Source organism: Oncorhynchus clarkii, chromosome 17, assembly GCF_045791955.1.
Source record: "Oncorhynchus clarkii lewisi isolate Uvic-CL-2024 chromosome 17, UVic_Ocla_1.0, whole genome shotgun sequence".
NCBI lineage: Eukaryota > Metazoa > Chordata > Actinopteri > Salmoniformes > Salmonidae > Oncorhynchus > Oncorhynchus clarkii.
The window spans coordinates 39,495,959-39,640,137 of NC_092163.1; the positions used below are offsets into that span (position 1 = coordinate 39,495,959).

At 42.4% G+C, this 144,179-nt stretch overlaps 4 protein-coding genes across 5 annotated transcripts; 1 reads left to right on the top strand and 3 right to left on the bottom strand.

The window, feature by feature from the left end:
* Nucleotides 1–2,795: 2,795 nt before the first annotated feature.
* LOC139370812 (ninjurin 1) lies at nt 2,796–12,794 on the top strand. Its single transcript, XM_071110594.1, has 3 exons — nt 2,796–3,015; nt 9,236–9,479; nt 10,874–12,794. The coding sequence occupies exons 1-3, from the start codon at nt 2,971–2,973 to the stop codon at nt 11,014–11,016; spliced, it is 432 nt and encodes a 143-aa protein (XP_070966695.1). The 5' UTR covers nt 2,796–2,970; the 3' UTR covers nt 11,017–12,794.
* LOC139370811 (caspase recruitment domain-containing protein 19-like) lies at nt 11,702–25,544 on the bottom strand. Its single transcript, XM_071110593.1, has 6 exons — nt 25,478–25,544; nt 17,911–18,050; nt 15,736–15,892; nt 15,522–15,587; nt 15,345–15,410; nt 11,702–14,534 (listed from the first exon to the last, which is right to left on the bottom strand). The coding sequence occupies exons 1-6, from the start codon at nt 25,533–25,535 to the stop codon at nt 14,425–14,427; spliced, it is 597 nt and encodes a 198-aa protein (XP_070966694.1). The 5' UTR covers nt 25,536–25,544; the 3' UTR covers nt 11,702–14,424.
* A 344-nt stretch (nt 25,545–25,888) lies between these two features.
* LOC139370796 (protein bicaudal D homolog 2-like) lies at nt 25,889–74,284 on the bottom strand. 2 transcript variants are annotated; one of them, XM_071110568.1, is made up of 8 exons: nt 73,859–74,284; nt 38,202–38,414; nt 35,934–36,086; nt 34,941–35,399; nt 33,265–34,281; nt 32,893–33,044; nt 29,729–29,972; nt 25,889–28,418 (listed from the first exon to the last, which is right to left on the bottom strand). In XM_071110568.1, exons 1-8 carry the CDS (start codon nt 74,096–74,098, stop codon nt 28,416–28,418), a joined length of 2,481 nt encoding a protein of 826 aa, XP_070966669.1. In that variant the 5' UTR covers nt 74,099–74,284; the 3' UTR covers nt 25,889–28,415. The 2 variants fall into 2 exon arrangements, with proteins under 2 accessions (XP_070966669.1, XP_070966668.1); XM_071110567.1 differs by lacking the exon at nt 25,889–28,418 and having other exon boundaries at nt 29,507–29,972.
* Nucleotides 74,285–90,682: 16,398 nt separating this feature from the next.
* Nucleotides 90,683–116,944, bottom strand: LOC139370797 (transketolase a). The gene is made up of 14 exons (XM_071110569.1): nt 116,729–116,944; nt 114,356–114,473; nt 113,924–114,037; nt 113,530–113,627; nt 112,114–112,305; nt 111,674–111,792; nt 110,655–110,851; nt 110,222–110,386; nt 95,870–96,026; nt 94,101–94,231; nt 93,849–93,932; nt 93,406–93,499; nt 92,738–92,860; nt 90,683–91,510 (listed from the first exon to the last, which is right to left on the bottom strand). Exons 1-14 carry the CDS (start codon nt 116,833–116,835, stop codon nt 91,323–91,325), a joined length of 1,887 nt encoding a protein of 628 aa, XP_070966670.1. The 5' UTR covers nt 116,836–116,944; the 3' UTR covers nt 90,683–91,322.
* Between the last annotated feature and the right edge of the window lie 27,235 nt (nt 116,945–144,179).

Here is a 144,179-nt window from a genome sequence, read left to right on the forward strand (position 1 = left end):
AATAACCCAATAGAATATATTGGAATAGAACAGCCAGCAAATTATGCCTAAAAGTGAACAGCGATAAGTAGGCAACATGCTTGTTCTTGATAATATAAAGTATATTCTATTCAATAGAATACAATAGAACAATGTTATATTCTATTAAATCAGTTGAGTTCTACAGTTATTCAGTTCTTATTTCTCAATGGCGCTGCGCCAATCTCTGTTGAAATGAAACTTGCATGACAGTGCTATTTTTGCCCGTGCAGACTGTTCCACCTACAGGAGAGTTCTATTACTACTGATCACGTATTCTGCCTCAGAAAATACACTGAGTATACTTAAGACATTCGGGAACACCTGCTCTTTCCATGACTAACCAGGTGAATCCAGGTGAAAGCTATGATCCCTTGCACCCTTAGAGAGAAAGGGTCCCAAAGGGGTTATTTAGCTGCCCCCATAGGAGAACCCTTTGTTGTTCCAGGTAGAACCCTTTTGGGTTCCATGTAGAACCCTCTGTGGAACCCAAAAGGGTTCTACCTGGAACCAAAAAGTGTTCTTCAAATGGTTGTCCTGTGGGGACAGCCAAAGAACCCTTTTAGGTTCTAGATAGCACCTTTTTTCTAAGAGTGTATTTGATGTCACTTGTTGAATCCACTTCAGTCAGTGTAGATAAAGGGGAGATTACAGATTAAATAAGGAGTTTTAAACATTAAAACAATTGATTGTGTATGTGTACCATTCAGAGGGTGAATGGGAAATACAAAATATTTAATTCCCTTTGAACAGGGTATGGTAGTAGGTGCCAAGCGTACCGGTTTGAGTGCGTCAAGAACTGCAACGCTGCTGGGTTTTACACGCTCAACAGTTTCCTGTGTGTATCAACAATGGTCCACCACCCAAAGGACATCCAGCCAACTTGGTAAAACTGTGGGAAGCATTGAAGTCAGCATGGGCCAGTATCTCTGTGGAATGCTTTCTACACCTTGTAGAGTTCATGCCCTGACGGATTGAGGCTGTTCTGAGTGCAAAAGGGGGTACAACTCAATATTAGGTAGGTGTTCCTAATATTTTGGACATTCAGTGTATATGCTCAAATCAAATTGTGTTGGTCACAATAGGTGTTCCTACCTCCAGGTAGGTGTTCCTACCTCCAACAGTACAGTAATATCTAACAAATCATAACAATACACACAAATCTAAAAGTAAAATAATGAAATTAAGAAATATATAAATATTAGAATAAGCAATGTCGGAGTGGCATTGACTAAAATACAGTAGACTACAGTATGCAAACATTACTAAAGGAACTAGGTGCTCTATTTTTAAAGTGACCAGTGATTCCATGTCTACGTACTTAGAGCAGCAGCCTCTAAGGTGCAGGGTTGAGTAACTGGGTGGTAGCCGGCTACTGATGGCTATTTAACAGTCTGATGGCCTTGAGATAGAAGCAATTTTTCAGTCTCTCGGTCCCAGCTTTGATGCATCTGTACTGACATCGCCTTCTGGATGGTAGTGGGGTGAACAGGCCATGGCTTGCATGGTTGATGTCCTTTTTGGCCTTCCTGTGACATCGGGTGCTGTAGGTGTCCTGAAGGGCAGGCAGTGTGCCCCCGGTGATGCGTTGGGCAGACTACACCACCCTCTGGAGAGCCCTGTGGTTGCGGGCGGTGCAGTTGCAACCAGGCAGTGATACAACCCGACAGACAGCATGCTCTCAATTGTGCATCTGTAAAAGTCTGTGAGGGTCTTAGGGGCCAAGCCAAATTTCTTCAGCCTCCTGAGGTGTGGGTGGACTATTTCAGATTGTCAATGATGTGTACGCCGAGGAACTTGAAACTTTTCACCTTCTCCACTGCAGTCCTGCCTATGTGGATAGGGACGTGCTCCCTCTGCTGTCTCCTGAAGTCCACAATAAGCTTCTTTGTTTTGTTGAAGTTGAGGGAGAGGTCATTTTCCTGGCACCACTCTGCCAGGGACCTCACCTCCTCCCTGTAGGCCATCTCGTCATTGTTGGTAATCAGGCCTATAATTGTTGTGTCATCTGCAAACTTGATGATTGAGTTGGAGGCTTGCTTGGCCACGCAGTCATGGGTGAACAGGGAGTAAGGAGGGGGCTGAGCATGCACCCTTGTGGGGCCCCTGTGTTGAGAATCAACGTAGTGGAGGTGTTGTTTCTGAAGAAATGTGGCACCTTCATTCAGCACTGAAAATTGTATCATTATTCTGACTCATTCTACAACAGTTATGGTGCATTTCTATACAGGATTTACCCCAGTGTTTTACCTAAAAATACCTTTCTGTTTCCATTTGGGGGCCGGCACCCCGTCTCACTTGAGGCCAAAGCCAGGCAGGCCACTTATACTTTTCAGCTGTCATTTACATAAAAATGGTTCACAGTGAACTTTAACACCTTTTCACAAAGCAACTGTTCAGTATGAGATTATGCAGAAGTTGTTGTTGATTCTGCTCTTCACAAGTTCTCTCTGTCAGTGCTATGAAAACACAATTTCCCTTGTATCCTATACAATAGTGTAACACTGGTGTTACAGTCGAAAATAAGCCTTGGGCTATTCAATTGATGTTGACATGGTGTTTAGGAAGATGTTTTGTTAAAAGCTATACATATCAGACGTAACCCAAAGTTTGAAAGGCTTGAAAATGATCAGATCAATGACAATTTACATATTTTCATAAAAACCCTTTATTGCATATTTTATGTTGTGAAACTCTTGTTTCTCATTCCAAATGAAAAGGGGCTCTCCTTATAGATCAGAACATGACGATTCTGGATCTACTTTCAGTTCCTGAGCCCCGGTGTGGAAACACCCCTCGTTGACGGGTGGTAGGCACTCTTCCACATCTTAGTCTTTATTTCACACAGCGACAGACCTGGCGGACACTGGCAGCGAAACAACGACACGAACTCCCACAATACTTTTGGAATTTAACCCGCTTTATTTCAAATTCAATAGTTAAGAGGCAAATATGGCGACTGAAATCATGGAAATGAACGGACATGCCGACGAAGAGGTACGTTTTTTTTGTGTGAGATCACCATTGCACATACCCTCAGTGACAGACAGTCTGTTCGATTACAGCCAAAAGCTGTTTTGTGTTTTTTTTTTAGTGAGTCTCTTATAGAACGTCTGATCATTTCGTTGCCTGAGTACTTCAGTCTTAAAGACAGTGTAATCGTGTACATTAACAGCACCTACCTTCTCCACTAGGTGGATGACAATAGAGGTGTCATTCTGGAGATTTAAGGGCATGTTTGTCCGAGTGGGTAAAGATGTTTCTGGCATAAGGGACAGAGGCTTCTAGCTTAGATATATGTCTTCACAAAGCAGCCTTTGGTACCCATCCAGCACTGGATCAATAGGCCCAGGAGGAATGAACGTAGATGGAGCCCTAAACACACTGTGCGTGGGGACAGGGTTGCAATCTCTAAAGAACAGTTTCAGATGTAATGTACATATAAGCAGTTGAAACACATTGCAGTTGCGCGTCCTGATATTCAGGCTGATTTGTTCCTATATGTATATTTTCTGTAAATAGATCACAAACAAAAGTTTATTGCACCTTACTGGTCGCCTACTTGTGTTCTTTCTCCAATAAAAAAAAAGAACATTATTTGCACAATAGACACTAAGAAATATCAAAATGTTTGAAAAATAGCATTCGCACATGGAGGCTGCTTCAATTTATTTAAATAAATGGATTTTCAAATATATTCCATTCTCCTTTCTCTTGTGGGGGCAGTGAATATTACAATATTGGATAAAGTTTTTACACTATTCATGGATATCTCTTACCCACATAGCCTGTCCTAAACAAAGCTTGACCACTTTTTAGGCCTATTTCAAAAACCATTGTCACGTGAACCTTGGGACAATAGGTCAGGGTTTCTACTACAAGGCCTACAGCTAATCAAATAAACTCATTCATTCTAGTCCAAAGCACACCTGTTGAGGATTAGGCGTGAGACCATATTTTTTTTTTAACCAGGCAAGTCAGTTAAGAACAAATTCTTATTTACAATGACGGCCTACTCCGGCCAAACTTGGATGACGCTGGGCCAATTGTGCGCCACCAGATGGGACTCCTAATCACGGCCGGATGTGATACAGCCTGGATTACAACCATGGACTGTAGTGACGTCTCTTGCAGTGAGATGCAGTGTCTTAGACCGCTGCGAGAGCCACAACATGCACCCTGCCCTGACTTAGACTACCGACAGCAGGGGGAATTCCTTATTGCATGCAACTTGGACAACACATGATTTTATGTTGCCTAGTGACCAACCTTCAAATAATGTGTGTTTGAAAACCCAAATGAGGAAAAGTATCACTTTCACTGTTCAACCAAGGATTTGATCCAACAATGTTGGGTAGCTAGAAGATGGCAATAACGAGATGTATCAATTGTTTATAAAATCAACAAAACTGTGATGCATTATAACTCAGTTATAACCGAAACATGGTTAGAGGAAGTCTAACAGTCTAACAGCTGAAGAGTGTTCAATGTAAAAAATAAATAACAAAATAAAAGTGTTGAATCTACATGATACAATGAAGACAGCAAATTTACACTCTATATTATTGAGTTGATGTAAGGTGCTGTTTTGGATTTTTTTTTTTACTTGAATAAATTGTTTGAATTAACACATATAAAGAAAGTCCAGGGAATCAATAATGGCCATAAAAAATGTGTTGGATTTACTGATAATATGATTAAATATGAGTTGATGTAACACAAATAATTAGAAAAAACAAAAATACTAGTGTTTCATACATTTAATGTTTAACATTGTTTCATGTATTTGATGATTTTCAAATGTAACCCACTTTGTTGAGCACAGTGATGAAAACCACCAGCAGTAACTGATTTTCCACTGGTGTGCCTTAAAGTTTAATCAGAGGGTATCCAGGGAACATGTGTTTGTGAACAGATACTAAGGGGGAAACCACCTAAGTTTTCAGTCACAGCGTAAACTCCTGTTACACAACACCAAGAGGTCATAACCATGAGGATTAAAGCAGCAGAATTCCCCAAGTCCCCACTGGTTTAGTGGCAGCTGCTGTCCGGTAAACGGATGTCACCATAGTCAAGAACTGGCAGGAAAGTTGACCGCACAACCCGTTTCGTTCTGTTCATGGAAGCAAGATTTTTTTAAAGACAACTTTAAATCAGAGTTTTTTCACTAGCTCAAGTTTTTGAAATGTTAGATCTTTATCAATCCAAAACACCGAGATATTTATAGGCGGGAACCCGCTCGATAAGAGAGGCATCCAACGAGTGAATATGTAGCCCCCCTGAGAAACGTTCCCATGAATTAGAGAACAGCATATTAAGTATGTTTTAAATCAACCAGGGATTTCCATAATGCAACCAATTCAGATTGCAGCTCCAACATTGCACCGACTGTTGACCAGGCTATGGCATACATAACCGTTTTGTCTGCATACAGATGAATATTGCACGATTTAATACATAAGTCTAATATTATTTACATAAATAGTAAAGAGAACAGTTCCCAATACCAACCTCAGCGGTACCCCTTTTATAATATTGAGGAAACCAGACTTGGCACCATCAGAAAGCACACAGTGTCCTGATAGCTTTTAAAACCCATTTGCAAGACCTATTTCAGACTGTGCACCCTTATTTCTGGACTATATTGTTTATGACCTAGGTAATTTCACACCTCATCTATAACATAGTGGCTGAAACAGTGCTATGCGCAACACAAAGGAGGTGTCCAGTCTGAGACCGCTCTGCTCTGTGAGCAAAGTGACATCATGGCCTGGTATTCTGGATATCATTGACATTTGGGCCATGATGACTCGGTTACTCAGAAAAGTCCTGACTGAACTCCCTTGAAAACCTTGTGATCGTCACACTTTGTTGTTGTTTTTTTACCCATCAGTGTTGATCAAAAACCTGTGGCTTAGGCTCATTGTCGAGTCTAATTGTTCAGTTAAAAGCAACACGAAAAGAGCCCACATGTGAAGCTCACAGTCAAACAACAACAGTTGTTCAGTGGATGTACTACCGGTGTATAAACAAGGGCAGAGAAGAAAAAATAAATAGAAGAGCTAAAAGGAACACCCATCTCTACATGAGTAACAACACTGACTAGTCAGCAGTGTCTGTTCAGACCTACAATGATCTATCTGATACTCAACAATCCCGCAGAAGAAGGGTTTCTGCCGTCACAGGGAATTACGTGACATGTATTGTATCTCAGCGTGTTATAACACTCTGGACATCAGAGGTAGAGGTGAGTCCCTCCTCAGCCCGAGAGAGAGGGAGTGGGACAGATAACCAGACCAAACGGACAACAAAGAAGGAAGACGAGGGGAGGTAATGGACTATGAGAAACGGAATTTGAGGAAGTTCACCCTTTTCAGTAGGCCTATTTCTAGAACATCGCCATGAACACAGCAGTATGTGAAACTAGCCCCCGGAAGGGCATGCAGAGAAATGGGCAACAAGATCGAGTGAGAAAAATGGCACACGCAAAACAGGGCCGTAGAAGGGAACGATAGAGAGAATGGAATAAACAAAAGAAAGAAAGATGAGTGCAGGAATTTGAGGGTGATAAGGCAGTGAGGGAAAGCAGGCTGCTTCTCAGAGATAACTAACTGTCCAGTCATCGCTAGCCTTGGTCACAAGGAGACTTTTCCCCTCTGTGGGCTTTGTGTGTTTTCAGAGGTGGCGAGAGGCATGTGGATGTGGGCTTCTCTGTTTTACTCTGCCCTTTAACCCACACAAAAACCTGGGTAATGTTTGGGTTAGGGGCCCACTTTTCCAATGGCGTAACAATGTAATTACATCACCGTACAGTCATGCCCTCCCTATGCCTTTCTGAATTAGTGGAGAAAGTAAAGCAACATAAAGCCGAGGAAAACTGGCTCACAGCTGGAGCGGGCATTCTGAACGACTTGAAATAAATGCAAACTTTCGGGAAGCTGAGACAGGGCAAGATATATAGACACGGTCATTTGTTTGACCACTGAGGCAGACAGCATGACGTCAGTTCTGCTGTAATGGATTCCTGGGGTTTACTCTGTTGGTAAACATGTGTCATGAGTGGCACTCATTAGACCGGCCTTGCTTCTCTCCTCTCCACTCCTCACTGCTGTACTACACAATGTTATTACCATAGTATAGTAGCACATACTTTAGGAGAAGAGTTCCTCAGTCCTCCTCATTTGATAACGTTGCAATATTCTGACATTTAATAGTCATTGTCATGCTATTGATTATACGACAATTACAGTTCCTTCATACAATTAACAATTACAACTGTTACTGAACAGTATTCACTACTGCTCTACAATACACTCAAGTAGTACATGTTCAGTAAACACACACACACACACAAAACATGCTTCCGCATCACTTAAGACACAATGACACACCTCTCTGCTTTCTACATTCATATTATCCAACTTCCTCTTGGTTGACAGCTACAGTAGTTACACCCTGGTTGGAAGGAAATTGCAGAGGAGTCATGGCACTAGACCTCTTGTCCTTTCTAGCAGTTATCTGTGCACAGAGAGCCGTGACAATGGCCATTTCCCACAAATGAACAGCAGTCCCTGTAGAAATCGCCAGAATTCCCCTCCCGCTAAACATTTTTTCACTTGGTCATTATGGGGTGGGTGAGAAACATGTGCATGGTCACACTTCCTGTTAAAAGTCCCACAACACTTTCCTTTCCCACAAACCACAGCAGAGCAACTGCAGAAATCACTAGAATTCTCCCATATTTCCCCATCGAAACAAATGTCATTTGTCACATGCTTCGTAAACAACAGGTGTAGACTAACAGTGAAATGTTTACTTACTAGTCCTTTTCCAACAATGTAGAGTTAAGGATAACATTTTTTTTTGTAAAAAATAGAAAGTGACACAAGGATTAAATACACAGTGAATAAAGAATACCAATAAGAGTAAAAAAGAACATGGCTATATACAGGGAGTACCAGGCAATAACATGGCTATATACAGGGAGTACCAGGCAATAACATGGCTATATACAGGGAGTACCAGGCAATAACATGGCTATATACAGGGAGTACCAGGCAATAACATGGCTATATACAGGGAGTACTAGGCAATAACATGGCTATATACAGGGAGTACCAGGCAATAACATGGCTATATACAGGGAGTTCCCGGGCAATAACATGGCTATATACAGGGAGTACTAGGCAATAACATGGCTATATACAGGGAGTACCAGGCAATAACATGGCTATATACAGGGAGTACCAGGCAATAACATGGCTATATACAGGGAGTACCAGGCAATAACATGGCTATATACAGGGAGTACCAGGCAATAACATGGCTATATACAGGGAGTACCAGGTAACAACATGGCTATATACAGGGAGTACCAGGCAATAACATGGCTATATACAGGGAGTACCAGGCAATAACATGGCTATATACAGGGAGTACCAGGCAATAACATGGCTATATACAGGGAGTACCGGGCAATAACATGGCTATATACAGGGAGTACTAGGCAATAACATGGCTATATACAGGGAGTACCAGGCAATAACATGGCTATATACAGGGAGTACCAGGCAATAACATGGCTATATACAGGGAGTACCAGGCAATAACATGGCTATATCCAGGGAGTACCAGGCAATAACATGGCTATATACAGGGAGTACCAGGTAACAACATGGCTATATACAGGGAGTACCAGGCAATAACATGGCTATATACAGGGAGTACCAGGCAATAACATGGCTATAAACAGGGAGTACCGGGCAATAACATGGCTATATCCAGGGAGTACCGGGCAATAACATGGCTATATACAGGTAGTACCGGGTAATAACATGGCTATATCCAGGGAGTACCGGGCAATAACATGGCTATATCCAGGGAGTACCGGGCAATAACATGGCTATATACAGGGAGTACCAGGTTATAACATGGCTATTTACAAGGAGTACCAGGTAATAACATGGCTATATACATGTTAAATCAGTTAAATTTAGTATGTGTTCATATAATCTAGCTTTCTACTAAGTCCTAACAGTGATGTGCCAGTGTTAAATCTCTGTATATCTATGTTGTACTGACGTCAGTCTCCTGTGTTCAGGTTCCCGGGGCTTGGTCTGCTGTCGCTATCGATAGTGCACTGATGTTAGCCTCTGTGTTCAGGTGTGTTATCGGTCTCTGTCTATGTTGTACTGACGTTAAGTCTCTCTATGTCCAGGAGCCGCGTCAAGGCCCCCGGAATCGGAGGCAGGCAGACCAGCCTATAAACATGAACCGGTATGCTAATAAGAAGAGCGCAGCAGAGAGCATGCTGGACGTGGCGTTACTCATGGCCAACGCCTCCCAGCTGAAGGCCGTCCTGGAGCAGGGTCCAGACTTCACCTTCTACACCCCCCTCATCACCTTCATCTCCATATCCCTCATCCTGCAGATCACCGTGGGCGTCCTGCTCATCTTCATTGGTGGGTCTCAGTTCTGTTCAACTTTATTTATCCCCTCAGAGGCCATTAAGAAAGTCGTAGTCACTCCCGTCTGGCTCAAACCAGCAAAGTCCTCTTCCTCATACTGACCGCAGTAACCCAATAAGATCTCCTTTCTCCTGAAGAGTGAAGTCATTTAATACCTTCCACAAATCTAAAAGCGTTGGATCGGCGGAGGCATGGGCTAAAAGGAGTTTCCACCATATTTCTTGTTCCAGTCATTTCATTTCAAATCAGTTAAGGGAAATGCACTTTGGGAGGAAGGAGGGATAATTGGGATGTAGCCACAGATTGATGAGGCATGGGGCCAAGAGTCTTTCCTGACCATGTGACCTGACAAACTCCTGACCCTATTGACGAGACATAAACACTTGGTTTACGGTGCCATTGTTTCTCCTCAGCTCCAAGAACAGATAAACTCCCTACATGTTTCTGACCCTACTTTATGTTTGAATGGCTCTCTCTGTTATTGTCTGTGTACCTGGCTATAATGTCCGTATCTTCCCTTGCCAGGGGCTCCCGTTGTGTGGGTGGGAGAGTTAAAGAACGGGACCATTGGAGACAGTGTTTGTATATCCATTGTATTTCTCCTCTCAGTTGGTTCAAATTAGGAATACTCAGTTTAATGTCCTCAGGCAGAATTGCTAACGTTACAGGAGGTGTGCCTCTATTGAGTCAGCATGTGAAAAATGCTTAACTGGGCTTCAACTCTCACAACAACCCCCACAACAACATATTGGCATTCCTTTCTAGTAAGGCATATAATTAATGTCCTAAATAACCATTCACCTGAGTGTAGGAAATGTAAAATGCCGTATCTTCATATCACATGGTTCAAGAATGATTAGCTAAACATGACGGCACTGGATATTTGATGGTTCAAAAGCCAGGCGTCAGTCTGATTATTTAAAAGTGCATCAAGCCTAGTGGTTATAGCACAGTAACCCGAAAGGTTGTTGGATCGAATCCCGAGCTGACAAGGTAAACATCTGTCGTTCTGCCCCTGAGCAAGGCAGTTAACCCACCGCTCCCCGAAGACGTGGATGTCGATTAAGGCAGCCCCCTGCACCTCTCTGATTCAGAGTGTCCCCCCCTTTCCCTTTCCTTCCTACAGGAAGGCAGGATCAGAAATGACTGGACAGGTGAATACCACCATGTGGTGGAGCCCTTGAGTTCACTTGTCCAATATTGTCTACTCAGTGATTACGTCAAGGGGAAGAGGAAGAATGCACTTTTAGGGAATTCAAACAGGGCCCCAGTCTTAGAAACAACTTTTGACATAGCTCCCTCTGTTGGTTGCTTTCTATGAGCTGAGGATATGCTTGGAGCCACTAAGCTAATCCGTAACATGTTTGTGTTCTTCTCTTGTTCTGCAGTGAAGTGGAACCTGAACGATGAGAGCACCCACTTCAAGCTGAACATTATGGAGAACATCGCCACAGCACTCATCTTCATCATCGTTGTAGTCAACGTCTTTATTACGGCCTTTGGTGTCCAAAAGCCCAATCAAAACTCTTAACTGCCCTCACTCCTTACCCCTGGTCATTAGTTACTACAGTTATACAGGCATTATCCTGGTGTCATATGCACAATACACACATAATATGCCAACGTGTACCCTTGGTTGAAATCCTCAAATAAGTGTTTGGTAATCAGTGTCAAATTGTGAGGTTACTTGAGTTGAATAAATATATGTATTGTACACGGACTTACAGTTAGAATGCACAAAGGTGAATCTTAAAGTAAATGTTTTATACCGGAATGCCATAGCTGCACGAACCAAATCACTGCTACTTTACAAGCAAGAGAGGTTGACGGATCCAGTATTCCATCAGATTCTCCGTGACACCAAAGACAATGGATCGATTCGTTATACAGGATTCCCCCTGGCCTTTCATACACGCGGCCAGTCACAATCTGGTTGACCCTACTTCATGACGATCCTGTCACACTTCATATTTCGCTATTACTTGTGTGAACAATGCATTGTTCAAATGACCAACAGTGTTCATGTGTTGCCTTTATAAATATGTACATATCAGGGTTATTTTAGATCCATTTGATATACACACACGCACACAGCTCAGTGGTGAGTTTTAGCATGTGAATCTTCAGACAGATGTTAATTCAGCAAGATGTTGAGGCCTTACCTTTACTCTTCTTTCAGTCACCACACAGAGACAGAAAGACAGACAGAGAGCCGATCATTTGAAGTATTTTATTAGGCCTATGTGGTCTAAAAGGGAAAAACGATACAATCACGAGGATCCACTTTTATAGACAACATACCGACGCATAGACAGCGCAACGAGCAAACAAAACATCCCTCGCAATATCAAATGGAATCACATGGGTCTTTTACTGAACTTTTTGTTGAAAACAAATATTTGAATGGGAAGAGAGAGACTGTCACTGGCAAACAAATAGCAAAATCTACTCATTTGAAGGGGTGTCCACATACACTAAAGTATCTCATATCTAAGAGCTGCTGTCATGGTAACATTGTTCTAGAAATACTCAAGCTGTACAGACCCAGCTGCTGTGTTTTTTAGCCCATTGATTTTGTTGTAATGTTTGAGTCACTCAGCTATCAAATGAACACACACAAGATACGGCAAAATGTGTAGAATGTAGGAAATTAGCTTTTAAATGCCTCTCAAAAATATCGCCCTCCATGGCCGCCATTTTAAAGCTCATTTCCTACATATTCTGTGTGTTCATGTTGAGTCTAGTTTATTTTTACAGGGACAGTGCACATTAATTAATGTTCTCAGTAAAAGTGCCGGTTTTAGCCAGCCGGCTAATTTTCAACCACAGTCCCTGGGCAGGCTTGCCGAGTGTATAGAATTGCAGGAAATGTGCTTTAAACCTGCTAAATGTTCTCTCCGCCAACAAGAGGGGTGTGAAGAGTTTGTGAACCACTGATCTAGCGTTGCAAAATGTTGGTAATTTGTGGATTTTTACCCAAAATTCTCATGTTAAGTTACTTGAATTTTACAACCGGACATTCAGACTTTGCCTGCTGCCTTATATGTGATCTCAGATCTATGCAACGTACAGAATGTACCATCACAATTTATGTGTAAAAAAAATATATATATAATATTTCATGCCATGTTTAGACCTTAAGCTTTGCCAATATATATATTTTTTAATGATTGAAGGCATTTTCTATTTTTTTTAAATGAAGGACCAAATCATATTTTAGCCCCACTTTTAATGCACTTTGTTGTTTGATGCACTGTATGCAGTAGAAAACTGTACTATTCTGAAATGAAGTTTGTAAATGAAAACTAACAATTTGTCCAGATATTGTTTTGTATTGTCCACGCGTAGAAAGGCTTGAAAACAGTAAATAGTGAAAAGTCATAGAATTATATAAATCATAATGATGGCATTTGTGAGAATGAGGCAGTTAAGAGAATGTGGGGTGAAGCCTAACTTCCACTAATACCACTTAGCTGTGCATTGATGTCCATTTGACTTAAATGGGAGTCAGGATTTTCTCCTCACAGAGTAGATGGAGCTGTGACAACAGTCTCATATGTCTACACACTGAATATATATCAGGTAGGCTACATGCGTATCTAATAGTATACTTTCCCCTACTATAAAACATTATAGCCGTTATAATCCACTTCCCCCATGAACAATATTTCCCGTACCAAACAAAGCACAGATTAAAGCAAGTTAGCGAACAATGGCTTCACACTGTGTTAGAGAGAACTTTGAAAACACTTAATAACATTAGAGAAAAGTGAGAGAGAAACAGACCGAGGTGAAACACGGCTGAGACCTGAAGTGTAGTACTTTGCATTGGCTTTTCAGTGGGCATAAAAACAAAATGAACACTTTCAAAAACAGTAACTAAGTACTATTGTCACTCAAAAAGAGTGTAAACAACCGCTATAATGTGATAGTTCTAGTGAACATGTTACAATTGCTCTGATATGGTTGGGTCACACATTAATCTAGCTACAAGCATAGTGGACCTGGATTGATCAAATGGAAAGGCATCATGTGGTAGACATTTAATCCAAGACAAAACACCGGACGAACAACATGTTGTAGCTCAGTTGGTAGAGCGTGTGGCTCAGTTGGTAGAGCATGGCACTTGCAAGGCCAGGGTTGTGGGTTTGATTCCCACAGGGGACCAGTATGAAATGTATACACTCACTACTGTAAGGGTGTCTGCTAAAAAAATATATATATCATTCATGTTTTCCAGTTATTGATCCTCCCTGATAACAGAGATTATATTACAATTCAAATTGCAATAAAACGTAGTGCTTGGTTGGTTTCCTTCAGTAAGCTAAGTAAACAAATAAACATCCTATTTGATAAAAACCCTCATTTGCCGTTTGATGTTTCCTAACGTCAATCTCCTGAGCATACTGCAAGTAGTACAACACATTCAGTAGGAAAGGTTCATTTAAAGTGAGTCTGGTTTATTGGTTTCTGTACACGGTGCCCAAACCACACCAAAAGAACAACGGAAGGAGGCTGGCTCTTGACAAGATGCTGTTCAGTAACAGAGCATTAGTGTGATAATAGTCCCTTTCACCAGAGAAGACACATGTCTAATATCTAACCATTATGAAGACAATGAAAGTTTATAAGAAAACCAGTTGCTATATGACAAATTGTCCAAAAAAACACTCAAGATTCCTAAAGCCAAAAGACTGCTATATACAGTATGTACAAAGTTATAATCCCCTGGCTTTTCACACCACTGAGACAAACTGAACTGAGCCAAACCAAGCTGTAATCAACTGGCCCAGTTACTCATCGACCACAGTTGCTGTAACCAGCACAGTTTGGTTCAGGTTGGCATGGTAATGTGAAAAGGGTATTTGTGTAGTGTGTTATGCATGTCCGGAAACACCTTTGGAGTGCTTGTTTTGCTGTGGTAGTGGAGACACACAGACTACTTCCTGATGGGGTCTTCAGCGTACCATATGAGAACCTCTCTGGCTCGTCGGCCCAGTCCAAGAGCAGCCATGCCAAGAGCCCCGCTTCCCCCTGTTACTTTGGCCTCTGTAGGACAACACATGGACGGTTTACACTTTGTTTTATTCCCTAACAACTAAGCATGATAAGACTGACAACTTCAACCTAAAGGAAACAGAATAGGTGTACACGATTTGGTCTGTGCGCTACGGAATAGCCTGCCCCGTCAAGTAAGAGGGCAGACACCATGGAGGTTTTTGAGGGGCAGACACCATGGAGGTTTTTGAGGGGCAGACACCATGGAGGTTTTTGAGGGGCAGACACCATGGAGGTTTTTGAGGGGCAGACACCATGGAGGTTTTTGTGGGGCAGACACCATGGAGGTTTTTGAGGGGCAGACACCATGGAGGTTTTTGAGGGGCAGACACCATGGAGGTTTTTGAGGGGCAGACACCATGGAGGTTTTTGTGGGGCAGACACCATGGAGGTTTTTGTGGGGCAGACACCATGGAGGTTTTTGAGGGGCAGACACCATGGAGGTTTTTGAGGGGCAGACACCATGGAGGTTTTTGAGGGGCAGACACCATGGAGGTTTTTGAGGGGCAGACACCATGGAGGTTTTTGAGGGGCAGACACCATGGAGGTTTTTGTGTGTCTTTTATTCATCCCGTTCACCGCCTCTTGTTTGTTACACTTCAAAGTGGGTTGCGATTTTTAAATACCCTTTAAAATCAAGTTCGATATGGAGCTTGATTTGTGGCACAACATGAAGATGCAATGTTAAGCTTAGCTTGGTTTCAAAAGAATCCGTTTAGGAGTACAGAAAAGCCATACAACATAATGACTTCTGTTTTTTCTGTGGGGAAAGAAAGAAAAAATGGGACTTATTGTACTCACCGCCATAGTAATACAGTAGAGCCATCCCCACCGCAACACCAAAACAACTCAGGAAGAACAGAGGACCTAGAGAGAGAGAACAGGAGACTGTGAGAAATAAAGGTATGTACAGCACGTGTCTACAGTACGCGTGTTTGTATGTGTGACAGAGTTTCAGCTTTCTGTGTGTATGCTTACCTCGGTCGTTCAGCACATATCTCGGCTGGGTGGGTGAGGCTGTAATCGTGAACGGGTCTACAGAATCTGGGAAAGGGATTACATTTATGCAGGTTTTTAGATGCAAATATACCATCCGTAGTGTACAGAAAAAGACTAAAACATTTTCATGTGAATAATAAGGAGAGCAAATCTAAGCTCTCCATTGACTGACTGTCGGGGCGGAGGGACTAACCTCTGAGGCGGAGGCGTGTTGGTAGGCTGAAGTACACCTCTTCCATATGCAGGTGAAGCGCCCGGTAGAACTCCCGGCAGGCCTCTTCACCTTTCCCCTGCAGGTGAGCCAGGAGCTCGGCCAGTCGGACGCAGGTGGGCACATCAAGGTCCCTAAACTGGATCGTCATATCATATTCAAAATTCCAGATACAGTGGGGCAAAAAAGTATTTAGTCAGCCACCAATTGTGCTTGTTCTCCCACTTAAAAAGATGAGAGAGGCCTGTAATTTTCATCATAGGTACACTTCAACTATGACAGACAAAATGAGAAAAAAAATCCAGAAAATCACATTGTAGGATTTTTAATGAATTTATTTGCAAATTATGGTGGAAAATAAGTATTTGGTCATTTACAAACAAGCAAGATTTCTGGCTCTCACAGACCTGCAACTTCTTATTCAAGAGGCTCCTCTGTCCTCCACTCGTTACCTGTATTAATGGCACTTGTTTGAACTTGTTATCAATATAAAAGACACCTGTCCACAACCTCAAACAGTCACACTCCAAACTCCACTATGGCCAAGACCAAAGTGCTGTCAAAGGACACCAGAAACAAAATTGTAGACCTGCACCAGGCTGGGAAGACTGAATCTGCAATAGGTAAGCAGCTTGGTTTGAAGAAATCAACTGTGGGAGCAATTATTAGGAAATGGAAAACATACAAGACCACTGATAATCTCCCTCGATCTGGGGCTCCACGCAAGATCTCACCCCGTGGGGTCAAAATGATCACAAGAACGGTGAGCAAAAATCCCAGAACCACACGGGGGGACCTAGTGAATGACCTGCAGAGAGCTGGGACCAAAGTAACAAAGCCTACCATCAGTAACACACTACGCCGCCAGGGACTCAAATCCTGCAGTGCCAGACGTGTCCCCCTGCTTAAGCTAGTACATGTCCAGGCCCATCTGAAGTTTGCTAGAGAGCATTTGGATGATCCAGAAAAGGATTGGGAGAATGTCATATGGTCAGATGAAACCAAAATATAACTTTTTGGTAAAACCTCAACTCGTCGTGTTTGGAGGACAAAGAATGCTGAGTTGCATCCAAAGAACTCCATACCTACTGTGAAGCATGGTGGTGGAAACATCATGCTTTGGGGCTGTTTTTCTGAAAAGGGACCAGGACGACTGATCCATGTAAAGGAAAGAATGAATGGGGCCATGTATCGTGAGATTTTGAGTAAAAACCTCCTTCCATCAGCAAGGGCATTGAAGATGAAACGTGGCTTGGTCTTTCAGCATGACAATGATCCCAAACACACCGCCCGGGCAACGAAGGAGTGGCTTCGTAAGAGCCATTTCAAGGTCAGGGAGTGGCCTAGCCAGTCTCCAGATCTCAACCCCATAGAAAATCTTTGGAGGGAGTTGAAAGTCTGTGTTACCCAGCAACAGCCCCAAAACATCACTGCTCTAGAGGAGATCTGCATGGAGGAATGGGCCAAAATACCAGCAACAGTGTGTGAACCTTGTGAAGACTTACAGAAAACGTTTGACCTCTGTCATTGCCAACAAAGGGTATATAACAAAGTATTGAGATAAACTTTTGTTATTGACCAAATACTTATTTTCCACCATAATTTGCAAATAAATTCATTAAAAATCCTACAATGTGATTTTCTGGATTTTTTTTCTCATTTTGTCTGTCATAGTTGAAGTGTACCTATGATAAAAATTACAGGCCTCATCTTTTTAAGTGGGAGAACTTGCACAATTGGTGTCTGACTAAATACTTTTTTGCCCCACTGTATGTGTGTAGAATACCTCTCTCTCTGAATGTAAGTGATTACCTTTGGAATCCAGAAACGAATGTCCTGTGCACGCTAGCCTGTTACTCAATTTGACATTTTTTTGTTACAGTTGGCCACGAGGTGCAACCATTTGACTAACTGCACGTTCTAGAACTAAATTCATGTTCAAGTGGTCTGTTCAACAGAGTCTGGAAATGGAACGGATGCTTAGATTGAGTTAAAATCCTGTAGATGTAACAAAGTGCTGCTTGAAACCACAGCTGCCTGAACAAGCAGTCATTCGCTACATTTCAGTAGGACACATCTCTTAGAGCAAAGAGCTCTGCGTGTGGAAGTTACAAATGACCTTGGGTCAAACAAATTTGTCCAGAGGAAGTTACTCACTTTGGTGGCCTCCTTGTCTGTGAGGATCTGTGGGTAGATCCTGTTGAGCTGCAGGATGAGCTTATCCACTAGTTCTGTGTCCAGTCGACGGTCTGTCCTGAGAAACCGACTGTCCTCCAATAGCTGGTCATGGAAACTGTCTGACAGTCACGTGGGAACGAATCACAACATGATTAAAATGGCAAATGATTAGCACCGAACACAGTTCATATTAGGTCCAGGATAAGGAAGGATTCACTTGCTGATAATGAGGATATGTCAACAAACAAACGAGGGAAGCGAAATCTCAAAACAGGCTAAAAATATGCATGAATTTGAAAGTTTTTAAAGAATAGGAAAGCTATGCCAGGAGGTCGACCTCAACATTGCTCGTCCTAAAATAGCCAAGTGCATGTAGTAACTCTAGGGTGAAATACATACGCATGATGCCTCACTGGCACCACCTACAGATTGCTAGAAATTAATTCAACAAATTGTCTGAAGAGGCAAGTATAGGCTACCGAAGACGATCAGGTGCCAGCGTAGTTACAGTTACGCGAGATGTGTGATAACTATGTTGCAGGTGGTTTCTACAAAAACCACAGAAAAGTCAGAAAGACATTAATTAAATCCATGTTTTGTACATCCTGAGGAGGTTCCTTGCCATCCTAACTGCCGCACATCTAGCATTTCCCAGAGTCTTTTCAGGAACTGGTCGGTTCTATGCGACACAGCCGTGGCCACTGGTAGAAGTACACGACAGTGCGTAACACTTTGCGACGAAAACAAAGATCTACATACATGCAAGAGACATTTCTCACTTGATACAAAACATGGATTTTATTAAGATCTTTCCGAATTTTCTCTTGTTTTTGTAGAACCACAGGCAACTTGACATATATATGGCAGCGTTTTGCATAAGCTAAGCTGTAGGGTAAATCCATTTGAATTCAATCACTTTTTCACAGCACCCCTTTTGATTTGAACACTTGCTGACAGGTGTATAAAATCGAGCACACAGCCATGCCATCTCCATAGACAAACATTGGCAGTAGAATGGCCCGTTCCGAAGAGCTCAGTGACTTTAACTGTGGCACCGTCATAGGATGCCACCTTTCCAACAAGTCAGTTTGTCAAACTTCTGACCTGCTAGAGCTGCCCCAGTTAACTGTAAGTGCTGTTATTGTAATGTGGAAACGTCTAGGAGCAACAACGGTTCAGCCGCGAAGTGGTAGGCCACACAAGCTCACAGAATGGGCCCGCCAAGTACTGAAGCATGTAGCGCGTAAAAATTGTCTGTCTTCGGTTGCAACACTCACTACCGAGTTCCAAACTGCCCCTGGAAGCAACGTCAGCACAGTAACTGTTGGTCGTGAGCTTCATGAAATGGGTTTCCATGGCAGAGCAGCCACACACAAGCCTAAGATCACCATGTGCAATGCCAAGCATTGGCTGAAGTGGTATAAAGCTCGCAGCCATTGCACTCTGGAGCAGTGGAAGCAGTTCGATGGACGAATTGGGGTTTGGTGGATGCCAGAAGAACACTACCTGCATGAATACATGGTGCCAACTATAAAGTTTGGTGGAGGAGGAATAATGGTCTGGGGCTGTTTTCATGGTTCATTCTAGGCCCCTTAGTTCCAGTGAAGGGAAATCTTAATGCTACAGCATACATTCTAGACAATTTCTGTGCCTCCAACTTTGAGGCAACAGTTTCAGGAAGGCCCTTTCCTGTTTCAGCATGACAATGCCCCCTGTGCACAAAGCGAGGTCACTACAGAAATGGCTTGTTGAGATCGGTGTGGAACAACTTGACTGGCTTGCACAGAGCCCTGACCTCAACCCCGTCAGACACCTTTGGGATGAATTGGAATGCCAACTGCAAGCCAGGCCCAACATCTGTGTCTGACCTCACTAATGCGCGTGGGTGAAAAGAAGCAACTCTCCGCACCAATGTTCCAATGTTTAGTGGAAAGCCTTCCTGGTAGAGTGGAGGCTGTTATAGCATCAAAGGGGGACCAACTCCATATTATTGCCCATGATTTTGGAATGAGATGTTCGACGAGAATGTGTCTACATACTTTTGGCCATGTAGTGTATTTGCCCATTGTAGAAATACTCGGAAAGTGACTTTTTGGAAATGAATGCCAAATCTTTCAAGAGATATATGTGTTCAAAGTTTACACATTTTGGATACCCCACCATACTATGAGACACTGGAAAATATGAATGGTTGAGATTGATATGATTTAAAAGCTTAGATGTCAAACTATTTAATCATTTATGGAGATGTTTAAGTATATAATGACGTTTGTTTTTTTCCTTTGTCAATTACCTAAAAATGCGTGAAGTCCTATTGTTTCATGTATGCATGTTGTAGCTTAGTCCCTAGTTTACGTGAGACAGAACATGCTCTTGAATATAGCGTGGGTGTCATGTTTTGGCTGATAAAATGTACTAATATAAGAATAAAATAAAAAATGTTTACAAAAAGATAGGAGGTCCACACATGAGAGAATATTGACTTAAATGGGAATATCTGTTGTTTTAAATTATACTGTCAATCCTCCATAGGAAACCTTTTGAAATCATACAAATATATATAATAGAATGGACATAACCATTTAAGTTGAGATGCGATGGTGGGTGGGCCTGCAGTCATCTTTGTAGTATTATTAATTAGATACAATTTCAATTCAATTTAAATGTCAATGGTGTGTGTACCAGCTAAATTGCAGTGGTCTGAAGTAGAAGTCCACCGATTATGATTTTTCAACGCCGATACCGATTATTGGATGACCAAAAAAGCCGATACCGATTAATCGGCCGATTTTTAAGAACTATTTGTAATAATGACAATTACAACAATACTGAAATGAACACTTATTACAACTTAATATAATACATCAATAAAATCAATTTAGCCTCAAGTAAATAATGAAACATGTTCAATTTGGTTTAAATAATGCAAAAACAAAGTGTTGGAGAAGAAAGTAAAAGTGCAACATGTGCTATGTAAGAAAGCTAACGTTTCAGTTCCTTGCTCAGAACATGAGAACATATGAAAGCTGGTGGTTCCTTTTAACATGAGTCTTCAATATTCCCAGGTAAGAAGTTTTAGGTTGTAGTTATTATAGGAATTATAGGACTATTTCCCTCTATACCATTTGTATCATTAACCTTTGACTATTGGATGTTCTTATAGGCACTTTAGTATTGCCAGTGTAACAGTATAGCTTCCGTCCCGCTAGTTAGCACACGGTAACTAGCTAGCCATTTTACTTCGGTTACACCAGCCTCATCCTGGGAGTTGATAGGCTTGAAGTCATAAACAGCGCAATGCTTGACGCACAACAAAGAGCTGCTGGCAAAACTGTTTGAATGAATGTTTACGTGCCTGCTTCTGCCTACCACCGCTCAGTCGGATGGTTGTATGCTCTGTCAGATTATATGCAACGCAGGACACGCTAGATAATATCTAGTAATATCAGCCATGCATAGTTAACTAGTGATTATGATTGATTGTTTTGTATAAGATAAGTTTAATGCTAGCTAGCAACTTACCTTGGCTTACTGCATTCGCGTAACAGGCAGTCTCCTTGTGGAGTGGAACGAGAGAGAGGCAGGTCATTATTGTGCTGGACTAGTTAACTGTAACGTTGCAAGATTGGATCCCCCTAGCTGACAATGTGAAAATCTGTCATTCTGCCCCTGAACAAACCGTTCCTAGGCCATCATTGAAAATAAGAATGTGTTCTTAACTGACTTGCCTAGTTAAATAAAATGTATAAAAAATAAATCATAATTAAAAAATAAAAATAAGCAAATCGGTGCCCAAAAATACCGATTTCCAATTGTTATGAAAACTTGAAATCGGCCCTAATCGGTCTACCTCTAGTCTGAAGGGACATGGTCAGAATCAATTTCTATGATTGAAATGACACCCACGCTGTATTCAAGAGCACGTTGTCTCTCAACCGATGGCGGGCACAACACAGAAACCGCAGATGATGTGAAATAGTGTCTAAGCTACAACATATGCGCATATTTAAATCGGAGTTTACACGTTTTTAGGTAATTGACGTTCAAGATTTAAGACCATTTTTATATAAACATTTTTGACAGCATTGTTTGTAACATTTGATATTATATCAAACTCAAACGTTTATATTTTCCAGTGATGAAGACATGGTTGTCTCATGTATGGTGGGATAGGCATATGCAAAATGTGTCAACTTTGAGCACATTTATCTTTTGTCATTGATGTCCAAAAAGTCACTTTCTGACCACTTCTTCAATGGGCAAACACATGTATGGAAAGTTGTTTAAAACAAAGGGGATGCTATCAAAAAGTGATTGAATTACAATGGATTTCGGAACAGATCCAATTTTACTTGGCTTTGGGGATGGTTGTTTTTTTGGGCTCTTTTACATTCACTCTTTTGCAGGTGTTACTATATAATTAATTCCACCCTAGACACATTTCTTCGTCCGCTTGCATGCACCTCTCCTATAATATCAAGGTGTTTTTGTCCTTCCCTTGCGCACTACGATTTTCCGTGTGCTAACTTTTACTATACCACAAGTTACTATTGCCTACCAGTCTAACGGCCTACCCTGCCCTTAATCCCCCGTTCATAGTGACAACAGTGGTAGGTGGATCATTTGTCCAGATCAGTAATAGGCTAACTAGCAAGTATACCACACATAAACACATCCAAAGCTGCATACATTTTAAATATGAATCGACAAGAACAAATAGGAATAGCTGATAGGCAGGGGAGCGGCAAGGTGCATCATGGCTCATGAAAGAAAAGTGAAGACATTACACAGCTCAAAAATCTCCACTATTGATCTTGTTTCGGGACAATAGAATTATGCTACCTATACTAGCCTACAACAGCACAATTTCAAGGAATAATTGCGTCATTGTTTTCAAGTGAGTGCAACATTCTAGCCTACAGTGAAAATGTCATTTGACCAAGGGCGCAAAAGCCCTATGATTTGAATGTTTCCTTCGATTTGGATCAGTTGTGGGTCTACTCTCAACAGTTTATAAAGCTCTGCATCTTCTCCAATCTAAACGTATATTCCTCCCGCACCTAGAACCTTCAATATAGCCAAAATAGTTATAATTTAACTTATTTTCTTTAAAAATGTATTATATTTTATATGTGGCATAAACACAACCAGTCAAAATGTTGTAACATTATTAGGCTACTTCAAAAGTCTCCTGTAGGCATTCCCACGTCCGTCCAAATAGAATTCCAGCAGCCTCAAAATGGCTTGACATTCAACAGGTTTCCAACCTTTGTATGCGAGTAAATTGTCTAATAAAAAATGGCACCACATTATGGGAAAGCATGCAGTTTATTAGGAAACGAAATAAATGGTGATGCACTCCACAGGATAGTGAAAGTCCACCGTGATGAGTTTGATGCTCCTTTCAATATCAAGAGTCTTATTCTGGTGACATGATTATCGATGCTTGGCTGCCATTTGACAAATAAAAATAATCTCGCACTTTTGTCCATAATAATATATCCTAAGCGCACGTGCCAATACCAGTGGCCACATGCTCTATAACCAAGCAACATTTTGTGACAAAACCATCAGTACATATCAATGCAATCTCGGTCACATTTAAAATTATTTGTGTATATATGTTTTTTTTTACTGACAATTAAATCAACCAATCCAAACCGTGCAAAAGCAATACGATTAATGGAAAGAGACATATGTTAGAATACACCAAAAAGTTGAATAACATTCAGAGATTGTCAAGCCAAGCCTTCGATACTGGGTATGCCTACAAGGTAGGGAGGGACGTGTTTGTTTGTCGAGACTGACAGTCTATTTATTGTGGTGTTGAAAACGCAAACCATGTCAGTATATTTTGCTAATTGGTTGTGTGGTGCATTGGCACAGAAACACTTTGGTGGAAAATTCGTTGCATATATTTTATATAATGAATTATAAGGCATCAAAATGTTGAAAATCTGATTTTCCCCTTCGCTGATCATTGCAAGCGGCTCTGATCGTGAAGTAATGAAAAAGGCAGGGAGAGAGAGCTCTCCAAAAAAAATCATGTTGGATTCCAATACAAATATCCCATTAGAATCCAATAGAAAATTGTATTCGATTTTGGAAACTATCCTATATGATAGAGTGCATTCGGAAAGAATTCAGACCCATCGACCTTTTCAACATTTAGTTACGTTACAGCCTTATTTAAAAATGTATACTTTCTTCAATCTAAACACAATACCCCACAATGCCATAGTTATCACATATCTCGCACAAACTGTATAGCTACACTAGGCAGGTTTCCATTGACCCAGGTTTTTTCGACAAAACCAGTGTTGCAAGAAACACGTCATGGAAACGGCAGATAGGAGTCATTTGCTAAAGATCGACATTTTTAATCGTTTGTCAGGGGCCGATTTTTCTTTTGTCGAACTTTCGTTATTGCGAAAAATTGAGATAAGGTGTTTTTCGAATTAATGATTATTGCCTAATCATTTAAGATAGTCTGCTGCTTGCAACATAGTATTTTTCAACCATAAAATGTATGTTTCTTTGCAGGACAAGGATTGTCCTGACTTCCAAGAATGCCGGAATTGCTTCCCCTTGCTTTTCTGGCAGGTTTCACCGTGTCCAATTATTTCAGATCTACAGGAGTGCACGTTTCACCATGGCATGAACCGCGGTTATACGTTGGCACATGAGAATTATTAGTATATGGAAAATATTTGTAAATTATTGTATTCTATCCATGGGAGTTTTCGCTGTCTCCGAGACATGAAAACAGATAGATGGGAGGGCATATAGACTATCGCCAATTTATTAATTCGCAATTTCCCTAAATGGGCAAAGTAAACACTTCAACCACTACATTTTTATTCGACACCACGTCTCAGCGAAATATTATAAAACGGTAGGTGTGACGTCATGACGTCCAGATGTTTTATCGACACGAGATAGTTAGATGGCAACGCACTCTAGCAGGCAATTGTCGCATCTATTTTCTATACGAACTTTCTAACAAATCAAATCACTGGACAAGTTAACGGAAACAGACTGCCGAAAAATATCAAATGTGTCAGTAGCTATACAATTGTCTCTTCAGACAATTTGTTGAATTCAGCTCGGTCTGCCTGCGTAATTGCTAGTAAAGTATCTGTCCAAAACTTCTCGCGCTGTAAGTGGCATTGGCTTACAGTATATGGGATGTGTTACAATGTGGCAACGGGTAGTAGAATACAGCAACTGGTGATGTCGTGTTACAGTAGGTCAAAGGCGGGCACGAGGTGTAGCCTAACATCGGAAACTATGCTGCTTGAAATAGACGTAGCTGTCGGGAGCACTACACTTTGCAAAAGGTTAGGCTATCAAGCTCTGTTAGCCCGACAGAAAACAGAAGTTGAAAGTGCCATAGCCACCATAAACTATCGAAAAGACAGACGGGGTTCTTAATTGTTCAAGCGCAGCGACAATATGTGTGTGTGTAAATGACAAAACACACATATCCATGGCAAAACAAACAAGAAACACAGCAGTACTATAGTTTAAGAAGTCGCCTACAAACCTCCCATTGTGTGGAGTCCCTTCTTTCCTTTGAGTGGCCCCTCCCTCTTCGAGACCATTATCACCACAGCACTGCAGGGAGTGGTTATAACTTTCCCGGAAATGCCTGATACATTGCATCTTATTTTAGACCGACAGCAGTACATTGAATAGTAACTATGAAGTAGCCTACAGTATCAATGTCATTTATTTTATTGAATGTTGAATTAACATACATATTATCTAAGTTTTACTGAAAGGAATTTGTTAGAATTTGATGTCGTTTGATTTACAGTAGGCCTCAATTTCCATAATTGACTAATTCTAGGAATATGCTATTATGGCACCAACAAAAAAAGACAAATGCATGTTGGTAAACTTCCTAAATTGATACAGACTATTTTACAGGGAGACAGAATGACCGAAGCAGAAATAGGATCAATATACATGTTTTAATAACCTCAACAACACAACATTAAGTCTGAAGTTAAGTTTATACTATTAAGCATGCACCTTGCCAGTGCAACATCATCACCACCACCACCACCACATAGGTAAGTAGGCTACTGGCTTCTATTGAGCATTCCACTGCTTAGACGTTGCCAGATCTTACCTATCAGCTAACCACATCATTATGTTATAGCAATCTGTCAGTCGATGACATGGCATGCAACCATTGGTTGATGCATGCAACGAACCAAGCAGTGGAATGCGACCACCATCTCCACCCAAAGTCCCTTGAAGAAAACATGGAAAATGACATCAACATGGTATCAATATGCCACTAATCATAATCCACATTATTGACAATACGAACATACATGACATTGTTTAAAATAAATACAAACAACTTATTTAGTACAAAGATAAACTCAAATTGGATCAAGATTGTGAGTAAGTAGTAAAACATAACAATAGCATCAGCAAACAGACAGCATTTCTATACCATATATCCATATTGATACTGTGTTTAAATTGCACTTGTAAAAAAAAAAAAAAAAGAGAAAAAAGTCATAAACATAACTTTTATTGCATCAACAAAGCTGTGAATTAAATGGCACTGCAGAAGTGTTGATGACTTTACCTCTTCTGTTTGCTGAAGTCACAACAACTCTATTAGAGGACATAAAAAGGGCGAATAAAATTGCATTAAAACAGACAAAGAAATTATCCTCCATACGTGTCAATTCTATATTGACATTGCCTGACCTTTGCCACACACACTAGAGTATAAGTAAGTATGTGCATTAGTAATCTCTCAATCAGCCACTGTTGTAAATGCCTCGAGCCACTAACTCGGCAGCCAAAGTTAACAGTTATGGTATCAAAACGTTTAAAATACGTTTTTTCTTTATAATAATAAATCATAATAACAGCCCCTAAATTTGCAATTCTGCACATTTGGAGGATCACAGAATCACTTCAAAGAATTCACCACAGTTCCTCAATCTGTAATGACTGGGGTCAAAACCTCTCACCCAAATTCCTTCTCAAAGACATTGAAAACATTAAAAACTAAATCTAGCTTCTCTTTTGTGGACAGAAAGGCACTACTAGTCAAAACTAAGACCAGAAGATAGAAGAATAAGGTGCCAAAAAGCCTTCTTGAACATTATAAAAATTGGCCAGGCGGTCATTGTAAAGAATAATTTGTTTTTAATTGACTCGCCTGGATAAATAAAGGTTAAATAAAACATCTAAATACATGTGACAAGATTTAAAACAAAAGAGAGAAAGGACTCATTCCAATCAAGATTTCTTACATTAGCCTAGAAGTCCCACTGAATATTGACCCTCGGGAAAACTGTAGCAAGTCACTTTAGTTCCTATGACTTTCCTGCCTCTGATCTTTCTCTACAAATAAATATAAATCAACACAGGTTTGCTCTCCATGGAAATTCTATTATGAATGCTCCAATTATCAACAATTATTAAATGCAACAAAAAGCTTATGAACACCTCACACGTTCACTGAGTTACAACAAGCAAACAAAGATAAATAAATACATTAAAATGGCGCAGTCATCCGGGTAGCCGATTAAACTCAACTCCATGATTTACGATGGAGTTGAGCGGCGACTATCACATCAAATGATTTCAGCACCCAAAACATAGCCCGCAATTACACGCGACAGTGGGTTTTTATGTGACTTCGGCGCTCCAGTTCGCCAACACTAGACACCACTCGACTCCATCGTAAATCGTGGAGTTGAGTTGGAGTCGGCTGTAGTCGGGGGAAAGACACAAGAGTTATAATAGTATAGAGGTGGACAATGTGGAGTGAGTGACTGGATCACAAATGAGGATCAAACTGTCGGTCATATCCATAGAAATAGACCTCTATTGGTCATCATACCGAGGAGACTTTCTTGTTTCCTGTAGCCGCACAGAGGGACCAAACCCCTGGGGGTTTCACGTGTGTCTGTAGGGGCCTGGAGCATATGTGTGTGTGTGTGTCAGAGGACGTGAGCAGAGTGGAGCTGAAGTGGAGCGTGCTTCATTTGGCTGGAGCGTGGAGCGAATTTCTAAAACGTTGGAGCGTCGACCTTCTATCCTGCTTCAATTGGGCATGCTCTGGCCAGCATTTCCCTCACTATGTTCTTTTAATTATGCTTATTCTGTTGTATTTATTTAGCCTACCCCATCACTAAAGCAAAGAGATGTTGATATGAGTACAGTGTCACAAAAGTAGATGGGGTGTTTGTTCAATGATCCTTTTTAAACACAAAATGAATGGAGTGAATTTGGAGTGGCAGAAGACTACTCCGTGAGCAATGAGTGGGATCTCTGACCGCTCAACTCCGCTCACATACTCTGGTGTGTGTTTGCACTCAGAAATCAAAAGTCCTCGCATTACAGCAGTGTGTGTCTCTGACATGGGTCTCAGGCCACAGGGGGGGGGTACTGAAGTAATCATCGGCAACTGTCAACCTTTGAAGGGGACACTGGGTTTGATTGAATTACTGTAAAATGGAGAGAAAATTAAATAACATTAAAATCTGAGAGTTTGATTATCATTTGGTCAGTCTTCATTTGATACAATCTAAATTGATGAAATCATTACCTGCGTTAGTTGCATGGTAAGGTGGGGGAGTCAGTGGGGTTAGGATGGTAAGGGTTAGTCGTGCACAGTGGAGTCTTGGCTGACCATGATGCAACTGGCTGCAGGAAGCAGAAGACTCACAAGTATGGTCCTCAACGTGCAGGTTAGGGATGATCATGAGTTATGAGGTAAATATAAGTTACACCAGCATACAGATTTCTGCAGACAGGTAGGAGAAGATGAGGAGGATGGGGCAGACATGGATGACTGGATGAGGGTTATAAGAGAGTTGGAGTGTACGGAACAGATTCACTCAGTCTTCACCTTACTCAAAGTCCTCACTAAACATTTCAAAACCACCAGGCTAATTCACACAAAACTAGACCCATATATCATTTTTAAAATACTTATTCCTTAATTAGGGTTGGTAACTAACCCTCATTTAGAAGTGCTCTATTTGCCTTTGTAATGAAAATGGCTCTACAATCTCTATTACATCAAGTGCCAGGGAACTTAATCTGTAAACCTGAATGTGCCACATCACAGTTATCACTTTGTGATATCACAGCAAAAGTGATATCACAAGTGCTTAGCCACAGTGCCCTTTTATTTAGCAGCTACAGTACATTTCATTGCACTGTTTTAATGGTCCCCGAATGGTGTGGACCAGACGGACGCAGCAGAGCTCTTTCTGCAGCCTGCACTGCTGCCTGTCTGAAAGTCATAAGCTTACTCAGTTACACTTTACTTGAAGCCTTCGTCATAAGAGCTACACTGTCATAAACATGAAATAACATAGATATAACAGACTATTTTATGTACACACGCCTGCTCTGAACTCTGACTGTTTGAGGAGAGCTGATAGCAGTAAATTCTACAACCTTGCCAATATTCTGCCACTCCGTGAGCATTACTAGCAGAAAAGGTATGCCTGAGCCAAGCTAGCATCATGCCATGCTGGATATGAATACATAGCTATCACATAGTAGTAAATACAAGCACACCGTTAGCCACCACTGTCCTAGTCACAGCAACAGCCTTGACAGAACCATGCCGGTGAAGCTCAGCAGTGCATAGCGTGATGAGAGGTTAGCGGTTATGATGGAGGTTAGAGGTTATGATGGAGGTTAGAGTTCAAAGGTCAAAGTAAATCTCGCTGCAGAGGACCACGGGGCCTCCCAGGATGCCGCTGGGCTCGGGGAGAACCCTGCAGGAACGTCTCTGACTTACATAATGATTGGCCGATGCCCCTTTGCCCCGCGCCAATGAGGAGGTTTTTCCCCGCCCGCCTGCCGCCACTCCCCCGCCGCGGCGCGCCTGTTCGTGGTCGAACTCCAGGTCCTCCAGTCGTTGGGTCAGGGCCAGCTTCTGCTGGATGGCCATGCGGAGCAGGGAGTTCAGGGTCTTCTTCTCATCCTCCGCTGCAGCCAGCTGCCTCTGCATGTCATCCAGCTGGGTCACATACTCGTCACACCTGAGATGGTGAGAGAAGAGGGGGGAGGGAGACAGAGAAAGAGAGAGATAAAGAGGGGTTAAAGATAGAGGGCGAGAGCAAAAGGGACACAGGAATAGTGAGAGAAGGGAAAATATTAGTCAAATGAAAACCAAATAAGGAACTTATCATTTTCTCCACCAGATGGCGCACATCTTTTCCTGCTGCCAGTCGGTGCATGTTTTCTCCGTTCAGACTCACAGAGGCACATTTTCCAGATGCTGTCAGGAGGAGCCTGCCAGCAGCCTCTGAATCTCTTCAGTATTACATCAGACAGCTCCCACAATGCCCCGTCTCTCCCACACACACATACAGCAGACACGGAAGAGGAAGTGAGACACCCCACTCGCTTAAATGTTTTTTTTTTTTTTTTCGTTCGATGAAAGTCAATGAAGTAAGTAGACCAGACCCACCTGCTATTGCATTGGTGTCTATGGGAGACACCCCCAGTTAAGTAGACTGAAACTGACCATTTTTATCATTGGTAAACGGCCTAAGTGAACCATCTTCATTTATCCACCATCTTTGCATGCAGCCTCTGGCAGAAAAACCAGCTCCTCAACAACCTAGAAGCTCATTCAGGGCCGGCGTTATGGGCGGGTCTTAGGGAGCCCGACCCGCCCTAATGTACCTCCTTGCCCGTCCAAATCAAATAATTGATCATTTATTTGACCGAGACGCGCGCCGACAGAAAGACGCACCAATCTCAGGTAAAGCATCCGAGCGAGCGAAACAGTGACCCTCAGTCTCAGAATATGTAGAACATCTATCTGATGCTTTTCCGGAAATGTATTAAATGTATAAAAAAAAAAAAAACGGAAATATTTTTTTAAGTATTCAGACTTTCTTGAAGCACCTTTGACAGCTATTATAGCCTCAAGTCTTCTTGGGTATGATGCTACAAGCTTGGCACACTTGTATTTGGGGAGTTTCTCCAATTCGTCACTGCAGATGCTCTCAAGCTCTGTCAGGTTGGATGGGGAGTGTCGCTGCACAGCTATTTTTAGGTCTCTCTAGAGATGTTCAATCGGGTTCATGTCCGGGCTCTGGCTGGGCCACTCAAGGACATTCACAGACTTCCATTCCTGCATTGTCTTGACTGTGTGCTTAGGGTCGTTGTCCTGTTGGAAGGTGAACCTTTGCCCCAGTCTGAGGTCCTGAGCGCTCTGGAGAAAGTTTTCATCAAGGATCTCACTGTACTTTGCTCCGTTCATCTTTCCCTCAAACCTGACTCGTCTTCCAGTCCCTGCCATGCTTCACTGTAGGGATGCTGCCAGGTTTCCTCCAGATGTGACGCTTACATTCAAGATTGAACCAAGAGTTCAATCTTGGTTTTATCAGACCAGAGAATCTTGTTTCTCATTAGTCTTTAGGTGCCTTTTGGCAAACTCCAAGCGGGCTGTCATGTGCTTTTTATTGAGGAGTTGCTTCCGTTTGGCCACCCTACCATAAAGGCTGCAGAGATGGTTATCCTTCTGGAAGGTTCTCCCATCTCCACATAGGAAGTCTGGAGCTCTGTCAGAGTGTCTATCGGGTACTTGGTCACCTCCCTGACCGAGGCCCTTCTCCTCCGATTGGTCAGTTTGGCCGGGCGGACAGCTGTAGGAAGAGTTTTGGTGGTTCCAAAATGTATTCAATTTAAGAATGATGGAGGCCACTGTTCTTGAGGACCTTCAATGCCGCAGAAATGTTTTGGTACTCTTTCCAGATCTGTGCCTCGACACAATCCTGTCGCCTCGGAGCTCTACGGACAATTCCTTCGACCTCATGGCTTGGTTTTTGCTCTGACATGCACTGTCAACTGTGGGACCTTATATAGACAAATCATATCTAAAATCAATTGAATTTACCACAGGTGGACTCCAATCAATTTTAGAAACCTCTTTAAGGATGATCAATGGAAACAGGATGCACCTGAGCTCAATTTTGAGTCTCATAGCAAAGGGTCTCAATACTTATGTAATTTCTGTTTATTTACATTTTTTATAAATGTGCAAACATAAAAAAATAAAAATAAACTTAGGATTTTGTCATTTTGGTATGGTGTGTAAATTGATGAGGAAAAAAAGGCTGAATAAGGCTGTAACGTAACAAAATGTGGAAAAAGGGAAGGGGTCTGAATAGTTTCTGAATGCACTGTATCTATCTATATATTATGCATGGTAATACATTTTCTGGTCTTCTTACAGTCATTTATGTAAAAAAAAAAGGTGTTCATTTTCTTTTGGCAGGGGGGGGGGATAAATAATAAATAAAATTGGGAACCCTGCATGCAATACGGCATATGAAACGAGAAAACCTAGCGATTGCAGGGAAAGAGTCATATCACTGTGATGTTCTCAGGTGGATTTAGAGCTCTCAGCATGGAAAAATACAAAATAATTTTGTAGAATTGAAACAAGACCACTTCCTCTTGGTCATAGAGGGACGAAATGACTTTGTGCATAAAGCTGAAGTTGTAACGAGTCAGCAGGCATTTGTCTCTGAGTCTCTCAGAGGAAGCTGGGCAGAAAATGCTTTGTTGTCAGTTATATGAAATTGTGCCAATTTTGTACTGTCACTAAGTATATTTATTATAATATTACTAAGTATATCATATTTTACAGTTATGAGCAAGGTGAAATATTATTGCAAGTCGTTTATAATTTGATTGTTACTACATGGAAAGTATTTCAATAATTTCAAGCCCTATTTCCCCCACATTTGTTGAATAGAAGAAAAAAAAAGAAAATCACATGATTTTTCATATTTTCATTTTTGTATCATATTTGTACTAGGGATAAATTACCTTTGGGTATGTGTATTTAGACGGGAAACTACATTTTCACATTACATTTAAAAGCAGACTTCTGATAACTTAAGTGTCCCAATAAGCTCTTAGCGTGTATCTACTAAGCCTTACCTTGTGGCAAACATGGCCCGTAATGAGGTGAAGGTGGCAGCGTCCTCTTTCAGGCCCTTGAGCTCATTGCGGAGCTTCAACATGGTCTCGGTCACCATGGTCTTCTCGTTGTCGTATTTACTCTTCAGGTTGGCCAGCGCCACCTCAGCCGTCTGCAGAGTAGAGTAGAATAGTTTATTGTCCATTTTATTCGAATGGAGGGCAGAGGTCACAGTCACAGGATTAGTAAGACCTTATGCTAATATTATCTCTGAACTTCTACACAGAAAGTAAATACTCTCAACTACTGGTCATTTCATACCGTATCAACTCTACTTTTAAACAGTACCAACCGCTCGTGTTTTGGCAGAAAATTCACACTATCACACACACCTGTTTGTTGGCCTTGAGCACGGTCCTCAGGGTGGCAATCTGCTCTCTCTTGGTGCTGAGCAGAGACTTGAGTTTGAGGATTTCCCCCATGCAGGCCTCCTTGTCCTTATCGGTCACAGTACCCAGCTCCATGGAGGCCATCCTCTGGCGGCTCAGCTCTGTGGTGCGGTCCACCGCCTGCTGCAGGTGACGGATCTGGTCCCTGATGATGGCAACTAGGTTATAGATGTTCATGGGCTCTGAACGGGACTCTGGGATTGGGGCTGGGGTGGCTGGATCACTGGCTTCATATTTAATGGGTTCAGTTTCAGGAACCAGCCCATTGGAGAGCAGAACATGGGACAGATGTTGTGTCTTCCCCTCTCGGCTGCCCCTGCCCCCTACACTGGCCTTTCCTTCCTTATAGTAGTCGAGCATGACCCGGCTGGGCGTCTCGTTGTTGCACATGCACACGTGGTTATAAAGGTTGGCCAGCTCCTCGCTGAACGTCACCAGTTCGTCCTGCGCCACGTTCAGGCTTCCCTGCGACTCGCCAACCGCTTCACTCACTCGCCGCAGCTCTTTCACCAGCCTCGCCACCTCCTCGTGCTCCTCCCGGCTGCTCTTCTCCAGGGAGGCCAGCTTTTCGCTCAGCCCTGCCACGTCGCTCTCCAGGCGGACTCGCTCTTCTTCGTACTGGCTCCGGCAAGACTGGTACTCGGCTTTAAGAGTCTTCAGCTCCTGTCTGAGCTCCCCGGCTTCTGATACGGCGATGGTATACTTACACTGCAGGATCTCAGGCCCGTTGATGTCCAACTCGTAGTAGTCCCCGTCACCGTCATCGCGACTGTCTCGCTCTTTCTCGCTGTCCGGGGCCGAGTGGCGCTCCTTGCTGGCCTGGAGTTTCCTCATGGCACTGAGGTTCTCGGTGAGGCGTCCCACCGTCTCCTGCTGCTCTGACAGAGTCCCGTGGGCCACCTCCAGCTGCTTCTGGGACTCCTGCAGAGAGGAGAGGAGCGCCGCCTTCTCTCGCTCCACCTGGAGAACACAGACACGGGACACAGTCACATAACAGCACTGAGAAATCTCTGCAACACTATGTTTACAATCCTATTTCAGCTTGGTTTTTATTACTTTTGATTGAGAAATGAAGTAACAATTCTATATTTACATTAGTCTTTTTTTCTTCTTCTTCTAATTTATATGTAAATACCAGGTAAATATCTGGCTCTAAAATGAAGTGTAATCCAAAATGCCATATGGAGGTGTGAGACACTGTAGTGTGAGATACTCACTCAATAATTTCACACAGTATTTATTCAGCAAGTCAACAGTGCATGTATAAGAGAAGTAGCTTTGTCAGTCCATGTAGCCCATGAAGTTCCACATAGGGCTCAATTGATTAGCCTTTGACTAGGCCACTAAGGCCAGTATAGGTAATCAATGTCCCTAAATGGATGAACACTGTGTTCCCCAATGCTTAATGAACTTTCCAGCCATAAGTCAGAACTGTTCACAGCTGCATGTACGCCTAACTATTTTCCAGGCAACACTTACAAACCCAGCTCAATAATGCTAATTATTACTTTATTGCTTTACCAGGGACGCCGACACCTTGACAGTGGACTGTGAATAAAGCAAACAGGCTAAGCATTTTTACAGTCCTGCCTGCTAAAGCTACTATGTGGTCATCTTACCTGCATGAGCTGCTGCTTGAGTTTCTGGATTTCTGAGATGTTGAGTTCACTCAGCAGGTCATCCACTAGGCTGGGGGCGGGCCGAAGTTTGGCTTTGTTATCTTCGTTGGCGTCGGCGGCCATCTCGGCCAGGCCGTTCTCGTAGCCGCGGAACGAGTCATCGTTGTTCGGCACGTTGGTGGCAGCAGTGGGATCCTCGCTGAACTTGAGTCCGTCATGGGAGACGTTGAGGGAACTGTGGTGGTATGGTAACAGGTTGTCCCCAATGGTCATGTAGTGGGACAGTTCTTTACGCAGGGCGGCCTTCTGCTCGCGCTCAGTCTTAATGGTCTCCAGAGCCTCGGTCAGCTGGCGCTCGGCGATCTCCCTCAGGCGCATGGCCTCCTCCTGTTGGCTGTGGAGGCACTGGGAGTCTTCCTCCAGGCGACGGATCTCATGCTTCAGACCCTCAAACTCCACCTAGAGATCACAGAGAAGCCACAGCACATCAGAGGAATCACTAACTAAATAGGGAGAATCCCCCTTACACTCACCACAAAAGCATATTTTTGTCTCATCCTCTCCAGTTGGTCCTTGTATCAATAGCCTCATTCATTGGCCTTGGCTTTCGACTTTCGAGCCGTGTCACTTTTTCACCCAAACATCTGAAGTGTATTGGCCAGTCTCTCTAACTCTACAACCTTAACCGCTACCCATCACCCACAATAAGCCCTCATCCTCCCGTAATCTCCATACACAACAGCGCCCACTACCCTAGGGCAGGGGAGGCGGCAGGTAGTCTAGTGGTTAAGAGCGTTGGTCCAGTAACCAAAAGGTTGCTTGATCGAATCCTCGAGCCGACTAGTTGAAAAATCTGCAGATGTTCCCTTGAGCAAGGCACTTAACTCTAAATCACTCCTGTAAGTCGCTCTGGATAAGAGCGTCTGCTAAATGACTAAAATGTTAAATGAATGCTCTCCCTCCCTCCCCTTAGTCCCTTCCTCCTCCTCTCACCTGGCTCTGTCGTAGCAGGGACACCTGTTTCTGCAGGGAGATGTTCTCATCCTCCAGCTCACTGTAGTCCTGCAGCAGACGTGCCTCCCGCACTTTATACTCTCGGATGTCATCACGCAGTTGGGTGCGCTGCAACTCCACCTGCTCAGAGCTCTACAGACAACGAGGAAAGAAATGGGTGAGAGAAGAAGCGAAAGAGGAAAAAGTCTTATCAGAGAGTACAACACAAGGACATGTGGATTTGATAAAAATGCATTCCGTGGTTGTACTGTAATGTCAACGCAGCGGGTGTTTCTCAATACGCATACTCTGAAGTATTAAAGTGTGCGAAACAGAGCACGGAGGGCACTTTTTGGATGCATACTCTGTTCGTACATATTTTGAAGCATGCATCAATGCGAGGTTCAACGGAAAGTATGCACAGAAATATGATGCGACCATGAGAAAAATGACAAAAGGTATTGAAATCAATGCTGGACTGTATTTTAGCTGAAGGGAGATAAAATTAACTCTGACTGTGGAATCAAATGTTCACCAATAACATCTCATACGTTCTGTGACAAAAATATTTTGTATATTAGTTAGCAAATACATACTGTGTTAGTAGATCGCAAGCTCATGGTAAGTCAATAGGGCTAGCTGGCTAGCTATCCATCAAGAATTGGTAGCTAGCTACCCATGAAGAATTGACAGCTAGTCATCTACCTTGCATAAGATTAGTTGTAGGTAGTTTTGCCTGTTAAACTAGCTGGCTAGCTAGATTATTAAGTGTGCTGGTTAAGTGTGCCTTGAATTCTAAATAAATCACCAACAGTGTCACCAGCAAAGCACCCCCACACCACCTCCTCCATGCGTCACGGTGGGAACTACACATGCGGAGATAGTCCGTTCACCTAATCGCATCTCAAAGACACAGCTTTTGGAAACAAAAATCTGAAATCTGGACAGATTCCCACTGGTCTAATGCCCATTACTCGTGTTTCTTGGCACAAGCAAGTCTCTTATTATTATTGGTGTCCTTTAGTAGTGGTTTCTTTGCAGCAATTTGACCATGAAGGCCTGATTCACAAAGTCTTCTCTGAACAGTTGATGTTGAGATGTGTCTGTTACTTGAACTCTGTGAAGCATTTATTTAGGCTACAATTTCTGAGGCTGGTAACTCTAATGAACTTATCCTCTGCAGCAGAGGTAACTCTGGGTCTTCCTTTCCTGTGGCGGTCCTCGAGAGAGCCAGTTTCATCATAGCGCTTGATGGTTTATGTGACTGCACTTGGAGAAACTTTCAAAGTTCTTAAAATGTTCCATATTGACTGACCTTCCTTTCTTAAAGTAATGGACTTTCGTTTCTCTTTGCTTATTTGAGCTGTTCTTGCCATAATATGGACTTGGTCTTTTATCAAATAGGGCTAATCTTCTATATACCACCCCTACCCTGTCACAACACAACTGATTGGCTCAAACGCATTAAGAAGGAAAAACATTCCACAAATGAACTTAACAAGGCACATCTGTTCATTGAAATGATTTCCAGGTGACTACGTCATGAAGCTGTTTGAGAAAATACCAAGAGTGTGCAAAGCTGCCATCAAGGCAAAGGGTGGCTACTTTGAAGAATCTCAAATATAAAACACATTTTGATTTGTTTAACACTTTTTTGGTTACTACATCATTCCATATGTGTTATTTCATCGTTTTGATGTCTTCACTATTATTCTACAATGTATAAAATAGTCAAAGAAAGAAAAATCCTGGAATGGTTAGGTGTGTCCAAACTTTTGACTGGTACTGTATATCTAGCCGATAATTCTGAAGTAAAAAGTTTGCTTTGTGCACATCTTGTTTTGTCACTGTCCTGGCTGGAAGAAGGTTCAGTGAATGGGGAGGTGCAGCGTGAGATAAAAAAAAGTGGTGCTTCTCAAACGTTTTATTCGTTCTCCACACAAGAATATACTCCAGAGAACATCCTTTGAGAATGTACTTGGAGCATGAGTGTGCAGCTTGGTAGTATGCATATTGAGGAACACCCAACATATGTGGCTATATGTCAGTGGAATAGTGTTGAGATGAGATCTTGGCAGCTTGTCCACTGTAATTAGGGAGGACCAAGATCCAGTTACCAGACTAGACCATTGAGTGAGAGTGCCTACTAAAAAGATATGGTCCTCTTCGTCAGATTGGTGAGACACAAGAGTATTTCCACATTGAGGTTTGACCTCTCCACATTGACCATGTTTGTGTTTTGGGCAGGTCCTCCACCTTCCAGCTCACCTCTCTCATTTCCAGGGCGACGGCAGCCAGGCGCTCGTTCTCTGATTGGGTGCTAGTGAGGGCGGTTCTGGCCAACCGCAGCTCATTCTGCAGCTCCAGGACCATCTGCTGATATTGGGCCTCCTTACTGGCTGACTCCAGCATCAGTGACTCCTCCCTGCTCTCCCCATCTGCAGCCACCTTCCTATGGGTGGAGTAGGCCTGACCAAACGCCTGGGGACAGAAGGAGAGAAAAATACATTGATTAATACTACGACTGAAGTGGAACACCTTCCTAAGGGTGGAGTATGCCTGCCGAACGCCTGGGGACAGGAGGAGAGAAAAATACATTGATTAATACTACGACTGAAGTGGAACACCTTCCTAAGGGTGGAGTATGCCTGCCGAACGCCTGGGGACAGAGGGGAGAAACATACATACGCATAGATTAGTACCAGGACAGAAGTCATAGGAGTACAAAACTGGGAGAAGGATGGACATTGACCAGAACTCGTGCAGGACTCCAGTGAGCATGACTAGTTGTGAGCATCATGACTGGTTGAGAGTCATATTAGACTGGTTGAGAGTCATATTAGATATTCCTCGTCATATTACTTTATTATGCTGTCCAATCAGCACAGAGCTTCACTAAAGGCTATCAGATGAGTGAAGGTGTGAAGGTTCCTTTAATACTTTGTCATTTTCGCAATTTTTTGGTCAATTCTGTTTGACTTACATACATCCTTGATGAGAAGTAATCCCTTTGATTATATGCAGTCTATTTCAATGCATTATTATATTTAGGATTTATCTGACAGTTTGAATTCGCGCCGTGGTCAGTTAAAACCTCTACGGGATCGGTGTCCCTATACCGGGACGGTTGTCACTAACGTGAGCTAATGTGACTAGAATGACGTTGTAAGTAACAGCAAACTTTCCAGGACATATGCATGTCTTATATTTGCAGAAAGCTTACATTCTTATTAATCTAAATGCACTGTCCAATTATCAGTAGCTATTACAGTGAATTAAAGACCATGCTATTGTTTGAGGAGAGTGCACAACAAAAAACTTTAATGACGGCAACTGGTTTGATACATTCACCTCCGAAGGTAAATCATGTACTTACATTCAGTAATCTTGCTCTGATTTGTCATCCTGAGGGTTCCAGAGATAAAATGTAGCATAGTTTTCTTTGATAAAATCAATTTTGGTTTTTGAAATGTAGGAGCTGGGTTCTACAGTTTGAACCACTGCTGTTTCTGAGAGTCCGATCCTTATATTAATGCACCGGTTATTTGAATTTTGATGCCGGCATTTGAAGTCGGCCTTGTTGTGACTTGATAGCTGGTATTTAATGGCTTTAAAGGACCCCCCCTAGTTTTCGTCACTATTACGACCTAATTCCTGTCTTAATGCGGAAATTATTGTATAGTTCCACCCTCCGAACACAGAGGTATGGCGCCTTATAAATATTGATTAAATCGGGAGTGCATGTCTCCACAGCCCATACGCCACAATTTTTGTAAACAAACTAAAAATCCAGGGTCAGAGTAACTTCGCTGATCGCTACGAAGCACAGTACAGCTAACGGTAGCTACGACATGGCAAAGGACCATCCATTCTCCTCTTCTGCAACAGAATTGAATGATCAAGGATGAACACAGTTTAGCGCCAATACTGGAGTTTTACCAGTGACGCTAGAGGCTAGCTAACCTACTCCCTGGACCAATACAAGGCTCTACAGTGCCACCATTTTACTTACATATGAACCTAAATATTTTGTTGTGGAACCTGGAATTGTTATTTAAGAGCACCAGTCACCTAGGAAAAATTATAGTTCTAGCTTTAATATCTTAAATATTTGTAATTATGTCACTATCTAGTTAGCTACCATTCAGGTGTTTTTCTGATAACCTAATTATCTGAAGAGTAAATGTTAGGTAGTTATTAGCTAGTGTACTCAAAATGTAGCTAGCGCTAGCTACAGTGTCTTTAGAAAGAATTCATACACCTTGACATATTCCACATTTTGTTGTGTTACAGCCTGAATTCAAAATGTATGACATGTTTTTTCCTCATCTACACACAATAGCCCATAATGACAAAGTGAAAACATATTTTTAGAAATTTTTGAAAATGTATTAAATTAAATAAAGAAATCTCATTTACATAAGTATTCACACCCCTGAGTTAATACATGTTAGGGTCACCAGTTATTACAGCTGTGAGTTGTTCTGGGTAAGTCTCTAAGGGCTTTGAACACCTGGATTTAAAAGTTCTTCAATCTCCCGAGTGGCGCAACAGTCTAAGGCACTGCATCTCTCAGGCAGTAGGAAGCTCTCTCAGCTATTTATATGCAGATACAGTCTTATACTCAGCAGGCCCCTCCCCAGATTGTGTTAAATGCTCTACAACAAAGCTTTCTTAGTGTCCAACAAGCTTTCTCTACCCTTGACCTCCAAAACAAAGGTCAAGTGGTATGGTAAGAAGAATGCCCCTCTCCGCACAGGTGTGATTACTACCTCTGAGGGTTTAGAGCCTGAGGTAGTCACCTCATACAAGTACTTGGGAGTATGGCTAAACGGTACACTGTCCTTCTCTCAGCACATATCAAAGCTGCAGGCTAAAGTTAAATCTAGACTTGGTTTCCTCTATCGTAATCACTCCTCTTTCACCCAAGCGGCAAACTAACCCTGATTCAGATGACCATCCCACCCATACTAGGTTTGGGAGACAACATTTATAGATCGGCGGGTAAGGGTGCTCTAGAGCAGCTACATGTTCCTTACCATTCGGCCATCAGATTTGCCACCAATGCTCCTTATATGACACATCACTGCATTCTATACTCCTCTGTAAACTGGTCATCTCTGTATACCTGCCGCAAGACCCACTGGCTGATGCTTATTTATAAAAACCCTCTTAGGCCTCACGCCCCCCTATCTATCTACTGCAGCCCTCATCCTCCACATACAACACCCGTTCTGCCAGTCACATTCTATTAAAGGTCCCCAAAGCACATAGATCCCTGGGATGCGCTTCGGTTCGCTAAAGCTAGCGACTGGAACGAGCTGCAACAAACACTCAAACTGGACAGTTTTATCTCAATCTCTTCATTCAAAGACTCAACCATGGACACTCTTATTGACAGTTGTGGCTGCTTTGTGTAATGTATTGTCATCTCTACCTTGACCTTTGTGCTGTTGACTGTGCCCAATAATGTTTGTACCATGTTTTGTTGCTACCCTGTTGTTGTCATGTTGCGTTGCTACCATGCTGTGTTGCTGCCTTGCTATGTTGCCGTCTTAGGTCTCTCTTTAAGTAGTGTTGTCTCTTGTCGTGATGTGTGTTTTGTCCTATATTTATATATAGTTTTTTTTACATCCCAATAAGAATTTGTTTCTAACTCACTTGCCTGGTTAAATAAAAAAAATACAGATAGGCCTCCCGGGTGGCGCAGTGGTCTAAGGCACTGCATCCCAGTGCTAGCTGTGCCACCAGAGATGCTGGGTTCGAGCCCAGGCTCTGTCGCAGCCGGCCGCGCTGTCGCAGCAGCCGACCACAATTGGCGGGAGTTGTAACGACTAACAATTGGATACCACGAAATTGGGGGGGAAAATACAAATAATGAGATGAGGTAGTAGTCATTCAAAAACAGAGTGAGTCCATGCAACGTGTTAAGCGCATCTTTACTCCTGAACACATTTAGGCTTGCCATAACACACATTTAGGCTTGCCAGCTTGCCATAACACGTATTTAGGCTTGCCAGCTTGCCATAACACACATTTAGGCTTGCCAGCTTGCCATAACACACATTTAGGCTTGCCAGCTTGCCATAACACACATTTAGGCTTGCCAGCTTGCCATAACACACATTTAGGCTTGCCAGCTTGCCATAACACGTATTTAGGCTTGCCAGCTTGCCATAACACACATTTAGGCTTGCCAGCTTGCCATAACACACATTTAGGCTTGCCAGCTTGCCATAACACACAGTTAGGCTTGCCAGCTTGCCATAACACACATTTAGGCTTGCCAGAACACACATTTAGGCTTGCCAGCTTGCCATAACACACATTTAGGCTTGCCAGCTTGCCATAACACACATTTAGGCTTGCCAGCTTGCCATAACACACATTTAGGCTTGCCAGCTTGCCATAACACGTATTTAGGCTTGCCAGCTTGCCATAACACACATTTAGGCTTGCCAGCTTGCCATAACGCACATTTAGGCTTGCCAGCTTGCCATAACACACATTTAGGCTTGCCAGCTTGCCATAACACGTATTTAGGCTTGCCAGCTTGCCATAACACACATTTAGGCTTGCCAGCTTGCCATAACACACATTTAGGCTTGCCAGCTTGCCATAACACGTATTTAGGCTTGCCAGCTTGCCATAACACACATTTAGGCTTGCCAGCTTGCCATAACACACATTTAGGCTTGCCAGCTTGCCATAACACACATTTAGGCTTGCCAGCTTGCCATAGCACACATTTAGGCTTGCCAGCTTGCCATAACACACATTTAGGTTTGCCAGCTTGCCATAACACACATTTAGGCTTGCCATAGCACACATTTAGGCTTGCCAGCTTGCCATAACACACATTTAGGTTTGCCAGCTTGCCATAACACACATTTAGGCTTGCCAGCTTGCCATAACACACATTTAGGCTTGCCAGCTTGCCATAACACACATTTAGGCTTGCCAGCTTGCCATAACACACATTTAGGCTTGCCAGCTTGCCATAACACACATTTAGGCTTGCCAGCTTGCCATAACACACATTTAGGCTTGCCAGCTTGCCATAACACACATTTAGGCTTGCCAGCTTGCCATAACACGTATTTAGGCTTGCCAGCTTGCCATAACACGCATTTAGGCTTGCCAGCTTGCCATAACACGCATTTAGGCTTGCCAGCTTGCCATAACACACATTTAGGCTTGCCAGCTTGCCATAACACGTATTTAGGCTTGCCAGCTTGCCATAACACGTATTTAGGCTTGCCATAACACACATTTAGGCTTGCCATAACACACATTTAGGCTTGCCATAACACACATTTAGGCTTGCCAGCTTGCCATAACACGTATTTAGGCTTGCCAGCTTGCCATAACACACATTTAGGCTTGCCAGCTTGCCATAACACACATTTAGGCTTGCCATAACACACATTTAGGCTTGCCAGCTTGCCATAACACGTATTTAGGCTTGCCAGCTTGCCATAACACACATTTAGGCTTGCCAGCTTGCCATAACACACATTTAGGCTTGCCAGCTTGCCATAACACACATTTAGGCTTGCCAGCTTGCCATAACACACATTTAGGCTTGCCAGCTTGCCATAACACACATTTAGGCTTGCCAGCTTGCCATAACACCCATTTAGGCTTGCCAGCTTGCCATAACACCCATTTAGGCTTGCCAGCTTGCCATAACACCCATTTAGGCTTGCCAGCTTGCCATAACACACATTTAGGCTTGCCAGCTTGCCATAACACCCATTTAGGCTTGCCAGCTTGCCATAACACCCATTTAGGCTTGCCAGCTTGCCATAACACACATTTAGGCTTGCCATCTTGCCATAACACACATTTAGGCTTGCCAGCTTGCCATAACACACATTTAGGCTTGCCAGCTTGCCATAACACACATTTAGGCTTGCCAGCTTGCCATAACACGTATTTAGGCTTGCCAGCTTGCCATAACACGCATTTAGGCTTGCCAGCTTGCCATAACACGCATTTAGGCTTGCCAGCTTGCCATAACACACATTTAGGCTTGCCAGCTTGCCATAACACGTATTTAGGCTTGCCAGCTTGCCATAACACGTATTTAGGCTTGCCATAACACACATTTAGGCTTGCCAGCTTGCCATAACACACATTTAGGCTTGCCATAACACACATTTAGGCTTGCCAGCTTGCCATAACACGTATTTAGGCTTGCCAGCTTGCCATAACACACATTTAGGCTTGCCAGCTTGCCATAACACACATTTAGGCTTGCCATAACACACATTTAGGCTTGCCAGCTTGCCATAACACGTATTTAGGCTTGCCAGCTTGCCATAACACACATTTAGGCTTGCCAGCTTGCCATAACACACATTTAGGCTTGCCAGCTTGCCATAACACACATTTAGGCTTGCCAGCTTGCCATAACACACATTTAGGCTTGCCAGCTTGCCATAACACACATTTAGGCTTGCCAGCTTGCCATAACACACATTTAGGCTTGCCAGCTTGCCATAACACACATTTAGGCTTGCCAGCTTGCCATAACACCCATTTAGGCTTGCCAGCTTGCCATAACACCCATTTAGGCTTGCCAGCTTGCCATAACACCCATTTAGGCTTGCCAGCTTGCCATAACACACATTTAGGCTTGCCAGCTTGCCATAACACCCATTTAGGCTTGCCAGCTTGCCATAACACCCATTTAGGCTTGCCAGCTTGCCATAACACACATTTAGGCTTGCCATCTTGCCATAACACACATTTAGGCTTGCCAGCTTGCCATAACACACATTTAGGCTTGCCAGCTTGCCATAACACACATTTAGGCTTGCCAAAAATACTTGTTCACATTTCAGCTTTTCATTTTTTCTTAATTTGTAAAAATGTCTAAAAACATAATTCCACTTTGACATTATGGGTTACTGTTTATAGGCCAGCGAGACAAAATCTAAATTTAATTCAAGGCACTGTAGCTACCTGGCTAGCTAACTAAACGACCTAGCTGCAGTGTCCAACACTGAATCAGTGTTGGACACTAGCTAGAACATGGACCAATACTTTAATAGCAATAGAGTTAGCTACTAATACAATAACCCAACTTCTTGAATATTGTTTTGATGAGGCGAATAGAATAAGGATGTCACTTGGTCAAATCGGGGCGGCAGGTAGCCTAGTGGTTAGACCGTTGGGCCAATAACCGAAAGGTTGCTGGATCGAATTCCCAAGCTGACAAGGTAAAAATCTGTCGTCCTGCCCCTGAACAAGGCAGTTAAACCCACTGTTCCCCGGTAGATCGCCACTGTAAATACGAATTTGTTCTTAACAAATTACAATGTAAACATATCATGTAATTCTACTTACTGTATGTTCCTAATTATTTACTTAGTATTATCAAACTTCATCCGGATATTACACTGTTGGTGTGTAGGAGTACAATATTACTAGTTAGCTTGTATTCTACGAACAATAACACCAGTGTTCCTGTAAAATAATGTGTATAATGTAATATAGATAGGTTATAGCCGAGAGAGAGAAGGAATTGGTGGCTTGTTAGAGCACATCACATTTCAGTGGTGCTCATCAGGACCCACATAAACAATTGAAATGTCAATGTGGCCCCCCTCAAACATATTGTAACACTGGGAATCCTTAGCAGTCCATGTATGATAGTACCCTGAGTGGAGGAGTAGGCTATAATGAACATGTGGTCTTCCTGTACATTGTAATAATTTATTTTCCATTCCATTGTTTGCTCAGCTTGTAATTGTAGTTGGTTATGTAAACATTATCAGAACAGGCATTGCATGATAAACAGAACAAAACATGGACCCATCATATGATATATACGTTTTAACAATTTCAACGACAGCTTCACTTTTCTGTCAATATTACAATATTGCTGCTTGCTCAGCCTCTGTCCTTGGTCTGCATCACACAGACCGACAGTCCTCAGTCCTGAATTGTCATTAAGTCCATAGACCGGATCCATAAACTGTTCTCAGTTTAGCCAAGAGAACTGAGAATCAGGCAGGGATTCTCTCTGTAAACAGTCAAGAGAGTGCTGTCAGGTTCCTACCCACTGTGTACATCAGCACCCTGGTCAAGCCTCCCATGATTGTCCAGCCTTGTTGTAGTCCCGACTCTACTTCACATACGTGGCGTTGGATTTTAACCAGGGTTTGACAATCATGGACAGTGACCTTATTTGCAATTTTTGGGGGAGAGATCATCCAGGGCGTGTGTGAGTTTCAATGTTATTTACAGTGACATAGGCCTACCTTCACAATAAGCTACATAAATGAATGTGTACACTGCATTTTTTCTGGACAAGATTCAGGATGGCTAAATTGTTGTTGTCTGTTGACTCCTGAAACACAGACACAAAGGTAGAGTGAGTGAATAGTCACATTGTCTGCCTGTCATGGATCAATGTAGCCTAAATTCTATGAACTTGACAATAGCATATTCAAACATTCTCCATGGAGAGGAAGGTGTCTGTCTGGCCATTGTTTCACTTATGTGGCCATGCAGAGCAGAGGGGGGGCAGGGATGGGTAGCCTAAGAGAAAATGGCATGTAGGCAGTTCTCACATTTGGTTTCTGTTGGATACGACAGAATGTTACTCTGCTAAACACAGAAGTACAGCCAATCTCTCAACTTCAAACTAGCTAATTATAACATAGTGCATTTGGAAAGTATTCAGACCCCTTCACTTTTTCCACATTTTGTTACGTCACAGCCTTATTCTAATATGATTTTTTATTTAAGTTGCCTGAATGTTTATGGACAATATTCCTTTGATGCATTAGATTTATCAAGATCCATTTTGTGTGATACACTTTTCTTGACATTTTGAATTTCATTTATTGGACATTTTGGTTGTTTATATGGAAATTGGAAATATTATTTATCATAATGAGTATAAATTACACATTTATGTAGAATAATTCCATATAGACTAAGGATATACCAGCATTTCTCCATTCAGCGTTTCAGAACATGAATGGAGAATGGTGCTCGTTTACCTCTCTGCCAATAACAGCTAGTTTTAAGTTTACCCCTCCCCACTCAGACAACCCCCAGACAAGTTCCCCCTAAATGTAGGGTTAAGAAAGACATGACAACAGGCATGATAACCCAGATGTCCAAGCCCAGTGAGGGTAAACAACAACATTTTAAATGGCCTGAAAATATCAATGTGAGATTCCTACAGACAGTTGACCCCTGGGCTTATAGAACATTCAGTCCGCATCACAGGTCCAGCGTCCCAAACGGCACCCTAATTCCCTATATAATGCACTTCATTTGACCGGGGCCCATAGGGCTCTGACCAAAAGTAGTGAACTTTATGGAGAATAAGGTGCCATCTGGAACACAGCCAGGGACACTGTGCCAACTGATGATGTAACAGGACGCTGGAGCAGAACGGTCAAAGAAAATCCCAGCTACAACAGAGCCAGGGTTCTTCTCCTGCCTCACTTGTGTCCATCTAACCTCTCTTTCTCCGCACTGTGTATACAAATCCCCCGGCATGTCAGTCAGTGTGGCTGAAGCAATGCCAAGTGGTTGCTAGTTTGAGCACTGAGGCATTGCGGAGGCCACTGACCATTGACATGTTCTCACAAGACAAATGTTCCATTACTAATAGAGGCCTGGGTGGGCAGGCAGGCACTGCTTGGTCTGGCTGAGTCAATAGCAAGAGCACACCAAAATATTTCCCTGTAAGGGGGAGGGGGGTAGAGAGAGAGGGGGATGAAGAGAACTACACAATGCCACGTCACATTTCCTATTAAATTCGCAACACAGTGTTTCCCCTAAATCGTTGCTGGGATTGTAAAACGTTTTCAGTGTAAACTTAAACAACTCAACACCGGATACAGTTCAAGTCGGAAGTATACATATACCTTAGCCAAATACATTTAAAACTCAAATTTTTCAAAATTCCTGACATTTAATCATTGTAAAAATACCCTGTCGTAGGTCAGTTAGGATCACCACTATTTTAAGAATGTGAAATGTCATAATAATAGTAGAGAGAATGATTTATTTCAGATTTCATTTCTTTCATCACATTCCCAGTGGGTCAGAAGTTTACATACACTCAATTCGTATTTAATAGCATCCCCTTTAAATTGTTTTACTTGGGTCAAACGTTTTGGGTAGCCTTCCACATGCTTCCCACAATAAGTTGGGTGAATTTTGGCCCATTCCTCCTGACAGAGCTGATGTAACTGAGTCAGGTTTGTAGGCCTCCTTGCTCGCACACGCATTTTAAGTTTTGCCAACAACTTTTCAATAGGATTGAGGCCAGGGCTTGGCCACTTCAATACCTTGACTTCGTTGTCCTTAAGCGGCAGAGTAGCCTAGGGGTTAGAGCGTTGGACTAGCAAGTTCAAATCCCCGAGCTGACAAGGTATAAATCTGTCGTTCTGCCCCTGAACAGGCAGTTAACCCACTGTTCCTAGGCTGTCATTGAAAATAAGAATTAGTTCTTAACTGACTTGCATAGTTAAATAAAAGGTCAAATAAAAAAATAAAAATGAAGCCATTTTGCCACAAATTTGGAAGTATGCTTGGGGTCACTGTCCATTTGGAAGACCCATTTGCAACCAAGCTTTAACTTCCTGACTGATGTCTTGAGATGTTGCTTCAATATATCCACACAATTTTCCTTCCTCGTGATTTTTTTGTGAAGTGCACCAGTCCCTCCTGCAGCAAAGTACCCCCACAACATGATGCTGCCACCCCCGTGCTTCACGGTTGGGATGGTGTTCTTTGGCTTGCAAGCCTCTCCCTTTTTCCAAACATAACAATGGTCCTTATGGCCAAACAAACAGTTCTATTGTTGTTTCATCAGACCAGGACATTTCTCCAAAAAGTACAATCTTTGTCCCCATGTGCAGTTGCAAACCGTAGTCTGGCTTTTTTATGGCAGTTTTTAAGCAGTGGCTTCTTCCTTGCTGAGGGGACTTTCAGGTTATGTCAATATAGGACTCGTTTTACTGTGGTTATAGATACTTTTGTACCCGTTTCCTCATTTTCACAAGGTTCTTTGCTGCTGTTCTGGGATTGATTTGCACTTTTCGCACCAAAGTACGTTAATCTCTAGGAGACAGAACGCATCTCCTTCCTGAGCGGTATGACAGCTGCGTGGTCCCATGGTGTTTATACTTGCGTACTATTGTTTGTACAGATGAACGTGGTACCTTCAGGCATTTGGAAATTGCTCCCAAGGATGAACCATACATTTTATTTTCTGAGGTTTTGGCTGATATCTTTTCATTTTCCCATGACGTCAAGCAAAGAAGCACTGATATTGAAGGTAGGCCTTGAAATACACCCACAGGTACACCTCCAATTGACTCAAATTATGTCAATTAGCCAATCAGAAGCTTCTAAAGCCATGACACCATTTTCTAGAATTTTCCAAGCTGTTTAAAGGCACAGTCAACTTAGTGTATGTAAACTTCTGATCCACTGGAATTGTGATACAGTGAATTATAAGTGAAATAATCTGTCAATAAACAATTGTTGGAAAAATTACTTGTTTCGTGCACAAAGTAGATGTCCTAACTGACTTGCCAAAACTATAGTTTGCTAACAAATTTGTGGAGTGGTTGAAAAACAAGTTAATGACTACAACCTAAGTGTATGTAAACATCCAATTTTAACTATATAAAGTATGTAGAAAAGATAATGGAGCTATATCTATTTTTAAAAAGATAATTGAGAACTAACAATCACCAACAACAAAAAATACTAGACAGTCTGGGAGATCTGAAAAAATTCACTTATAACTACATACAGAAAAAAAGGACAGAAAGACAGCACTAAAGCACTAAAGCTATTGAGTTACAGTAGGTATCATCATAAGGATCTTGTGCAGACACAGAATGAAAGCTGAACTCATTCATTGCTACAACAAACTGACCCTGGGTCATTCAATAGACATACAGTTCCAGTGAAAAGTTTGGACACACCTACTCTAGGGTTTTTCTTTATTTTGACTATTTTCTACATTGTAGAATAATAGTGAAGACATCAAAACTATGAAATAACACATGGAATCATGTAGTAACCAAAAAAAGTGATAAACAAATCAAAATATATTTGAGATTCTTCAAAGTAGCCACCCTTTACATTGATGACAACTTGCACACTCTTGGCATTATCTCAACCAGCTTCATGGGTATGCATTTATATTAACAGGTGTGCCTTGTTAAAAGTTAATAGTGTAGAATTTCTTCCCTTCTTAATGCGTTTGAGCCAATCAGTTGTGTTGTGACAAGGTAGAGGTGATATATAGAACATAGCCCTATTTGGTAAAAGACCAAGTCCATATTATGGCAAGAACAGCTCAAATAAGGAAAGATAAACGACAGACCATCATTACTTTAAGACAGGGCTGCCCAACCCTATTCCTGGAGATCTACTATCCTGTAGGTTTAGTCCAACCCTAATTTATCTGATTCAGCTAGTTAAGGTCTTGTTGAGCAGATAATTAGTAGAATAAGGTGTGTTAAATTAGGGTTGGACTGAAAACCCACAGGGCGGTAGATCTCCAGGAAGAGGGTTGGGCAGCCCTGCTTTAAGACATGAAGGTCAGTCAATTTGGAAAATTTCAAGAACTTTGAAAAGTTTCTTCAAGTGCAGTGGCAAAACCTTCAAGCACTATGATGAAACTAGCTCTCATGAGGACCACCACAGGAAAGGAAGACCCAGAGTTACCTCTGCTGCAGAAGATAAGTTCATTAGCATTACCAGCCTCAGAAATTGCAGCCCATATAAATGCTACAGATTTCAAGTAAAAAACACATCTCAACATCAACTGTTCAGAGGCGACTGCGTGAATCAGGCCTTCATGGTCGAATTGCTGCAAAGAAACACGATCAATGGACAATAGACTGGTGGAAATCGGTCCTTTCGTCTGATGAGTCCAAATTACAGATTTTTGGTTCCAGAGTAGGTGAACGAATGATCTCTGCATGTGCGGTTCCCACTGTGAAGCATGGAGGAAGTGGTGTGATGGTGTGGGGGTGCTTTGCTGGTGACACTGTCAGTGATTTGTTTAGAATTCAAGGCACACTTAACCAGCATGGCTACCACAGCATTCTGCAGCGATATGCCATCCTATTTGGTTTGCGCTTAATGGGACTATCATTTGTTTTTCAACAGGACAATGACCCAACAAACCTCCAGGCTGTGTGAGGGCTATTTGACCAAGAAGGAGAGTGATGGAGTGCTGCATCAGATGGCCTGGCCCCCACAATCACTGAACATCAATCCAATTGAGATGGTTTGGGATGAGTTGGACCGCAGAGTGAAGGAAAAGCAGCCAACAAGTGCTCAGCATATGTGGGAACTCCTTCAAGAATGTTGGAAAAGCATTCCAGGTGAAGCTGGTTGATAGAATGCCAAGAGTGTGCAAAGCTGTCATCAAGGCAAAGGATGGCTACTTTGGTTACTACATGATTCCATAGTTTTGATGTCGTCACTATTATTCTACAATAATAAAGAAAAATCCTGGAATGAGTAATTTTAACTGGTACTGTATATAGTAAGAAGGAGATCTGAACAGCTGCTCAACACACTGAGCAGGATCTGGAGTGGACAGCTTATCTATTGTACACAGCAGTAGGGCTGACTGACTGGAGGTGATCCAAGACACTGGAATCCAGCTTCTGCTTTGCTTCCTGGCAGTTGCCCATCTGGGCCATCTTATTGGCCACTGCATACGTATTGACCCTGTGTCTGATATACCACATATCAGTTTTTCTCTGGACAGTGGCCACACTGCACAGCAAAGCACAGCACATCAGCATTACCTCCCCTCTCTGTCTGGCCAGCTGAGGATAATGTCTGGGAGGCTGGACTGGAAGACATGACCAATCAGTTGTACCAGAAGCATGTGGATTCAGTGCTAGCAATCCACCACAGAGCTATCTTGGGACTGCTTTATAGACAGCATGCCTCAACAATCTGGAGGCGACACAGCTAGCTAGCTAAAATAGTACTTACAGCGCATTTTTTTCGCAACAAATTCAGTTAGCAAATGATAGCTAGTCCTAAGCTAGTTGTACATCTTATTTTTCATCCTTAAAATGCCTAGCTATATCCACTTAGTTTCATGTAGAGGGATCCCAAAATATTGACATCCTTGATAAAGATGAGCAATAACTGTAAAAAAATAAAATCTAATACTAAGCACTATTGTATGCTAAAAAAATATATATATTTTACACAAATACAATTGCTCTGAGAAAGAGATTTTGTTTAGCACGTTTTTTTTTCTCCTCTCAAAAAATGTTGGGGTCAAAATTATTGATACCCCTAAAGATACTTACAAATAAAGTACTCAAAAGTTTAGTATTTGGTCCCATACTCCTAGCATGCATTGACTATATCAAGCTTGTGACACTACAAACTTGTTGGATGCATTTCCAGTTGGTTTTGGTTGCGTTTCAGATTATTTTGTGCTCAATAGAAATGAATGGTACACAATGTAGTGTCATTTTGAAGTCACTTTCATTATACACAGGAATATAATATGTTTTTCTAAACACTTCTACATTAATGTGGTTACTACCATGATTACGGATAATCCGGAATGAATCATGAATCATGAGTGAGAAAGTTAGTTTCAAAAGATCATACCCCCAAGACACAACTAACAATAACAGGAAGATTAGCATGTCACGGGAACCCACGGGAACATAGTCAAAACGGAAGCAAATTTGAATCTCTAAAACTATGTAACAATCTTTGATTAAAGCAGAGATATTTATAAAAAGGAAGAATTATCTGATGAAACTAAATATACAAAAAACATTAGGAACACCTGCACCTACTCTTTCCATGAAAGATGAAGGGGAGGAGACAGGTTAAAGATTCATTTTTAAGCCTTGAGACAATTGCGACATGGATTGTGTATGTGTGCCATTCAGAGGGTGAATGGGCAAGACAAAAGATTTAAGTGCCTTTGAACGGGGTATGATAGTAGGTGCCAGGCGCACCGGTTTGAAGGTGTCAAGAACTGTGACGCTGCTGGGTTTTTAACTCTCAACAGTTTCCAGTGTGCATCAAAAATGGTCCAGCCAACGTGACAACTGTGGGAAGCATTGGAGTCAACATGGGCCAGCATCTCTGTGGAATGCTTTCAACACCTTATAGTCCATGCTCCGATGAATTGAGGCTATTCTGAGGGAAAAAGGTGGTGCAACTCAATATTAGGAAGGTGTTCCTAACATTTTGTACACTCTTCCCAGCCTGGTGCAGGTCTACAATTTTGTTTCTGGTGTCCTTTGACAGCTCTTTGGTCTTGGCCATAGTGGAGTTTGGAGTGTGACTGTTTGAGGTTGTGGACAGGTGTCTTTTATACTGATAACAAGTTCAAACAGTTGAAGTGTACCTATGATGAAAATTACAGGCCCCTCTCATCTTTTTAAGTGGGAGAACTTGCACAATTGGTGGCTGATTAAATACTTTCCCCCCCCACTGTACGAATTAGATGAAAATCACCTTTTGACCGGTCATTTGCTAACTGAATCTGTTGCAAATTCGTAGCAGTAGTCTTTTTTCCCAATTGGGATAGAATTAGCTAACTGGTGCAAATGTAATCCATCAATGCTGCAGATGTTTTTATGGATAATCGGAATAAATGCCGTGGGACACGGACACAGTTCGAGCTAAAAACACTCCCAAGGTATGAAAAAGTTTGTTCGAAGGGTGAAATATCCAGCCACATGGTCCGTAGAAAACGCACAGCACACTAACGGACACAGGTCAGGACTCTCAGTAATTACTAGACAGACACGTATGTGCATACTTTACATACTAAGCACATGTACGTAAACAGACATGTCACATTCACAAAACACGCTTACATGGGTCAAATAGTTCAGAGACCCCAGCCTAGGCATACAAAATTAGGAATCAGAACTGCATGTCCTATGTAAGCAAGGGGGTTGCTCCTGAAGACCTCTTGATAGCCCCTAGAGAGAACATCCTAACACAGCCTGCATTACGCATAACACTGTCAGTCAGGGAATCTCCAAATGGCACATTCATAATACCTGAAAAAACAATACAGTATATTGCTTTTGTTATATCAAAAAATGTAATCAAATTTTATTTTATCTGAGTGTCTGCGGATAATGTCTGCAGGTAGCATGAGGTGACACACACAAAGTATCTCATTGTTGTCGCTCTCCGGCTTTTTTAGTGAGTAAACTATTACAGAGGACCATAGACCTGTCTGGTTCGAGGGCCTGGGGGAAAGCCTTTACAACTTGGCTGTGAATCAATTGTGTTATTAGATATTTGAGAATGTCGCAATAACACTCATTGTATAACCCGGTGTATACTATATGCCTTTGTAACTGGGCCAAAATGGTAGAAGACTCACCAGCCAGTAGACACACATGCCAATACCACCTGTTGGTCAGGAAGGATAAGCTGACCATAGCTCTCTAGTCTCTGCCCTGCCCTAACCCTAGATCGTCAACCAATCCCTGCTTTCTAAAACAAACAGAGACAGTGGCCGTGCGGCTTTTCATCTATTAGAATTCACTGCACACTTGAGGAAGAAAATAATTGTCTTTCTGAACCCACGTGTGTCTGACAGCTGCTAACCAGCTGAAGGGACGCCTGTCCCAAAATGAATGAATGGGGGTAATCAACGCAATTGTGCATTGGATGACGCATTCTCAGTAGGATGGGCCTAGTATGATATTTGTTGCTTACTGTATTAATTTTTACTAAACAGTATATTATAAATAATATGTAGTATGTTTAGTACACAGTATGCAGTTTAAGTAGGTAGAAGGCAAGCCAGATTTCAGACACGGACACCGGTTTGGCCCAGGATCAGACAGAGAACAGCTAAGACCTCCACCTATCACCTCTACAAAGGGATCAGGATACTAGTACGTCGTGAGTAGCCATGTGCAGGTATACGTGATTCATTTATAGACAGCCAGTCAACATGTCACCTGACAATGCTAAATGTACTACTGTAACGACCCAGAAAAACATACAGTTATGACTACAACTACTGTTCCTTGATGGAGGAAAATGAGGTACAACAGAGCTATAGGGAGTTTGCATGCTCTAACCCGAAGAACCTTAGAATCACGCACGCCTGGCAAGGCCAATGAACACCGTGCCTCAACGAAAGCCCCGCCTTCCACAGGTAATTAAACTGAGGCACAGATTAATTCCTTCAATTCAGTACCACTCTTCACATAGCCCAGAACTGGGCAGAGTGGGGCTGAACTTGTGCTGTACCTCGTTTCCCTCCTTCAGGGAACTGTAGTTATAGTCATTATACTATGTTCCTTTTCAGTCGGTCAACTCACTACAACAACTATGGGGATATGAAATCAAGCCCGAAACAGGGCCCACGGCAGACAACCCAGAGTGCCAACCCGACAGGAAAACCTGCTGTACCTGGGTGTTGCACAATCTACACGCTGCCTAATGACCCACTCCTGTCCCAGCTGTAAGCACACCCAACTCGCTGCAGCACAAATATCTCCTACAGGCAACCCTTTAACTTTTTCATACGTGAGTTCCAAATATCTCTAACGGTCGCGCCAGCGGGAGTTGTTTTATGCACGTGATGTCAAAACGCACTCAACTGTTCCAAAATGTGATTATTACGCAACAGGACAGTTAACACGCGCTGCCTGCTAATTATCTATAGGCTATGTTTCAACTTGTCAATTTCAAATTATTTTCTCAAATTTGTATTTTTCTAACAACAGTTTGAATTGAGGTGTGTTCCGCCTCCTCATTAATTCACATAGAATTTGCCCATTTCAGCGTTGCGGACCATTTATGTTTGAGGCTTTACTGAGCCGGACAAACTTCTCTCCTCGAGGATTGCCCATGTACTTCACCAATGTTTGCGCAGATCAAGTATGCAGACATTTGCCCAGTCTCGCACGAATTGGAACATTTTCTGGCTGGCGCTCGCATGGCCTTCCTTGTTGTTTTCCTTACAAATAATAACTTTGGACATGTGTGTGTTACTATCAAAGTAAGTTCCTTATTTTCTGTATATCGTGTTGTCGTTTCTACTGTAGGTGCATTCAGTATGCATGTATGTATCTATATACACTACCGTTCAAAAGTTTGGGGTCACTAAGAAATGTCCTTGTTTTTGAAAGAAAAGCACTTTTTTGTCCATTAAAATAACATCAAATTGATCAGAAATACAGTGTAGACATTGCTAACGTTGTAAATGAATATTGTGCCTGGAAACGGCTGATTTTTTATGGAATATCTACATAGGCGTACAGAGGCCCATTATCAGCAACCATCACTCCTGTGTTCCAATGGCACATTGTGTTAGCTAATCCAAGTTTATCATTTTAAAAGGCTAATTGATCATTAGAGAACCCTTTTGCAATTGTTAGCACAGCTGAAAACTGTTGTGCTGATTAAAAGAACCAATATAACTGGCCTTCTTTAGACTAGTTGAGTATCTGGAGCATTCGTATTTGTGGGTTCGATTACAGGCTCAAATTGGCCAGAAACAAAGACTTTCTTCTGAAACTCGTCAGTATATTCTTGTTCTGAGAAATGAAGGCTATTCCATGCGAGAAATTGCCAAGAAACTGAATATCTTGTACAACGCTGTGTTCCTGGAATATTAAAAACCTAGGCCTGTTGTTGCACTGTCCAATAGTTTGTTTATTCAATTTTTTTAATTTAACCTGTATTTAACTAGGCAAGTCAGTTAAGAACAAATTCTTATTTACAAAGACAGCCTGCCCCGGCCAAATCCTAACGACGCTGGGTCAATTGTGCGCTGCCCTATGGGACTCCCAATCACGGCAGTTTGTGATACAGCCTGGAATCGAACCAGGTTCTGTAGTGACGCCTCTAGCACTGAGAAGCAGTGCCTTAGACTGCTGCGCCACTCGGGAGCCCTATAGTTCCTGAAGTGTCATTAAAAAAAGGTCATAAAAAAGGAAGCCCAAGGCACTCTTCATTTTAATTGATTATATGAAGAGTGCCTTGATCCTCCTTTCTTTTTGATGACCAATTTACCCGTTTTACCAAAGAGCAGCTTCTGTCTACCAAAACCTACTATTGTGCACCTTCTGTCTACCAAAACCTACAATTGTGCACCTTAGCACCTTCTGTCTACCAAAACCTACTATTGAGCACCTTAGCACCTTCTGTCTACCAAAACCTACTATTGTGCACCTTCTGTCTACCAAAACCTACTATTGTGCACCTTAGCACCTTCTGTCTACCAAAACCTACTACTGTGTACCCCATCAGCTTCAGCTTCCTCCTTTTTCCCCCTACAAGTTCCTGAAGTGTGTTTGGAGCAGTAGAGTCGAAGAGAGGCGGGAGACACGTCTGTCTGAGACATGAGGAGCTTAGTCTTAACTACCTCCACCTGTGTCTTAACCCATGTCCACGTACCTAACGTACACTCAGTGTGTGAGTGTATGTGCATCCATGTTTCACAGGAACAGACAATCCGACAAATCAAATCGAATTTTATTTGTCACATACACATGGTTAGCAGATGTTAATGCGAGTGTAGCGAAATGCTTGTGCTTCTAGTTCCGACAATGCAGTAATAACCAACAAGTAATCTAACTAACAATTCCAAAACTACTGTCTTATACACAGTGTAAGGGGATAAAGAATATGTACATAAGGATATATGAATGAGTGATGGTACAGAGCAGCATAGGCAGGATACAGTAGATGGTATCGAGTACAGTATATACATATGAGCTGAGTAATGTAGTGTATGTAAACAAAGTGGCATAGTTAAAGTGGCTAGTGATACATGTATTACATAAGGATGCAGTCGATGATATAGAGTACAGTGTATACGTATGCATATGAGATGAATAATGTAGGGTAAGTAACATTATATAAGGTAGCATTGTTTAAAGTGGCTAGTGATATATTTACATCATTTCCCATCAATTCCCATTATTAAAGTGGCTGGAGTTGAGTCAGTGTCAGTGTCGGTGTGTTGGCAGCAGCCACTCAATGTTAGTGGTGGCTGTTTAACAGTCTGATGGCCTTGAGATAGAAGCAGACGTACTGTAAGCAGTTCACGTAAAGGTCAGCATATAAAGATGTGTTAACTAAGCTATGGTTTTGCTGACCTGGGAATTCAAGGATGGAGAGGGTGCTAGTGTGGGAATGTGTGTAAAGGCGTCAGCATGCTTCAGTTCGGCACCAACCTTAACATGAAAAACAAGAAAAAAGCGGCAATAGTACTTTTGTCCATTTTGAGACGCCGTAGCCAGTATAAACTTCCTCAAATTAGTCAGAATTTCTCTACTGTGTGATAACTCAAGAAATCTGTAATTCATTTTTGGTATTTTTGCTGAGGAGATCTTAGTCACGCAACTTTGCATCTGACTAGGACGTTTGATGCAGTATTTCTCAAGTGAAAAACTGTGCGTGAGGACGAGTCGTTGAAGAATCCCTACGGTTGACCAATCGCCGACGAGGGGGTGTAGACTTCGGCTACCAACTTCAGCTTGCCTCGAGAATAATGTGTGCCCAAACAGCCCAAAAAAACGAACCAAAACGTCATCGTAATATGAACTGCTCCAAACTGTTTCGGTTGTAAAGAAGTGCGTTTACAGGAGTGAGGTGAGCCTACTAGCTTGGTTCTACGCATGCCATCTGCTGCTTCTCTCCCTCTTTCTCAAACTCAAGGGAAACAACTAGTCAGTTGTACAACTGAATGCATTCAACTTTGTTTTTCTTAGTTTTCACACCAAATCGCAGTACATAGTGAAAGTAGTGCAATGTATCTGAATAAAGAAGTCTGTTTTTCATTCTGATGGAGGCTAGTTCAATTAGCAGAGAGATGAGTTTAATGGTGGCCCCATACCCTCTGAGGCTGGTCCTGATGAGCTACTGAGAAGAAAAATAGATCCTTTCTCAATGACACTACAAGTCCCACAAGTCTTAGTCCCCCCCCTCTCTCTGCTCTTGGCATATTCCCAGGTCCAGGCCATGAAAGGATAGATCCTCTTGAACTCAGCGGGAGATTTAGATCTTTATTTAGGGCTATTTAGAAAAGATTAGAGTACAGTTGAATGGCTTACCCAAACAATTAAGCAGGGCTTGACAATTTTTTTGGCACTTGTCCTTTGGACAAGTAGGACAGATCTTTTTGGGGTCCAAAAGCTCAAGTCACTTGTCCCCCAAAAATGTTCTCTCTCTAACACAATCTTTACATCATTGTATGACGCAAGGATGCACTTTACAAAATAAAATGCATTACTATATTTTTTTGCATAGAGAATCAGACAAAAATATAGGCTACACCCTGCCTATTGGCAACTTTGCATATTCAAGCCTGTCTCAAAATGTAACACTGGCCTTTAAGGCTCTCCTGGAGAATGGTTGGCCACCCTTCGTAGCCTAAAACATATTTCACTTAACAGGGTAACATTACAATTACGACCAAATGTCTTTATAAATTGATTCCCTCCAGGACTCGAAGTTAAGGTCGTCCCTTCATCCCTGAGACGATAAGAAATATATGTCTACAGACTCTGGGACAGCTCTGGGAAGACATCCAAAATTCATACAAACACTGCACCTAATAAAATGTTCTTAAAAAAAGCAATGACGCTTACGCAACAGATCAGATCGTTTAGCTTAAAAATGTTGACAAAGTTTTATTTCCTCATATTATACGCTCAACAATGCACACGTCTTAGGCTATGGGCAAACGTTCCAAAATACAATTAGCGGGAAAATACTTCTCAAAAGTGCACTGCATGTAAGCGGTTTCATGTGGCAGAGAAAGAAATATCCATTTGAAAATAAGAAAGAGGGGAGATCTAAAGATGCATCAACTAGTATGGATTACTAATATGACTAGGATTATGCCTTTGGCTGCTGGACAATAAAATAAAGTTGATTTGAAAATCAATAGAACATGAGGAAAAATGCTGGTTTCAATGGCATACTGAAACAAGACGTGTCATAAAATGATATAAAATATCCTGTTTATGGTTCAATTGTATCATAATGCTGACCCCCTTTGCTCAGATTCAAGGTGGGTGATGTGGGGTGTGCAACAGGCACTGTCCTTCACTCTCATGACCATTTGAGCTGAACGAACCGTGCCTAGAGTATGTCGACAGAATCAAGCCTTTAGACGTTAAAAAGTGAATTACCCTTCATTATATTTGTCAAACATCACTGGCATTTAGCCTATATTTATGAAATTAAAAGTCTCGTGAATGTTTGGCAAGATTTTCTTGCGCCTCATGTCAGCATCGGTTTGGACATGAGGCTGTAGCCAATATGCATATCACCTACACTTTGACATGTAGGCTTTTTTATTTATGTATGGGCTTATGAAAAATAGATTTGAATATGTTTCCAATGTTAGCACCTCTGATCCAAATCTGATCGAAGCAATTGTTTGATATTGGGATTTTTTTTAAACTTGTCCATTCGGACAACTTAAATCTAAATTCTCCTTGTTTGACAAGAGGACAAGTGTCAAGCCCTGTCAAGTGTCTGTGAGTAAGAACATAGGCTGTGTGTGTCAGCGAGCGAGAGAGAGAGAGAGAGAGAGAATATTGAGGTACACATACAATACAAGGGACAGCCATGCTTGATGAATGGCCTGGGAACTCATGCTCTTTTATTTCACTCTGTCTCTCACACAAAGTTCAATATTGAGGCTGTCTACAATGTATTCAGATATTAGATACATTGGAGTGGATTTAGCATCAATATGCTTCAGATTAATGACAACAGAAATGTGACTCACCACCTGGATTCGGTCTATGAAATTTGAAATTGTGTTTTTTTTTTACACTAGATAAAAGTAGAGACTCAGAGCTACAAAATGGGATATCATACACTGCATTTGAGGAACAATGGGAAAGTTATTCTGCTTTGAAAGTTGATCAACTTGTAAACTCACTTTTTAATGTTTTGGTATCTCGTGAAGAGCTCCTCTTTGTCTACACCCATTCAGCATCGTTCAAGATTTAGCCCCACCCATCTCGTTTTGCTCTTGGAGCGCACACCTGACACTCTGGCCGATGATTTGTTTAACTCTGGATAACATGAAAACAGCCTAACCAGCTCTGCTGACAACAATTTCATGACGCTTTTTTGCAGACATTTACTGACTCTGGCCATATTCAACGGGCGTTGTACACACGTCACGTAACGTTAGCTAACGAGCCAGCCAGCTAACGTTAGCTAGTTAAACAACAATGAACAATGCCACAGTGCTCGGAGCAAACCAACCAGGTTCAATGTCAGCTAGCTAACAGGAGGGGTGCATCACTTGAGTGGGTTGAGTCACTGAAGTGATCTTCCCGTCTGGGTTGGCGCCCCCCCCCCACTGTTATTATTATTAGAAGTCGACCGATTAATCGGAATGGCCGATTAATTAGGGCCGATTTCAAGTTTTCATAACCATCGGTAATCGGCCAATTATGGCAGATTGCATTGCATTCCACGAGGAAACTGCGTGACAGGCTGACCACCTGTTACGCGAGTGCAGCAAAGAGCCAAGGTTGCTAGCTAGCATTAAACTTCTTATAAAAAACAATCAATCTTCACATGATTACTAGTTACCTACACATGGTTGATGGTATTACTAGGTTAACTAGCTTGTCCTGCATTGCATATAATCAATGCGGTGCATGTACATTTTTTTATCGAATCACAGCCTACTTCGCCAAACGGGGGATGATTTAACAAAATCGCATTTGCAAAAAAAAAGCACAATCGTTGCACGAATGTACCTAACCACAAACATCGATGCCAATCTTAAAATCAATAAACAGAAGTATATTTTTTAAACCTGCATATTTAGTTAAAAGTAATTCATGTTAGCGGGCAATATTAATTAGGGAAATTGTTTCACTTCTCTTGCGTTCATTGCAAGCAAGGTCAGGGTATAATCAACATTTTGGGCCGCCTGGCTCTTTGCGAACTAAATTGCCAGAATTTTACATAATTATGACATAACATTGAAGGTTGTGCAATGCAACAGTAATATTTAGAGTTAGGGTTGCGGCCCGGTCGATAAAATACGGAACGGTTCCGTATTACACTGAAAGAATATACATTTTGTTTTCGAAATGATAGCTTCCATTTTTGACCAGCTCTGAGCAATGCTTGCTTCACAGCGCTGTTTATGACTTCAAGCCTATCAACTCCTGAGATTAGGCTGGCAATACTAAAGTGCCTATTAGAACATCCAATATCCAATATGAAATACAAATGGGATAGAGAGAAATTGCCAACGCGTCATAATTCCTATACTAACTACAACTTCTTAACTGGGAATATTGAACCACCAGCTTTCATATGTTCTGAGCAAGGAACTTAAAAACGTTAGCTTTCTTCTCCAACACCGTGTTTTTGCATTGTTTAAACCAAATTGAGCAGGTTTCATTATTTATGAGACTAAATAGATTTTATGTATTATATTAAGTTAATATAAAAGTGTTCATTGTTCATTCAGTATTGTTGTAATTGTCATTATTACGAATATATATTTAAAAATTGTCCGATTAATCGTTATCGGCGTTGAAAAATCATAAATCGGTCAACCTCTAATTGTTATTATTATCTGACCCTGCTGATCATCTATGAACGTTTTAAACTGAACATCTTGGCCATGTTCCGTTATAAACGTTCAATCTCCACCCAGCACAGCCAGAAGAGGACTGGCCACCTCTTAGAGCCTGGTTCCTCTCTAGATTTCTTCCTAGGTTCTGGCCTTCCTAGGGAATTTGTCTTTGCCACCGCGCTACTACATCTGCATTGCTTGCTGTTGGGGGTTTTAGGCTGGGTTTCTGTACAGCACTTTGTGACGTCGGCTGATGTGAAAAGGGCTTTCTAAATAAATTTGATTAAATTGATTAGGCTCTAACTAGAAAAGCAAATGGCCCTGGGAAACTAATAATAACGTCAGCTAGGGAGCCAGACAGCTAACGTTAGATAGCTAGCTAACAGTACACTTTAGCTTGAAATGAAACCACTTTGTCAAAATTAGAAACGTGTAATATCTGAAAGTGTAGCGAGCTGTCGCTTGACTATCTTACCTGCATACATCATCATGCCTGTCAGGAACGCCATACCACGGTTGCCCTTAGTTTGAAGATGTAATCCAGAGACAGGTGTTTTCTCAAACTCTTTAGCTATCATACTCTAATTCCACTGATTTCAAAACTTGATCCTCCAGAAAGTGGAGAACCCCACTTATGCAGCTCCACTACACAATACATTTTTTAAAGAACCACGTTCAACAGGATTACCAACACAGACTGACGAGCTCAAATAGACAGAAGCCTTCTATATGGCAGACCAATCCGAACTCATCTCTCGGCATGTCCAGCCCACTCATTATCTCAGCCAATCATGTTCAGTGGGAAGGTTACTCTCTTTTTCTGTGGCTTAACCAACAAGGCTCGTAATTTAAGAATTGTATTCATATTAACAGATGGCATACAAGTTTGTTATTAAGGCACATGAAAGTTCACATGTTCTAGAAGGCATTTCTGCCAAAAAACGCATTTTGATTAAAAAACTAAAATAAATACGTTCAAACGGCTCTCCTGTGAAGTTGCGACATACCCCTAGTTTTCTGAATCGGGTCACAAATGAGCTACTCTTGATAGAGATAGAAATAATCAGGTAAACATAAACAATGCTAGTGAAGTTGCCATGATAACCAGTTGTGCTTGTGTGGCTATTAATGCTGTAATTCTGCTAGAGCACCATAGTCAGAATTCTGTGAGAATGTTGTTGCTTAGCTCTAACACATAGCCTAACAGCTGATTTCAGTTTACTGCAAACCATTTTGTTGGGAGAGGGACACACATGCCTCAGGGTGACTAAAATCCCCTTAAATGTCATAAATACTTGGGCTGGACCTAGTTTGGCCTCTGGACTCCAGCCCTGTTCAACAGTGGGTACTAGCCCCTATGACGCAGGGATAAACTGCAACAGGATTCACAAGATAGAGGCCCTAGTCTCTCAGAGAGAAGACTAAAGCATTTGGGCAAATCTGATCAAAACCAGCCAAGCAACTCGACTGCTGTTCTCCCATTGGAGAAGCCTGAGGCAGGGAAACCTTTCTCTGGCAGAGGCAAAGCCAGCATGGGGCTGACTGGCTTTAAATATAGTACTGGCCTCCACCACAGCAATCTCCACTGTCAAACAAAGAGCAAGTTGGGACTGGTGTAGGTTATTGCTGATAGATGTCATGCAGAGATAATAACTTTAACAAGGATATTCAAATATCACCCACATTTTCCCAAATAATACTAACACAGACACACGTATGTGTTTGTAAACATCTGAAAACATCTACACTCTTGCCTGAAGTTAGTGTTCTGTCTTTTTGAATGTTTTCCTCGTCTTTTATCATAGTAGGCCAACTTTGATGTTATTAAAGTAGGCTAACAAACTTCTAGCACCGAGACCCCTAGAGAGCTCATCCTGATGTCGTATTACCCCTAGGTGTCGACACCGTCAGCCCAGATGGTAATACACTCGTGTCACCCATGGACCGGCTGGTACATAAAACATCCTCCATTCAGGCTGCAAAGGTGTCAGTTTCCTCCTCAACTCGATTTAATTTGCTTTTTTTTTTTGCTTTCGGGAGGGTTGTGTGTTTTTTTTATTGGGCACACGGGAGGGTAGTGTGTTTTTTCCCTGTTTTACATTCGCTCTTTTGCTGGTTTTACTATATAATTTCTTACATCCTAGTCACATTTCCTCATCTGTTTGAGTGCACCACCCCTATATAAAGGTGTTTTGGTACTTGCCTAATGCACTACACTTTTCCATGTGCTAACTTTTACTATACCACAGGTTTGTATAGTCTACCAGTCTAACAGCCTATCCTGCCCTAAATGTACTATTCATAGTGACAACATTGGGAGGTGTCTCATTTGTCAAGATCTGCAATAGGCTAACTAGAAATCATACCACACATTATAGCATTCAACCTGCATACATTTTTTTTTATATGAATCCACAAGAACAAATTGGAATAGCTGATAGGTAGCGGAGCCCAGGTGCATCATTGCTCATGAAAGGACAGTGAGACACACAGCTCAAAACGCTCCCCAATTGAAAAGCCAACTGACATTTACTACTAAGGTGCTGACCTGTTGCATCCTCTAAAACCACAGAGTTCCTCTGTCCAGTGCCTGTGTTCTTTTGCCCAGCTTAATCTTTTCTTTTTATTGGCCAGTCTGAGATATGGCTTTTTCATTGCAACTCTGCCTAGAAGGCCAGCATCCCGAAGTCTCCTCTTCACCGTTGACGTTGAGACTGGTGTTTTGCGGGTAGTATTTCATGAAGCTGCCAGTTGAGGACTTTTGATGCGTCTGAATTAGAGGTCAACCGATTAATCGGAATGGCCGATTAATTAGGGCCTATTTCAAGTTTTCATAACAATTGGAAATCTGTATTATTGGACTTTTTTTTTTAACACATTTATTTAATCTTTATTTAACTAGGCAAGTCAGTTAAGAACACATTCTTCTTTTCAATGACGGCCTAGGAACAGTGGGTTAACCGCCTTGTTCAGGGGCAGAACGACAGATTTTCACCTTGTCAGCTCAGGGGTTCCAATCTTGGCAAGTCAGGCAAGTCAGTTAAGAACACATTCTTATTTTCAATGACGGCCTAGGAACGGTGGGTTAACTGCCTCGTTCAGGGGCAGAACGACAGATCAGGGGGTTCCAATCTTGCAACCTTACAGTTAACTAGTCCAACGCAATAGCGACCTGCCTCTTGTTGCACTCCACAAGGAGTGCAAATGCTACGCGAATGCTTACTGCATTCGCGTAACAGTTTAGCCTGTTACGCGAATGCAGTAAGCCAAGCTAAGTTGCTAGCTAGCGTTAAACTTACCTTAAAAAAAATCAATCATAATCACTAGTTAATTACACATGGCTAATGATATTACTAGATATTATCTAGTGTGTCATGCGTTGCTTATAATCTGACTGAGCATACAAGTATCTAAGTATCTGACTGAGCGGTGGTAGGCAGAAGCAGGCGCGTAAACATTCATTCAAACAGCACTTTCATGCGTTTTGCCAGCAGCTCTTCGTTGTGGGTCAAGCATTGCGCTGTTTATGACTTCAAGCATATCAACTCCCGAGATGAGGCTGGTGTAACCGGAGTGAAATGGCTGGCTAGTTAGCGCACGCTAATAGCGTTTCAAACGTCACTCGCTCGCTCTGAGCCTTGGAGTGGTTGTTTCCCTTGCTATGCATGGGTAACGCTGCTTCGAGGGTGGCTGTTGTCGTTGTGTTCCTGGTTCGAGCCCAGGGAGGAGCGAGGAGAGGGACGGAAGCTATACTGTTACACTGGCAATACTAAAGTGCCTATAAGAACATCCAATAGTCAAAGGTATATGAAATACAAATGGTATAAAACGTCTTACCTGGGAATATTGAAGACTCATGTTAAAAGGAACCACCAGCTTTCATATGTTCTCATGTTCTGAGCAAGGAACTTAAACGTTAGCTTTCTTACATGGCAAATATTGCACTTTTACTTTCTCTAACACTTTGTTTTTGCATTATTTAAACCAAATTGAACATGTTTAATAATTTATTTGAGGCTAAATTGATTTTATTGATGTATTATATCAAGTTCAAATAAGTGTTCATTCAGTATTGTCATTATTACAAATATATATATATATTTTTTTTAAATAACATTTTTAAAAATCGGCCGATTAATTGGTATCGGCTCTTTTGGTCCTCCAATAATCGGTATTGTCGTTGAAAAATCATAATCGTCGACCTCTAGTCTGAATTTCTAATCAATTTGATGTTATTTTAATGGACCAAAAATGTGCTTCTCTTTAAAAAAAACAAGGAAATTCTAAGTGACACCAAACTTTTGAATGGTAGTGTATATATATGAAGAGCCTACATGTACAGTGCCTTGCGAAAGTATTCGGCCCCCTTGAACTTTGAGACCTTTTGCCACATTTCAGGCTTCAAACATAAAGATATAAAACTGTATTTTTTTGTGAAGAATCAACAACAAGTGGGACACAATCATGAAGTGGAACGACATTTATTGGATATTTCAAACTTTTTTAACAAATCAAAAACTGAAAAATTGGGCGTGCAAAATTATTCAGCCCCTTTACTTTCAGTGCAGCAAACTCTCTCCAGAAGTTCAGTGAGGATCTCTGAATGATCCAATGTTGACCTAAATGACTAATGATGATAAATACAATCCACCTGTGTGTAATCAAGTCTCCGTATAAATGCACCTGCACTGTGATAGTCTCAGAGGTCTGTTAAAAGTGCAGAGAGGGCCTCCCGGGTGGCGCAGTGGTTAAGGGCGCTGTACTGCAGCGCCAGCTGTGCCATCAGAGTCCTGGGATCGCGCCCAGGCTCTGTCGTAACCGGCCGCGACCGGGAGGTCCGTGGGGCGACGCACAATTGGCCTAGCGTCGCCCGGGTTAGGGAGGGCTTGGTCGGTAGGGGTGTCCTTGTCTCATCGCGCACCAGCGACTCCTGTGGCGGGCTGGGCGCAGTGTGCGCTAGCCAAGGTGGCCAGGTGCACGGTGTTTCCTCCGGCGCATTGGTGCGGCTGGCTTCCGGGTTGGATGTGCGCTGTGTTAAAGAAGCAGCGGCTTGGTTGGTTGTGTATCGGGGACGCATGGCTTTCAACCTTCGTCTCTCCCGAGCCCGTACGGGAGTTGTAGCGATGAGACAAGATAGTAGCTACTACAACAATTGGATACTACGAAATTGGGGAGAAAAAGGGGGTAAAAATTTTTTTTTTAAATATATATATTTTTTTTTAAAGTGCAGAGAGCATCATGAAGAACAAGGAACACACCAGGCAGGTCCGAGATACTGTTGTGAAGAAGTTTAAAGCCGGATTTGGATACAAAAAGATTTCCCAAGCTTTAAACATCCCAAGGAGCACTGTGCAAGCGATAATATTGAAATGGAAGGAGTATCAGACCACTGCAAATCTACCAAGACCTGGCCGTCCCTCTAAACTTTCAGCTCATACAAGGAGAAGACTGATCAGAGATGCAGCCAAGAGGTCCATGATCACTCTGGATGAACTGCAGAGATCTACAGCTGAGGTGGGAGACTCTGTCCATAGGACAACAATCAGTTGTATATTGCACAAATCTGGCCTTTATGGAAGAGTGGCAAGAAGAAAGCCATTTCTTAAAGATATCCATAAAAAGTGTTGTTTAAAGTTTGCCACAAGCCACCTGGGAGACACACCAAACATGTGGAAGAAGGTGCTCTGGTCAGATGAAACCAAAATTGAACTTTTTGGCAACAATGCAAAACGTTATGTTTGGCGTAAAAGCAACACAGCTGAACACACCATCCCCACTGTCAAACATGGTGGTGCCAGCATCATGGTTTGGGCCTGCTTTTCTTCAGCAGGGACAGGGAAGATGGTTAAAATTGATGGGAAGATGGATGGAGCCAAATACAGGACCATTCTGGAAGAAAACCTGATGGAGTCTGCAAAAGACCTGAGACTGGGACGGAGATTTGTCTTCCAACAAGACAATGATCCAAAACATAAAGCAAAATCTACAATGGAATGGTTCAAAAATAAACATATCCAGGTGTTAGAATGGCCAAGTCAAAGTCCAGACCTGAATCCAATTGAGAATCTGTGGAAAGAACTGAAAACTGCTGTTCACAAATGCTCTCCATCCAACCTCACTGAGCTCGAACTGTTTTGCAAGGAGGAATGGGAAAGAATTTCAGTCTCTCGATGTGCAAAACTGATAGAGACATACCCCAAGCGACTTACAGCTGTAATCGCAGCAAAAGGTGGCGCTACAAAGTATTAACTTAAGGGGGCTGAATAATTTTGCACGCCCAATTTTTCAGTTTTTGATTTGTTAAAAAAGTTTGAAATATCCAATAAATGTCGTTCCACTTCATGATTGTGTCCAACTTGTTATTGATTCTTCACAAAAAAATACAGTTTTATATCTTTATGTTTGACGCCTGAAATGTGGCAAAAGGTCGCAAAGTTCAAGGGGGCCGAATACTTTCGCAAGGCACTGTATCAACTTTCACAGTGAATGCTTTTGTTTAAGTTTTGTGCCAATGAATTGAACATCGCCAAATCTGTAAATAATAAAGAAAATGTTGTGCCTATTTAATGCAACCCTTGCTGTTAATAGGTCACAAAGCAGCATTCCAAATGGGCTAAACTTTTGGAAATGACAAGTTTGGTATGGTTTAGAAACTTGGGTGCTCAAGTTATCAGTGTAGCCTGTAATCGCCTGGACATGTTGAAATATCACTTCTAGAATAAAAACCTCCAGGCTTCCATCATAATGGTTCATTTATAGAAAATATTAATTACAGGGGGCAGTTTGGGAAAAAACTAATCCCGTCCGAATAGTCCTCTGGAACAATGGACATTCTGTCGTAATAATTACATAACCAACATTCTCTAGTAATACTAGTCCTGTGCAAATACGGCTATAGTCTATTTATTGTGGTGTTGTAAACACAAACCATGATATTAGTGTGCCCAATGCTTTGTTTATTGGTTGTGTGGTGCATTTGCACAGAAACATGTCGGTGGAAAATTTGTTGCTAACAGGTACATGTAAAATCTCAGAATGATAATTAAATGCTAACAAGTGCATTGCGAACATTTTATACAGTTTCTGACCTAAACAAGTAACTCAAGAATACTACTCACAGTTTGCTCCACGCACATAACAAATATTAGACAGCAAGGCTGTTGATCCAGGAAGGGATTATCTGCTGTTACCAAGAGAAGCTTGATTTTGGAAGAAGCTAACCACCATCAAACAGGCAAAGTGTCAATACAGGTCTAAGATTTAATCCTACTGCACCGGCTCTGATGCTCGTTGGATGTGGCAGGGCTTGCAAACTATCCCGGATTACAAAGGGAAACCCAGCCATGAGCTGCCCAGTGACGCGAGCCTACCAGATGAGCTAAATACCTTCTATACTTGCTTCGAGGCAAGCAACACTGAACCATGCATGAGAGCACAGGCTGTTCAAACGACTGTGATCACACAGCTGATAGCTGATGTGAGTAAGACCTTTAAACAGGTCAACATTCACAAGGTCTCAGGGCCAGACGGATTACCAGGATGTGTATTCAGCGCATGCGTTGAACAGCTGGCAAGGGTCTTCACTGACATGTTCAACCTCTCCCTGACCCAGTCTGTAACACCTACATGTTTCAAGCAGACCATCATAGTCCCTCTGCCAAAGAACGCCAAGGTAACCTGCCTAAATGGCTAACGCCCCGTAGCACTCACATCTGTAGCCATGAAATGCTTTGAAAGCCTGGTCTGCAACTGGATTCTGGACTTCCTGATGGGCCGTCCCCAGGTGTTGAGGGTAGGCCCCAACACATCCGCCACGCTGACCCTCAACACAGGGGCCCCTCAGGAGTGTGTGCTTAGTCCCCTCCTGTACTCCCTGTTCACCCACTACTATAGCAATAAAATGCAAATGAATTACTTAAAAAACATACAATGTGATTTTCTGGATTTTTGTTTTAGATTCCGTCTCTCACAGTTGAAGTGTAACTATGATAAAAATTAGACCTCTACATGCTTTGTAAGTAGGAAAACCTGCAAAATCGGCAGTGTATCAAATACTTGTTCTCCCCACTGTAGCCTTGTTATTGTTATTTTGTATTACTACATTTTTTGTGTTATTACATAAAGCCGGAAAGAACTTTTGGATATCAGAGCGGCGGTAACTCACCAGCATTACGACCAGGAATACAACTTTCCTAAATTGGATCCTTTGTTCATTCACCCTAGGGCAATTTAACTTATTCCAGAGGCTACTCCAAAACACTGCCGGCGTAGAAGAGGTATTCAGACTGGACTTCTAGTCCGTTCTCGAGGCGTGCACACCATCCGCTGCATCCGAGTATGTTACTCGCTAATGTACAGTCCATGGATAATAATGTAGACGAGCTCAGGACGAGGATCTCCTTCCCGAGAGATATCAGGAATTGTAACAGTCTGTTTCACGGAAACATGGCTTTCTCGGGATATACCGTCCCTGTCCATACAGCCATCTGGATTCTCAGTACATCGTGCAGACAAGAATGAAGAACTCTCTGAGAAGAACAAAGGTGGGGATGTATGTTTCATGACTAACTATTCATTGTGTGATTGTGAAAGCATACAGAAACTCAAGTCCTTTTGTTCACCCGACCTAGAATACCCCTCAATCAAATACCAATGGTATTACCTCCCAAGAGAATTCTCTTCGTTTATATTCACAGCCGTGTATATTCCCCCTCAAGCCGATACCACGATGGCCCTTGGGGAGGGGGCGCTTTTTTTTGATGACACCTCGGGTTAGAACAGCCCACCCTCTACCCAGTAAGAATGTGTGTTTTCTGTTGCATTCTTGACATAAATGATAATGGGATTCGGGTAGGGGAGAGAGAAAAAAAACATGGGATAATTATATATGGGGCCCATTCTGCATGGAGAGCTCTCAGCTCTGTTTTGTAAGCGGTATGCTCTTATCTATTAGGTTTTGGGATTTTGGACACACCCTCTGCTGTGCAATAGACAGTTTACTTTGAGTTAAGTCGGGTCTATCTCTCCCCCTCTCTTTTCTCCCAATTGTAGTGGATATCAAGTGATCTGAAGCAGTGCTCACAATTAGTTCTACACTTCTGTTTTCTATTAGTTTACCATTCTAAACACGGCGAAAAGGGAACAATATCAAATAAGGAACATGACATTCTCTCGCCCCCTCGGCTCGCAGGCCTGCTCCTTCCCATGGCAAGCAACAGAGAGCTGGGGATTGCCCAGCTAGTGGTGCTTTCCATCCGCTGGTGCTGGATCAAGGTGAGCGCTTTTCTCCACACAGCTGTCCATTTTTGCTCAGTTTTAATACACACAATCTTAGTTACAACACCCCTCTCCTTATCGCTCTCACACAAACACGTTGTAATTATGCAGTACAAAGAAATGTGCGCTCGTAACAATAGTCTGTTCTTAGGCGCGTGAGTTAAGTATGAGTTTCACGTATGGGGAAGCTTACAATGTATCCGACCATTTCTACCGATCTGCATGACATTTATGATTTTAATATGCACACTTTCGTGAAACGGTTTCATTTTAATAACAACATTTTCGTTACTCAAAATCATTGTCACGTGGTTAATAACACAAATGATACAAATCTGAAAGTTAAAATTCCACTAATGCAAGAGCACCAGCCTCTGCCATTTAGATACACTGATTCACCGTGAGCCATTGGCGGCTAAATAAAAATAGAGATGGCCTAGGCAAATGTAGCAGTAGGCCTACAACTTCCATTGTCAACTAAGTAAAAATACATAAAGAAGACATATGTCAAGATGAAAATGCAGGTTCTTTCATTTCTTTATAGATACTCTGCAGGCCTGCCTCCCTTTCTTTCTGTCTTACTGGGTTCAGCACCAGTGATTATATATATATATGAAGGTCTGGCCCTATGCTGTTGCTTGCGAACTTGCCACATTGTATCAACTAGCCTATTCTGGGCCCTCAGAGTAACCTGCTTCAGTGAGCTCTGGACAGACAGCTGTTTTTGCACATCCACTGGATGTATGGGATCCTCGGAGCATGACATTTTCAAATACTGTGAGGAAATTTCATCATTCACAACTGATTTTTTTTTTTAAATGACTGCCTATGTTGACTTACTGTGTGAGGTGAAGATAATTTTGACATGCTCAGATTATTAGTTGTGGTGAGTTAAAAGGCTAATTGATCATTAGAAAACCATTTTGCAAGTTTGTTAGCACAGCTGAAAAGTGTTGTTCTGATTAAAGAAGCAATAAAACTGGCCTTCTTTGGAGTAGTTGAGTATCTGGAGCATCAGCATTTGTGGGTTTGATTACAGGCTCAAAATGTCCAGAAACAAAGAAGTTTCTTTTGAAACGCGTCAGTCTATTCTTGTTCTGAGAAATGAAGGCTATTCCATGTGAGAAATTGCCAAGAAACTGAAGATCTCGTACAACGCTATGTACTACTCCCTTCACAGAACAGCGCAAACTGGCTCTAACCAGAGTAGAAAGAGGATCGGGAGGCCCCGGTGCACAACTGAGCAAGAGGACAAGTACATTAGAGTGTCTAGTTTGAGAAACAGACACCTCACAAGTCATCAACTGGCAGCTTCATTAAATAGTACCCGCAAAACACCAGTCTCAATGTCATCATTGGAAGAGGCGACTCCGGGATGCTGGCCTCTCTTTGTCACACACACCCCTCCCCTTCTTCTCTTAACATTTCAAATTATACTGCAGACACAATAACTTCACACATATTTTTAGATGCATTGCTTTTCACCCAACAGCCACATCTCAAAAACCACAAATTGAGGGCTTCCCAACTAGGCATGGAAGCCTACACGTTTGTGATTTCAATCGCAGCTTTAAAAGGAGCTAATGATCCTCTGCGGCTAAATCATGCTCTCTGGTAAAGTATTTGCAGACAGGCTTAATTATATAATTTGGCAAATGTATTTCAATTCACTTTAAGCTGCAGTGAATACTCTTATTGAATATTGTCCTATGCTTAGGCTACTCATTACATTTGGAATTGTATTTTGTTAGCCTGCTTTTATAATGTTTTTTTCTACCCCACACACAGCACCCCCTACTCAAAACATCTTCCTCCAGCTATTCACCCCCCAGTAAATGTCGAACTGTCCCTTATAACATCACAGCTGAATTGAATTTAAAACCTTCGACAAAGTAATGCAACATAGCATAGCGAGCCTGAATCGAATGAGAAACGTCCACTCATTACTGTACTCTTTTAGCCATTAACGGTTACGAAGTTAAATGGGCGCGCTTTGACAGTAAAATTGACAAATGTGTAGTGGAATGTTGTGACCTGACTCTACCTCCTTCAGCTGGTCGAGTTCCTGCCGAACGGTCTCGAACTCAGTCTCCAACTCATCATACCGCTGTTTGAGCAGTTGCTTCTCTTCGAGCACCGCAAGCCCGTATTCCGCCGCCTGGATCTTCTCATGAGTCGTCTCGCTCAACTCCCGGGATAGGCGTTCTAATTCCGCCCGAAACCACTGCGGCCCGGCCTCTGGAACCAGAGTCGCCTCTGGATATTCCTGTTCCTCCACAGACATCTTGGCCAGCACTTGAAGGACAACAGAAAAGCATATACAAATAAATCAGTGCCTTCTGTATTTGAACTGCATGGCTGTGTTGGGTCCTCAACTTTTTGATGTGAACAAAAAGTTCAGCGGATACCGTTATCAGATAGTATTTTCAGCTCGCTCCATAGCCCCGGTACCTATCTTCCACCAGCTAGCCTACTTCATGCCACTAGAGAGGAAACTAAGTTGAGATCATCGATTATGAGGAATACAGTTTCAGGTCTACAGTTGTGCGCCGTGGGAGATGTAGTTTTAGGGCCATTATGTTGGGAAGAAGGACTACGCCCATGGAGAGAAATAGTAATGGCGTCTTTTTGTAGGCACTAACTGAAGAAGGGGTAGCTGCAACTCGATATGGCGACCGGAGTTTGGGCGAGTAAGTGTTTTGAAAGGAGTGGGTGTATGGAAAGCGACTCAGCTAATTGGACAGATTTGCTGCCACTCAACACTGTTTTGCGTGGCTGATTGGGCTGCACTATGAGTTGATAGTAACACTGATTCTGCCTCCTTTAGGCAAGACCAAAAAATGGCGTTCCCCTGCAAAACTAGAATAGTTCCAGTAAGCAAAATGACGTCTAAAGGACGTATTTTCCAGAAGTTGGGTTCAATTTAGGTTCTTAATGAAAGATGAAAATGTATTTTCTGTATGTTTAAAATACATATTTCCAGGAAATTGAAAATGCATATTTTCCGGATGTTGAAAAATATGTATTTTCCGGAAGTTGAAATCAGGTTAATTTTCGGTTCTGAATGAAAGGAGCAGGGAGCCTATTGGTTAGCGCGTTGGAATTGTTACCGAAAGGTTGCACTTATTGTAAGTGTAGGGGTGTTAACCCTCGTGTCCTTGCTAAATTCCCAATCTGGCCCTCGAACCATCATGGTCACCTAATCAACACAAGTGTAAAGGGATAAAGAATATGTACATAAAGATATATGAATGAGTGATGGTACAGAGCGGCATAGGCAAGATGCAGTAGATGGTATCGAGTACAGTATATACATATGAGATGAGTAATATAGGGTATGTAAACAAAGTGGCATAGTTTAAAGATAGACGCATCCCAATGTCAACCGGGAGTATGGGCAAAGATTTGTATAACTAAACCAAGATAGACCACAGCCTAACATTTCAAACGGGAACAAATTAGTCATAGAGGGCAGAACAAGCATGGAGGCGGGCAGAGCCAAGCACAAGCTAGCGAGATCCTATTGGCGTGTTCGAGCATATATTTGCATATTTAAATTTAGGGAACACCTACTCTGTGAGGTGCGCGTGTACAATAAGTAAATTATCCTTCACACTCCTTCTAAACAACGCATTTTTTACAACTTTGGCAAAGGGTAAAGTCTACAAAACCTAGTCCACTACAGATTATAGTTTTGGGAACCGAACATGTATCAAGGTGACATCTAGATCGTTATCAATATTAGTTCATTCTTGTGTATGCTGCAATCCTACTTTAAATAAAATAATGCAAGAAAAAAAAAATGGTCACGTATCTAATGCAGGCGACACGACCATGATACCCAGTAGCAGACGGCAGACCAGAGCGCAGGTCCACGGTTTAAAAGCTATGCATGTTCTTTCCACCGTCTGCAATGGCCGAGCAGAAATCAGGTAATTATTCTTGTGCTTCGCTGAGCAGCAAGTAGCTGTTGTAAAGGAAGTTGTCAAAGAAGGGAATTTGTGTTTATACAGGACGTCCCGCTCTCACCTACGTCAACCAATCATATCAATAAAGGAGCTACATTTGGAAGCCAAATGTAGCTCCTTTATTGATATGATTGGTTGACGGTAGGTGAGAGCGGGACGTCCTGTATAAACACAAATTCCCAATTGCGTTTCATCATCCATACGGCGCCTCGAACCACATTTTCGGATCAAGCATAAATTGGCTCATAATTTGCTCTAAATGTGCCATAGTTTGTTGGACAAAGCCTTTATGAAAGTGAATGGCGTTTTTCTAAGGTTTTTGAATAAATGCTGAAAACAGGGTTTATGGTAAACACAGGTTTAGGATATTTTATACGTTTCGTTCTATGAGATAATCTTCATCAGCCAATGTCACTTTTTGTGATTTTTATTTATTTATTCATGTAATAAGAAAAAACATAAAGGCTTCATAATTCATAAAGGTCATGTTAACTGACTGCTATTATCTCATATAACAAAACGTATAAGCGTCCTAAACCTGTGTTAACCTCAAGCCTTATTTGTTGCATTTAATACCAAACCCTATTCCTTCCCCATTGATTTTTCCCATCCGGATGACTGAACAACCAGAGGTAACTTATTTCCGGGTTTTAGGACTACAAACTGGCGACCTCTATTGTTTGACAAATGGTAATTCAGGAGTTGATGCGTTGGCAGCGCTCTGTCTATGGAAAAAAACTGTGGGAAACCCTACAGTCAATGAGGGCGTTAGCCCACCAAGGCCGGGATATTTAGCTAGCTAGTTAAAAATGTTATTAACTAGCTAGCTAACTAAATATAAATGAATTTGTAGATATATCTGCAAGTATGGTTGCATATAGTTCTCATGAATTAGGGTTGGGCGTTGAAGGACCACTTGTCACATTGTCCAAGGTGTGCTGTGTTCAAAACAACTGGAAACTCGGAAGTGGGAAATCTCCGACTTCAGTGTGTTCAAGACAACTGGAAACTCAGAAAAAACGAGCTCTGACTGGGAAAATACGTTTTGAACTGTCATCATACTCAAAATTACAAGTCGGGAACTCTGGCCTCTTACTAGAGCTCCAACCTGAAGATCACTGGTCAGGATTTGACCTTGTTCTTTTTTTCAGATTTCCCAGTTGTACTGAACACACAAAAAATCCAGAGAATGCCAGACTTTGATGACAAAGTTTGATTTAAAAAAAAAATCCCACAGGAAGGACCTTCCTGTAGAAGTCAGCACAGCACCAACAACGGTGAGTCCAAATATGTCTTGTATCCTGCTGCATAAATTATGTAATATGCCAGGGAGATATGTATGCTGTAGCTAAGAAAGTACACTGCAAAATTTGAAATCTAAGTAAAATTAAATATCTTAAATCAAAGCTTGTTTTTTTGTCTGACAAGATATTTCTTCTTACCAGCCAGTTTTTATGTTGGAGCATTTCACTTGTTTCAAACTTTTTTTGTCCTTAATTGTCTTAATAAGATAATATAATTTGTTACTGAGATTGTATTACTGGTTCTGAGTGACTCAATGCTCGAAACTAGAATTGCCAGAATTCTAAAGCTGTTTGATCTACACTGACAAGTACAAAACTGCTTTGTCAAAGTCACAATTTCTTATTTCAAGCATCTTATCCTTTTCATCTCTTCACATATTAAGAACAGATAATGACCAACTGGAATTCACTGTTTTATTGTCAATCTTACCCACAGCAATCATGTAGACCAAATACAGTACAGAACAAAGTCAGTACACTTTTCATATCTGGGGAACATATTGAGTCATTTGAACTGTTGTACAATTCTATTACATCCCCAAGATGGTATTTGACTAGTACATACGTTTGGCTCTTGTTGCTAATTGTATAATAAGAGTTCAAATCAATCAGCTTTTCAGCATCCACTAACTCAAGTGGTCTGTGCAACTTTATAAGCCATGACGTTTCTATCAAAGCGTATAGTTTGAAATGGTTGATATTCCAAACAAGAAATAGAATCAACAAGAAATATGTTTTTGACCAGTCCAAATTCTGGCATATTACAATTCAGTACTTTGGCAAAGATCATAGACTTCTGAGTTATGTATTTATTAGAATTTATTACAAGCCATTTGACTGATACAGCATTCTTTACTTCATTGAAACCTAGGAAGACCCTCAATTTTCCATGTAAATATTGTAGATCTTTAACCTCAGGTCCCATCTCCCTTTCATTTGAAACAATTGGGTGCATTGAACTGTCATCATTTTGGCAGCTTTCATATATTTGGTTCTGATTGATCAAAGACTGGAAAATCTTTTTTAAATTGAGCTTGGAAGCCCATTGTTTAAAGAAACAATGTTTAGACTCAAACCGCATACACGTATGTCTAACCATTGGACACAATGACTTTATCTGTAATGGCAAATGTATCATATAATGCTGTTTAGGTGTAACATTGCGGTCTGGAAAAAGCTCCTTCTATAATGCTTCAAATTATTTTCAATGAGTAACTTCAACCTAGACACAGTCGCAATGGAAAGAACAGGTGCAAATACTATCTGTACAACCTCTATTAGCTCAATTATCAGTCATATATGCATTGACTTCCAAACTTTCCAAAACAAATGGCAATATCCTTAGCAGGACAAGCATTTCCCCAGATGACTGTTTTAATTTATCATCACTTGACGTTAATGTACTAACAGAAATTGGGGATGGCCGATCTCTAACATCTAGAGGGGAATAAGGGAAACCAAGAATAACAGAATTCACTTGAGTCCCGATCAATCTGTCCTGACACAACAAGATGATTCAAAACACATTTCATTTCCAATGGGAAATCCAGAATTATATGCATAATGTCTTGTGGAGTTTGTTGTATGATATCAAAGACTGGGAATTCAACTAACTTGCTCCTTCTATTGATCCCATATGTTGTTCTCAGGCTGTTGCAAAGCAAGTCCGTCTGTGCCTTTTCTATTTCATCGCACTGTCTGACATGCTTCTACAATGTCCTTTTTGTATATGCATCCTCATTGAAGAGTGACTGCATGTCTATCAAAAGAACACTCACAGTGTCTGCACTTACTGTAGGCAAAGCCCACACCCTCTTTGAACCCTGCTAGTTCATGTTGTGCCAGGGTGTCTCCACAGAGAGACCATGACACCATATATCGTTTTCTCTCCGTTAATAGTTTGCATTTTAACCCCACTGTACAATGTATCCATGTCTTCCTTGATTCTATTCAATATTACACCAATATCTACACCAGATTGACGGAGGTCTTCTGATCTAGCCATGGCAGGTAGCCTGATAGCAGCCAGTTTAGTCCTGTATTTTGGATTTATATTTCCTAGGGTGTGGTACACCATTAACAACTTGTTTTTTTGATGCAAAGGATCCTAGTGGATTACAGATCTATATTTCATCCGTGTACAGAACAATCTGCAATGCCTTTGGTTTCTCTGAAAATAAGGGATGTGATTTTAGAAGAGCACCATCAACAATGTCACAAAAAAAACTTTCCCTGCACACCTGGGGTCCCTTTTCATCCATAGACAAAATCCTTGGGTGTGATAAGAACTGTTCTAGACTTTTGACTAATGGTACATCATGAAATCATTTGTCTTTGATGAAAATGTATTTTGATCCTCCACATTTCATCCTGCATATGGTTCCAGCAATTGGAATTTCCTCTGCGTCCAAACAGCTAAACTGCTTCTTAATAAAACTGTCCTGTCTAAATGTTGTTGCAACGCCAGCAAAAGGGTACATTAAATTGTCAAATATATCCATTACATCTTTTTCAAGTTGACCTGATGTGCTTCCTGAATGCTTCTCTAGCACTGCCTCCATCTGCTTCCTGAGGTTGTCCAATAGTGATGATTGATACTGCTGTACCCCAGTAACAATGAGCTCCATGTTGGTTAATGCCCCTTTGCCCTTCATCTGAGTCAGATGTATGGAGTTGCTGATCAGTGATGCTGGAGTTAGCTTGAAGCTGATCGGGTTGAATGTTGTCCTGTGTACCACACATCAAAGAAGCAGAATATTATTTGAAATTGTATTTAGTTTCACCAATAAAGCCATTTGTGTTTTGTTCCTATTTATCATTGATTATTTTCACATTAACCCAGCTTTAGCCATAAGAGTTATGATAGATAAAATTATCGAATAGCCTATGGACAGTATGACTTTGGTCCATGTATCGTCCGTTCATTAAATAATTTAAAAAAAATCCAGAACAAAAAATGCTAGCTAGCTAGCTAGCTACTTACTTGTTCCGGTGGTACTTGGCTTTCCTCCGATGGCTGTTCATCTGGTCGGTGCCTTCAAGTAGGTGTTGAAGGTGGTTTCTCTTTACATGATGATAGAAGGAATTGTACACTATATTCCTCAGTGCATCCGTCAATACCACAGAGTAGCAGAAATCAGGGCTGCGACTGTGCGAATGAAAAAGTGATACAAACGCAGCAGATAACGCACCGCCAAAGCATCTTGAACTTTACTTTAAGCAAACGCAAGTAAAACATTCCCTTTCGATGAAAAGGGCAGAAAAAAATGAAAATGATGTTCACAAGTATTCATAATACGACCAAGTAATTTGATTGGAGTAGACTATAACAGCACCGGGACTTTTAACTATACATGTATCACTCCGCTTTACAGGCGTTCTAATAACCTTTAATTACATCAACGATCGTTATATCTTAAATTGTAAAAAAAAACTTTGCACCTCAAAGATGAACATATTTCCACAAATAACATTTGAGTTAAATTATGAATGGTCGTCAGGAGAGGACGGTAACGTGTAGACCTACACAAAGTAGCAAGCTAGTGTGTTGGAAAATGTTTATGTGGTGCTTGGCAACAGTCCAGTCCCAGTCCAGTTGTGGAACTATGTGTCCCAGTCCAGTTGTGGAACTATGTGTGTTGGTGGAGCCAAAGAAATGATTAAATAAATAAATCATAATCTGTTGTCGCTTATCACTGATAACTAATAAATGGCGCTTGTAGAATTGTTGTATAAAAGCAATATCACACTCGAGGTTGTGCTGTTATACTGAATATTATTGTCTTCGGCCTCGTACCAACGACCGAATCACAGCCGTGCTGATATTCAGCACTCCCTCTCGTGTGATCTGACGTACATTCATCACATTATCTAGCTAAATAAGGGAGGCCTACAAATAAAAAGTCAAAGACGGTCCAAATCTTTGAGTCATCTAACAACACCATGAATGAAGACGGAATGGATATAATGTTCATTTATTTATACCCGTCTACCTTTCTCCTTAGCAAGCTAACGTTAGCTAACGTTCATTTGAATTCGAAAGTTGACAAAGTTATCATGCTAATTTTAACTAGGTAACATTGACTGTTAACACTTAATAACTGCACGAACGGCCATTCGTTGAAAAAACTTGAACTTTGGTTAGATTGAGAGTGCTTTATTGCCAGAAATAGTGTTAATGAGGTGTAAATGTTCCCTAATGACTGACACCGTCGATTATTTAGCTTCGCTGTCTTTGGTGCCCTTTCTATTGACAATAGAGAGTAAATGGAACGGCGCCAAAGACAGCGAAGCTAAATTATCGATGTGTCAGTCATTGTTTACAATCTTAGCTAGGCAAGCAAAGATTAACTAAGATTTTCATTATGGGAGACAATTTAGCGTTAACTTTAGTTTCATTAGCTTGCACTATCTTTTGGTTTAAAGTTATTGACATCAACGTTAATGATATACTGGTAGTCTAATTTTGTTAGCTAACATTAGCTAGCTTGGTAAATCATTCCTGCATTAACTGGAAAGGGAAGACAGTATGCTAATGTCTCATAACCTATATCAACCTGACACTTTGGTGTCTATAAACTATGATTTAGTTAATTACTTAACTATTTACCATGTGGTTAAATGTGTTTTTCAGCTGCTAATATAAGCACAGACATGCTGCCCAGCCTCTCTAAGGAGGATTTACGTATCTCATGGTGCGTTATGCCTTTCACCTGGCATATCTTAAGTGCATTGTGACACTCCTCTCTGTGCTGCAGACAGAAGTCCTCTCGGACGCCATACATGACTTCTTCATATAAAAAGGCTAATAAAATACTTCAAATGGTAGGCTAACCTGAGTCTCTATCTCTCTCTTTGGTGATTTAAAGAAGAGTAAAGTTAAGGCCTCAACATCTTGCTGAATATATCTGAACTATTTTCTATCTGAATTTCTGTCGGTGTCCATTTTGAAAGTGCTGAACGCATAGGCCTATCTCGTCGCAGCTCGTTTGCTTGCACTTGCTTATACTTAGACCTAACTGTTAATGATATAAGAATAAACATTATGAATTTACTGAACATAAATGTAACAATGTATGTGTATGGTTCAATAGTCAAAACTACATTTGGAAGTTCGTTCTTATTGAAGGAGAATGTGGTTCTTATTGACTTACACAAATCCATAAGGAGTCAGTAGAAACCACATTTGTTTAAGCAAGTCTGACATATCAGTTAGGGTTTTTAAAAAGACACTAAATGAAGCTGAATGAACTATTTCGCTGCCAGACAAGGCTCCGCTGAGAGCCAGGTGTAGCAGTGGTAAGGATTCACTCCATGGTGCTGAAAGGAAAGCTCCGCTGTTGAGATAGCTTTATGTAGGCCCCAACAGTTTGTTGGCACCGTTTGTTACCGTTGCAATTAATGGTATTGTTTGGTGTTGTGTTATGTAGTGGCTTTGCTGGCATGCATTTTTTTTTTAAAGTCATTTTGTTGGCCCCACCAAGATTTCCATGCTAAAATCGCCACTGACCATGGCACAGTTACAGAATGTTCTCACTGAGGTGCATCTTATTGGCTCAATGTTTTTCCCATACAAACCACAGCAACTGTTTTGCTCGACGAATGCATCTGTTGTGCATAACTAATCATATGACCCGTGAAGTTAGTTAGACATGTCAGTCCCTTTCAGATCATCCCTCAACACAGTTTTAGGATATCCTATATGTTTTGTTCAATAAATAATCATCTTCATCAGCTAACGTCACTTTTTGTCAGTGGTTTAAAATAATGAAGTAAAAATACTTTAAAGTACTAATTAAGTCGTTTTTGGGGGTATCTGTACTTTACTATTTGTTTTTTTGACAACTTTTACTTTTACTTTACTACATTCCTTAAGAAAATATTATACCTTTTACTCAATACATTTTTCTTGACACCCAAAAGTAGTCATTACATTTTGAAAGTCTTAGCAGGACAGGAAAATAGACCAATTCACACACTTATCAACAGAACATCCCTGTTCATCCCTACTGCCTCTCATCTGGCGGACTCACTAAACACACATGCTTTGTTTGTAAATGATATCTGGGTGTTGAAGTGTGCCTCTGGCTATCAGTAAATACATAAAAAAAAATAAAAAAAATGGTGCATCTGGTTTGCTTATAAGCAATTTGAAATGACTTTTACCTTGACTTTTGATTCTTAAGTATATTTTAGTAATTACATTCACTTTTGATTACTTAAGTATATTTTAAACCAAATACTTTTAGACTTTTCCTCAAGTAGAGTTTTACTGGGTGACTTTTACTTTTACTTGAGTCATTTTCTATTAAAGTATCTTTACTTTTACTCAAGTATGACAAATGTGTATTTTTTCCACCACTGCTTTTTTTTAAAGTTTTGAAGCATTTATGTAATCAAAACAAATACATAAAGCACTTAAAGGCTTCATAATTCATAAAGGTCATGTTAACTGACATATTATATTATAGAACAAAATGTATACGAGCTCATAAGCCTGTGTTAACCCCATAGGAATGGCTGAACGAACCAGAGGTAACTAATTTCTAAGACTACAAGGCAGAGTTCTATCGGGGCACAGTCTATGGAAAACATTGATTCTTTAACAAGACTGCCATCTAGGGATTTGAAAACAGTACTGCAATAAAGTTGAAGTGTCATTATTACAAATGCAAAATGAACCAAGCCTGGTGTAAGCAAAATTATCTGTGTCAAGAAACATGATGTTTATGTGGATACATTGCATTCGCATCACAGACATTAAGCCTGAGTTAATTCATGTATGTCGGTTTCTCTCTCTCTATAATATAATCCCCCATCCTTCTATCTTCTCTCGCTCTCCCTCCCTCCTTACTAATTTTTTTTTATTTAACCTTTATTTAAGGGGCCAAGACAAATGCCCTGCTGGGCGTTGGTACCCAGGCGCTAATGTGTTTCTCTCCTCATTGAATGAATGCTGTCAATGGATGAATGCGTGATGGAAACTGATAATTGTGCACATTGTGGGAATAGTTACATGTCCCCCTCTGTAATGGGGTGCAAGATGACCGAGTTGATAAATACCGTGTTGATGCCAGATAAAGTCATTCATGTTTCCTACTATCTCTGGTGTCCGTGTCCCCTCACTTCAGAACTTTAACATGGTGTCAGAAGTGGTCAACCACCACCATGCTTGCTGTCCTCTCCACTGGAGGCAGGACCCAGAGACCCTCATCCCAAGACCGACACCAGAGGGCCCTTGGCAAAAGTTAGGGGCTGACATTTTTACCTTGACAACTACACCTGCAACTTGTTGTCTTTGACTAATTCTCTAGATTCATGGAGGTGGCAAAAATGACCTTACGCCATCTAGAGCAGAGGGTGGAGAGGATGAAGTCACGATTTGCTCGTAGCGGGTCCCTCTTCATCTAATCTCAGACAATGGCCCCAGATTACCTTTGAGACTTTAAAAACATCTGCAGACACCTTGGGATTCACACACCCAACCTCAAACATGTTGTTCCCCAAAAGCAATGGTGCAGCCGAACAAGCTATACAGACTGTCAAACAGCTCCCCAGACCCCGACCATGTGCTATTAGCATACAGATCAACCCCCCTCTCCAATGGACTGAGCCCAGCAGAGTTGTTGCAAGGCAGGAAACTGAGTACCATTAATACTCTGCCCTCAATGCTGACAGGGTGGCCAGACCTCTCTGAGTTTACAGACAGACAATCTAAGCTCAGCCAAAATAAACACTTTGACAGCTGACATCGAGGAAAGGCCTTCAGCTCTCTTCACCCAGGAGCTATAGTATGGATGCAGGACTCCCGGGACCAAGGCATAGTACAAGAACACACCACGCTCCATCCTAGTAAACACTCATAGCCAGACATTCAGGAGAAACCACCGTTATTTCACCCTGGCCCAACCAGAAACTGTGCCACAGAGCCCTCCATTACCTCTCCACAACCTTCCCCCTCTCGACAGTACCCTGTGAGTACTAGGTTCCACCCACTTACCTTAGGGAGATGTGGGTGTAGTTACATGTCCCCCTCCTTAAGGGGGTGCAAGGTGACCGTGTTGATAAATATTTATTTTATTTTATTTCACCATTATTTAACCAGGTAGGCTAGTTGAGAACAAGTTCTCATTTGCAACTGCGACCTGGCCAAGATAAAGCATAGCAGTGTGAACAGACACATGGAGTAAACAATAAACAAGTCAATAACATAGTAGAAAAAAAATAATCTATGTACATTGTGTGCAAAAGGCATGAGGAGGTAGGCAATAAATAGGCCATAGGAGTGAATAATTACAATTTAGCAGATAAACACTGGAGTGATAAATGATCAGATGAACATGTGCAGGTAGAGATACTGGTGTGCAAAAGAGCAGAAAAGTAAATCAAATAAAAACAGTATGGGGATGAGGTAGGTAAATTGGGTGGGCTACATAACGATGGACTACGTACAGCTGCAGCGATCGGTTAGCTGCTCAGATTGCAGATGTGTAAAGTTGGTGGGGGAGATAAAAGTCTCCAACTTCAGAGATTTTTGCAATTCGTTCCAGTCGCAGTTAGCAGAGAACTGGAAGGAAAAGCGGCCAAATGAGGTGTTGGCTTTAGGGATGATCAGTGAGATACAACTGCTGGAGCGCGTGCTACGTGATAAACTGCATCCAGTTTGCTGAGTAGAGTATTGGAAGCTGTTTTGTAGATTACATCGCCGAAGTCGAGGATCGGTAGGATAGTCAGTTTTACTAGGGTAAAGTTTTGGCGTGAGTGAAGGAGGCTTTGTTGCGAAATAGAAAGCCGACTCTAGATTTGATTTTGGATTGGAGATGTTTGATATGAGTCTGGAAGGAGAGTTTGCAGTCTAGCCAGACACCTAGGTACTTATAGATGTCCACATATTCTAGGTCGGAACCATCCAGGGTGGTGATGCTAGTCGGGCATGCGGGTGCAGGCAGCGAACGGTTGAAAAGCATGCATTTGGTTTTACTAGCGTTTAAGAGCAGTTGGAGAACACGGAAGGAGTGTTGTATGGCATTGAAGCTCGTTTGGAGGTTAGATAGCACAGTGTCCAAGGAAGGGCCAGAAGTATACAGAATGGTGTTGTCTGCGTAGAGGTGGATCAGGGAATCGCCCGCAGCAAGAGCAACATCATTGATATATACAGAGAAAAGAGTCGGCCCGAGAATTGAACCTTGTGGTACCCCCATAGAGACTGCCAGAGGACCGGACAACATGCCCTCCAATTTGACACACTGAACTCTGTCTGCAAAGTAGTTGGTGAACCAGGCAAGGTAGTCATTAGAAAAACCAAGGCTACTGAGTCTGCCGATAAGAATATGGTGATTGACAGAGTCGAAAGCCTTGGCCAGGTCGATGAAGACGGCTGCACAGTACTGTCTTTTATCGATGGCGGTTATGATATCGTTTAGTACCTTGAGCGTGGCTGAGGTGCACCCGTGACCGGCTCGGAAACCGGATTGCACAGCGGAGAAGGTACGGTGGGATTCGAGATGGTCAGTGATCTGTTTGTTGACTTGGCTTTCAAAGACCTTAGATAGGCAGGGCAGGATGGATATAGGTCTGTAACAGTTTGGGTCCAGGGTGTCTCCCCCTTTGAAGAGGGGGATGACCGCGGCAGCTTTCCAATCCTTGGGGTTTCAGAAATAGAGGGTCCAGATTGTCAAGCCCAGCTGATTTGTATGGGGCCAGGTTTTGCAGCTCTTTTAGAACATCTGCTATCTGGATTTGGGTAAAGGAGAAGCTGTTGGCCGAGGTTGGAGTAGCCAGGAGGAAGGCATGGCCAGACGTTGAGAATTGCTTGTTGAAGTTTTAGATTATCACGGATTTATCGGTGGTGACCGTGTTACCTAGCCTCAGTGCAGTGGGCAGCTGGGAGGAGGTGCTCTTGCTCCATGGACTTTACAGTGTCCCAGAAGTTTTACAGGATGCAAATTTCTGCTTGAAAAAGCTGGCCTTTTCTTTCCTGACTGACTGCGTGTATTGGTTCCTGACTTCCCTGAACAGTTGCATATCGCGGGGACTATTCGATGCTATTACAGTCCTCCACAGGATGTTTTTATGCTGGTCGAGGGCAGTCAGGTCTGTAGTGAACCAAGGGCTATATCTGTTCTTAGTTCTGCATTTTTTGAACGGAGCATGCTTGTCTAAGATGGTGAGGAAGTTACTTTTAAAGAATGACCAGGCATCCTCAACTGACGGGATGAGGTCAATATCCTTCCAGGATACCCGGGCCAGGTCGATTGGAAAGGCCTGCTCGCAGAAGTTTTTTAGGGAGCGTTTGACAGTGATGAGGGGTGGTCGTTTGACCGCGGACCCGTAGCGGATACAGGCAATGAGGCAGTCATCGCTGAGATCCTGATTGAAGACAGCAGAGGTGTATTTGGAGGGCAAGTTGGTCAGGATGATGTCAATTAGGGTGCCCATGTTTACAGATTTAGGGTTGTACCTGGTGGGCTCCTTGATGATTTGTGTGAGATTGAGGGCATCTAGCTTACATTGTAGGACTGCCGGGGTGTTAAGCATATCCCAGTTTAGTTCACCTAACAGAACAAACTCTGAAGCTAGATGGGGGGCGATCAAGTCACAGATGGTGTCCAGGGTACAGCTGGTAGCTGAGGGGGTTCGGTAGCAGGCGGCAACAGTGAGAGACTTATTTCTGAACAGATTCATTTTTAAAATTAGAAGTTCGAACTGTTTGGGCATAGACCTGGAAAGTATGACAGAACTTTGCAGGCTATCTCTGCAGTAGATTTCAACTCCTCCCCCTTTGGCAGTTCTATCTTAACAGAAAGTGTTATAGTTGAGTATGGAAATCTCAGAATTTTTGGTGGCCTTCTTAAGCCAGGATTCAGGCACGGCAAGGACATCAGGGTTGGCAGAGTATGCTAAAGTAGTGAGTAAAACAAACTTAGGGAGGAGGCTTCTGATGTTGACATGCATGAAACCAAGGCTTTTTCGATCACAGAAGTCAACAAATGAGGGTGCCTGGGGACATGCAGGGCCTGGGTTTACCTCCACATCACCCTAGGAACAGAGGAGAAGTAGGATGAGGGTGCTGCTAAAGGCTATCAAAACTGGTCACCTAGAGCATTGGGGACAAGGAATAAAAGGAGCAGATTCATGGGCGTGGTAGAATATATTCAGGGCATAGTGTGCAGACAGGGGTATGGTGGGGTGCGGGTACTGCGGAGGTAAGCCCAGGCACTGGGTGATGATAAGAGAGGCTGTATCTCTGGACATGCTGGTTATAATGGGTGAGGTCACCGCATGTGTGGGAGGTGGGACAAAGGAGGAAACAGAGGTCTGAGGAGTGGAACTAGGGGCTCCATTGTAAACTAAAACAATGATAACTAACCTGAACAACAGTATACAAGGCATATTGATATTTGAGAGAGACATACAGCAAGGCATAAAGTAATCGCAGGTCTTGATTGGGAGAGCTTGCTAAAACAACAGGTGAGACAACAGCAGCTAGTCAGCTAACACAACAACAGCAGGTAAAATGGCAATGACTAGGCAGAGAGGGTCGGATTAGTTACACATAGAGCCTGAGTTCGCGGCTAGGGCCGACAGATAAAACATAAATAAACAGAATGGAGTATCGTGATTAATGGACAGTCCAGCAGGCATCAGCTATGTAGCCAAGTGATCATAGTGTCCAGGGGGCAGCAGTAGATGGAACAGGGGAGCTCCACTACGCTAGCACGCGGGCGACACAGCGTTTAAAGTTAGTAGCCCGGGGGTGGTAGGGAGGGCGGTTGAAGGCACAGCTGATGGAGTATTCGTCGGCAGACCAGTCGTGGTGGTGCAGCGGGAGGCCGTGTCGACAGAGAATCCAAGCCAGATGGTGAAAGAGGTATTGTAGAATTTAGTTTGCTAGCAGGAAGATGTGCCTGGCTCACGGCTAACTGGTGCTAGCTTCGTGGCAGTGGCGTTAGCCAAGGTCCAGAGTTTACAGCAAGGATCCGGTGGAGTATTGGGCTCTAGCCGTGTATGAGTGGGGTTCGGGTGAACAGCTGAGTAGGCCGGGAGGTGGGCCTCAGGGATAGCTTCGGTACTGGGTGCAAGCTAGCTGTGAAGATCAGAAGTAGTGGTCCAGGGATTACGGCAGGAATCCAGCGTTGTTGTGGAGAGACATGCGATACTGGTAGACTGGCGAGTATTATCCAGGCTAAAAACAGGGCTGGCTGTGCAGAAGGTAAAAGCCGCTAGCAGTGGCTAACAATGACTAAACAGCTTGTAGCTAATTAGCTGGTTAGCTTCTGGAGGTTCTTGAATGTATTCAAAATTTAAAAATAATAGCGATTCCGTATCACACTGGGTGAGGCAGGTTACCGGAGGTATAATCAAATTAAATATCGAAAAGAGATTGAAAATAAATATGGGTCCAGTGAGTGGTTGGGCTGGCTGGGGACACGGCGATTGTCAACTGTAGAAGACTCAGTAGAATGGGCAATGGCTTTTACCGTGCTACCTACAAGGTCACATTGCAGAGCTGCCATTAGACAAACAGATGTCTGATATATTCAGACTAATACTGTCTGCTGATAGGATCTCAGCGTAAACATGGCGACCAATGGACCAACTCTGCTCGGTCATCTGTCGGAATCTTTCACGATCAAATCTGGATACTCACAGTGGGTGTTGGTTCTGATCAAATCGAAATTGTACAGAATCAAAAATGAAGAGAAACCTGCTGCAATTCTAATCATATTCAAACGAACACTCTACAAATAAATTAAAGTTTAACTTATTGTTTTATCTATTTAGAATTTATTTAGAATGAATTATCTCTATGGTAAATTATAATGATGTTATTCATTTTAGTCTTCCTTAATTTGATCATTATTCTAATAAAATGTTTTGCATAAGCAAATACTTACCCCAACGTGCCTTTTTCAATAGACACGCTACGATACATTTGCATGCACACAGTCGAAGAAACACCCGGAAATAGTAGTGAACTCTCAAACTCAAATGCAGAGGGCTTTAATAGATGAAAGTATTAGGTACATACAAAAGTTCAAGTAACAAATGAGGTGTTTGTTTTAGCTTCACAGTTCAGATGTAACTGCATGCTCCCAACATCACCATGACCACAAGCACAGAGACAGTCTCTAAGCCAGGGCTGGGGTAAATTACATTTCAATTTACATCCTGATATGACTGAATTGAATTGAAATGGAATTAACCCCAACCCTGCTCTAAGCCCTAGCTGGCCCTGTGTCCCTCTTCCTCACCTCCAGGTCCAACTGTTTGCTATAGTGGACATTATTTGCTCATAGAAACATTATTGGTATGTTCAGACAACTCGTTTTAACACACTGTTGGTTTGCTCATGCAGGTAAAAGGTGTTAATATGGAGTTAAATATGTGCCAAAAGCTTTTACGCACAACATTTTGGCAGTTATCTGACCCCATGTGTTTATCTAGTCTACACCTGAGTTGAGATAAAAGGACGTTTAAAACCAACATGTGTGCTAACACAAGCTGTCCAGTAACGTGTTTGGGTTGTGGTATAGAGAGACATATGGATCAAACTGTATGGATTTTTTCACTTTACTGATATTTGTAGCCCACATACATTTTCATTTCATCATCTTTTGTTTCTTTTTTTTCCTTCTTGGACTACGTTTTACAAACATGACATTTTCCCAGAGACGGTTGTCATGGAGACGACACTTACATTTCACTACCAGCTGCCCCACCCTGTCTTTAGAGTTACATCATCAGAACAATATAAAAGTATTCAAACAGCTGCTGGTTGTTTTTTGGTTGAACATATCAACTGGGAAGAGTTTAAAAACACATGAGCATCAAATAAAGGTGCCTTCATTGAGTCACAACATGTATAGTCTTTATTGCATTGTATGGTTTGCAGAATGTCTACACCTGCCAGCCAAGTTTGAAGACCTCTCACTTTAATTTCTGAAGTTGACCCCTTGACCCTGGGATTACCCATAATTACCAGGAAGTGGGAGTAGGGTTGTGTGTGTATTGTATGCATGTGTGTGAGAGAAAAAAAAGTGAAATGTGTGACTGTTACTTCAAAATGTACATACAGCACGAACTCACGTTACTTTAGTAAACACATAGGGGACAGGGCTTTCACAGTGAGGGGGTGGGTTTACCAGGCGTGGGTGGTGACATGGAACAATGTCTCTATTTTTCTCAGAGGTGGTAGAGGCTGGGTGGGGCGTAGCTTATGCAGGAAGGGGTAGAGCTACTTGGCGTTGGCGGAGCCACTGAGCATCTTCCTGACGGCCTGGCAAATGGCTTCGCGGTCGATGCCGTAGATCTTGAGCAGCTCGTTGGGCTTGCCACTGCGCGGGACGTGGGCCACCGCCAGACGCTGCAGGGTGAAGCCCTGCTCATTCACCACCGCTGAGCATACTGCCTCCCCCAGGCCACCTGAGGAACAGCAACATTAAATGAAATACATGAGAGTGAGAAGGCTAAGGAAACATCTCTGCAAAAGGATTGGGGTCAATCCAATTTCATTAAGTCAATTTGAAATGACAGCAATCCTTCCCCCAGCTCTGATACACTCCCCAGGAGTAATTTAGAATGACATTGAGCTCAAACAGCGTTTTCCCCCCTCTATTAGTAAAGCTTTTTGATTACAGATGATAAACTGATCCTAGATCTGTGCCTGGAGATGTCTAGCGGAGGTCACTCATTGGTCTTGAGATCTTGAAGATGAAGCCATTGGTCTATATCTGTCGCCATGCGCGCTTACACTCACTCGCCATCTTTCCACACCATATTCTCACCCTCTCATTCTTTCACTCTCTTTTCTCTACTGCTATCCCGACACTTAGAAAAAAGGTGCTATCTTGAACCTAAATGGGTTCTTTGGTGGCCCCCATAGGAGAACACTTTGCATAACTATTTTTGGATTCAGGTAGAACCCTTTTTGATCCCAGGTATAATCATTTTTGGTTCCATGTAGAACCCTCTGTGGGAAAGGGTTCTACATGGAACTGAAAAGGGTTCTTCTACCTGGGACTAAAATGGTTCTACATGGAACAAAAAAGGCTTCTCGTAGGGGGACAGCTGAATAACCCTTTTGGAACCATTTTTTCTAAGAGTGCAGTCTCTCCCCCCTTAGGGGGCAGAGAGGGGGTTGCTACTGCTACACATCTTTGATCTAGGTCACAGAAGCCCCATCGGCACACGCTCCACTAAGGAAATCTGACAGCACTCTGCCTCCCTGGCCTTCACACACTCACGCACGCATGCACACACAGACAGTCCTCCTCCTCAGCAAACAAAATGCACCAGAACAGAATATGTCTTGCCCACGCCCACTATGACAGCGCAAAACCTGCTATGCCTCTTAAGCTAATGAGAACATGCCACCGCATCACCTCTGAGCCAATGAGAGGATACAGTCTGTATAAATAAACAATGCAGAAAAATGACAGGTTGCCAGGTTGCAATATATACGGCTAAATGACATACAATTATTCTTGAGTGCCAGATTCTGGTGTAGCAGAAAGGCTCCTGACCAAGCATACTTCTGGCAACGGGTTTGAGCCCCATCTTTATCATTTTCCTGTCTAACCCCTCTGTGTCTATCTTCTTCTCTAACTTCTCTAATACCTAAGGTCGGAACTCTGGTTGTGAAAAGCATACCTTCATAGTAGTGGTCCTCCACGGTGAGGATCCGGCCCCTGGTCTGGCGCGTGTGCTCAATGATGGTCTTGGAGTCCAGGGGTTTGATGGTGAACGGGTCGATCACCCTGATGAAGATCCTCTCTGGGAAAACAACAAGGTGGGAAACATAGTGTTTATCAACAGTAGTGTATAGGATTGGAAACTCCGAAGGTTTTCCAGAAATCCTGTTTAGAATATTCCTGGAATCAGAAGGGAATAAGGAGAAAATCTAGAATACTCCACCCAGGATTTATGGAAAACCTGGGAATTTTGGGAAAGTTGCCGTAATTGTGAAACCCAAAGTAGTGTGTTTCAGTAGAGAAACGAGAACAAGATTCAAGCAACTATACAGAGAATGGCATTAAAACCTTCAAACAACGAGGTTCAGATATAGAGAGGGATATAACTTTATAAACAGGATAAGCTTGAACATATAATTGAGAAAGGCCAACACTTATAGGATATAGAAGTTGTGCGCCAACACTAATGAACGGATTGGATTCAATAGCAAATTCATTAACGCATGTAGCCAATATTAGAGCATGCAGAAAAGAGAGAATGGCCACAGCCAGGAATCATCAAATCCCTATACAGTTTGGTTCTGGGTTCCAAGTCTTTCTTCAAATCTGGCTGTAGTTGTACTGTACCTTTCTTGAGCATCTCAGCTGCAGCCATGGCCTCATGTAGGGTGATCCCAGCTCCGATCACGGTCACCTTGTCCTCCGCGCTCTGGTACACCACCTGAGATGGACAGGGATGAGTTAACAACAAGGTTTCAGCACATCTCATAAAGCATCTCATAAAGCTAGACTATTGGATGAGAGATTCATTGTTTATATTCCACTCAAAGACAACCTTCTCTGTGTTAATTTGAAGCCATTCAACCACTTGTACGGCATCCATAATAGGAACTCTTTCAGTTGTCAGACAATACTTCCTCAGTGAGGGAGTTCCTAATATGGATGCTGTAGAACTGATTAAACTAATCATCTAACTAATCAGCTCATGTCCGGAAGTAGGAGGAAACTTAAGTGGTTTATCCAAGGCTGTGATAGCCTGTGTGGTTAATGTAATATAGAAAAGAGTTCACCTTAGCCTGTCCAACATGGAAGTCCTCGTTGCTGCTGTAGATGATCGGGTTCTCGGGGTGGCTGGTTCTGATGTAGCAAACGCCCTTAGAAAAGAGAATACTATGGTCATACATTTTAGGGTTTGAACACAAAGCATATCCTCGGGTGTTGGGGCAGGGGCATAGGGAGATGCGTCAATGTTGGAGGGCCAATAACATTTGGTGTGAGGGGATAAGAACCAATAGCATTTTGGTGGGAGGGATTATGGGTACCTTTGTGATGGCGGCCAGCTCCACTGCCTTCTCAATAGACACACCATCGCTGGGGTAGAAGATGGTTGCCATGGGGATGGCTCTAAACATGGCCAAGTCCTCTAGACCCATCTGAGACGGCCCATCCTCTCCTGGAACACTCAAATAGATTAATTTCCTTCCAAAATGTTGTAACGTAGAAAGAAAATACTATGTGTTGCTCTTTATTGAGATATCCTGGTGCAAATCACATCCAGCCAAGACTCCAGGCAGGCTCAAGCAAAATATTTCAAATATGATTTCAACCCAATATGAAGCTAAAGGCTAGGTGGACTGACATGCAGGTGTATAAGACAGGCAGACAGACAAGAATGCGGACAATAGGACAGACAGACAGTAGGACAGACAGACGTAGAGAGAGTGGCATGCAGTGTACCTGAGGGACTAACAGAGGAGAGGGACATCAGGTCCCCTGGTGAAGGTGACAGCATCCAGGACAGACAGGGTCAGGGGGGGAGAGGGAGGTTAGGGGACCTCAGGGGGTGAAGGAGGTGAGGAGGAAAACACAGAAGGTGGGGAAAAAGAAAGAGAGGAACTTGGATCAACCGCACGAGATGGACAGTCACATTGGGAATTCAGTACCATTTGAGGGTGCTTTGACTTGAGGAGCCAATAGAACGAGTGAAGAGAGTGAGAGAGGGGGTAGAGTCACTGGAGAAAGAGTGGGGTTGTGTGACTAATGTTCCCTCAATTTTTGGTGGCACAGAGCAAATTTACAGTTTTAGACAGTAGCCATTAGGCTATTGTGGCTATTTCAGCATAATGCAAGCCTACCAACAAAACCAATGAGGCAAATCCTATAACATTTTCACATGGAAATAGCTTTTGATTTCTGTGATATAGCCTATGTGTGGTGTTCAATGCAGGCCTACATTGCATGAGACGTTTAAAAACGTTTTTACATTATGAAGGGCTTGACATTCATGATTTTTTACTTGGTCTGTAACACCATGGGCCAAATAGGGGACTGTAAATGGCATTTTATTGTGTTGTATGATACAAGAAACCACTTTACAAAATAAAATGTATTATTATTACTATACAGAGAATTAGACAATGTAGGCTATCCCTCTGCATATTGGCTTATTTGCATATTCAAGCCTGTCTCAAAATACAACATTGCTTTTTACCTGACTGCCAATATAATTCTCCTTTGCGCTCTTGCTCTCCCTACAACAAAACCACAGACCAAATCTTGCAAAGTTAGATTTGTTTTGGTTTGTTGCATTGAAAAGGGTCTGGTATAATGTTGATTCAATCACAGAAAAAAACATTGATCTATAAAGTGAAAACTAACGGGGTGAACTCAGTAAAGTTCAATCTCTTGCGTCAACCTGGCATTTCTGGCAGTCCTGGAGGAGGTGCATGACCACGCACACAGGCAGTTAATAGGGAACATTCGTTGAGGTGACAGAGATGGAAGAGGAAGCGAGACATCCCACTTGCTGGTTTTTTTCAGGTTCAATGAAAGTCAATTAACTAAGTAAACCAGACCCAGCTGCTATTGCGTTTCTGTTTATGTGAGACACACCCAGTTAAGCAGCCAGGAACATAATAGATTTTTTCAATGGTAAACGGCTTGAGTGAACTATCTTAATTTATCCACCATCTTTGGTGACAGGTTGCAGTGTATGGGGGTGATGGTGGGTGGTTGTGGGAGTGGCGTGGAGTGGAGTGAGAATTTGGGAGTGTGCCCGGGGTTTGTTTGGGGGAGGGTCAGACAGACTCACCAATGGACAGGCCACAGTGGGAGCCACACAAGTTGATGTTGCTCTCTGAGATGGCAGCCATGCGGAGCTGGTCGTAGGCCCGGGTGAAGAAGGAGGCCAGGGTGCTGGCGTACACAACGTTCCTCTCACGGGCAGCGCAGCCAGTGGCAACACTCACCTAGAGGGAAAAGGAGAAGAGAGGAGTTACATCACACTATAACAGTGGCGGCTGGTGACTTTAGGGAGATTAGTTACTGAGAATAATGGATGGACATTATTTTCATGAAGCTGATGGCAGAACAATATTTCATCTTCCAAGTAACTGTCAATACATTTACAAGGGGTGCGTCCCAAATGGCACCCTATTCCTTAGAAGGTGCAGTTGTTATTTTGCGCACTATGTAGGGAATAGGGTGGCATTTGAGATGCAGACATAGATTCAGGAAGACCATCCTCCTCTTCTTCCCTGAATGAGCCTCATCCGGAGCTTGGCAGTAAATCTAGTCCCTATCTATCCCCACAGGAACATGTAGTTAATCTCTATGGTGGTCCTGCAACTGCAGAGACATAGCATTGTAGGCTACTGTAGATAAATTAGCTTCAGCTGAAGGTGAGTGGAACCCAGAATCACATAGAACACTATTTATTCTATATCTATGACTTATTTTTTGTCCGCGCTACAGACAACTATATTGGTCTGCTAATACAGGACTATTAAAGGGCCAGTGCACTAGGTTTGTGAGAAAAACAATATATACACCTAATCATTCAAGGGTTTTTCTTTATTTTTTTATTATTTTTTTCTACATTGTATTACAATACTGAAGACATCAAAACTATTAAATAACACATATAGTAACCAAAAAAGTGTGAAACAAATCAAAATAGATTTTATATGAGAGATTCTTCAAAGTAGCCACCCTTTGCCTTGATGACAGCTTTGCACTGTAACGTCTGCTTCCAACTCACACTCTCAAACACGTAGATCCCCTGAACTCAGCTCACTTTCCAGCCCACTTTCCAGCTCACACTCTCAAACACATAGATCCCCTGAACGCAGATCACTCTCCAGATCCCAATCACCTGAATTCTGATCACACACCTGTATGTCATTATCACACACTATTTAGTTCAGTTCTTTCCACACCATAATTGTGAGGAATAATTTGTTTTGTGACACACGTCTAGTCTGAGCTCTGTGTTTCCCGTACTTTATCCTCCCGTGTATGATAGTTTTTGCCTGCCTCACTAACGACGCCTTTTGCCTATTCCCTGCCTGTACTTTAGCCTGTCAGATTTCCTGTTATCAACCTATTGTCTGATGTCCTGGACAAAGTTACTTGCCTTTTCTCTGCCTGTACTGTTGTCTTTTTGAACCCCCTGTGTATGAATTTCTGCCTGCCCCTGGACCCAGCTACCTGCCTCCTCCGTCTCCCATTGTGTTCATTATAGAATACCTCACCAAAAACGACAGATGGATTCAGCAGAGCTGCAGCTACGTCTAGCCCGACAGGAGGAACGAATCAATGAACTCTGCGACCTCCTTCGCCAGTCCATTCCTGCTTCACTGATATGAGGAACCACAACCTCCTCTTGTTCACCGCCCCCATATCCGTGCCTAATAATTATGACGGCTGGTACTGTACAAGGATTTTACATGCAATGTAACCTGTACATAGACCATCAACCCGCTGACTTCACCTCTGACCAAGACAGGGTGGACTTCGTCATCTCTCTACTCACAGGCAAAGCTCTGGATTGAGTCACAGCCCTGTGGTCCGCTCAAAGTTCTGATCTGTACTCTGAATTACGTTTCCACGCCCTCTTCAGGGAGGTGTTAGACCATTCCGTTTCAGGTTGTCACACCGGGGACCTGTTATGTGAGCTGCGACAGGGCTGTCGCTCCACCACTGAGTATGCCCTTGAGTTTTGCACCATGGCTGCCAACAGAGGATGGAGTAAACCAGCGCTCCTTACAGTCTACCGGAGGGGAATAAATCGGGAGTTACTGACCGAACTGACCAGCAGAGATTTAACTGACCTAAACCAATACATCCGGATGTCCATATCCATTGGCAACCTACTGGTGGACCACAGACCTATACAGTCGCCTATGGCCTATGAGTTTTCCACGCCCTCCTCTTTTCCACCACGGTCTAATAGCCCCGAACCCATGCAACTCAGCCGCAACCCTCTCACGCCTGCCGAGAGACATTGGAGGTTATGTGAAAACCTGTGCCTCTACTGTAAAGAGAGTAACCACCAACCCCCCCCCCCCCCCCCCCCCCCCCCACACACAACCACAACTCCTCCACTTCCACCCGGGTAGGCACCTCTACGTTTTTGAAAATTGCCAAAAGGCAGTTTGGTATCCCGGCACATCATTCTGGTAATGGGATCACTCAGTTTACGGAGGGACTAGTGGACTCAGGGGCCGCAGGTAATTTCATTGAAGAACAATTGGCACAACAGTTAACCTATTTGATCTCTAGGGGCGCTATTTCATTTTTGGATAAAAAACGTTCCCGTTTTAAGCGCAATATTTTGTCACGAAAAGATGCTCGACTATGCATATTCTTGACAGTTTTTGAAAGAAAACACTCTGAAGTTTCAGAATCTGCAAAGATATTGTCTGTAAGTGCCCCAGAACTCATTCTACAGGCGAAACCAAGATGATGCGTCAACCAGGAAATGAGCAGAATTTCTGAAGCTCTGTTTTCCATTGTCTCCTTATATGGCTGTGATTGCGCAAAGAATGAGCCTACACTTTCTGTCGTTCCCCCAAAGTGTTAGCAGCATTGTGACGTATTTGTAGGCATATCATTGGAAGATTGACCATAAGAGACTACATTTTCCAAGTGTCCGCCTGGTGTCCCTGCGTCGAAATTGGAGCGTAAAGCCAGGTGCAATTATTTTTCCATTTGAGAGCAAGGAGAAACCAGGCTTCCACGAAGGATATATCATTGAAGAGATATGTGGAAAAACACCTTGAGGATTGATTCTAAACCACGTTTGCCATGTTTCAGTCGATATTATGGAGTTAATTTGGAAAAAAGTTCGCGTTTTGAGGGCTGAATTTTCGTTTTTTTTTTTTTTTTTTTTTTTTTTTTTTTTTGGTAGCCAAATGTGATGTACAAAACGGAGCTATTTCTAATACACAAAGAATCTTTTTGGAAAAACGGAGCATCTGCTATCTAACTGAGAGTCTCCTCATTGAAAACATCAGAAGTTCTTCAAAGGTAAGTTATTTTATTTGAAGGCTTTACTTGTTTTTGTGATAGTTGCCTGCTAAATGCTAACGCTAATGCTAACGCTAATGCTAACGCTAAATGCTACGCTAGCTAGCTACTGTTACACAAATGATTGTTTTCCTATGGTTGAAAAGCATATTTTGAAAATCTGAGATGACAGTGTTGTTAACAAAAGGCTAAGCTTGAGAGCTAGCATATTTATTTCATTTCATTTGCGATTTTCATGAATAGTTAACGTTGCGTTATGGTAATGAGCTTAGGTCTATAAATAGAATCCCGGATCCGGGTTTGGTCGTCGCAACAGGTTAAGACTCAAACTAATCCCTGTTAATCCTCCCTTTAGGATTAATGCGCTGGTCGGACAACCTCTCGGAACAGGTCTTGTGACTCAAATGACCGACAGTATCACCCTTCAGATTGGCCTCCTTCACTCTGAGGTCATTCAGTTAATGGTATTATCTTTGCCTAAAGAATCCCTCATCCTCGGTCACCGCTGGCTAAGCCTTCATGACCCTGCCATCTCCTGGTGGGGGGAACTGCTCTCATGGTCTCCCGCCTGTTTTGAGTACTGCTTCAATCTACCCTGTTGAGCCACCTCTATAGAAGAATCGGAGTCATTCCATGCCATTCCAGCCCACATCCCACCTGTATATGCCCAGTTCCAGACAGCAAGACAAAGGCATCCATTCTGCCCCCCTAATCACCCAGAGGACTGCATGATCGACCTCCTTCCTGGGGCATAGCCTCTTAAGGGTCAGATCTATCCCCTGTCCATCCCAGAGAACGAGGCTATGGACACCTATATAGAAGAGGCCCTCAACATGGGATTCATTGGTCCATCCACGTCTCCGGCTGCATCCAGTTTCTTCTTTGTGAAAAAGAATAGTAGTCTCCGTCCCTGCATAGATTACCGACCCCTCAATGACCTTACCATCAAGAATCGCTTCCCTCTGATTCCAGCCGCACTAGAACAAGTTGGACAGGCTACCATCTACACTAAACTGGACCTATGTAGTGCTTACAACCTGGTCCGTATCCAAAGTGGGGATGAGTGGAAGACGGCATTCATCACCGCTAAGGGTCACTACGAATACCTGATTATGCCCTACGGTCTCACCAATGCTCCTGCAGTCTTCCAGTCCTTCATGAATGAAGTTTTCCAGGACATGATCAACCAGTTCCCCATCATGTACGATGATGATATCTTGATCTACTCTCATTCCATTGCAGAACACGTACAACATGTGCAACAGGTCCTCCAACGGCTACAGGACCACCATCTTTATGTCAAGGCTGAGAAGAGCACCATTCACGTTACTACGGTAACCTTCCTAGGTTTCGTGTTGACACCAGGAGGGGTCAACATGGACGAAGACAAAGTCACGACCGTGCTTAACTGTCCCAAACCTACCATCGTAAAGGAACTACAACGTTTCCTAGGACTTTCCAACTACTACCGCCGGTTCATCCGAAACTGCAGCAACACAAACGCTCCTCTCTCAGCTCTCACCTGTCAAAAAAAACATATCGTCCAATGGACCGACACCGCCCTGCATTTGAGACCTTGAAACTCCTCTTCACCTCTGCACCCATCCTTAGGCAGCCAAATCCTACCTTTTCTTCTGGAGGTTGATGCATCCAAAGTCGGCGTGGGAGCAGATCTCTCTCAGCGGGTAGGGACACCTACCGACCACCGCAATTTGGAGTACTTGAGAAGTGCTACGAGGCTCAACCCCAGACAGGCTCGCTGGGCACTCTTCTTCACATGCTTCAACTTCACCATCAACTATCTGCCTGATTCCTTATCCCATCTATTTGACTCCCCTTCCTCAAACCCAAGCCAATTCTGCCTCCGTCTTGTGTCATGGGACCCATACACTGGGAAATCCAATCAGCTGTCAGAGATGCCCTACGCCACGACCCAGCTCCTCCCGACACCCCTGCAGGCAAGACCTACATTCTGGCGTCCGTCAGACCCCAACTAATGCAGTGGTGGCATACCTTACTGAGTTCTGGCCATCCCGGGATCCCCCGGACCACAGAGCTACTGACACGCAGGTTCTGGTGGTCATCTCTAACAGCAGACGTCCGAGATTACATTCTTTCCTGTCCCGTCTGTGCATGGGCAAAGAGCCCTCGCCAACTACCTACCGTTGAGCTCGAGTATTTACCTACACCACACAGACCATGTTGCCACATCACCATGGATTTCCTCACTGATCTGCCAGACTCTTCGGGCTTCACTACTATTTTTGTTGTAGTGGACCGGTTCTCCAAGATGTGCCGACTCATCCCCCTTCCGCATCTACCTAATGCCATGGAAATAGCTGAGTGCATGTTCCAACAGGTGTTTCGTCTGTGTGGGATCCCGGAAGACATCGTTTCAGATCGGGGATGCCAGTTCATCTCCAGGGTGTGGTGAGCCTTCTGCGACCTACTGGGGGTCTCCGTCAGCCTATCCTCCGGATACCATCCCCAAACCAATGGGCATACAGAACGCCTGAATCAGGAAATAGGGAAGTACCTTAGCCAACACTGCACCCACCAACCACACTAGTGAAGTCGCTATCTAGCCGGGGCCGAATAAGCACAGAACTCCCTGGTGCATTCCTCACTCCATCTCACTCTTTTTCAGTGTGTCCTCGGATATCAACCCCCGTGTTTTGGGAGACCGCACATCGGCACCTCCATCAATCTTGAAGGAGTTCCCACATATGCTGAGCACTTGTTGGCTGCTTTTCCTTCACTCTGTGGTCCAACTAATCCCAAACCATTTCAATTGGGTTGAGGTCGGGTGATTGTGGAGGCCAGGTCATCTGATGCAGCCCTCCATAACTATCCTTCTTGGTCAAATAGCACTTCCACAACCTGGAGGTGTGTTTTGGGTCATTGTCCTGTTGAAAAACAAATGATAGTCCCACTAAGCGCAAATCAGATGGGATGGCGTATCGCTGCACAATGCTGTAGTAGCCATGTTTAAGTGTGCCTTGAATTCTAACTAAATCACAGACAGTGTCACCAGCAAAGCACCACCACACCATCACGCCTCCTCCATGCTTCACGGTGGTAACCACACTTGCAGAGATCATCCGTTCACCTACTTTGCATCTCACAAAGACACGGTGGTTGGAACCATAAATCTCCAATTTGGACTCATCAGACAGGACAGATTTCCACCCGTCTAATGTCCATTGCTCATGTTTCTTTGCCCAAGCAAGCATCCTCTTCTTATTAGTGTCCTTTAGTAGTGGTTTCTTTGCAGCAATTCTACAATGATGGACTGATTCACAGTCTCATCTGAACAGTTTATGTTGAGATGTTGCTGTTACGGGCGACAGGTAGACTAGTGGTTAGAACGTTGGGCCAGTAACCGAAAAGTTGCTAGATCTAATCCCTGAGTTGACAAGGTAAAAATCTGTTGTTCTGCCCCTGAACAAGGCAGTTAACCCACTGTTCCAAGGCCGTCATTGTAAATAAGAATTTGCTCTTAACTGACTTGCCTAGTAAATAAACTTGAACTCTGTGAGCATTTATTTGGGCTGCAATTTCTGATGTTGGTAACTGTAATGAACTTATCCTCTGCAACAGATATAACTCTACGTCTTCCTTTCTTGTGGCGGTCCTCATGAGAGCCAGTTTCATCAGAACGCTTGATGGTTTTTGCGACTGCATTTGACATTTTCCGCAATGATTGACCTTCATGTCTTAAAGTAGCGATGGACTGTCATTTCTCTTGGCTTATTTGAGCTGTTCTTGCCATAATGTGGACTTGGTCTTTTACCAAATAAGGCTATCTTCTGTATACCACCTCTACCTTGTCACAAGACAACTGATTGGCTCAAACGCATTAAGAAGGAAATAAATTCCACAAATGAACTTATAACAAGCACATTTGTTAATTGAAATGCATTCCATGTGACTACCTCATGAAGCTGGTTGAGAGAATGCCAAGAGTGTGCAAAGCTGTCAAAGGCAAAGGGTGGCTACTCAAAAATAAAACAAATTTTGTTTTTGTTTAACACATTTTTAGTTACTTTATGATTCCATATGTGTTATTTCATAGTTTTGATGTCTTCACTATTATTCTACAATGTAGAACATAGTAAAAATAAAGAAAAACCCTTGAATGAGTAGGTGTGTCCAAACTTTTGACTGGTACTGTATATACACTGAACAGAAATAAAATGCAAAATGCAACAATTTCAAGATTTTCCTGAGTTATTTAAGTTCATATACGAAAATCAGTTAATTTAAATGATCTCATTAGGCCCTAATCCATGGATTTCACATGAATTGGCAGGGGCACAATCATTGGTGGGCTTGGGAGGGCATAGGCCCACCCACTGGGGAGCCAGGCTCAGCCAATCAGAGTAGGTTTTTCGCCACAAAAGGGCTTTATTACAGACAGAAATACTCCTCAGTTTCACCAGCTGTCTGGGTGGCTGGTCTCAGACGACCCCGCAGGTGAAGAAGCTGGATGTGGAGGTCCTGGGCTGGCGTGGTTACATGGTAGAGATAACTAACAGCTTCACAATGCTCAAAGTGATTTTCAACGTCTGTTTTTAGTTTTTTTCTACCAATAGGTTCTCTCCTTCGTGAGGCATTTGAAAACCCTCTTGGTACAGTGCCTTGCGAAAGTATTCGGCCCCCTTGAACTTTGCGACCTTTTGCCACATTTCAGGCTTCAAACATAAAGATATAAAACTGTATTTTTTTGTGAAGAATCAACAACAAGTGGGACACAATCATGAAGTGGAACGACATTTATTGGATATTTCAAACTTTTTTAACAAATCAAAAACTGAAGAATTGGGCGTGCAAAATTTTTCAGCCCCCTTAAGTTAATACTTTGTAGCGCCACCTTTTGCTGCGATTACAGCTGTAAGTCGCTTGGGGTATGTCTCTATCAGTTTTGCACATCGAGAGACTGACATTTTTTCCCATTCCTCCTTGCAAAACAGCTCAAGCTCAGTGAGGTTGGATGGAGAGCATTTGTGAACAGCAGTTTTCAGTTCTTTCCACAGATTCTCGATTGGATTCAGGTCTGGACTTTGACTTGGCCATTCAAACACCTGGATATGTTTATTTTTGAACCATTCCATTGTAGATTTTGCTTTATGTTTTGGATCATTGTCTTGTTGGAAGACAAATCTTCCAATTCTTCCAGAATGGTCCTGTATTTGGCTCCATCCATCTTCCCATCAATTTTAACCATCTTCCCTGTCCCTGCTGAAGAAAAGCAGGCCCAAACCATGATGCTGCCACCACCATGTTTGACAGTGGGGATGGTGTGTTCAGGGTGATGAGCTGTGTTGCTTTTACGCCAAACATAACGTCTTGCATTGTTGCCAAAAAGTTCAATTTTGGTTTCATCTGACCAGAGCACCTTCTTCCACATGTTTGGTGTGTCTCCCAGGTGGCTTGTGGCAAACTTTAAACAACACTTTTTATGGATATCTTTAAGAAATGGCTTTCTTCTTGCCACTCTTCCATAAAGGCCAGATTTGTGCAATATACGACTGATTGTTGTCCTATGGACAGAGTCTCCCACCTCTGCTGTAGATCTCTGCAGTTCATCCAGAGTGATCATGGGCCTCTTGGCTGCATCTCTGATCAGTCTTCTCCTTGTATGAGCTGAAAGTTTAGAGGGACGGCCAGGTCTTGGTAGATTTGCAGTGGTCTGATACTCCTTCCATTTCAATATTATCGCTTGCACAGTGCTCCTTGGGATGTTTAAAGCTTGGGAAATCTTTTTGTATCCAAATCCGGCTTTAAACTTCTTCACAACAGTATCTCGGACCTGCCTGGTGTGTTCCTTGTTCTTCATGATGCTCTCTGCGCTTTTAACGGACCTCTAAGACTATCACAGTGCAGGTGCATTTATACGGAGACTTGTATTTATCATTTAGGTCAACATTGGATCATTCAGACATCCTCACTGAACTTCTGGAGAGAGTTTGCTGCACTGAAAGTAAAGGGGCTGAATAATTTTGCACGCCCAATTTTTCAGTTTTTGATTTGTTAAAAAAGTTTGAAATATCCAATAAATGTAGTTCCAGTTACAGTTTTATATCTTTATGTTTGAAGCCTGAAATGTGGCAAAAGGTCGCAAAGTTCAAGGGGAGCGAATACTTTCGCAAGGCACTGTATGTGTGGTTGAATCTGTGTTTGAAATTCACCGTTCGACTGAGGGACCTTACAGATAATTGTATGTGTGAGGTACAGGGATGAGGTAGGTATTCAAAAATCATGTTAACACTATTATTGCACACAGAGTGAGTCCATGCAACTTAACATGTGACTTGGTACGTACATTTTTACTCCTGAACTATTTTGACTTCCCATAACAAAGTGCTTGAATACTTATGAACTCAAGACATTTCAACCTTTCATGTTTCATTCATTAGTAAACATTTTGAAAAACACAATTCAACATTGACATTATGGGCTGTGTGTGTAGGCAAGTTACAAAAATATCTATGTTTAATCCATTTTAACATCAGGCTTTAACACAACACAACGTGGACCATGGGTACGTAGGCTTTCTAAAGGCACTGTATACCTTGTGAAAAGTGCCATGTGACTGCAAAAGAGGCAGGTTGAAATGTCAATTGTCATCAAACAAATGGGACGTTTGATTGAAATACAGGACAATCTGTTTGGTAAATGAGTAGTGTTTTCACTTGTTAATAAAGTGCGGCACGTGATGGTCTCCACAGGGACAATGACTGCTGAGCGAATCACAATCAAAATGAGGGGGTCAAGCCTCCCAGAAACCCAGGACCTACGCTATGTAAAAGTCAGTGAGAAGTCAGTCAGTCCAAAAGCACACAAGTTTATGGTACCATATGGGAGGAATCAGCGGCGTGCTTCTCTCTCACAAGTTGTCATTTCCTGTTTCATATCTCAAAAGCCCTCCCCGATCCCCCTGCTCTTCTCTTCACCGTGGCTGTCTAAACCTCTGAGTTGCCATTGGACTCGTTCCTATTCCATAACAGTACCAGATAGAAGTACTATTATCCAATTTCCTTCTGCCCCACATCTAACCTGGACAAAGAGGATAGCGCTCTTGCCATTGACACAATCATTATTCTCTTTCTTTGTGTGTCTCTGTCTCTTTCTCTCTATGTGATTGTTTGAACAGCAGATTGCCCCTTTAATGCCGTATTCAAAGACGCATGACTCCAATGATGACATGAGTAACTGATAATCAACGAGGGACAATGCCTTCTATGGAAAACAATGAGCGACGTGGAAGGTGTGTTCCGCAACGTGCTAGCGGAGTGGAAATGACCTTCACAGAGTTGCATTATCTTCCATGAAACGCATAGAGCCCGAGTTGATTATCCCTTTTATTCTATGCCATGGCTATAATTTAAAACATTTGCTGCTGGAAATGTGTTCATTTGCAGGTAGAAATGTGTTCAACATCCACTGAAGTAGCTAGCAAGTTTACTAGATAGCTACAGCAGTTGCCTTGGTAACCAAACAAACAGACTTGCTAGTTTAACGAACCAAACCATCAGTCCTAGCTTGCTATTATGAGAATCAAATTCAACAATGCCAATAATGTTTTCAATTCGACTTTTTCTTTCAAAAGCAGCTCAAACGTAGAACATGTAAGAAATAACTATAGCCATTGAATTCTACCTTGCTGATATACCGTGCATTATTTAAGCAATAAGGCCTGAGGGGGATGTGGTATATGGCCAACATACCACGGCTAAGGGCTGTTCTTAAGCAAGGCGCAACGCAGAGTGCCTGCATACAGCCCTTAGCCATGGTATATTGGCCATATGCCACAAACCCCCGAGGTGCCTTATCGCTATTATAAACTGGTTACCAACGTAATTAGAGCAGTAAAAATACATGTTTTGTCATACCCGTGGTATATGGTCTGATATATCCCACGGCTGTCAGCCAATCAACACTCAGAGCTGGAACCATCCAGTTTATAAAGGGAAATAATGCACGCTCTAGAATGCAAATATGAAACGAGTATTCAACCATGCCATACATAATGCAGTCATAAATAAGTCATAACATGAACAGCAGTACCTCTGATTCTCTCATTATTCTCTTATCAATATTAACGATTCCCCATTAGACAATCTGTCTGTCTCATTTGAACCTGCCATTCTAACTTTATTCTGCACAATCTTCTTTATAACAATGGTATTATCAGCCAGCAAGCCAGCTAGTCAGCCAGGCAGTGGGGCAGTCAGTAAGTCAGCTAGGCAGTCTGTCAGCCATCCATTCAGTCAGTCAGTCAGTCTGGGGCAGCAGGTAGCCTAGTGGTTGGAGCGTTGGGCCAGTAACCGAAAGGTTGCTAGATTAAATCCCCGAGCTGACAAGGTACAAATCTGTCGTTCTGCCCCTGAAAAAGGCAGTTAACCCACCGTTCCTAGGCAGTCATTGTAAATAAGAATTTGTTTTTAACTGACTTGCCTAGTTAAATAAAATAAAAAAACATTTAAAAAGTCAGTCATTGAGTTAGCCAGTCAACCAGGCAGCCAATTAGTCAGTCAGTCAGCCACACCCACCCTCCTCACACTGATTCATATTTCACTTCTCAGCTCAGCATAACTGTCATAACGGCTGTTCATCAAACACAGCCCTGACCTGAACAGGCTGCTGCTGCAGGAGGAACCAGCCAAACAGCAGCAGTACAGTAATACAGCCAGGCCTGAATGACAACTCTCCCAAAATGTTAATCTAAATTCCGATTGCAATGAGAGGATAGGAATAGAGGGTAGGTAGCCTAGCAGTTAGAGTGCTGGGCCTGTAACTGAAAGGTCACTGGTTCAAATCCTCAAGACGACAAACCAGTCAGCTGTGCGGAGGGAGGAAGCATGGTGGATGGAGGAAGCGTGGTGAGGCATTGGAGGAGGGAGAATGTAGGAGAGAGGATGCTTGGCATGGTGTATTGTAAGTGGGTCATGTCTCTCTCTCCAGCGTTACATTATGGATGGACCAACATCCATTATTCATCAGGCCAACCTCTGTAACACTGAGAGAGAGAAGTTTTTATTCAGCTAATCAGACCTGAGAGAGGGGGAATTCACTCAACGAGTCAGTGGTCTGAACAGAAGTAAAGAGGCATTTTGTTATAGCGAATCAGCATCAGCAAAATTAGTGACAGGCAGAGCAAGGGTTCAAATACTATTTGAGATCATTTCAAATACTTTATCTGTGCTTGATTGAGCTTGTCTGGCTTAATGGGCCAACAGATTCGTCCAGAAACTGTAAAGCCCCACCATTTGTCAAGTCAAACAGGCTAGAGGAAAAATGCTCAAAGTATCTTAAAGATTTCAAATAGTATTTGAACCCAGGTCTAGGGACAGGGCATTCGGTTGAGCATCAGCGAGAGAGACAGAGGCAGAGGAGAGAGGACAGCTAAGCTGAGCCACGAAATGCTGCTGCAATGTTTTAACAATGCTGAATAGATTTTTTTTAAACAAAAAGTATAATTTAGAAGTAATTTTAAAACAGGTTGGCTTTTAAAAGCTTGGTTTAGTTAGAAAGAGTGTTGTCTGGGTTTATAGAATGGTCATAATTGGCTCATAGAGTGGTCCTTCCAAATCCTGACTACATATACAGTACCAGTCAAAAGTTTGGACACACCTACTCATTCCGGGGTTTTTACTATTTTCTACATTGTAGAATAATAGTGAAGACATCCAAACTATGAAATAACACATATGGAATCATGTAGTGACCAAAAAAGTGTTAAACAAATCAAAATATATCTTATATTTGAGATTCTTCAAAGTAACCACACTTTGCCTTGATGACAGCTTTGTACACTCTTGGCATTCTCTCAACCAGCTTCATGAGGTAGTCACCTGGAATGCATTTCAATTAACAGGTGTGCTTTGTTAAAAGTTAATTTGTCTAATTTCTTTCCTTTCCTTCTAATGACCAAGACCATATTATGGCAAAAACAGCTCAAATAAGCAAATAGAAACAGCAGTCTATCATTACTTTAAGACATGAAGGTCAGTCAATCCGGAAACTGTAAAGAGCTTTGAAAGTTACTTCAAGTAACTGGCTCTCATGAGGACCACAACAGGAAAGGAATACCCAGAGTTACCTCTGCTGCAGAGGATAAGTTCATTAGAGTTACCAGCCTCAGAAATTGCAGCCCAAATAAATGCTTCACAGAGTTCAAGTAACAGACACATCTCAACATCAGCGTGAATCAGGCCTTTGTGGTCAAATTTATGCACAAATAAGAAGAAGAGACTTGGGCCAAGAAACACGAGCAATGGACATTCGACTGGTAGAAATATGTGCTTTGGTCTGATGAGTCCAAATTTGAGATTTTTGGTTTCAACCGCCGTGTCTTTGTGAGACGCAGAGTAGGTGAACGGTTGATCTCCGCAAGTGTGGTTCCCGCCATGAAGCATGGAGGAGGAGGTGTGATGGTGTGGGGGTGCTTTGCTGGTGACACTGTCAGTGATTTGTTTTTCGAATTCAAGGCACACTTAAGCAGCATGGCTACAACAGCATTCTGCAGCGATAAGCCATCCTATCTGATTGGCGCTTAGTGGGACTATCATTTGTTTGTCAACATGACAATGACCCAACACACATCCAGGCTGTGTGAGGGCTATTTGACCAAGAAGGAGAGTTATGGAGGGCTGCATCAGATGACCTGGCCTCCACAATCACCCTACCTCAACCCAATTGAGATGGTTTGGGATTAGTTAGACCGCAGAGTGAAGGAAAAGCAGCCAACAAGTGCTCAGCATATGTGAGAACTCCTTCAAGATTATTCGAAAAGCATTCCAGTTGAAGCTGGTTTAGAGAATGACAAGAATGTGCAAAGCTGTCATCAAGGCAAAGAGTGGCTACTTTGAAGAATATCAAATATAAAATAGATTTTGATTTGTTTAACACTTTTTTTGATTACTACATGATTCCATATGTGTTATTTAATAGTTTTGATGTCTTCAGTATTATTATACAATGTAGAAAATAGTAAAAATTAAGAAAAACCCTTGAATGACTAGGTGTGTCCAAACTTTTAACTGGTACTGTATGTGATAAAGAGAAAATCAAGAAAAACTCAATAGGGTTAAGGTCTGAGTAAGGGTTAGGGTTAGGGTTAATTTCATACCATGTTCTGCTGCGCAATGTAGCACTCAACAAAGCGGTTGGGGTGTTCGTTCTTGAAGATCTCTGAGCAAGTGAAGTTGTTGGTGTCTCCATCCAGGACCACCACGCGCTCATTATAACGGCCCAACTTAGCCAGGGCCATGCCATAGGCCTTCCTGGTGGAAATCTGTTGAGAAATATAACCAGTCAATCAACAAATCAACGAATCAATCAACCAGTCAGTCCTTAATAAGTACATTTTTCTGCCTGTTTGTTCATGTATCATTATACCACCTTCTCTCTGACAGTAGTCAATCTAAGGTGTGAGTGACTGCTTCTATTATGATATAATGTTTGCGACTATAGGGTGAGCCCCAGTGGAGTCCATATTCCTGGGATAATTTGTACAACCACATATGTACAGTATATGGTGAGATGCATGTACTGTATGTTACCTTCTCTCCCTGCTTGTAGGCGGGTGCGCTGGGCATGCGGACGTTGCGCAGGCTGACTGGCGGGGCATCCTCTACGGGCGTGGTGGGGTACAGGCGCTTGCTGCTGTTCATGATGCGCGCCTGCAGATCCTTCACTACTCCCTCAGCCATGTCCTTGGACAGGGGCTTGGCATGCCAGCCCATCTTATCTTCCACAGCTGGTAAATGCAGACAGACATAATATTAGAATACACACATGCTGTATACACAGCGGTGGTGTAAAGTACTTTAAGTAAAAATACTTTAAAGTAGTACTTAAGTCGTTTTTGGGGGGGTATCTGTAGTTTACTTTACCATTTATATTTTTGACTACTTTTACTTTTACTTCACTACATTCTTTAAGCCAATATTGTACAAATTACTCCATACATTTTCCTTGTCAGCCAAAGTACTCATAGTCTAATTCAAGCACTTATCAACCGAACATCCCTGGTCATCCCTACTGCCTCTGATCTGGCAGACTCACTAAACACCCATGCTTCATTTTAAATGATGTCTGAATGTTGGAGTGTGCCTGTGGCTTTCCGTAAATTAACAATACAAGAAAATGATGCCATCTGGATGCTAAATATAAGGAATTTAAAATGTATTATACTTTAATCTTTGATATCTAAGTATGTTTTAAACCAAACTCTTTTAGACTTTTCCTCAAGTAGAGTTTTACTGGGTGACTTTTACTTTTACTTGAGTCATTTTCTATTAAGGTATCTTTACTTTTACTCAAGTACTGTATGACAGTTGGGTACTTTTTCCACCACTGATACACAGTAACATTTGAATGGATGTTTAGGCCCAGGGGTTTTAGCCTGACGATGTGATCTCCTGACGGGGAAAACCCCCAGACCTGGAGTCAGGTCACATGGTCAGGAAAAATCAATGGCCCAACACCTTATATACTTTACACACCATACTGAGAGGTTAGCCCATTAACAGGTATGAGTGATAGGATGTAGCCAATAGCCATACGAGGGTGAGCGTACCTGGGATTCCCTTGCCCTTGGTGGTCTTGGCGATAATGGCAGTGGGCTGGTGACGAGCCTGGCTCAGAGCCTTACACAGCTCCTCCACACTGTGCCCATCCACGATGATGGCATGCCAACTGTAGACAGCAACACTCACGTCAGAAAATCCATTTCACATATGGAAAAGGCATTCACACACTCTCTTTCTCATACACTCATGAACAAACAATTCCACATATGCCCACTAATGTTGACATGTGCCTTCACACATTCATAGACTTTCTCTCGCTGTCATTACATTGACAAAGAGGATCTCTACCTCTCTTACTCACTCTGTCCTTCTCACTCGTGAACCCACTTTCACACACACACACACACACACACACACACACACACACACACACACACACACACACACACACACACACACACACACACACACACACACACACACTCACCCAAAGGCCTCGCAGCGTTTCTGGTACTTCTCCACGTGGTGCTGCAGGGGCGCTGGGTCGGTCTGGCCCAGGCGGTTGATATCCAAGATGGCCACCAGGTTGTCCAGCTGGTAGTAAGAGGCAAAGGACATGGCTTCCCACACTGCCCCCTCAGACAGCTCCCCATCCCCCAGAAGGCAGAACACATGGTAGCTTGGCAAGAGAGAGGGATGGGGGGGTGAGACAGGGGTGTGTGTGTGTGTGTGTGTGTGTGTGTGTGTGTGTGTGCCGTGTGTGCCGTGTGTGCGCATGTGCGCGTGTATACACTCTTAGAATGTTTTTTTACAAAAGGGTTCTTCAGCTGTCCCTATAGGAGAACCCTTTTATGGGTTTTGTGTAGAACCCTTTTGGGTTCCATTGAGAACCCTCTGTGGAAAAGGTTATACATGGAACCGAAAATTGTTCTACCTGGAACCAAAAAGGGTTCTTCAAAGGGTTCTCCTGTGGGGACAGCCGAAGGACCCTTTTAGGTTCTAGATAGTACCTTTTTTAAACAGTGTAGATTCAATAAGTGGTAAGATCAAATTATCATTCTACCCAACACCAAATAGTGCTCTATGAAATCTTTCAAGTCAAATTCAGCCATTTCCCCTGAAGTGACAGAACGGATTGAACGCCCCCTGGGAATTGTGAAATCCCTCTCCCACAACGGGAAATTGGTAACCTTTACCTCTCCATTTATCCCACTTACTGCATTCCCTCACATCTACGCTGACTGAGGCTTCTAGCCACACAGACTCCTTTGAACAAAGCAAATGCTCATATTTTTATCAAATGGCCTGATAATCTGCTTATGTCATCATTTTCAACCACCACCCACACAAACTCCTCCTCTAGCACAAATCTATCCAGGGCAGGGCATATTTTCAGGACTGGCAATATCCACATTCCACATATCAGAGATCCGCATTCCTCATTCTGAGACAAAACCTGAATTAGACTGAGGAATGTGAGTCTGATTTTGAACAATAGACTGAGTGATGAATACTAATGTAAAGTCTGAATTGGATTCTGAGACAGAATCTGTCTGGATGGTAAAAATAACTGAGTTGTGGCCGCAGGGGCTGTGGTTATTAGAGCAGAAGAATCGGAAGAGCAGAGCATGCAGATACTGCACACCCAGAGGACCTTAGAAAACCTCACAGTGGCCTAAAGAACTCTAAAATAGCTCACTATGCTCTAAAGAGCTCTAAAATATCTCACTATGCTCCAAAGAGCTCTAAAATAACACACTGTGGTCTAAAGAGCTCTAAAATACATCACTATGCGCTAAGTTCTAAAATACCTCATTATGCATTTGAGTCCATACTTAACACTTTAGAATTCAGAGGCCTGCAAAGACCACAAATCTGTGTGTGAATGTGTGTGAACTCCTACCTGGACTTGTCAAAGTACTTCCCGGTGTAGGCCATCCCACAGGCTACACCCAGACCCTGGCCCAGAGAGCCAGTGACCACATCCACAAACTGTTGCTTCTGAAACTCCAACACATACACAGGAACAGGACTGTTACTATCACCACAGAGAGCAAGGATATGTTGAGTAGGTTATAAAACGTTGAGCTATTATTATAGGTTACAAGTTATCAACGTTCAGTGAGGTACTACCTGAACTTGTCCAAGAAGAACACACATTTCCATTTTCAGTTTTGCTACGGTGCTAACTGCTAGGCTATTAAAGGTGAGGCGTAGGTTAACTGTCAGGCTATTAAAGGTGAGGTGTACGCTAACCTTTAGGTTAGCAAAGGTGATGTGTAGTAGTTATCACTCACAGGTGTGGGGTGTCCCTCCAGGTTGGACTCCACCTGGCACAGAGAGAGCAGCTCACTCTCCTTCAGGAAACCAGTCTCTGTCCACATGGAGTACAGGGCCGGTGCAGAATGACCCTAAGGAGAGGAAAACCCATGTTACTCTAATACAACCCAAGACATAACCACGTAACTCTTTCACAACCAGGGAGTGTAAAATACATTGCTTCTTATGACTGTTGCCATATCACATGACAATCGCACACCAGCTGTAACACAAGTGTATTACGTAAGTCAATATGCCTGATACAACTTCACGGAAGCAGATCCTGACCCTTATGTGACCTTTACCCAAGCAAAACAGTGGAGGTGAGCAGGAGGATCTCACCACATGGATCTGACAACAACAGTAATAGAACGCGACAATAGTGTCCTATTTAATTCCAATAGTCTCACCTTCGAAAGGACGAAGCGGTCATTGTTGATGTTCTTGGGGTCCTCTGCGCGGTACTTCATTGTGTTGAAGAACAGAACAGACATGATCTCTGCAACGCTGCAGCATGATGTGGGATATCTGGGAGACAAGGAGTACACGCTTAGGAAAAAGGATTCAAAAAGGGTTCTTTGGTTGTCGCCATTGGAGAAACCTGTTTGGTTCCAGGTAGAACTCTTTGGGTTCCATGTAGAACCATCTGTGGAAAAAGTTCTACATGGAACCAAGAGTTCTACCTGGAATCAAAAGGGTTCTACCTGGATCCAAAAAGGGTTATTCAAAGGGTTTTCCTATTGGACCGTTTTAGGTTATAGATAGCATGTATTTTCTAAGAGTGTATGAGCAGAGAGGGATGTTACTGACAGGTGTTCACATAGCAGACAGACACTCACACTCACACTCACACACACACACACACACACACACACACACACACACACACACACACACACACACACACACACACACACACACACACACACACACACACACACACACACACACACAGAGAGAACAGAAATATCACTTTACAATCTCAAAAACAGTCTGAATTCAATCAGTCTAACTGGATTTTAAGTGGCACAGTCTAAAATCTGAGCTCGCCAAAGAATTCTATGGCACCATGGGGAAACATGGGTAATAATAATTAGAGTGGAATAGTTCATCCAAAATACTGATGAGGGGGCCATACTCAAACCGAGATGCCCCATTGGCTCCCTCTTTTTCCCAATTACAGTGATGTCAACATCCAAGGGGTACGTTGATGGGTGACTGGGGAGAAATGTGGACCATTTTGGAAATAGCACGAGTCAGACAGACAGTTAGTCAATCAGTCAGAGGGCGCCATTTGGAATCACATTCATCACCGGGCTTATAACCTTGTGGTCGTCACTAGTTACCTAAGCCACAAGGTCATTTCTACAATTTATCTTCTTAAAATGGGATTTGAACCCTAACCTTAACCCTAATGACTAACCCTAACCTTAACCCTAATGCCCGACTCTAACCCTAATGCCTAACCCTAACCCTAACCTTAACCCTAATGCCTAACCCTAATGCCTAACCCTAACCTTAACCCTAATGCCTAACCCTAACCTTAACCCTAATGCCCAACCCTAACCTAAAAATAAGACCAAAACGTTTTTATTTTATGTACATTTTTACGCTATAGCAAATTTTGACTTTGTATCTAGTGGAAACCTTTGTAACATTTAGCTCCCATTTCCAGTCTGCGATTTAAGTAAGATGCTCTATAAACGTGTGATTTCTTCACAAAAATCACAATGAAATATGTTCTTTACAGAATTACCCAACGTGCGCACTTGTTTGTGCATGGGCTCTCTATTTAATACAATAATTACACTCTAGCCTAATAATAAACTTCAATTTGGTGTTCACACTAAGAGTAATTGCGGAGTAATTATTAATAATATTTAATGACCAATATTCCCCCCCATCTAAATCAACGAAGATGGCGGAGCGCACATCCCAGCCAGGGTTATCTCCATGCGCTTTGTCTCGTGCCAACAACTGACGCGCAAGCTCCGAGGGCTCCTCCATCGCTTACCTGCCTGCGGTCAGACAAATGAAGACGCGCTATACTTTTCCCCAGATACAGGAGTTAATTTCAGACACTACAGCAAAATGTATCCTTTCATGTTGTTCACAATGGAACATTTTCTAATATCGAAAAAAACGAAATAATCTCATGTTGAGCCACAATGGGCATACATCAAGCTTGCTCAATAGAATAAACAAAATAATCCGTAAATTGTTCAAGAATACAGCGTTCTACAATTAAACTATATAAACAGATTACCTAACTACAAGCTACTGTATGTCGATATAAAAATCAATACATACAGATGTTGACGAAAATATAAACTTTTTATGTTATTGTTACGGATAGTCTTTATCGTTTTGATCTGCATCACATATGTGTAGTGACTCACAGCATCATACGGTAACATGGGGTAACCAGCCCCCCTTAAGAACCATGTCCCATTGCTGACACAAAAAAGCAACATTTTGTAAAAAATGTGGTATGTGGATGATGGTCGTGCTTAGACAAACAAACTATGAAGGGAAATAAGCGACTACAGCCTACCCCAGGGGGCTAGTTACCCCAGTTACCCTACATTTCATCTTCAACTCAGTTACATTTTTCCATAGCTCACATGAGAACAAAAAAGAAAACATGCTGTTTCACGTTGTATTTTACATGGGTGTGCATGTGCACCTGTGTGTACGAAGGAGTCTTTATACACTCTTCCCTAGATTTACGACTGGGTGTATGTGTTTGTGTGTCTGTGTCAGTTTGAGTTAAAGGGTCTTACCCGCTGCCGGCTGCAGTGGTAGCCTTGATGCAGTTTATTCGGAGGCGGTTGGCGATGTTCCTGAGTGCCTGCACCGTCTGCTGGTCGGGTTTGTGGTAGTCCTCCATGAAGGCAAAATGTCTAAGCACCAAAAGCACCAGGAAAGTGAACTAGACTGCACAGAGGCTGTGTGTGAGTGAGGGTTGGCAGAGGGAGCCCTGCTTGTGTATATGCGTGGCAGAGAGAAGAGGTGGAGAAAGGGGGAGAGGCAGGATTTATCCCTGGCACGTGTACACAGGAGGAGGAGGATGGGACTAGCGGTGTGGGACGGGTCTGAGTACAGAGGTCAAATCGCACTCTATGCTGGCTAGGACTGCATGCGAGTGTGCAAGGAGTGTGTTAGGGGTGTGTGTGTCTGAGAGAGAGAGAGAGAGAGAGAGAGAGAGAGAGAGGGGGGGGGGGTCTGCCCACAGAAAGGGGGACCCGGGAAGCATCTGCCCACAGTTAAAGCGTCTGCCCACAATTGTCTTTGGCTTTAGTGTCTAAACTCATTAACAGATTTGGGATTTGTGAGTCTTGTCCTTTATTCCTGTTTACCTCGTGCGTGACTTCGTGATCATGGCTTTGTTGTGTGTGTGTGTGTGAGAGAGAGGGGTATTGTATAGAGAGGAAGTGAGATCATTTAAGTGGCTTGCCAAGGTTTAATTTGTTTAATCCTAAGCCGACAAAAGGCTTTTAGCGAGAAAGAGATACAGAAAGAGCATGCACACAAGAAAGAGAGAGAGAGAATTTTTACCCCTTCATTGGCAGAGAGAGAGAGGGGGAATGAAAGAGCATGAGAGAGAGTAAGTGAGTTTGAGACAAAGGAAGAGAGACTGAGTGAGTTAGAGACAGTGTGAGAGAGTAAGTGAGTTAGAGACATAGTGAGAGAGAGAGTAAGTGAGTTAGAGACAGAGTGAGTGAGTGAGAATAAGTGAGTTAGAGAGAGAGAGACTCAGTGAGTTAGAGAAAGAGAGAGAGAGTAAGTGAGTTAGAGACAGAGTGAGAGAGTAAGTGAATTAGAGACAAGAGTGAGAGAGTAAGTGAGTTAGAGACAGTGTGAGAGGGAAAGTGAGTTAGAGACAGTGTGAGAGAGAAGTGCTTTTCTTGATTTTTTGGGAGGGAGGGGAAGAGAGAGAAAGAGTGAGTATGCGCGACAGTGACAAAGAAAGGGAGGGAAGGAAGGAGTGAGAGAGAAAGAGAAGGAGACTGAAAGTGTGTGAGGGAGTGAGAGAGAGTAAGTGAGAGAGAGAAAGTGTTGTTTTGGGAGGGAGGGGTGTTGGAGATCAGGTGAGGGGATTATTGAAGATGTTTAACCAAGAGCTACTCCTCAACACATCCATGTAGCAAAATCTCATGGAACTAATGACCAAATCATCTGGACGGTGCTACCCCAGCCAGTAACCCTCACTATCAGATTATCCAGTGTGTTTGTAGTCAATGCAGTAGTGATGCAGTAGTCACAGGTTTCCACTGTGGAGAATGTCAATTAAACTCTTCATTGTTGAGGAAGAGCTTGTAAGTAAGCATTTCACTGTAGCGATGGATTTACACCTGTTGCTGTTTTTCTGTTTTTCCACCCTATCACGTGCTTTTTCAGCGTCTATTGATACTGCCACTTTTGGAGCATTGAAGTTTTTGGTATGATGGATTACGTTGAAAAAAAAACAGCAGAGATTGTCTGGAGATCCTGTTTGATCTGAGTGAATTACCTTTTGTTTTAATGTTTCTATGCGAAAAGCCTATACCTTAGCAATGATTTTATAATCCACATTCAAGAGTGAAACTGAGCAGTAGGATCCGCATGACAATGGAACCTTATCTTCTTTTTTTTAAGTATGGTGATTTTAGTCAAACATAGTGACGAGGGAAGTTAATTTTTCTCTAGAGCTACTGTGAGCATAAGTAACATAGCCTTTAGTAATTTGGGATGAAAGTGTCATTAAAATTACACTGGGAATATATTACCAGCAGATTTCACCTTTTATAGATTATTAATGACCTCTAACAGTTCACCTTGGGTAATGTTTCTATCCATGCACATTTTGTCTGCCTTCAGAAAGTGTTCATACCCCTTGACTTACAGTGCATTCGGAAAGTATTCATACCCCTTGACTTTTTCGATATTTTGTTAAATTACAGCCTTGTTCTAGAATGTATTAAATTGTTTTTTCCCCTCATCAATCTACACATAATACCCAATACCTGAATTAAAAATGTACTGATATATATATATTTTTTTATCACCCATCTACACACAATAGTTTATTGAAAATAAAATACAAAAATATACAATTTACATAAGTTTTCACCCCCTTAATCAATACATGTTAGAATCACCTTTGGCCGCAATTACGGCTGTGAGTCTTTCTGGCTCTAAGTCTCTAAGAGCTTTGCACACCTGGATTGCACAATATTTGCACATAATTTAACAAAAATATTCTTCAAGCTCTGTCAAGTTGTTTGTTGATCATTGCTAGACAACCATTTCCATGTCTTGCCATAGATTTTCAAGCCAATTTAAGTAAAATCTGTAAATAGGCCACTCAAGAACATTCAATGTTGATTTGGTAAGCAACTCCAATGTATGGCTTTATGTTTTCAATTATTTACCTGCTGAAAGGTACATTTGTCTCTCAGTGTCTGTAGAAAAGCAGACTGAAACAGGTTTTTCTCTAGGATTTTGCTTGTGCTCAGTTTCTTTTTATCCTCAAAAAACTCACTTGTCCTTGGCAATCTTGGCAATGACAAGCATACCCATAACTTGATGCAGCTACCATGCTTGAAAATATGAAGAGCGGTACTTAGTTACGTGTTGTGTTGGATTTTCCACATAACGCTTTGTATTCAGGACATTAAGTACATTTCTTTGCCACATTTTTTGCAGTTTTACTTTAGAGCCTTATTGCAAACAGGATGCATATTTTCTTTACCGGCTTCTTCTTTTCACTCTGTCATTTAGATTAGTATTGTGGAGTAACTACAATGTTGTTGATCAAGCCTCAGTTCTCTCATATCACAGCTATTAAACTCTGTAACTGTTTTAAAGTCGCTTTCCTTCCTCTTTGGCAACTGCCTGTATCTTTTTAGTGACTGGGTGTATTGATACACAATGCAAAATGTAATTAATAACCATCCTCACAGGAATATTCAATGTCTGCTTTTTAAAAATGTCTACCCATCTACGAATAGGGGCCCTTCTTATTGAAGCATTGGAAAACCTCCCTGGTCTTTGTCGTTGAATATGTGTTTGAAATTCACTCCTCGATTGAGGGAACTTACAGATAATTGCATGTGTGGAATACAAAGATGAGGTAGTCATTCAAAAATGATAAACACTAGTCCATGCAAATGATTGTGACTTGTTAATTGTAAATTGAACTGAGCTTATTTAGGCGCAGGGTGCAGCAGGTGTTTATTTATAAAGGACCTCAGGAGGAGGCAGGTAGCTGGGTCCAGGGGCAGAAGGCCATACGCAGGGGCCCAAAAAGGCAACAGTACAGGCAGGGAAAGGCTAATAACATAGTCCGGGAGATGAGGCAAGAGGTTAATGACAGGAAATCCGATAGGCAAAGGTACAGGCAGGGAATAGGCAAAAAGGCATCATTAGTGAGGATAGCCAAAACTACGATACACGGGAGGACTAATACGGGAAATAACAGAGCTCTGAATAGAAATATGTATCATAACAAACAATACCTCACAATGATGGTGTGCAAAGAACTTAACTAAATAGTGTGTGTAAATGACATACAGGTGTGTGAACAGGTGATCAGAATTTAGGTGATTGGGATCTGGAGAGTGAGCTGCGTTCAGGGGATCTGTGTTTTTTAGAGTGTGAGCTGGAAAGTGGGCTGCAAAGTGAGATGCTTTCAGGGGATCTACGTGTTTGAGAGTGTGAGTTGGAAGCAGAAGCTACAGTACCTTGGAAAAGAAGCCACATGGGTGTAATTTGGGAGGTGTCCCTAAACGCTGAGAGAGAACCACTCCTACGCCGACCTCGGATGCATCAACCTCCAGAACAAAAGGAAGGGTAGGATCTGGCTGCCTAAGGATGGGTGCAGAGGTAAAGAGTTGTTTCAAGGTCTCAAAAGCAGTAAGGGATGTGTCGGTCCATTGGATGGTACTGTTTTTTTGACTGGTGAAAGCTGAGAGAGGAGAGTTTGTGCTGCTGAAGTTTCGTATGAACCGGCGGTAGTAGTTGGAAAGTCCTAGGAAACGCTATAGTTCCTTTAAGGTGGTAGTTTTGGGCCAGTTAAACATGGCCATGACTTTACCTTTGTCCATGTTGACCCCTCCTGGTGTCAACACGAAACCGGGGAAAGTTACTATAATAACGTGAAAGGCACTCTTCTCAACCTTGACATAAAGATGGTGGTCCTGTAGCCGTTGGAGGAGCTGCCGCAGATGTTGCACGTGCTCTGCAATGGAATGAGAGTAGATCAAGATATCGTCAATGTACATGATGAGGAACTGGTTGATCATGTCCTGGAAAACTTCTTTCTTGAAGGACTGGAAGACTGCAGGAGCATTGGTTTGACCGTTGGGCATAACCAGGTAGTCGTAGTGACCTCTAGCGGTGATGAACGCAGTCTTCCACTCATCCCCACATCTGATATGGACCAGGTTGTATGCTCTATGTAGGTCCAGTTTAGAGTAGATGGTAGCCTGTCCAACTTGTTCTAGTGCGGCTGGATTCAGAGGAAGAGGGAAGCGATTCTTGATGGTAAGGTCATTGAGGGGTCGATAATCTATGCAGGGACGGAGACTACCATCCTTTTTTTCACAAAGAAGAAACTGGATGCAGCCGGAGACGTGGATGGACGGATGAATCCCATGTCGAGGGCCTCTTCTCGATAGGTGTACATAGCCTCGTTCTCTGGAGTTTGGCAAGGGATAGATCTGACCATTAGGGGGCGATGCCCCAGGAAGGAGGTCGATCATGCAGTCCTCTGGGTGATGAGGGGGGCAGAATGGATGCCTTTGTCTTGCTGAAGACACTCTGGAACTGGGCATATACAGGTGGGATGTGGGTTGGAATGGCAGACTCCGATTCTTCTATAGAGGTGGCTCAACAGGGTGGATTGAAGCAGTTCTCAAAACAGGTGGGAGACCATCACCGCAGTTCCCCTTGTCGCCAGGAGATGGCAGGGTCATGAAGGCTTAGCCAGGGGTGACCAAGGATGAGGGGTTCTTTAGGCAAAGACAACACCATTAACTGAATGACCTCAGAGTTAAGGAGGCCAATCTGAAGGGTGATACTGTTGGTCATTTGAGTCACAAGACCAGTTCCGAGAGGATGTCCGTCTATTAATCCTAAAGGGAGGATTAACAGGGATTAGTTTGAGTCTTAACTGTTGTGCCAATTGTCCGTCAATAAAATGACTTGTGGCACCCAAGTCCACTAGTCCCTCCACAAACTGAGTGATCCCATTAGCAGAAAGCCGGGACACAAAACAGCTTTTTGTTAATATTCAAAAACGTAGCGATGCCTACCCGGGCGGAAGTGGAGGGGTTGTGGTCATCCCTTCGTGTGGGGCGAATCGGACAGCTATTGAGTAGGTGGTTACTCTCTCTACAATAGAGACACAGGTTTTCACGTAACCTCCGATGTCTCTCGGCAGGCATGAGAGGGGCGCAGCCGAGTTTCATGGGTTCGGGGCTATTAGACCGTGGTGGACGAAAGAAGGGCGTCAAACTCATAGGCCATGGGTGACTGTATAGGTCTGTGGTCCACCAGTAGGTTGCCAATGGATATGGACATCCGGATGTATTGGTTTAGGTCAGTTAAATCTCTGCTGGCCAGTTTGGTCTGTAACTCCCGATTTAGACCCCTCCGGTAGACTGTAAGGAGTGCTGGATCACTCCCATCTACTGCTGGCAGCCATGGTGCGGAACTCAAGAGCATACTCAGTGGTGGAGCGACAGCCCTGTAACATAACAGGTCCCCAGTGTGACGACCTGAACACCTCCTTGAAGAGGGAGTGGAAACGGGATTCAGAGTACAGATCAGAACTTTGAGCGGCCCCAATCCAAAGCCTTGCCTATGAGTAGAGAGATGACGAAGTCCACCCTGTCTTTGTCAGAGGTGAAGTCAGCGGGTTGATGGTCTATGTACAGGTTACATTGCATGAGAAATCCTTGACATTTCCCTGGGGAGCCGTCATATTTATTAGGCACAGATATGGAGGGAGATGAACGAGAGGAGGCTGTGGCACCGGATATCAGTGAAGCAGGAATGGACCGGCGAAGGAGGTCACAGAGTTCATCAATTCGCTCCTCCTGTCGGATTAGACGTAGCTGCAGCTCCGCTGAATCCATCTGTCGTTTTTTTGGTGAGGTATTATGTAATGAACACGATGGGAGACAGAGAGCTGGTTTCAAGTGCAGCAGGTGTTTATTTGTGAAGGACCACAGGAGGAGGCAGGTTGCTGGGTCCAGGGGCAGGCAGAAAGTCATACACAGGGGGTTCAAAAAGGCAACAGTACAGGCAGGGAAAAGGCTAAGAACGTCGTCCGGGAGATCAGGCAATAGGTTGATGACAGGATATCCGATAGGCAAAGTAAAGGCAGGGAATAGGCAAAAAGGCGTCGTAAGTGAAGATAGCCAAAACTACAATACACGGGACGACTAATACGGGGAAAACAAAGATCAATATAAAATATGTATAAAAACACACTATACCTCACAATGATGAGGTGCGAAAAACCAAACAAAATAGTGTGTGTAAATGAACATGTGATCAGAATTCAGGTAATTGGGTTCTGGAGAGTGAGCTGCGTTCAGGGGATCTACATGTTTGAGAGTGTGAGTTGGAAGCAGACGTCACAGCTTCATGCTACAGCCCAGAATAGACCACTGAGCTTGAGGAAGCTAGAGGGAAGAGGGGTATAAAAAATGTAGAATATATATTTTTTTCAGAGAATATTATATCAATCCAGAGATAATATAAAGCATCGGTTTACACACAAGCATAATTGTATAAATGTATAAACAGTCCGTTTACATAAATAAACACACACACAGCATTTAGTAATAACGTTTTTTTCTGATTGCTTAGGCACGATCTTTGAAACTTCAGGCTATTTTTTGCTAAACTCTACACACTAACCACAACACCTTACACCGAACTAGCAAAAAATTATGCATCTCTTGCAAAAGAAAAACTCTTCAAACTCTTTTTAAAAAACAAACCATCATTTGAATAAGCACACGAAGCACCAACTACACACTGATAGTATAAATAAAAAAAACACTTGTGGCTTTTGCTTTTTCTGTGTGCAGGGCACAGCAGTTTGCAATAAAGTTGTCATACATGTATTTAACACACATACACACAGGTATCCAAATGTGTAAAGTATGGATGTGTATCCCGAACATAACACACTATCAATACAAATAAGGGGAAAAAGTGTTTTTTTCTCCCTCTCTCAAAATGTTCTAACACTCCTCAAACAACAAAAGGGCAGCAGAAGAGTAAGACTTTATCCACATCACATGCTGCCTAACTCAAGGCAACATCGCATGGAAAGTATGGCCTGGAGGGCCGTATCCAGGCCTGGCATCACCCCTGATCCATGTCTCCACAAGCCTCCTCCATTACCTGTAGAAGGGGTATGCGTTGGCGGGCCTGGCGATCATACACCTTCCAACGCCATGCAGAGAATAATTATTCAATAGGATTCAAGAACGGAGAGCATGGGAGGGAGATTGAGTGCGATGAAAAGTGGGTGACCTGTGAACCAATTGCGGACCACAACAGCCAGGTGGAAACAAACATTTTCCCAGATGATAACGTACCTGGGCTGCTCTGGCCCCTGGTCATGAGAGATTAGTCTGTTGTGGAGGGTGTTGAGAAATGTGATAATATGTGCAGTGTTGCATGGGCCTAGGATTGCATGATGGTGAAGGACGCCGTTTTGACTAATAGCCGCACACATTGTTCTGTTGCCAACACTTTGACCCGGGACGTTGATGATGGCACAGTGTCTGATGATATTTCTGCCGCAGCCCCTTGTTTTTGCAAGGTTGAAACCTGCCTCGTCCACATATGTTAGCTCATGATGCACTGCATCTGCTTCTAGCTCCATGACTCTCTGAAAGAGACAAGACAAAACAATGTAGCACAGTATGAAAAGACAGGGATCCGTCAATATGATGTAGCACCATACACTTCCAGGTTCAGTACCAATGATAGGATAGTATAGCTTACCTGCACATATTCATATCTCAGTTGTTTTACACGGTCTGAGATTCTTTCGAAAGGGAATCTGTACAGCTGCCTCATCCTAACTCTATTGTGTTCCAGTAGACGAGACAGTGCAGAGAGACTCACTCTGTTGACGTTTTGGAATATGGTGTTATCTGACATTATGTGGTCCTGCAGTTCTCTGAGTCTGATGCAGTTATTTGCAATGACCATATTTACAATGTGGGTCTCCTCCTATTGGGGTGAACAGTCGACCTCTTCCACCAGATACTGGTTTTCTTGCAGCTCTGTAAAAATGGTTTTGGTGATAGATCCTTCTCATTATGAAAGTACAGTATGTATTACTGTACCAGTAAGACTACAGCACTTACAGTTACTTGCCGGTTCTCATTTCAAAATATCTGGATGATACCTGCAACAGTATAACGGCTCAGATTTGGTTGAACCCGTTGCTCAGAATCCCTCATGCTCATCCCATGGTTGACAACATGGTAAACCACAGTCGGTCTGATTTAATCAGTTATTGTGATCCTGACACCTCTTCCTCTTCCCCTTCCTCTCCTTCTCCCCGTCCTACTTCACCTCTTCCTTCTCCTCCTCCTCCTTCTTATTTTACTTTTTCACCTCCTCGTCCTCGTCCTCCTCCTCCTCTAGTTCTCACTCCTCTTACTCTCTGTCCAATATTGGCCTCCATTGTTGTCCAAATCAAATGTTTACCTGTAGCCTATTTATAGTGCTCAAGCTATGATTTGTAAGTGAACTCATTATCTAAAAGTGTTTTCACATGTGTCAATGTGGAAAGGCAATTGGCGAAATAGTGTAGCAATGTAGAGACCAATGTTTACAGTTTTGCTCGAAGTGTGTTATTAAATTGCAAACTGAGTGTAAAGCAGTGAGTTGTGTTTACAGTTTTGCAAGAAGTGTGTTATAAAATTACAAGTGTAAAGTGTAAAGCAGAAAATGTGCATTCAGTTTGGCACACTTGGTAAATGCATTGGCTACAAGTGTTCATGGTTTCAGAGATATTGCTTCAAGAATCACTGTTAGCGTATAAGCGTTCAGAAAAAAACTGTAACAACATGTTAGTTGCCTGAGTGCCTTGCCTGTGTGCAGTATGTAATGTGACACACTAGAGGTCACCGTCTCCCCATAAAATGTTCCTCTACATTGCAACACACTCCATTCCAGAGTAGAGATGACCAGGACTGATTCTGTGATACAGAAACAACTAGGGGCAGTTTCTCGGACACGGATTAAGCCTAGTCTTGGACTAAAAATAATTCTTAATGAGAATTTCCGTCGATTTTGCCTTTTAGCCCAGGACTAGGCTTAATCTTCCTGGGGAACCAACCCCTGAATATGAACCTACCATGGACTAAAATATACCTCAAATGTGTAGTGTAATATTGTATGCATAAAACAAAACATGTGCTTTGCTGTGAAAACTAACTCCACATGAAAGTTGGTGCGTGGTTACCCATAGATAGTAATAGGTTGACCTACTCTGTGTGTCAATATGCTGAGTTTACATTTCACAAGGTTCGAATCACAAAGGTTTCTGGGAGGTGCTGGGCACTTCCAACCCCCATACACAACCCACGAGTCAGTGTGTAATTTGAGCACTGAATACAATTGTTTTGCGTCAGCACAAGACTTAAGGCTAATCTTCTATCGGGAAAGTAAATGGACTGTGAGTGAGTACTGAGCTGGATATAGCGGCTGTGCTCCTGTCATGTACCTGTGCTCCTCTATTGTCAGTAGGGTCGCTGGAGCCTGTCTCTCTCTGTTCAGTGTCATCACCCTTCATCGCATCTACTCCACACGGCAGCGACGTCATCACCCTGCCCCCTCAAAGCCACAGTGATTCTCTCTCCCTCCACTCACATGAACGCACACACATACCATCACATCACCCTGCTCCAGCCCCCCTACCTCCACCTCTATCAATCAAATGTATTTATAACACCCTTCTTACATCAGCTGATGTCACAAAGTGCTGTACAGAAACCCAGCCTAAAACCCCAAACAGCAAGCAATGCAGGTGTAGAAGCACGGTGGCTAGGAAAGACTCCCTAGAAAGACCAGAACCTAGGAAGAAACCTAGAGAGGAACCAGGCTATGAGGGGTGGCCAGTCCGCTTCTGGCTGTGCCGGGTGGAGATTATAACAGAACATGGCCAAGATGTTCAAATGTTCATAGATGACCGGCAGGGTCAAATAATAATAATCACAGTGGTTGTATAGGGTGCAACAGGTCAGCACCTCAGGAGAAAATGTCAGTTGGCTTTTCATAGCCGATCATTCAGAGTATCTCTACCGCTCCTGCTGTCTCTAGAGAGTTGAAAACAGCAGGTATGGGACAAGTAGCACGTCCGGTGAACAGGTCAGGGTTCCATAGCCGCAGGCAGAACAGTTGAAACTGTAGCAGCAGCACGACCAGGTGGACTGGGGACAGCAAGGAGTCATCAGGCCAGGTAGTCCTGAGGCATGGTTCTAGGGCTCAGGTCCTCCAAGAGAGAGAAAAAGAGAAAGAGAGAGAGAGAAAAAGAGAGAGAGAAAGAGAGAGAGGACAGAGAGAAAAAAGAGAGAGAATTAGAGAGAGCATACTTAAATTCACACAGGACACCGGATAAGACAGGAGAAATACTCCAGATATAACAGACTGACCCTAGCCCCCCGACACAAACTATTGCAGCATAAATACTGGAGGCTGAGACAGAAGGGGTCGGGAGACACTGTAGCCCCGTCCGACGATACCCCCGGACAGGGCCAAACAGGCAGGATATAACCCCCCCCACGTTGCCAAAGCACAGCCCCCACACCACTAGAGGGATATCTTCAACCACCAATTACTATCCTGAGACAAGGCAGAGTTTAGCCCACGAAGATCTCCCCCATGGCACGAACCCAAGGGGGGGCGCCAACCTGGACAGGAAGATCACGTCAGTGGCTCAACCCACTCAAGTTGTGCACCCCTCTTAGGGATGGTATGGAAGAGCACCAGTAAGCCAGTGACTCAGCCCCTGTAATAGGGTTTGAGGCAGAGAATCCCAGTGGAGAGAGGGGAACGGGCCAGGCAGAGACAGCAAGGGTGGTTCGTTGCTCCAGTGCCTTTCATTCATCTTCACACTCCTGGGCCAGACCTCACTCAATCATAGGACCTACTGAAGAGATGAGTCTTCAATAAAGACATAAAGGTCGAGACCTAGTCTGCGTCTCTCACATGGGTAGGCAGACCATTCTATAGAGCTCCATTTTAATGGGAGAAAGCCCCGCCTCCAGCTGTTTGCTTAGAATTTCTAGTGACAGTAAGGAGGCCTGTGTCTTGTGACCGTAGCGTACGTGTAGGTATGTACGGCAGGACCAAATCGTAAAGATAGGTAGGAGCAAGCTCATGTAATGTTTTGTAGATTAGCAGTAAAACCTTGAAATCAGCCCTAGCCTTAACAGGAAGCAAATGTAGAGAGACTAGCACTGGAGTAATATGATCAAATTTTGGGGTTCTAGTCAAGATTCTAGCAGCCGTGTTTAGCACTAACTAAAGTTTATTTAGTGCTTGATCCGGGTAGCCGAAAAATAGAGCATTGCAGTAGTCTATCCTAGAAGTGACAAAAGCATGGATACATTTTTATGCATCATTTTTGGACAGAAAGTTTCAGATTTTTGCAATGTTACGTAGATGGGAAAAAGCTGTCCTTGAAACAGTAAAGCTGTGTTCATCAAAAGAGAGATCAGGGTCCAGAGTAATGCTGAGGTCCTTCACAGTTTTATTTAAGACGACTGTACCACCATCAAGATTAATTGTCAGATTCAACAGAAAATCTCTTTGTTTCTTGGTACCTAGAACTAGTACCTCTGTTTAAAAGTAGAACATTTTACCGCCATCCACTTCCTTATGTCTGAAACACAGGCTTCCAGGGAGGGCAATTTTGGGCTTCACCACGTTTCATCGAAATGTACAGCTGTGTGTCGTCCCCATAGCAGTGAAAGTTAGCATTATGTTTCCGAATGATATCACCAAGAGGGAAAATATATAGTGAAAACAATAGTGGTCCTAAAACGGAGCCTTGAGGAAAACCAACATTTCAGAGGCAAACTGATATCTTTCCGACAGATAAGATCTAAACCAGGACAGAACTTGTCTGTGTAGACCAATTTGGGTTTCCAATCTCTCCAAAAGAATGTGGAGATCGATGTTATCAAAAGCAGCACTAAGGTCTAAGAGCACGAGGACAGATGCAGAGCCTTGGTCTGACACCATTAAAAGGTAATTTACCAACCTCACAAGTGCGGTCTCAGTGCTATGATGGGGTCTAAAACCAGACTGAAGCATTTCGTATACATTGTCTGTCCTCAGGAAGGCAGTGACGTTCTGCGCAACATTTCTTTCATTTTTTTTAAAGAGGACTGGGAGATTCGATATAGGCCGATAGTTTTTAATATTTTCTGGGTCAAGGTTTGGCCTTTTCAAAAGAAGCTTTATTACTGCCACTTTTAGTGAGTTTGGTACATCCGGTGGATAGAGAGACGTTTATTATGTTCAACATAGTATAGGCTTTTGATGATCCTTGGTTGGGGTCTGAGCAGATTAATTGTTGCGATTGCAAACGTAATAAAAAGATGGTCCGATAGTCCAGGATTATGAGGAAAGCTATTAAGATCCACAACATTTATTCCATGGGACAAAACTAGGTCCAGAGTATGACTGTGGCAGTGAGTAGGTCCAGAGACATGTAGGACAAAACCCACTGAGTCGATAATGGCTCCGAAAGCCTTTTGGAGTGGGTCTGTGGACTTTTCCATGTGAATATTAAAGTCACCGAAAATTGGAATATTATCTGCAATGACTACAAGGTCCGCTAGGAATTCAGGGAACTCAGTGAGGAACGCTGTATATGGCCCAGGAGGCTTGTAAACAGTAGCTATAAAAAGTGATTGAGTAGTGGTGGTTCCGTTTTTCTGTGCTCCGTTTTATTTACTTAACGAATAAGTAACACACAAAATGTGGACTTATAAATCATAACAATTTTAATCAAAATACAGCTGTAGACAGAAGTCAAAGATCAAACATCACATATACAACTGATGTCTCTCATAAGTTCTGCAAAATAGGAAAAGTCCAAGTTGCTTTTATCATGCTTGTCGTCAACCCCCTGTGATGTCACTGCATATGTCATTACCTGCTACTCCTCAGACCAAGCCCATGCATACACAGCTATACAAACTTGCAAGAGATACAATAATTCCAGTATTTTCTAAGGCCTCAGCAGTAAATGTCCACTCCCCCAAGTTGATTTATAGAGGTATGCCTGACTATCCTCTTATCTCTTCTACTCCCCTGCAGGGCTCTATGTTTATCTTTGAAGTGCTTTCTCACAGACCCCATGCAATAATTCACACATTTCTCAGACCATTTCTTTATAAGAGACAGAGACTTAGATAAGACTGTGGAACAATTTTAAAACCTTACAATGAATATATATTGTTAATCTGTAGTCTAGGACCCTATAAATGTAAAGGAGGAGGGGTCCCATAGCCCCGCCCCTTCTATTAATACAACATAAGCATAATCAATTATTATAATACATCAAACATTTGGTGCAGCCCCTATCATGACCACCATTTGACCCCATCAGTAGGTTGCATAGATTTCATGACTAGAAGCTCAAAAGACGAAAACGCAGTCGTTTTATTAAAATACATTTAAATTTGCTATCGTGAATGTTATCAACACCTCCGCCTTCGCGGGATGCTCGGGGGATATGGTCACTAGTGTAACCAGGAGGTGAGGCCTCATTTAATTAACACGGTAAATTCATCAGGCTTAAGCCATGTTTCAGTCAGGCCAATCACATCAAGATTATGATCAGTGATTAGTTCTTTGACTATAACTGCTTGGAAGTGAGGGATCTAAACATGAACTAGTCCTATTTTGAGATGTGAGATATCACAATCTCTTTCAATAATGGCAGGGATGGAGGAGGTCTTTATTCCAGTGAGATTGCTAAGGCAAACACCGCCATGTTCGAGTTAGAGCCCTGTCTATGTTCGTAGATAAAATGAGAGCACCCCTCCAGCTAGGATGGAGTCTGTCACTCCTCAGCAGGCTAGGCTTGGTACTGTTTGTGGGTGAGTCCCAGAAAGAGGGCCAATTATCTACGCATTTTTTAGGAGGGGCAGAAAACAGTTTTCATCCAGCGATTGAGTTGTGAGACTCTGCTGTAGAGCTCATCACTTCCCTCTAACTGGGAGGGGGACAGAGACAATTACTCGATGCCGACACATCTTTCTAGCTGATTTACACGCTGAAGCTATGTTGCGCTTGGTGACCTCTGACTGTTTCATCCTAACATCGTTGGTACTGACATGGATAACAATATCACTATACTCTCTACACATAGAGAGTTCTAACCTTAGCCCTGCTCCCTGGTAAACAGTGTATGATCGCTGGATGATTTTTTAAAAGTATAATACTGCAGGTAATGGAGTCACCAATGACTAGGGTTTTCAATTTGTCAGAGCTAATGGTGGAGGCTTTGGCGTCTCAGACCCCATAACGGGAGGAGGAGAGACCAGAGAAGGCTTGGCCTCTGACTCTGACCCTTTGCTTAATGGAGAGAACCGGTTGAAAGTTTCTGTGGGCTGAATGAGCGACACCGGTTGAGCATTCCTACAGCATTTCCTCTAGATGCCATGAGAAAATTGTCCGGCTGTGGGGACTGTGCAAGGGGATTTATACTACTATCTGTACTTATTGGTGGCACAGACGCTGTTTCATCCTTTCCTACACTTAAATTACCCTTGCCTAACGATTGCGTCTGTAGCTGGGCTTGCAGCACAGCTATCCTCGCCGTTCTCCTGTATAATGTATAATGAAAAAAGTTGAGCGAATGAAAAAATAAACAAACATATAAATATGAAATATAATTAAAAAGTAAAAACCGTAAAGTAGGCAGGTAGCAAAGTAAGGTTAACAACAAACCCGCCTGCAGCAGCATGTAAACAAGTCTACAAGTTGTGATTGGAAATGACAATAGATCCGTCCTTCCAAAAACTACATTTAGCAGACGCTCTTATCCAGGGCGACTTAAAGGAGCAATTAGGGTTAAGTGCCTTGCTCAAGGGCACATCGACAGATTTTTCACCTAGTCAGCTCAGGGATTAGGAACCAGCAACCTTTCAGTTACTGGCCCAACGCTCTTCACCGCTAGGCTACCTCACACACACTGACACTGTCCTCCTCTCCCACTTCCATAGCAACTCCTCTTGGCTCCTGAGTCCCGTCAGAAACGCTTTCCTTCAAAGAGACCCACAGGTGCCAGCTAAAGGGAGCCTGAGAATGTGGGAACCAGATTATATTGAGCAGCCATTCCAAGACGCCCACAGATGCACACATTCTGGTGGGAATGTACATTGAGAGAGCATGAATGTTTCTATTTTTACTCACTCTGACAGAAAAAAAGGAGCTGGAGAACCACTTTGAAAGCAATACCATAATATAACACAGTGGAGAAAGAATTGCACTGAGCAAGTGCACGGCTGGGCCCTTCTGATTAATGGGCTGTAGATCAGCACGAAAGAAGTATGAAAATACTCACACGCAGGCACACACACACACACACTATGTGGAAAACACACACTATGTGGACAACACAAAAACACACACAGGAACACACTTTCTCAGATACATTAGTTAACCTACAGATGTAGGATCCTAATTTGATCTTAACTATTTTATTGCTGAGAATTTTCCTGCAAAGCAGGAGATGCTAACTTTTAGTGTATTTGAGTTTGTAAAAGGCTTCTAAAGTTTGTAATTTCAACTTTGAAATTTCAGGCCCCTACAAAATGTCCATTCATTATAATACACATAATAATTCAAATTTCCTGTTGCTGCAGGAATATTTTCCTGCTGTTGCAAACTGGATCAAATTAAGATCCTACATCTGTATGTGTATTCTCTTATTCATATATACACAGACATATTCACAAACTTTCTCTTAGACACATTGCTTTAATGCCAGCTCCTCCTCTAGGCCTAAGCCTCTTCCACTCTGATGTTATCACTCCATTTCCCTAAATCGTTGTGCGGTCACTACAGCGACACATTACTTACAACGCCTCTCCGACGGCTGTCCGTCATTCACTGGCCCCGCCCCCTGACAGAATATGACAAGACCAGAGGACTGTTGATTGAGTAATCAACAGAGCAGTCACTCAGTCTGGCAGACAGGCAGTCACTCACTCACAGGGCTCACAGCTCTATTAGCTCAATGAGTCCCACCATGAAGCTGGAGCGTTTTTGGACTTCGAATCCCTTTCAAACACTGTGTGTCAATAGCTTTCCAAACGTATTTTTAAAAAGTATATACAACTGGTGTGCAATTTAGTTAACTGTAAATGGACAAGAAGAAAAACAAATCTAACAAAAAGTTATCCTGACTACTACTTTTCTCAGTGTAACATCTCCACTGTTTCTACATTTTATGTCATTTAAAATCTCTAGTTGCATATGAACTTTTGATTACAATTACATGAAGCTATTCATTGAGTTTTGAATCCCAGTTTCCCGTACGTGCAGTAATATTGGAGTTTCGTTGTTGGTAAGGGAAGCTGCCGACACAAGTGTGAATTTAGCACAGACAAAGAGGTGAGATTGAAACGGTGACAGGTGATTTATGTGGTGGGTTATACCTTTTCCTTATGAACAAACTGTATAAGTACACCTGGCCTGTTTCTGACGGCCAACACTCGTATACTTCTCTATATCACAACATGTGTGCACGTGTGTGCATTTGTGTGTATTAGTGTGTGTGTGTGTGTGTGTGTGTGTGTGTGTGTGTGTGTGTGTGTGTGTGTGTGTGTGTGTGTGTGTGTGTGTGTGTGTGTGTGTGTGTGTCGAATACTGATTAAGTAATCAACAGAGCAGTCACAGACAGACAGACAGACAGACAGACAGACAGACAGACAGACAGACAGACAGACAGACAGACAGACAGATAGACAGACAGACAGACAGACAGACAGACAGACAGACAGATAGATAGAGACAGACAGAGACAGACAGACAGACAGATAGAGACAGACAGACAGACAGACAGACAGACAGACAGACAGACAGTCACTCACAACTCTATTAACCCAATGAGTTCAACTGTAATTCTGGTGCGTTTTGGACTTCTAACCCCTTTTAAACCTTGTGTTTGAGCTACAAACTCCTTTAATGGTTGTACTATTGGATTTGTATATTTTTTTCTGCATCCGTAGGTACCAAGACAAAGGAGCTGATCGTGGACTACAGATTAAAGGAGGGCCGAACAGGCCCCCATTAACATCGACGGTGTTGTAGAGGAGCGGGTCAAGAAGTTCCTTGATGTCCACAACACCAACAAACTATCGTGGTCCAAACATACCAAGACGGTCATGAAGAGGGCATGAAAAAACCTTTTTGCCCTCAGGAGACTGAAAAGATTTGGCATGGGCCCCCAGATCCTCAAAAGGTTCTACAGCTGCACCATCGAGAGCATCCTGACCGGTTGCATCACCGCCTGGTATGGTAACTGCTCGGCATCTGACCATAAGGCGCTACAGAGGGTAGTGCGAACGGCCCAGTACATCACTGGGGCCAAGCTTCCTGCCATCCAGGACCTATATAATAGGCAGTGTCAGAGGAAAGCCCATAAAATTGTCAGAGACTCCAATCACCCAAGTTATAGACTGTTTTCTCTGCTACCGCACGGCAAGCAGACAAGTCTAGGACCAAATGTCTCCTCAACAGCTTCAACCCCCAAGCCATTAGACTGCTGAACAATTCGTAAAAATCGCCACCGGACAATTTACATTGACCCCCCCTCTTGTATACTGCTGCAACTCGCTGTTTGTTTGTTAGTTACCTATGCATAGTCATTTCGCCCCCACCTACATTTACAGATTACCTCAACTAGCCTGTACCCCTGCACAATGACTCGGTACCGGTGCCCCCCTGTATTTAGCCTCGTTATTTTTATTGTGTTACTTTTTATTATGAATTTTTATTTTAGCCTACTCTGTAAATATATTGTTCTTCTTGAACTGCACTGTTGGTTAAGGGCTTGTAAGTAAGCATTTCACGGTAAAGTCTACACTTGATGTATTCGGCGCATGTGGAAAATAAAGTTTGATTGGATTGGATTTGATTGAATGGGGGCTGAGCTAGAGTGGTGTTTGTGAGACAAGGGCAGATCCCCGAAGAGCCCGGGTCCGGGTCTTCTATACAAAAACGTTTGCAGAGTCCCGAATGGTTTGAGCGACATACTCCTAAAAGCTATCGAAGAAAAGCTGCAAATCTCCCGAACATGCACAAGCTTTGCCCTTACCTTCCACACAACGTTGTTGGAAGATAAGGGGGTGTTCTACATAGAAGATCATAGGAAATCCCAGGACATAGTGTCTATAGTACTGTAATAAGCTCACAACGTTTATATCGCAGAATCCAATCTCCACACAGTGGGCACTGACCGGTTAGATTTCCCAGTAAGCAAACCATTTCTGTACTTAAAGCATATAACAGGTTTTTGCTTTGACTGACATTTTTTCATTGACATTTTGTCAATAAATCTCATGAGTGAAGCTGTTTATGTCAAATGGTTTGGAGTTCTACTTGTAGCCCTGGTTGTCCTGAAAAGAAAATTGTAAAACGCTTAATTGTGAAGCTAAATATAAGGGCTGGATGTAGATAAACGAAAGTCAGATATATGAAAAGATGATTTTTGCTGGGATTTCGAGACTTCTCTTTTTCCATCGCAATGTCCCTCCTCTTCGCCCCCCTCTCTTATTCTCTCATCATCCCCCAACCCAGGAAGAATAGCTGCTGCTTTGGCAAAAGCTAATGGGGATCTGAATAAACCAGTAAACCCCCTTAATGATGACAGGTTAACTCTATCAGAGTCAGAGAAGAGAGGAGAAAATAGCGCGGGGTTAGATGAAGGGAGAAAATAGAGACAAATAAGCACTACAAGAGAGGCAGGGAATGGTAATGATACAATATAACAAACAAGAAAGAGGGGGACAATTAAACTATTTTGTAGAGCGAGAAAAGATAGACCCACACTAGCATCTAGAAAAAAGACGACATAGCAATCAGGGTTACGGTCAATTCCATTTCAATTCTAGTCAATTCAGGAGGCACACTGAAACTCCAATTCCAACTCTCTTCAATGCTGAGTAAAATGTGTATTGGGAATTGGAATTTGGTTTACTCTCTGAATTGACGAATTGAAATGGAATTGATCCCAAACCTGATAGCCATTGGAAGAGAGGGCGAGCAGAGAGGAGAACGAGTGAGATAACAATGAAGAGAGAAAGATAGAAAGATGAACAGCGAGAGAGCGAGGAGAGGAGTGGGGGTAAGAGCTGGCAGAGGAGAGCGGAGTGTTGCAGGTTCAGTGGTGTAGTTGACGATGCACTGGGAGAACAGCTGCGCTGCAGGGCTTTCAGGCTCCATCACTACTGCTCTCCTTCAAGCAGCTCCCTCCCTCTCCCAACACACACATGCATAAACACACACACACACACACACACATATAAATACACAAACAACACATTCATGCATGGACTCACAAACATGCAAAAACACTGATCATCACTTCAGTGCACATAGACATACTGTAATAACAAGTAATACAGCAACCGGGCTGTAATATCCATGTACAAAACACAAGCCCCTCATATATGAATACATATAGTCACTTCATGCTAATTGCATACACACAGAATATTACCGTGCCATAATAGATACACAAACAAGCATAGAAAGGTATACAGTGTAATCAATCTACAGCATACACATAAACCAATGTAGGGTACAATTAAACATGCACAAGCGCACACACATACTGCACACAGCCAGTGGCAGGCACACACACACAGACACACACACACACTTGTGAATGGGATTCAATTGAAACAGGATCCCAAAGATAGAGGTTTAAAAAAGAGCTGCAGAGAAAGAAGGAGAGAGAGAGCGAGGGAGGGAGGGGAGGAAGTGGGAGGGAGGGAGACAGAGTGCGTGGAAAGAGAGGTTTTCACATAAGCGCAAAGTGCGCTGACAGAGAGACAGCTAAAATGAACAGCTGTTCCTTGTGGATCACCTATGTACATAAATGAAACACAGATCTATTGTGCAGTTTTTGTTATTACAATAATAGAACCGTCACAGGCTCAGTTTAATTCCATTAGAGGCTGGCCAAACATAACCCTGTTGTGGTATCTCTGGCTACTCAAGGCCTAAATGAGGCCCACAGCAATAGAATCCATGGACTTGAATGGGGAGGCCCTTTCTATGAATTCTATTTCTATGGTGACTGTTGAGGATTGTCCTCCTCTCTGTCTGACTGTCTAGTTCCCAATTGATTATTTATGTCTTGCTGCATGCCATTGTGACTGGTTTATATATTTGATATAATGGTCCAGTTCTAGTTCACTTGTCACTCAGTGCACACCCAGGGCCTGTGAAGTGTCTCACTAAACCAATCCTAAAGTGTCAAATGCATTGTGTAGCTCAATTAAGACATTTTAAGATGATTTGGACATGTAGCATGAAAAATGCTAATATACGGGATATTGACTTGCATTGGAATTGTGCCATAAATGCTAAAAAGCATTTGAGACAATGACCATGTAAACAAAACCAAAGCATGGATTGATATGTCACAGGTGTCGTTGGAAGTAGACCAAAGTGCAGCGTGGTGAGCGTACATTTTCCTTTTATTTTAATGTCGCCAACAAAACAACAAACGAAAGCAACAACTGTGAAGCTTACCGGGCTAAGTGCCACAAACAAAGTTAACTACCCACCACGAAAGGAGGGAAAAAGGGCTACCTAAGTATGGTTCCCAATCAGAGACAACGATAGACTGCTGTCTCTGATTGAGAACCATACCCGGCCAAAACATAGAAACACAAAATCATAGAAAAAAAACATAGAATGCCCACCCCAAATCACACCCTGACCAAACCAAATAGAGACATAAAAAGGCTCTCTAAGGTCAGGGTGTGATAGCCCCCCCCAAAGGTGTGGACTCCGGCCGCAAAACCTGAACCTATAGGGGAGGGTCTGGGTGGGCATCTATCCGCGGTGGCGGCTCAGGTGCGGGACACAAACCCCGCTCCACCACTGGCTCACCCCGCTTTGGTGGCACCTCTGGTGCGGGGACCCTCGTCACCAACCCCGGACTGGGGACCCTCGCCGCGGGCCCCGGACTGGGGACCCTCGCCGCGGGCCCCGGACTGGGGACCGTCGCTGGAGGCTCCGGATTGGAGGCTGTCGTTGGAGGCTCCGGACTGAAGGCCGTCGTTGGAGGCTTCGTGCCATAACTCCTCACTGGAGGCTTCGTGCCATGGATCATCACTGGAGGCCTCTGGCAGCACTATTCTGGAGAAATTGTAGCCTCTGAAGTGGTTTGGCTAGAAGGACCCCGAACAGAGCGTTGCCGTAGTCGATCCGGGAGAAGATGAAGGCATGGAAGAGATTCTCTGCATCTGGATGGGAGAGCGATGGTTTGAGCCAAGCAAAGTTTCTTGGATGGAAAAATGATGTTTTGCAGATATTTTGACATGGGCATCAAAGGACAGAGAATGATCAAGCTTGATAGTCGTCCATTTTCTTCTTCTTTTTTTTGTAAAAACGTAATATTGGTGATTTACTATCACCTGCAGTGCTGGAGTCCTAAACCAAATCATCTGTGTCATTCAATTATTTTGGCCAGTAGAAGGCGGTGATATAGCTTAAAGCATACAAACCATAGCACCCAATTTGAGAAAGAAGAAGACAATGCTCTGATCATTGGCTGATCACTCCCAATCTATAGGAATCTCCACCCAGTTGGCTACTTTAAAATGGTGGAGGTCCTCAATGTCCATATAAAAACAGGTTATATCCAAGTTGAGTCCTCTAACTATCTCTATGGTCTGGCCACAACAGGAATGACAGAGACTATGGTCACATTCCCTGCTCAGATGTTGCATGCATCAACCAATGGTTTCTGTGCCGCTCGGTCGTGTTGTCAACAAGGCAGAATGATGCATAGTTCAGAAACATTCAGCATCTCTTTTCCATAAAATATATGTTAGAAAAAATGATTGTCCCATCCACCCTCTTCGGAGGACAAAAGTAACTTTGTTTTACATTTCTGTTTTTTGCAGCTATTTTGTTACTCATACATTATTTTATTTTATACACAGTATTACATGTCAGAAATACAGAAATACATATTACACATTAAATGGTACTCAGACATATCCGGTATACATGATATGTTTAAAAAAAATCCTATCTCTCACCTACTCTCAGCCCATCCCAGCTATCTCTATTGATTTCCATGTGCCATATTTTTTTCCCACTGTGCTGTGTGTGATGTCTTACATAAATTCTGAATCGTTCTAATCTCATAGTATCCACAGATTGAAAACTAAAGATTCATATTTTTGCTAAGAGTATTATTATATTGTTGATTTATTGACTCTGGGTTTCCAAATCGCCCAACAGTGCTATTTGTAGGTTTATTTTAAGTGAATGTTGTGATTTTCCATCCACTCCTGAACCTGTGACCAGAAACAAGCTACATGGGGGCAAAACCTGAATAAATTATGTAATGATTCTGTCTATCCGCAGCAAAATCTGCAGAGCTAAGATGGTTGTATGCCCCATATATATACAATTATGTTGGTGGCAAGAATGTTGTATAAATAATTTACATTTAAAAAAAGTGTTGAATCAAGTATTGTTTTGTATCTTAGTTCATAAACCATGTGCCCCAAAAAATGACAGTCAAAAAACATGTATATATTTTCTTTCTATGTGTTTCATAAAATGTATTGAGTTTGCAAGAGACTGAATGTACCTCACCAGAGAAAGCATCCAAGTGAACGAAACAGCACCCCTCTGCCTTAGTACTGTATGTGTAGCATATCTATCTGATGCTGTCTGGTCAGAAAGAGTATGACATTGTTGCCACCAATATGCATTGATTGCAGGAGAAGCCAGAGAGCATTTGGTTTCCTTAATAAAAAAACAAATTATAATAGCCTTTAGCATTGAGCTAAATTGAGTGAGCTCAACCATGTACGGTCCTGGTGCACCAAAAGAAAGTGTCAAGGGAAGCCAGGCTTCAGACCAATCACAACATAAGCCAAATGTCATTATTGACAGAAAAAACTTGAATTGGTGTATCTTGTTGTGTTGTTGTCCTCTGGGGGCTAGCTAGCTAGCTTAAATAGTCCCTTTCCTAAATTAGCCATCGGTGGATATAGGGATTTGGACTTTTACTTAATTCTCTGCACTGGCCAATGATTATAATGGTAATTCTGATTCAACAATAAATTCATACATTGTGCCCCTGGCCTGAGAGGATGGAAGTTCAACACGCAGCTAGATGTAGTATGCTAATGTTAACTAGCTGACCTGGCGTATCATTACTCATTACTCAAGTAAGTTTTGCATATGTTTTTATTTGGATCGATGGGCAACTACGGGAGCGAAGGAAGGAGAGGAGATCCGATATCACTCGCCCACCCAAGGCTTCCACCTCGCCTACGAGACATCCCGGAAGTCCCAGATGGCTCCATTGCCGAGAGAACCCAAGTCTACCCGAGTTCCCCAGAGAGTCTCAGAAGTTTGCCAATTCACCTCCTCCCGAGCAGATACAACTAGTTAGAGCTAGGCTGTCCCCAGCCAAATGGCTATATAGGCTTCACACAAAAGGTTGCCTGTATTGTGGGACTACTTGTCATTTTGTGCCAAGCTGTCCAATAAAAGACCAGGCTTACCAGTAGGAGCGAGCCGTCCTGAGTGCGACGTTTCCCCGTACCCTCCGTATACATCCCACTTTTCATATGTCTAGAATCAAACCCATGTCTCACAGCCCTTTGTCTCCTGTTCATGGACTCTGATCTGGATAACTGACCTCTGCCTGCCCTTGACCTGTCGTTTTGCCCTGTTCTAGTAATAAACTTTTGTTACTTCAACACTGTCTGCATCTGGGTCTTCTCCTGAAACTTGATACCTTCTCCTCTTTCCACTTGCCTCTTCCATTTCTGTAGTAATTCTGCAAACTTTGGATAGAGCAAACATGCCCATATAATTTTGATAGCTGCATGTGTGACATATTTTCACCATTTCTATTCATCATATCATTAATAAAGAAATTACATATGATGCAAAACTCGTCATTCCAACGGTATTTCTGCCTGCTTGAACGGCGAGCTCAGATACATATGAAAACATGAAATGACCCCGGGAATCAATATAACATTGCTCAAAGACGTTCAAAAACAATATAACATTCAAAATGGGTAAATCTTTTGTATGACTGAAGATTTTAGTGAGCATTCTAGCAGATACTCAGACTTCCAGTCATTGAGCTAACACTAGTTAGCATTGGCTCGCGAAACTAACACTAACTTCCTTTATACTGGACACAGAGATATAAATATGGTGTCCACAAGTTCATCTGACCCTGGGGAAGTAGATAAAGGGCCCCAAAGTGTCCCTTTAATATGTAATAATTTTGGTCCCCCAAACTCCTATTCATTATATAAATAGGCATGTTTAATTTTGTCTGGCTAACCGTCCCAAATAAAGTTACATGTTTTCTGCTCATATAATTTGAAAAAAAAAACAAGTTCTCTGGAATAGGCAGCGACATAAGTATAGTAAATAAGTCGACTGCGATATGACTAAAGAGTTAATCAGTTTGGTTATTCCATAAATAGACATGTATTTACCTCTCTTTGGTTGCAAGAGCATATCTATATTTGCTAACTTTCTACAGAATTTTGTTATAGTGGGTTTCTTTCTTTCTTTAGGGATATGAATACCAACCCATAAGTATGTCTACTTCACCATCAGACCATTTTATTGGTAAAGTACAGGATAATGTCAAAGTTGTGTCTTTTAACGATCCAGTACGTAATATGGTAGATCGTAATTAGGTTTAAGTCCAGAGAGGCCAGGGAAATTCAACGAGACTGTGCAGGGATCCAGATTGCAGATTGAAGAGAGAACTTAAGTCATAGACAGACATTGAAACTTTAGTTTTTAGTTTTAGTTTTTATATTATTGTTGGATCTGATTCTAATAGCTTTCATGTTGATGGCCATAATAAATAGATATGGAGAAAGTGTACAACCTTGTTTAATTGCTCTTGACAGTTCAATACTTTCTGAGAAGTAACCATTATTTACTATTTAAGACCTGTGGTTCCTATACATAACTTTAAGCCATTGAAAAAGGGATTCTCCAAATTTAAAATAGTCTGTGCATTTATATATAAATTATAGTCTTACCTTATCAAAAGTTTGGTCCATGTAAAAAAACCTGTCTGCTCAGGAGGAATAATATCCAATAACACCTTTTTAATTCTATGTACTATTCGTTTTGCCAGGTCTTTTGCATCACAACTTTGATGTGTTCGGAGCCTCCAGTTTTTTTAATGGACTGGATCTATATACTTACCCCCTGGGTCCTGATTCAGTAATAGTGAAAACAGACCATCTTGCTGAGTATCTGATTACCTGTCACGGATCCTGCCAGAACTGCATTACGCACACCTGTCCCCTATTCCCACTGATTAGTACTTGTATAAGTGTGCCCTTTGGTTTCCATTGGGCTGTCGATTTTTGTTATGTCCGTTGGTGCGTGTGAGTACCTGTGCTGTGTGTTTTGGCTTTCGTGCCATTGTGGATTGCACAGATGATTACGGGTCTCGTCCCGTGGGTTAATCATTGTGCATTTGTGTTATTTATCCAAGGTACTCCTTGCTCTTTTGTTCTGGGTTTCTACCCTGTGTTTTGATACGTGTTTGTTTGGTCTTTGTACCTTTACACAGCACACCGTCATTTGGGCGTGATAAAAAAAAATATTACACATTCCTGCGCCTGTCTCCCGATCCTTCAAACCAATGTGACATCATCATTTCATAGTACTTAAAACATGATAATAGTGGACCTTTGAGTACATAAAAAAACGTTTGATATAACTCAACTGGTGTGCCATCAAGCCCTGGAGTTTCAGGACTGAAAATATTTCATGGCATCAAGAAGTTCCTCCTCTGAAATTTGACCTTCACACAAATATTTCTATGCATTTGTTCATTTTACACTATTATTATGGGGGAAAATCCTTACAGTTAATATCATTCAGTGAAGATGGAGAAGACTGAAAAGAGAACATATGATTACATTTTTTTGCTTCCTCTTTCACGATATCAGTCGGTGTATAATGGATGTCTCCATCATTTGTAGCAAGTTTCTTCTGTAAATCATTTTTGGTAGCGTTTCTATGTTGAAGATTCAAAAACAAGTTTTTCACAATTTCCCTTCCAGTTCGCATTATTTTGGTAATATATTACACCTGATCGTTCTTCAATAAGTTTCTCCAGTTATTTTTATTATTTTCCTGTGCCTCTATTGTACAGTTTTTTTATTGCCCGCCCCCTGTGCTGTTAGTTCCTCCTTTGTTAGTTAAGACGACTAGCTTGATTAAGCCATGTATATCTCACTAGATCAGGGTTTTAAAGCCTCCATTTATCCACCAGTTCTAATGTGTCCATGATAGTAGTGATCTCTGACGATTATGGACAGGTGCATGAGGGTGATAGTTTGATAGTTCGTAGTCTGATTTCATTTATGGGGTGGCAGGGTAGCCTGGTGGTTAGAGCGTTGGACTACTAACCGGAAGGTTGCAAGTTCAAACCCCCGAGCTGACAAGGTACAAGTCTGTCTTTCTCCCCCTGAACAAAATGAGAAAATTAGAATTTGTTCTTAACTGACTTGCCTAGTTAAATAAATATGGTCCATTGAAGAATTTAAAACTGTGTAATAATCTCCCACCATAAAAATAGGATTGTTTGTTACTTGTGAGCTCGATAGATATTTTCAAAGATCATCAATATTTGGACTGTATAGATTAATGAGCCTAATGTGTTTATCTTCCACTAGCATATTTAAAAAACCTTATTGTGGATCTGTTTGAACAAGTTGCACATTCTGATTGAAATTATTGTTAATTAATATCATCACCCCTTTTGAATTTCTTTGCCCATTACCCATTATCATTCTGATAATCCAGAAATGATGCAAAGACAAAATTTGCTATTTGTAAATTCAGTTCGGAATTGTCCATATAATGATATATTTATATATAATTTTTTTGTGTGTGTGTACACACACACACACACAGTGGGGAGAA

Bases quoted from the DNA above. Each gene is read 5' to 3' on its own strand.
- LOC139370812 (XM_071110594.1), top strand. From the start codon at position 2,971: ATGGCGACTGAAATCATGGAAATGAACGGACATGCCGACGAAGAG. The intron at 3,016-9,235 runs GTACGTTTTTTT...CTCTATGTCCAG, and splicing joins ACGGACATGCCGACGAAGAG to GAGCCGCGTCAAGGCCCCCG. The intron at 9,480-10,873 runs GTGGGTCTCAGT...CTTGTTCTGCAG, and splicing joins CGTCCTGCTCATCTTCATTG to TGAAGTGGAACCTGAACGAT.
- LOC139370811 (XM_071110593.1), bottom strand. From the start codon at position 25,535: ATGGTCTCGAAGAGGGAGGGGCCACTCAAAGGAAAGAAGGGACTCCAC. The intron at 15,893-17,910 runs GTGAGTAACTTC...ATGACGATCCAG, and splicing joins CAGACAAGGAGGCCACCAAA to TTTAGGGACCTTGATGTGCC. The intron at 15,588-15,735 runs GTTAGTCCCTCC...TCCCTTTCCCAG, and splicing joins AACACGCCTCCGCCTCAGAG to ATTCTGTAGACCCGTTCACG.
- LOC139370796 (XM_071110567.1), bottom strand. From the start codon at position 74,098: ATGTCTGTGGAGGAACAGGAATATCCAGAGGCGACTCTGGTTCCAGAG. The intron at 33,045-33,264 runs GTGTGTGTGATA...TCTACTCTGCAG, and splicing joins TGCTCAAGGCCAACAAACAG to ACGGCTGAGGTGGCGCTGGC. The intron at 29,973-32,892 runs GTAAGGCTTAGT...TCACCATCTCAG, and splicing joins CGGGCCATGTTTGCCACAAG to GTGTGACGAGTATGTGACCC.
- LOC139370797 (XM_071110569.1), bottom strand. From the start codon at position 116,835: ATGGAGGACTACCACAAACCCGACCAGCAGACGGTGCAGGCACTCAGG. The intron at 96,027-110,221 runs GTATGAAATTAA...TTTTCCCTCTAG, and splicing joins ACATTGCGCAGCAGAACATG to GTGAGTGTTGCCACTGGCTG. The intron at 94,232-95,869 runs GTGAGTCTGTCT...TGAGTGTTCCAG, and splicing joins CCACTGTGGCCTGTCCATTG to GAGAGGATGGGCCGTCTCAG.